Source organism: Sminthopsis crassicaudata, chromosome 5, assembly GCF_048593235.1.
Source record: "Sminthopsis crassicaudata isolate SCR6 chromosome 5, ASM4859323v1, whole genome shotgun sequence".
Taxonomy (NCBI): domain Eukaryota; kingdom Metazoa; phylum Chordata; class Mammalia; order Dasyuromorphia; family Dasyuridae; genus Sminthopsis; species Sminthopsis crassicaudata.
The window spans coordinates 76,441,587-76,585,765 of NC_133621.1; positions in this window are offsets into that span (position 1 = coordinate 76,441,587).

Sequence of the window (144,179 nt, forward strand, 5' to 3'; positions counted from 1 at the left end):
CAAACTCCCAAGAAACTATCTTAACGACCTAGAAAAAATAACAAGAAAATTCATATGGAAGAATATCATATTTCAATTGAAGTAAAGAAAAGTAGGGACACTAATCCTGTTCTCAGACAATATTAAAGCAAAAATAAACCTTATTTAAAAAGCTAAGGAAGATAAACCATTTTTGTTATGTGGTATCATAAACTGTGAAGCAATATCAATGCCAAATTTTTATCAATCAAGTGGTATAGTGTCCAGACTCTTTAAAATGAAACAGTATATATCTAAAATCATCAGTAACCAATATCTATAATGGGAATAAGCAGGGAGTCTTCTAAATAAGACCTAGAATGAAACAAGGATCCCATTACCCCTATTATTATTCAGTGCAGTACTAAAAATGTTAGGTATAGCAATAAGAAAAGAAAAATTAAATTAAAGGAATTATAACAGGCAATGAGAAAATATATTTCTCTTTATAAATGACATGATGGTATACTTAACTCTAGAGCAAAAAAAATGTTACTTGAAATAATTTTTAAAATTAGCAAAATTGTGAGATATGTGATAAACCCACATAAACCATCATTTCTTTATATGACAACAAAGCCAAGCACCAAAGATAGAATGAAAAAATCATATTTAAAATAATTGTAAATAATATAAAATGTTTCGGAATCTACTAAGATAAATACAAGAACCACATGAACACAATTAAAAATAGTTATTATACAAAGTCACCTTTAAATAATTGGAAACATATATTTTAATCCTGGGTAGATTGGGCCAACAAAATAAAAATGATAATTCTGACTTAACCAATTTACTTATTCTATTCTATAGCAATTAATCTACCAAAATATTTTATAGAGCTAAAAATATAGTAACCAAATTCATCTGGAAAAACAGAATGTCCAGAATATAAAATGAATTAATGAAACAAAAATATAAAGATAGGAGGCCTAATAATAGCTGGTATCAACTATACAAAGGAGTAATCTTCAAAATTTATGTGGTACTGGCTAGTAATAGAGTGATAGGTTGTTGAAATGGGTTAGGTACATAAAACACAATATTCAATGACCATAGCAATCTCGTTTTAAAAATAAATCCAAAGACTACTCCTTCCCCACCTTCAGCCTTTTGGAAGGAACTCACTATTTGGGGGAAAAAAACTGGTGGAAGAATTTTAAAACAATAGAATAGAAAATAAGTATAGACTAATACTTCATAAGATATAACAAGATAAAATGAAACTGGGTGTTATTATTTAGACAAAAAAGGGTAACACCACAAGCAAATTAGAAGAGCACTGAATAGTCTCCCTTTCTTGTCTATGGAAAAAGGAAAGATAACAAGAATTATGAAATAGATTATTTTTATTCTATTAAAAAAAACTTGTGCAAATAAAATCAATACAATCAAAATTATAAAGAAAGAGAAGGCTGGGAAACTATTAACAATAAGCATGTCTGATAAAGTACTTATTTCTCAAGTGTATAGAGTACTGAGTCAAATTTAGGAGAATGTAAGCCATTTTCCAATTGATAAAGCATGAAAGAATATTGTGGGAATTAAAAATATCCCACCTACATAAAAGAGTCTGCAGCAGAGATTTAAGCCAATGTCATTTTATTAAAAAATCCGTAATTCCTTCTAATGTAGTAGACCTTAGATTTTCCTCACAGATGCCCTATCCTGCCAGGGATATGTGTTTACACGGCTAGATATCTAGACATTAAAAATCAATGATACTAAATATAGAATGATTTCATTCAAAAAATATGATTCATAAATCCAAATAAGTAAAATGATATGTCAGCAGAGTCATGAATTATGTTAAACAAGGACTATCTCCACTGACTATGTGGTCATAAGATAAGTGGGTTTCTCTTTAGTTTAGGCAGGAGGAGGTGGTATAAGCTGTCATATAAGTGAGTTAAATGATGATAAAATAGACACAAATTAGTTACCTACTCATGTTGGACAATAGAGAATAATGTGCAGATATAAAAATAACTTGGGGAATTTTCCATATAATTGAGTCATCTCTGCCATGCTGAGCTTGGTTACCATTACAAGAAAAAAGGATAGAGAGCCTTTAGTCATTGTCTTTTAAATAAGCAAGTAAATGTAGAATCTGAAGCTCATAACTCTGTGTGCATACATACATAACTTTGATATGATTATCAAATTGAATAATATTGATGAGAATAGAATAGGGATATTATTTCTCATAATTTGAACAGGAAATTTTTCAGATAAAGAAATCAAAGCTACATTCCCAAAAGAGGTCACAGATTGAAGACAACTAAAAAACAACAAGTACCACTTTGTTACCTATCGGGGATAAAAGAAAACTCGCATAGTCCCTGCCCTCAAAGACTTATGTCTAAAAGAGAAATTCAGAAAATGGTCAAATATCAGTAACAAAAGAAAACAAAACAAAGTGAACAAAACAAAAAATCAGTAGCAGAACAAAATAAAACAAAACAAACAAAAAATAAACCTTATATTTATATACAATTCTTCCTACAACCACATAAAGCATTCAGTTTATATATTATTATTCCCATTTTACAGATGATAAAACTGAGACTCTGAGGTCCCACAACTTATATGTAAAAGGATAAAGGAGCAGGACAAAGAAGCAAACTTCAGGAATACTCACAATTAGGGGAAATAAAAATAAGATGATGTACAAGTCATAGAATGAAGACAGTCAGGTAGACAAAGACCTAGGAGAGAATAATGTAATAGAACTCAAGGCAGAACATATTCAAAATAGCAATCTTCATGAATGCTGCAAAAATGAAGTAGTTTATACTGGGCTTATACCCCAAGGAACTACTAAAGAAGGGAAAGGGACCTGTATGTGCCAAAATGTTTGTGGCAGCCCTTTTCATAGTGGCTAGAAGCTGGAAGATGAATGGATGTCCATCAATTGGAGAATGGTTGGGTAAACTATGGTATATGAATGTTATGGAATATTATTGTTCTATAAGAAATGACCAACAGGAGAAATACAGAGAGGCTTGGAGAGACTTACATCAACTGATGCTGAGTGAAACGAGCAGAACCAGAAGATCATTATACACTTCAACAATGATACTGTACGAGGATGTATGCTGATGGAAGTGGATTTCTTCAACATGGAGAAGAGCTAATCCAATTCCAATTGATTAATGATGGACAGAACCAGCTACATCCAGAAAAGGAACACTGGGAAATGAATGTAAACTGTTATTTTTACCTTCTGAATCCAATTCTTCCTGTGCAACAAAAAATTCGGTTCTACACACATATATTGTATCTAGAATATACTGTAATATATTTAACATGTATAAGACTGCTTGCCATCTGGGGGAGGGGGTTGGGGGAGGAAGGGAAAAAATCTGAATAGAAGTAAGTGCAAGGGATAATGTTGTAAAAAAATTACCCATGCATATGTACTGTCAAAAAATGTTATAATTATAAAATAAAATTAAAATTAAAAAAAAAACACATTAAAAAAAAAAGAAAATGCCCTTTAAAAAAAAAGCATGGAAAAACAATGAAGTAGTTTATAATGAGGAATAATGTGAAATAAGGTTAGAAAATATTTATAAACTGGGCAAAGGGCTTTGTATTTTATCCTAGAAGGAATGGAATAGTTTAGGCTGCTATTTCTAGGGGTTGAACAATGGAGGTAAAATGAAATAGTCAGATAAGGAGTAAGAAAAGACAAATAGATTTACTAATTGATCCCATTGGCTACCTCAGCTGACATAATTACAAGAGATTGAGTGAATAACCAATGAAGAAATAGGAAAAGAGCCCAGACTGCTCCCACTCTCCCTACAGGAAATCAGAAGTGAAGAGAGGAAGAAATATGGAATCAATAAACAAGGATTAATTAAACAACTTCTATAAGTAGCAAGCACTTAGGTGGTTCTGAGAAAACAATAAAAAATACAGCATGCAATAGTCTATGTCTTGAAGGATATGACATTCTACCTAATAGATATCCCTTACATAATATACCTACTGGGAAAATTGCAAAACAACTATATGTTGATTTTGGAAAAGAGGGCACAAACAACTTATGGCAAATTTAAAAAAAAAGCATTCAAGTAGCAGGTAGAGTTTTAATTCATGCTGAACAAAGTAAGGTATTCTATATGGTGAGGGAGTAATGGTAAATAGTGATAGTAAATTCCAGACAAGGAGAATGACCACTATACAGGTATAGGCATTGGGAATAGAATGCTGCTTGAAGAACAAAGATGGCTAGGTTGGTTGGATTGTAAAATCTGAGGAGAGGAGTGACAGATAATGAATTTGATTGAGATCAGTTTGGAAAAAAATATCAAAGTTTGAAATTTTATTTGCTTCCAGAGATATATGGAACCAGTAGAGATTATTGAATAGGTTAGACTTGTACTTACGAAAAACATTTAGGTTGTTATGTGATTCAAAGGCTAATTAGGAAAGAAATAGTCTATATTCTGAAGTGCTATATGAAGAGAGATGATAGTGGTGTTGGTGGTGGTGGTGGTGATGATGATGGTGATGATTACTCCAGATATGTGATTATATAAGTAGTTAACTTCAATGAAGAAACTTTCCTTAATCCTGCAACCAACTTCCCTCATCTTATAACCAAAGCTGTTGGAGTCAATTGCCTCTAATTTCTTTTCCAGCTCTAAATATATAATACTATAGATAACTCATTAGAAATTTACTTTTATTGTCATAGACACTGAAAATTTAAGCAACTTGCTCGTGTTCAGACAAGTTACAAAGTTTATCGGATAATAAATCGAAAGCTGAAAGGGACAAAGGAAGCCTTCAAATTCAACTTCTTTATTATATAGAAGAAGAAATTAAAGCACGTAAGTTTTAAGTGACTTTCTTAGGATCATACAACTAATAAATATCTGTGGTGATATTTGAACAAAGATCTCCTGTAGTTTCTTTTTTATTATAGCTTTTTATTTACAAAACATATGCATGGGTAATTTTTCAACATTGACTCTTGACTTTCTGTTCCAACTTTTCCCCCAATTGGCAGGTAATCCAAAACATGTTAAATATGTTAAAGTACATGTTAAAACCAACATATGTATCCTTATTTGTAACATTATCATGCTGCACAAGAAAAATCTGAACTAGAATGAAAGAAAAAAAATCCAAGAAGGAAAACAAAAATGTAAGCAAACAATAACAAAAAGGCTGGAAATACTATGTTGTGCTCCACACTCATTTCCCATAGTTCTGTCTCTGGGTGTAGCTGGCTGTCTTCATTACTAAACAATTAGAACAAGTTTGAATCATCTCATTGTTGAAGAGAGCCACATCCATCAGAAATGATCATCATATAATTTGATCATATAAAATGATCTTCTGATTCTGCTTATTTCACTTAGCATCAATTCATATAAGTTTCTCCAGGCCTCTCTGAAATCATCCTGTTGGTCATTTCTTATAGAACAATAATATTCCACAACAGTCATATACCACAATTTATTCAGCCATTCTCCTATTAACGGGCATTCACTCAGTTTCCAGTTTCTAGCCACTACAAAAAGGACTGCCACAAATATTTTTGCACATGCTCCTTTCCATTCTTTAAGATCTCTTTGAGATATAAGCTCATTAGAAACACTGGGTCAAAGGGTGTGAACAGGTTGAAAACTTTTTGAGCATAGTTCCAAATTGCACTCCATAATGGTTGGATCTGTTCACAGTTCTAGTAACAATGTATCAGTGTCCCAGTTTTCCCACATCCCCTCCAACATTCCTTTTCTTTTCTTTTCCTATCATCTTAGCCGATCTCATAGTTGTGTAGTGGTATCTCAGAGTTGTCTTTACATTTCTCTGATCAATAGTGATTTGGAACACATTTTTATATGACTAGGAATAGTTTTAATTTCTTCATCTGAAAATCATCTGTTCATATCTTTTGATCATTTATCAATTGGAACATTGCTTGATTTCTTATAAATTTGAGTCAATTATCTATATAATTTGGAAATGAGGCCTTTATCACAACCTTTGAATGTGAAAGTGTTTTCCCAGTTTATTGCTTCCCTTCTAATCTTGTTTGCATTATACTTGTTTGTACAAAACCTTTTTTAACTTAATATAATCAAAATTATGTATTTTGTAATCTAAATTATGTATTTTGTAATCAATAATGATCTCATTCTTTGGTCACAAATTCCTTCCTCCTCCACAGGACTGAGAGATAAATTATCATATATTCTTCTAATGTATTTATAATCTTATTCTTTATGTTTAGATCATAAATTCATTTTGACCTTATCTTGGCATACAGTGTCAAGTGTGTGTCGATGCCTAGTTTCTGTCATATTAGTTTCTAATTTTCCCAGCAGTTTTTGTCAAATAGTGAATTTTTAGCCAAAAAACTGGGGTCTTTGGGTTTGTCAAACACTAGATTGCAATAGTTATAGACTATTTTGTCCTATGAATCTAACCTATTTCCAATGATCAACTACTCTATTTCCTGTCCAATAGCAAATGGTTTTGATGACTGCTGCTTTATAATAGTTTTAGATCTGGTACAGCCAGGCCACCTTCATTTTTTTTTTCATTAGTTTCCTTGAAATTCTTGACCTTTTGTTCTTCAAGATTAATTTTGTTGTTATTTTTTCTAGGTCAGTAAAATAGTTTCTTGGGAATCTGATTGGTATAGCACTAAATAAATGGGTTAGTTTAGGTAGTATTGTCATCTTTCTTACATTCGCTTGATCTATCCAAGAACACTTAGTATTTTTACAATTGTTTGAATCTGACTTTATTTGTGTGGAAAGCATTTTGTAGCTTTGCTTATATAATTCCTAACTTTCCCTGGGCAAATAGATCCCCAAATATTTTAATACTATCGAGAGTTATTTTAAATGGAATTCTCTTTGTATCTCTTGCTGTTGGATTTTGTTGGTGATGTGTAAAAATGCTGATGATTTATGTGGATTTATTTTGTATCCTGCAACTTTACTGAAGTTGTGGATTATTTCTAATAGCTTCTTAGCATAATCTCTGGGATTCTCTAATTATACTATCATACCATCTGCAAAGAGTTATTGTTATGGGCCAGAACTTGAAACAATGTGCTAAGTGATTATGCACTTTTAAGAGAGCTTAGATAAGGAGGAGCTTTCACAAGCCCACAGGAACCCAGAAGCCCACTCTCAGAGGTGGAGAAGATTCATTCCAACTTCCACCTTTGTGCTAGATGGAGACATTTGGAGAGAGCTTTTGGAACCAAGGAGAAAGATAGGCCTCTACTAAAGCTAACCGGGCCCCAGGAAAAGATTCAAGACTTTGAAGGACATAATAAAGGATCTGGACTGAAATTCCTTGCTGCATTTGCAGTGATTATTGAACTGAACTGAAACAAAGGCTGCCTCCAGAAGCTCCCCTAGAAATGTGCTCCCAGAGAACGATTATATTTTAGAGAAGAAAACATTACAAGTGATAATTTGGTCTAGCACAATTTCATAGCCTGAATTTCACAATTAATGTGAGGGTAATAGGAAAGCTCACAAAGTAGCATGTGTCCTCTCTGCCACCTTGGCTCCACCACTTCCTGTAGTTTCTTATAGAAGTTTCTCCATTATACCATACTCTTTCTCATAAGGAGGAATTGAAGTTATGTCTTCTGACACCAAGGCTAATCCTATGTTAAGTAAGTCACATTGTCTCTCTATTTTTATTGTATGATAATTTATATTCTGCATCATGGAGTTTAACACTCAATTTTATGCTGTCTTGTATTCACAAATTTTCCTCTATGTTTGTCTTGCTGTGCAAATTAAGTAGTAAATGTACAAGGGGAAGGACCTCTGAGGAAAGAATGCTTTTTTATTGTTGTTATTTTTTTTGTCTCCTAATTTATACTTAGGATAGCACTGAACACAGTAAAGACCACCAAAATTCTTGGTGTTTGATTAATTGATATTAGACATTCTAACAGGATGCATCTAGTGTAATACATGCTGGCACATTCAGTGTTCTCTGAGATAAGACAAAGCATTAGATATCCTATAAGATACTTCCCAAAGATAATTCAGGGCCTCCAGTGCCAGAAATATCTTTGTTCCTACATTCCCCTTTCTCTTTTAATTGCAGACACTGATCAACAACCCATCCTGTCAGTATTGAATTACAAATGTGCAGGGAATTGAACATTTAATATAAACCATTTCTTTCCCACATCAAAATATGCGAATCTAATACAAATAACACCTAATAAATACATCAAGTCCATGATAGGAAAGCCTCTAGCACTGTAGGTACTAAAAAACTGTGTACTCTATTGGGGTCATGATAACCTTTATAAAGCTTTCAAAGACTTATGTGTTATAAACATACACAACAATTTCTCCCTCGCTCTCTCCCCCTTTTTTCCCCTCTTCTCTCTCTCCCCACTATCCTTCTCTCTGTCTACCCCTCTTCCTCTTCCCTTCTCCTCCCCTTTTTCTTCCCTTCTACCCTTCTCTCCCTTTCTTCCTCTGTCCTTCTCCTCCTCTCTTCCTTTCTTTTTCCCTCTCTCACTCTCTTTGTTTTCCTCTCTTCCCCTCACTCTTTATTTCCCTCTCTATCTTTACCCATCTCTCCCTCTCCCCTTATGCATTTCTCCCTCCCTACCTGTATTTCTCCCTCCCTACTTATCTTTTTCCTTCCATCCCTTCCTCTCCTTCCTTCTGCCTCCTTCCCTCCTTTCTTCTTTCCCTTCCTCTCTCCCTCCCCTCTTTCTTTCTGCTTCTCTCACTTTCTCTGTCTCTTTCCCTCTCTCCCTTTTTCCTCCTCTCTGTCTTCTTCTTTCCTCTCTTCTTCTCTCTCCTTCTCCCCCTCTGTCCCTCAATTTCCCTCTCTCTCTTCTTCTCTCCCTCTATTCCTCTTCTCTCTTACTCTTTCCTTTCCTTATTCTCTTTCTCTTCCTTTCTCCTTTTCTCTATTATTCTCTCCATCTCTGCATTTTTTCCTCTCCCTCTTGTTTCCCTCATAGTTCTTTCTTTCCCTCTTGGCTCTGTTAATCTCTGTCTCCCTTCTTCCTCATTTTCTTTATCTCTACTTCACCTTCATATCCTCCTCATCTTACAACCCAAGGAATTTAAAGAATATTACTTTATTCCAATATGTTTATAAGGAACTAAGGAATCCTTTCTGATACACAGATTCCCTGCATTTCTACCAATTGCTGGTTTTTACTTTGCATGTGCTACAAATACGAATTTCATATTTATATAGGTTTACACACAGAGAACAAAACAATAAAATATCATGTTTCCATAACTTTCTGCATATACCCCAAAATTATTTCCTTAGGTGTCCTGTTGTTCTCCTGACACAAATATTATAACAGTCTCTTATATTGTCTTGGTCCAAATGAATTTTGATATATTTAATACATTTTATTTTAATATTTCAGTAATTTTTGGATAAGCATCCTGCATTCACTTTTAGAATGGAAGCCTCCCTTGAAATACTGAAAAAGAGTTAATTTAAAACAATCACTACTGGGACTCATATGAAACATATTCCAGTTTGTTTTTGTACTCTTCCAACAGACTGTTAAAAAAAAGGGATGATTATGTAGTGGTACTCTAGGATCATATTTAGTTTAGTTTAGTTAAGTTTAGTTTAGTTTTATTTTTACTCTCCATCAGTTCATATCACTCTTCTATATTTTTTTCAGGTTCTACATATTCATTTCTGACTCTTACAGTATTTTAATACATTAATATACAAATGTATGTTCAATTATTCTTCCAAACAATGAGTATCCAGTTGGTTTTAGTATCAAATAAGTGTTTCTATGAATATTTTGCTGCATTTTGATTAGTTTTTCCTGTTTTTTTTTTTAATTTCCTTGGAATGAATGTACTCTAAACAGAATTCTAGGTTGAAAGTTTAATAATTTTTCTCATATACTTTCAAACTTCTTTTCAAAATAGTTAGCATAATTCAAAACATCCCAAAGACTTGTTAAGTGTCTATATTCTTAGAGTTCCTTAATTTTTTACTTTTTGTCTTTTTTTTTTCAATTTGTGTATATGCTAATTTGTATGATATGGGGTAAAATTTAATGGTCTTTTTAATTTTCATGTTCTTTTAATATTAGTTATTTGTTGATTTTTCTAGGTCAATAAAATAGTTTTTGGGGAGTCTGGTATAATGCTAAATAAATAGATTAGTTTAGGTAGTATTGTCATCTTTATTATATTTGTTCTCCCTATCCAAGAACACTTTACATTTTTCCAATTGGTTAGATCAGACTTAATTTGTGTGGAAAGTGTTTTGTAATTTTGCTCATATAGTTTCTGATTTTCTCTTGGCATTATACTATCAGTAGTTACTTTAAATGGAATTTCTCTTTGTAACTCTAACTGTTGGATTTTGTTAGTGACATATAAGAATGCTCATGATTTATGTGGATTTGTTATGTATCCTGCAACTTTGCTAAAGATGTGGATTATTTCTAATAGCTTTTTATTAGACACTTTGGGGTTCTCTAAGTATACCATCATATCATCAGCAAAGAGTGATAGTTTGATTTCCACATTATCTCCTCTAATTCCTTTAATCTCTTTCTCTACTCTTATTGCCAAAGCTAGCATTTCTAATACAATATTGAATAGTAATGGTAATAGTGAGTGACCTTATTTCACTCATGATCTTATTGGGAATGTTTCCAGTTTATCTGCATTACATATGATGCTTACTGATGGTTTTAAATAGATGCTACTGATTATTTTTAGGAAAAGTCCATTTATTGCTATAGTCTCAAATGTTTTTTAATAGAAATGGATGTTGGATTTTATCAAATGCTTTTTTCTGCATCTATTGAGATGATCATATAGTTTTTGTTAATTTGGCTATTAATATGGCCAATTATACTGATATTTTTCCTAATATTGAACCAGCCCTGCATTCCTGGTATAAATCCTACTTGATCATAGTGTATTATCCTGGAGATTATTTTCTGTAGTCTTTTTGCTAATATTTTATTTAAGATTTTAGCATCAATATTCATTAGGAAGATTGGTCTATAGTTTTCTTTCTCTGTTTTCAACCTACCTGGTTTGGGTATCAGTACCATGTCTGTATCTTAAAATGAATTTGGTAAAACTCTTTCATTCCTTATTTTTTCAAATAGTTTATATAGCATTGGGGCTAATTGCTCTTTGAATGTTTGGTAGAATTCACATGTAAATCCATCTGGTCCTGGGGATTTTTTCTAAGGGAGTTGATTAATAGCTTGTTCTATTTCTTTTTCTGAAAAGGGACTATTTAAGCAACTTATCTCCTCCTCTGTTAATCTGGGAGGTAATTTTTGGAGGTAGTCATTCATTTTACTTAGGTTATCAAATTTATTGGCATAAAGTTGGGCAAAGTAACTCATTATTTCTCTAATTTCCTCTTCATTAGTGGAAAGATCCCTCTTTTCATTTTTAAGACTAAAAATTTGATTTTCCTCTCTCCTTTTTCTAATCAGATTTACCAAACGTTTATCTATTTTATTGTTTTTTTTTCGGACTTCCGGCCAAGATGGCGGCGTGGAGGCAGACAGCTGCTTGAGCTCCTCGTTTTCTCTCAGAACTTACTTCATGACAAGCCTCTGACTTAATGCTTGACCCAGAAAGAAATCCACAAATTATCACCAAGAGAAGACATCCTTGAGAGTCGCCAGAAAAGGTCTGTGTTTGTTCGGGGGAGGGTCAATCAGACTGGGCGCAGACTGAGGGCAGGCAGCCAGAGCAAGACAGGCAGCTCACACAGCTCAGACCGGAGGGGGAGGGGTGTGATCTCTGCCGTTTCTGTGAAAGGGCTTTTGCCCCAGTGTGGATGCTCCGTCTTGGCAGCAAGCCAGGAGCGGTGGAGAGGGTGTAAACACTGGAGGTGAAGATTAAAACCCCAGAAAGCCAGCGTCTCTCAGAGCCCGGCCACCCCCAACCCCCACCTGGACTGACTCGGTGCGTTCTCGGAGCCTCAGAGCGCAGACTCAGTACAGTCATTGCTGTTCTGTTAGTGGCTCTCTGCTGCCCTACCCCCAGTCTGTAGAGGAAGCCCATTAATACCATCCAGCCCTATCCCCCGCAAAACAGACCAATTGTTTCTCTTGTCAGTTTGTTTTCTTTGATTCCTACTCTGACAAAATGAACAAAAAATTCAAAAGGGCTCTAACCATTGACAGCTTCTGTGTGGAGAGGGAGCAGACTTCAAATGCTGAAGAGACTAGGAACAGAATGTCCCCAGATGTATCCCCTGGGAGGGATATAAGCTGCTCCTCAATACAAAAGAACCTCATAGAGGAAATCAAAAAGGCTCTCACAAGAGAGCTGGAAGAGAAATGGGAAAAGGAAAGGGAAGCTTGGCAAGAGAGCCTGGAGAAGTCATCCCATGCATTCAAAGACAGAATGGATAAAGAAATCAAATCATTGAGAAACAAGATTAGTGAGCTGGAAAAGGTAAACAACTCCAAGGAAAACAGGATTAGAGAGCTGGAAAAAGAAATCACCTCTCTAAAAAATACAATGGAAAAAAATTCCATAGAAGATAAAAACTCAATTGGACAATTACAAAGAGATATAAAAAAAGTGAGTGAAGAAAATACATCATTGAAAATTAGACTGGAACAAGTAGAAATGAATGACTCAAGGAGAAACCAAGAGGGAGTCAAGCAAAACCAGAGAAATGAGACAATTGAAAAGACTGTCAAGTACCTTACCAGAAAGACAACAGACCTGGAAAACAGATCCAGAAGAGACAATTTGAGAATAATCGGACTCCCTGAAAAATGGGAGGAAAAAAAGAGCTTGGACACCATTTTCGAGGAAATTATCAAAGAGAACTGCCCAGACGTTTTGGAAACAGAGGGTAAAATAGACATTGAGAAAATTCATCGATCACCTACTGAAAGGGACCCTAAAATCAAAACGCCAAGAAATATAGTGGCCAAGTTCAAGAACCATCAGACAAAGGAAAAGATATTGGAAGCTGCTAGAAAAAAACAATTCAGATATGGAGGATCCACAATAAGGATAACACAGGATCTAGCAGCGTCCACATTAAAAGAACGCAGGGCCTGGAACATGATATTCCGAAAGGCTAAGGAACTTGGTATGCAGCCAAGAGTGACTTACCCAGCAAGAATGAGCATCATTTTCCAGGGAAGAAGATGGACATTTAACGAAATAAATGAATTCCATCTATTTTTGATGAAAAAGCCAGACCTACATAAAAGGTTTGATCTTCAAATACAGAACTCAAGAGACTTCTAAAAAAGGTAAAAAGAAATCTTGAGAACTATACTTCTGTCAAAAAAATATGTAAAGAACATATGTACAATTTGTCTTAGAAACTAGAGGTGGAAAGGAGATTATATCATAAAAAAGTATAAAGTGGTGGTACTACATCTCATGAAGAGGCAAAGGTAACCTATTATATCTGAGAGAAAGAAAGGAGGGAGATGAACATAGCGTGTATCAATAGACATATTCGATTTATGGTGAAACTTCTTCCACTTCATTGAAAAGTGAAAGGGAAGGAGTAAGCTAAGGGGAAGGGAATACAGTAATTTCGAGGAAAAGGGATAAAATAAGGGGAGGATCTTTAAGGTGGGGGAGGGATCCTAAAAAGGGAGGGCTGTGAAAAGCAAGTGGTGTTTACCAGTTTAATACTGGATAGGAGGGTAAAAGGGAAGGAAAGGGGAAAAGCATAAGCAGGGGTTAATAGGATGGCAAGCAATATAGAATTAGTCCTTCTAACCATAAATGTGAATGGGGCAAACTGCCTCATAAAGAGGAAGCAGTTAGCAGACTGGATTAAAAGTCAGAATCCTACTATATGTTGTTTACAGGAAACACACCTGAAACAGGATGAGACATTCAAACTAAAAGTAAAAGGGTGGAGCAGAATCTATTATGCTTCAGGCAAAACCAAAAAAGCAGGAGTAGCCATCCTCATCTCAGATCAAGCAAAAACAAAAATTGATCTAATTAAAAGAGATAAGGAAGGGCATTATATCCTGCTAAAGGGAAGCATCAATAGTGAAGCCGTATCAATATTAAACATGTATGCACCAAGTGGTGCAGCATCTAAATTCTTAAAAGAGAAATTAAGAGAGCTGCAAGAGGAAATAGATAGCAAAACTATAATAGCGGGAGATCTCAACCTTGCACTATCAGAATTAGATAAATCAAACCACAAAATAAATAAGAAAGAAGTCAAAGAGGTAAATAGAATACTAGAAAAGTTTGATATGATAGATCTTTGGCGAAAGCTAAATGGAGACAGAAAGGAATATACTTTCTTCTCAGCAGTTCATGGAACCTATACAAAAATTGATCATATACTAGGGCATAAAAACCTCAAAATCAAATGCAGTAAGGCAGAAATAGTAAATGCATCCTTTTCAGACCATAATGCAATCAAAATAACATTTAATAAAAAGCCAGGGGAAAATAGACCAAAAAATAATTGGAAACTAAATAATCTTATACTAAAGAATGATTGGGTAAAACAGCAAATCATAGACATAATTAATAACTTCACCCAAGAAAATGACAATAATGAGACATCATACCAAAATATGTGGGATACAGCCAAAGCAGTAATTAGGGGAAGTTTTATATCTCTACAGGCCTACTTGCATAAAATAGAGAAAGAGAGGGCCAACGAATTGGGTTTACAACTAAAATTGCTAGAAAAGGAACAAATTAAAAACCCCCAGACAAACACAAAACTTGAAATTCAAAAAATAAAAGGTGAGATTAATAAAATTGAAAGTAAAAAAACTATTGAATTAATTAATAAAACTAAGAGTTGGTTTTATGAAAAAACCAACAAAATAGACAAACCCTTAGTAAACCTGATTAAAAAAAGGAAAGAGAAAAAGCAAATTGATAGTCTTGAAAATGAAAAGGGTGAACTCACCACTAATGAAGAGGAAATTAGAACAATAGTTAGGAGCTACTTTGCTCAACTTTATGCCGATAAATTTGATAACTTAAATGAAATGGAAGAATACCTTCAAAAATATAGCTTGCCCAGATTAACAGAGGAAGAAGTAAGTAGTCTAAATAGTCCCATCTCAGAAAAAGAAATAGACCAAGCTATTAACCAACTTCCTAAGAAAAAGTCCCCAGGACCAGATGGATTTACAGGTGAATTCTACCAAACATTTAAAGAACAACTAACTCCAATGCTATGTAAACTATTTGAAAAAATAGGGATTGAAGGAGTCCTACCAAATTCCTTCTATGACACAGACATGGTACTGATACTTAAACCAGGTAGATCGAAAACTGAGAAAGAAAACTATAGACCAATTTCCTTAATGAATATTGATGCTAAAATCTTAAATAAGATATTAGCAAATAGACTTCAGAAAATCATCCCCAGAATAATACACTATGACCAAGTGGGATTTATACCAGGAATGCAGGGCTGGTTTAATATTAGGAAAACTATTAGTATAATTGACCATATTAATAATCAAATTAATAAAAACCATATGATCATCTCAATAGATGCAGAAAAGGCATTTGATAAAATCCAACATCCATTCCTACTAAAAACGCTTGAGAGTATAGGAATAAATGGACTATTCCTTAAAATAATAAGGAGCATATATTTAAAACCTTCAGTAAACATCATATGTAATGGTGATAAACTAGAACCTTTCCCTGTTAGATCAGGAGTGAAACAAGGTTGCCCACTATCACCATTACTATTCAATATAGTACTAGAAACTCTAGCCTTGGCAATAAGAGCCGAGAAAGAGATCCAAGGAATTAGAGTAGGAAATGAAGAAATCAAATTGTCACTTTTCGCAGATGACATGATGGTATACTTAGAGAACCCCAAAGACTCTGCTAAAAAGCTATTAGAAATAATTCAGAATTTTAGCAAAGTCGCAGGATACAAAATAAATCCACATAAATCCTCAGGATTTTTATACATTACCAACACAATCCAACAGCAAGAGATACAAAGAGAAATTCCATTCAAAATAACAGTCGATAGTATCAAATATTTGGGAATATATCTACCAAAGGAGAGTCAGGAATTATATGAGCAAAATTACAAAACACTTGCCACAAAAATAAAGTCAGATTTAAATAATTGGAAAGACATTCAATGTTCTTGGATAGGCCGAGCGAATATAATAAAGATGACAATACTCCCCAAACTAATCTATTTATTTAGTGCTATACCAATCAGACTCCCAAGAAACTATTTTAATGACCTAGAAAAAATAACAACAAAATTCATATGGAAGAATAAAAGGTCGAGAATTGCAAGGGAACTAATGAAAAAAAAAGTCAGAGGAAGGTGGTCTAAGTGTACCTGATTTAAAGCTATATTATAAAGCAACAGTCACCAAAACCATTTGGTATTGGCTAAGAAATAGACTAGTTGATCAGTGGCATAGGTTAGGTTCACAGGACAAGATAGTGAATAAAAATAGCAATCTAATCTTTGACAAACCCAAAGATCCCAAATTTTGGGATAAAAATTCATTATTTGACAAAAACTGCTGGGAAAACTGGAAATTAGTATGGCAGAAACTAGGCATGGACCCACATTTAACACCACATACTAAGATTAGATCAAAATGGGTCCAAGATTTAGGCATAAAGAACGAAATCATAAATAAATTGGAGGAACATGGGATGGTTCACCTCTCAGACTTGTGGAGGAGGAAGGAGTTTGTGTCCAAGGGAGAACTAGAGACCATTATTGATCACAAAATAGAACATTTTGATTACACCAAATTAAAAAGTTTCTGCACAAACAAAACTAATACAAACAAGATTAGAAGGGAAGTAACAAATTGGGAAAAAATTTTTACAGTTAAAGGTTCTGATAAAGGCCTCATCTCCAAAATATACAGAGAATTGACTTTAATCTATAAGAAATCAAGCCATTCTCCAATTGATAAATGGTCAAAGGATATGAACAGACAATTTTCAGATGATGAAATTAAAACTATTTCCACTCATATGAAAGAGTGTTCCAAATCACTATTGATCAGAGAAATGCAAATTAAGACAACTCTGAGGTATCATTACACACCTGTCAGATTGGCTAAGATGACAGGAACAAATAATGATGAATGTTGGAGGGGCTGTGGGAAAACTGGGACACTGATGCATTGTTGGTGGAGTTGTGAAAGAATCCAACCATTCTGGAGAGCAATCTGGAATTATGCCCAAAAAGTTATCAAAATGTGCATACCCTTTGACCCAGCCATACTACTACTGGGCTTATACCCCAAGGAACTACTAGAGAAGGGAAAGGGTCCTGTATGTGCCAAAATGTTTGTGGCAGCCCTTTTCATAGTGGCTAGAAGCTGGAAGATGAATGGATGTCCATCAATTGGAGAATGGTTGGGTAAACTATGGTATATGAATGTTATGGAATATTATTGTTCTATAAGAAATGACCAACAGGAGAAATATAGAGAGGCTTGGAGAGACTTACATCAACTGATGCTGAGTGAAACGAGCAGAACCAGAAGATCATTATACACTTCAACAATGATACTGTACGAGGATGTATGCTGATGGAAGTGGATTTCTTCAACATAGAGAAGAGCTAATCCAATTCCAATTGATTAATGATGGAAAGAACCAGCTACATCCAGAAAAGGAACAATGGGAAATGAATGTAAACTGTTATTTTTACCTTCTGAATCCAATTCTTCCTGTGCAACAAAAAATTCGGTTCTACACACATATATTGTATCTAAATTATACTGTAATATATTTAACATATATAAGACTGCTTGCCATCTGGGGGAGGGGTTTGGGGGAGGAAGGGAAAAAATCTGAATAGAAGTAAGTGCAAGGGATAATGTTATAAAAAATTACCCATGCATATGTATTGTCAAAAAATGTTATAATTATATTGTTTTTTTTTCATAAACTAAATCTTAGTTTTATTTATTAGTTCAATCGTTTTTTTACTTTCAATATTATTAATTTCTCTTTTTAATTTTAGAATTTCAAGTTTAGTATTTGGTAGCTTTCAATTTGGTCTTTTTCTAGATTTTTTAGTTGCAAGCCCAATTAATTGATCTTCTCTTTCTTTATTTTATTCAATTAAGCCTCTAAAGGCATAAAATTTCCCTTATTTCTGCTTTAGCTGCGTCCCACAAATTTTGGTATGATGTCATATTCTTGTTCATTATCTTGAGTGAAATTATTACTTGTGTCTATAATTTGCTGTTTTGTCCAAACATTCTTTAAGATGAGGTTATTTAGTTTCCAATTACTTTTTGATCTATTTACCCCTAACTTCTTGTTGAATGTTGTTTTTATTGCATTGTGATCTGAAAAGAAAGCATTTACTATTTTCACCTTCCTGCATTTAATTTTGAGATCTTTATATTCTAATATATGGTCAATTTTTGTAGAGTTTCCTTGAACTGCTGAGAAAAAAATATACTTCTTTCCCTCACCATTCAGTTTTCTCCAAAGATCTATCATACCTAATTTTCCTAATATTTTATTTACTTCTTTAATTTCTTTCTTTTTTGTTTTGTGCTTTGATTTATCTAATTCTGAGAGTGCAAGGTTGAGATCTCCCCCTCTTATAGTTTTGTTGTCTATTCTTCTTGCAATTCTCTCAACTTCTCTTTTAGGAATTTAGATTCTATACCATTTGGTGCATATATTTATATATATATATATATATAATATATAATATATAATATATAATATATATAATATAATATGCATATATATGCTTGATATGAGATCAGGATGGCTACACCTGCTGTTTTGATTTCACTTGAAACATAATAGATTCTGCTTCAGCCTTTTACCTTTACTCTGTATGTATCCCCTTGCTTTAAATGTGTTTCTTGTAAACAACATATTGTAGGGTTCTGACTTTTGATCCAATCGGGTATCTGCCTACACTTAATAGGAAAGTTCATCCCAGTCACATTTACAGTTAAAATTACTAATTCTGTATTTCCTGCCATCATATTGTCTCCAGATTATGCTTTTTTCCCCTTTCCCCCTGAATCCCTTCCCTAGTATTAAACTTATGGGTCCCACTTGTGTCACGCAGCTTTCCCTCCTTAGTATCCCTCCCTCATACCTTTAAATCCCTTTCCCTTTCTTGTACCCTTCCCTTATTATTCTTTTCCTTTTCCCTTTTCCTCTTCCCCTTTTAAATGAGGTGAGAGAGAATTCTCTGCAAAACAAAAATGTCAATGATTTTCTCTTTGAGCTAATTCTGATGAGAGTAAGATTCACACAATGTTCATCCCCTCTCTAAATTCCCTGAGATATGACAAATTTTCTTTGCCTCTTAATGGGATATGGTTTCCTTCTTTTTATCTCCCCTTTTTCCTTTTTCTGACACTATCCCCTTTCCATTTTCCCCTTTTTATGTTATATCAGTAAAATCAAATTATACGTGTGGACCTAATATATATCCACAACAGAAATACAGTTCTCAAGAATTCCTTTTACCTTTTTTATACTCCTTGTGAGTCCTATAGTTTGAGATCAAATTTTTTGTTTAGATATGGTTTTTTCCTTAGAAACAAATGGAATTCATCTATTTCATTAAATGTGTATCTTCTTTCATGAAAGAAAATGCTAAACTTAGCTATGTAATTTATTCTTGGCTACATTCCATGTTCTTTTGCCTTTAGGAATATCAGATTCCAGGCCCTTCGATCCTTTAATGTAGAGGTGACCAGAGCTTGAGTGACCCTTATTGTGGTACCTCGGTATTTGAATTGTTTTTTTTTTTTTTTTTTTTTTTTTTTTTTTTTTTTTTTTTTTTTTTTTTTTTTTTCCTGGCTGATTGTAATATTTTTTTCCTTAGTCTGATATTTCTGAAATTTGGCCAGAATATTTCGTGGAGTTTTTTTTTTAGGGTCTTTTTCAGGTGTTCAAAGAATTCTTTCAATGCCTATTTTACCTTCTGGTTCTATTATCTCTGGGCAGTTCTCTGATGATTTCCTATAAAATAGTATCTAGGCTTTTTTTTTTAATCATAATTTTTGGGAAGTCCAATAATCCTAAGATTATCTCTCCTAGATCTATTTTCCAGGTCTGTCATTTTTCCAATTAGGTATTTGACATTTTTATCCAGTTTTTTTTTTTTTTTTTTTTTTTTTTTTTGGTTTTGCTTGACTGATTCTTTGTGTCACCATGAATCATTCATTTCTATTTGTTCAGTTCTGATTTTTAAGGAGTTATTTTCTTCCATTAGCTTTTTTACTTCTTTTTGTATATGTCCATTTGAGTTTTTAAATGAGTGGTTTTGTTCAATGCAATTTTTTTTTTCATTTCACTAAATTTGTTTTTTAGTGAGTTATTTTCTTTTTCCAATTCACAAATCCTACTTTCTTGAGAATTCTTTATCTTTTCCAATTCACAAATCCTACTTTCCTGTGATGTCTTTACCTTTTTCAATTCACTAATTCTGTTTCCCTGCATTTCCTGTGAATTCTTTACCTTTTACAATTCACATTTCAGGAGGTTGTTACTCTCTTGCATAGCTTCTCTTTCCTTTCCCTATTTTTCTTCTAACTCTCTTTTGAGATTTTTAATAGTCTCTTCCAGGAGAGGGTTATTTGGAGTATTATCTGGAGGCTGTTTGCTATTAGTCTCCTTGGGGTTGGAAACCCGCTCTCTTTCTGTATAGAAGTTATCAATCATTCTCTTGATTTTTTTACTCTTTTTTTTAAAGCCTTTAGGGTCTGCCTTCAGGGCAAGGAGGTTTCCAGTTTCCTCTGAAGAACAAAGATGGGTATATGGACAGTAGCTATCCTCTCAATGGGCTGCAAGGAGTGGCCAAGCTGCGGAGTGCTCTGGTAGTGCTCTGGGAAGAGCTCTACAAGGAAGTGACTAGGCCTGGTTATCAAGAGCTGGGCTGTGTAAGTGCCCCTGCAATGAGCCCCACTTTGAATATTAATGACTGCTTTGGGGCTAGAGGTTAAGCAGCAAAAGTATCACTGCCACCATACAAATGCCCACTTTCACTATTAGCAGTCACCCTATTCCTCAGGGTACCTGGAAGTGTCTCTGCATGGGGAGCACAGTCAAGCTGGGGAAATTCCACTACCCCAGGCCCAGCCATCCACTCTGCAGATGAGAGGCTGCCCCAGGCTGTGTTCCTGCCGTGGAGGTTTGTGACTGCCCCACAACAAGAGTCCCTAGCTGCAAAATGCTACTGAAGAGCTGTGCTATGGTCTGTGCTGAGTCACTTCCGGTCCAGGGTAGACACAGCCAGATTCTGTTATGCTCTGGTGTCTCTCAGAGTACCCTCTACCTAGGCTCCAATTTCTCTGCTGATCCACTACTCTGCTACCAAAGCAAAGCAGTCAGGCTATGGCAGAGAGCTCTATGTAAACCTTCCAACCACAGAGGCCGCCCCTAGTTCTGATTCCACCCCTGCATGCACTGGTCTTTTCCCGCCACTCAGGACCAACCTTTTCTGGTGCTATTCCTTATTATCTTTGGCTGGTGAGTTGTTGTACTTCCAATCTTCGGGAATTTTACCAGTCTAGTGCAATTTTTGAAGCTGATTTTAAAAAAAATTGTAATTAGGGTATGAGAGGAGCTCAGAATGTCTTGTGTGCCTTCTCTGCCATCTTGGCTCCACCCCTGAGTCTATGTTTTGTTCAACACTTCAGCATCATTAGGCTAGCATTACTTTTTTTATTAATATTTATTTGGTGAACAAGGCACTCAGTGGTATATGATTAATATGAGGGCATTATCCTTTTCCTGGTGTCTTGAGCTGTTATTATCCAAACATTCCAACTTAGATGATCAGGCATAGATTGTTAAATCCACAAAGTTATATGTCCAACAAAATACAGACTTATTCTTTATACATTGTGTCATGCAGAGTGTTCACTGTTTCTAATGAAAATGCTGGCTGTTTTCATCAGCTGGAATAGCTTTAGGGCTTGTTTGTATTTTCAATTTTATTATTATCCAAAAATGCATATTTGTTCTTTAGGATTGCCCGGGGTAGGAATTCTTACTAATTACTTTTAGGAAACAAATATATCTCTGCTGCTTCCACCTAAAAAAATAAGTTTCAGGGTTGTAGACAGAAAAAGCTTTCTGCTTCTGGATTATAAGATCTCTGATTTTTTAGAAGAGATTTTTGAAAATGGAGCATTCATTTCCCAAATAGTCTTCCTTCTTGGTGTTCTTAGGGAATATCACATGGATGGAAAATAATGAAGTAGTCATTGGCAGAAGGAAATGGCTTGAGGAATAAATTAAGGACAATTATTTTTAGATTGTTTGATTGTTTGATAAATCAATTTTAATAGTTTTGAAACTCTTCACTTTTTTCCTAAGGTTTTTCACTAGATTGTTAAAGTATTTGAAAGTCCACATTACATGTGCAGCATATCTAAATCATATTTCCCTGCTATTATTGACTATATGGAAGTGCCTATATCAGGAATATAAAGAATGAATGTACATATGGTTTCTCATCAATTCATCTTCATTCACAAAAGGAATTTTTTCTACTCTTAAAGGCTTAGAATATTTAATATTAAAAAATTGTATATGGTGGATACAGGGAAGAACTGGAATATCTAAATAAACTGATACAGAATTAAATAAATAGGACAAGAAAATAATACATACAATGATTAGAACAGCAAAAAGGAAAATAAAAAAGACAACTAATTCAAAGTTTCAAAATTACAAATAGCATGCCTGGTTTGAAGAAAGAGATATGAGAAGATATGTATACCTTATTTCATGATATAAGAGATCTTCAAGTATTGTACTTTGCATGAATCTTCAGACTTTTTCAATGTATTATGGATTATGATGATCTTTATCATTAATTTTCCATTTTTGCCTTTAAAATAATAATTATATAGGAAATGAAGAATTCCTACTAGTGAATGAAGGACTCCTACCAAATTCATTTTATGACACAGATATGATACTGATACTTAAACAAGGTAGGATGAAAACCTAAAAAGAAAATTATAGAGCAATAACCCTTAATGAATATTGATGCAAAATTTTTAAATAAAATATTAGCAAAGAGATTACAGAAAATTATCCCCAGCAATATACACCACAACCAAGGAATATTTATACCAGGAATGCAGGGCTGGGTCAATATTAGGAAAACTATTAGCATACTTGACTATATCAATAACCAAATTAACAAAAATCATATGATTATCTCAATAGCCACAGAAAAAAAAACATTTGATAAAATCCAACACTCATTCCTAATAAAAACACTAAAGAGTATAGGATAAATGGACTTTTCCTTACAACAGTTAATCACATCTACTTAAACCCATCAGCAAACATCATGTAATTGGGATAAACTGGAACCATTCCCAATATGATCAGGGATAAAACTAGATTGCCCACTATCACCATTACTATTAAATATTGTATTAGAAATACTAGTTTTGGCAATAAGAGAAGAAAAAGAGATTAAAAGAATTAGAGTAGGTAATGAGAAAAATAAATTATTACTCTTGGCAGATAATGTAATCACATGCTTAGAGAACCCTAAAGAATCAAGCAAAATAATATTAAAAGAAATCAACAACGTCAGCAAAGTTGCAGGATACAAAATAAATCCACAAAAATCACTAACATTCTTTTGTATCACTAACAAAATCCAACAGCAAGAGATACAAAGAGAAATTCCATTTAAAATAGATGTTGATAGTATAAAATATTTGGGAATCTGTCTGCCAAAGTAATGTCAGGAACTATATGAGTAAACACTGCAAAATATTTTCTATATAAATAAAGTCAGATCTAAGCAATTGGAAAAATGTCAAGTGTTCTAGGATAGATGGAACAAATATAATAAAGATGTCAGTATTCCCTAAACTAATCTATTTATTCAATACTATACCAATCAATCTCCTAGAAAAATAAACCTAGAAAAAATAACAACAAAATTCATCTGGGAGAACAAATGCTCAAGAATTTCAAAGGAATTAATGAACAGAAAAACAAATGAAGGTGTCCTAGATGTATCAGATGTAAAACTATATTATAAAGGAGTGCTCATCAAAACTATTTGGTATTGGCTAAGAAATAGACTAGTTGGCCAGTGGAATAGATTAGGTTCACAGAATAAAATAGTCAATGACTATAGCAGTCTAGTGTTTGACAAATCCAAAGACCCCAGCTTTTGGGATAAGAATTCACTATTTGATAAAAACTGCTGGGAAAATTGGAAACTAGTATGGCAGACAGTAGGCATAGACCCACACTTAACCATATATCAAGATAAGGTCAAAATGGGTTCATGATCTAGACATAAAGAATGATATTATAAACAAATTAGAAAAATAACATGGGATAGTTTACCTCTCAGATTTGTGGAGGAGGAAGGAATTTGTGATGAAAAAAGAGCTAGAGATTATTGTTGATCACAAACTAGATAATTCTTATTATATTAAGTTAAAAAGTTTCTCTACAAACAAAACTAATGCAGATAAGATTAGAAGGGAAGTGATAAACTGGGAAAACATTTTTATATCAAAAGAATCTGATAAAGGCCTCATTTACAAAATATTATGGAGATTTGACTCAAAGTTATACTAGTTCAAACCATTTCCCAATTGATAAATGGTCAAAGGATATGAACAGACAATTCTCAGATGAAGAAATTGAAAATATTTGTAGCCACATGAAAAGGTGTTCCAAATCACTATTGATCAGCTAAATGCAAATTAAGACAACTCTGATATACCACTACATATCTGTCAGATTCGCTTAGATGACAGGAAAATATAATGATGAATATTGGAGAGGATGTGGGAAAATTGGGCTAATGATACATTGTTGGTAGAACTATGAACTGATCCAATCATTCTGTAGAGCAATTTGGAACTATGCTCAAAAAGTTATCAAACTATGGATACCCTTTGGTCCAGCAGTATTTCTATTTGGATTACATCCTGAAGAGTTCTTAAAGGAGAGAAAGGGACCCACATGTGCAAAAATATTTGTGGTAGCCCTCTTTGTAATGGCAAGAATGACTGAATAAATTATGATATATGAATGCTATGGAATACTATTATTCTTTAAGAAATGACCAGCAGGATGATGTCTGAGAGGCTTGGGGAGATCTAAATGAACTGTTGTTGAGCGAAACTAGCAGAATGAGGAGATCATTGTACATGGCAACAGCAAGACTATACAATGATCAATTCTGATGGACGTGGCTTTCTTCAACAATGAGATGATTGAAACCAGTTCCCCTTGTGTATATTGCATTTAGCATGTATTTCAACATATTTAACATATATTCGACTACCTGCCAGCTGGGGAAGGGGGCAAGGGGAAGGAGGGGAAAATTTGGAACAAAAGGTTTTGCAAGTGTCAATTTTGGAAAAAAAATTACCTATTTATTTGCTTTATAAATAAAAAAAAAAGCTTTAATAACAATATTTTTTAAAAAATTCAAACAGGAATGAAAGCAATCAAAATACCTATAATTTTTTAGTTTATCATATCACTCAAAATATTCTAGTAATTACTCATCATTTATTTTTTGTTTGTTTGTTTGTTTGTTTTGCTATCATACTGACATTAATCTACCATGAGAAGGAATTGAATGAAGTTGGGTCAATGCCAGATTACAACTGAAAAAAATCATAATTACATAAAATTAAATAAAATAATGTAAAGATATATAATTATATAGAATATCCCTTCCTCTTTTGAAAGGGGAGGGATAGCAGAGAAAATTGTTGAGTTAAAAATATCAATTAAAACTTTTTTTAACAAAAGAAGTATTCCCAAAGGCAATCATTCTATGTAAATTTTTTTTTTATTTTATTTCTCCTTTCCTCCAGGGAGATACTTCAAATATCCTGTTTTTCTTATTCTTCTTTAAACTCCTTTTTATTTCTCATTCATTTTTTTCTGCATACCAATCTAGATTTTTTCAATGTACATTCTTAATTTTATATTTATCCTTTTTCCTTATTTATCTCAAAATGCTTTTTTTTATTTTCATTACTATCTGCTTACAAGCTTAGTTTTTGCCATCTTATTTTTTCTATTGCACAATACATATAACTAATATTGTCTTTATTACAATCCTGTTAATTTCTTGAAAATTGTCTATCCCTCACATTTCCTTTTTTAATTGTAGCTTTATATTTTCAAAACATTTGTATGGATAACTTTTCATCATTAATCCTTTTGTTCCAGATTGATTTTCCTTCCTTCCCTTTCACCTCTCCCCTAGATAGCTAGTAATCCAATATATGTTAAATATGTTAATATATGTATATATATATATATATTAATTCCAATATATATGCCTATTTATATAATTATCATTCTGCACAAGAACAATCAAATACAAAAGGTAAAAATTGAAAAAGAAAAATGCAAGCAAATAAAAAAAGAGTGAAAATGCTATGTTGTGAACATCTCTCTGGGTGCATATGGCTTTCTTCATCAAGGATCATTGAAACTGGCTTCAATCACCTCAGTGTTGAAAAGACCTATGTCAATCAGAATTAACTTTTATATAATCTTGTTGTTGCCATGTGTAATGATCTCTTGTTCTTCTCATTTCACTTAGCATTAGTTCATGTCATTCTCTCCAGGCCTTTCTTAAATCATCCTGCTTATCATTTCTTATAGAACAATAATATTACACAACCTTCATATACCCAAACTTATTCAGTCATTCTCTAATTGATGGAATGACTTACATTTTCACCAATCATTTAAGTTCTCCTCAGTCTTTAGAAATTGGGTTTCCCCCCTCCTCTTTCTATTAAAATATCTATAAAATCTTTGTTCAGCCCCTTAACATCTTCTGTCTATATGATCATAATGGCTTGATAATGTATGTCTCTGTCTCAAGTCTTTCCATCTTTCTAATTAGATTTCCCTAAGGAAAATCTGGCAATGCCAGTCTTCTCCGAATCAACTTCAGTGGCTCTAAGATAAAGAATTAACTTTTCTGTTAATCTTTTATACTTTTTCATAATGTTATCCTGATCTTTCTTCCCATCTTCATTATATTTTAAACATTTTATACTCTCTGATGGTGCCAGCTCATTTGTCTATTTGTTTCTCACAAGCAAAAGAGTTTCCCTTATCTGTAACTTTATTACAGTGGTCATATGCCATGTAATCAGTGCATTCCCTTCTACTCCTGTCTTGTAAAATGATGAACCTCCTCTAAGATATACCTCAATCACCATTATAAAGCCTTTGCTGATCTAGTTTTTTTCTTTCTCCTTATACCTTAATACCAGTATTTATGTTGTTTATGTTTATTCTCTGGACACTATGTACCAAGTATTTAATATGTTAAAATGCAATTTGTTCTTGTAGTGCTTAGCATGTAATAAAATATTAATAAATGACTGTTGATTGATAGGTATTTTAATGACTAATAAAACAGTCCAACTAGCTTTTTAAAACTTTCTCATGGATTTTTTCTTCAGGTTTTCATAATGTTAACCAACTCCCCCTACTAGATATTTTCTTCTCTTTCTACTTCAGAGTTAGAATGTACTCCTGGTTTTTCCTGAGCTTTCTTAATCTACCTTCTCATTGCCTTTCACTATTTCCTTATCCTCTTCCTAAACAACAAATAAGAATGTACATAACTTAAAAAGAATTAGGGAATAAACTGGAAACCAAAAGGACCAAAGAAATCATAAATACAACTAAAAGCCAGTTCTTTGAAAAGACTAACAAAATCAATAAGCCTTTAGTCTATCTAATTACAAAGAAGATGACAAATAATGAATCAAAAATGTCAAATAAACAAGATGAAATCAAACAAAATCCCCCATTTTTTTTAATCAACAGAACCTATTACCCACAATTATTTGCTAGCCAATTGGAGAAGAAAAACATGATTGATACCTTCAAAAATATAATATACAATGACTGAAAACAAAATAACATCTTAAGTCATGTGATCTTATGACAGGAAATAAGACCTATTTTAAATTTATGACCCTTCCGCAATACAATCCTTTTTAATCTTTATGGATTCACAAAAAAATTATTCAAACACATAAACTAGGAATATAGAGGGAGGGGAAAGATCAACTCTTCTTTTCATTAAACTATAAAGTAATAATTATGAAAGATATTTAATATTTATTAAAGCATAGAAATAGTTCTCCATTGAACAGTCTAGGAGATGGAAAATCAGAAACAGTGCAAACTATAACTTGGTATTTTAAAAAATCAGAAAACAAATTGTTTTGTAAGGAATTCCCTTTAGGATAAATAAAATTGCTGGCAAAATCAGAAAGCAGACTTGCATAAGTTAAACTTAGACCAACACTTTTCACTATATTTCACAATAAATTCAAAATCAGTCCCTTAATATTAAATATCAGACCATAAAATATTAGAAAAAATTTTTATTTTCATGGCTAAGAGATATATTTATTTTCACATTATCAAAAGGCCTTCACAATTGCCTTCCCTTTAACCTTTTAGATACATTACATATTACTTCTCTTTGGGTATTCTATGTTTTAATCAAATTGATTTCCTTGAAGTTCCTGAAACTCCTCATTTTATCTAATGCTGCTCCATGACTTTGTTCAGGCTAGAACTCATGTATTCTCTCTTCACTTCTATATTTCACAAACTTTAGCTTTCTTCAAAACTCATCTTCTGTGTCACCTTCAACAAAGAAATTTTCCTCATGCATTAAGTCATTAGTGATCTTTCCTTTCTGAAATCACATAAATTATTATCTGTATACATATTTTACCCCAAGTAGAATGTGAGTGCTTTCAGTACAGGACTTTTCTGCATTTTGTCCTAATATTTCTAGTACCCACAAGAATGTTTCTCATATAATAGATAATCAATATATGTTATGCACTGGGCGTCCTAGACAAATATAAAACTTCCTACTCTCAGGAATGTCACATTCTTTTGGAGAATACAATTAACAAATAAGTATAAAAAGGTTATTTACAGAGAGGGAAAAGCATAGTTATTTGGGGAAATAAGTTATTCAGGAAATAGTTATTCTTGAATTCATATTTGAAATAGGAGACAGAGATGAGAAGGTTCAGTTTTTCAGTCATGGCATAAACCAGGGGTGAAAAATGGATAGTTTTAATCTGGAGACCAGTTATTAATCTAATTTAACTAGGAACTACAGTCCATATCAGAGAATAATGAGAAAAATACTAAAAAAAAAAAAAAAAAGAAGAATCTGAAATCAGAGTAGAGAATGTTCCAAATTCTCAAATGAGAAGTTACTATTTTATACTAGAGTTAATTGAAAGTCATTGAAAATTTCTGATTGAGGAGTAACATAGTCATATTTTATCATTAAAGTCATTACTTTGTATTTATGTTAAAAAGAATTGGAGAGGAGAGAGACTTGAAATAAAGACCAAGTAGGAAACCTTTAAATGAGTTCAATGTATTTTCTTTTATTTTAAATTTGTATCTGATACAAGGATTTATTTATAGGTGAGAAAGAAGGGAAAGAAACAAACAAAAAAATAATGATAGAGGGAAAAGCTTTTGTGTTTGCTGTGTGCTAGATACCATTCTAAATACTTTATCAATAGCAACTCACTTTTGTCATCACAACAATTTTGGAAGATGGATGCTGTTATTAGTCACATTTATACTGGATAACACTGATTCAATGAGAGGTTAAATGAAATACCCAGAGTCACATACCTTATAAATACTTGATATTAAATTTGAACTCAGATCTTGGTGATCCCAGGTTCAAAGGTCTCTTCTTTTGTAACATCTAATTACCTCTATTGCAATAAGATAATGGCAAATTTTTTTGCTTTTGTTCTTGTGAAAGGACAGAGTACTAGATGGATGAAAAAATAAAATTAAGACACCCAGTGGACTACAATAGGAGATGTGGAAGAATTTAAAATCAAACATTAATCAACTCATATGCTATACTTTAAGTATTTTGAGTTATTTAAGTATTTTGAGTGTTAGAGACTGAGTAAACATATGTGAAAGCAAAACTGCGCATATCCTCAAGGAACTTGGAGGGGAGTGGGACACTATATCCACAGTCAAATATAGCCCTATAGGTTCTGAAGTTCTTATTACAATTTCTACTTGAACTGATGGTCCTGAGTTGTAGAGTAAGCCTAACTACATCTTCCTTCCCATAGATAATTGGATATCTTTCTATTGCTCTTGGCTTAAAACTCCACACTAGTGTTTTCCCCTGGTGGTCAACAATTATATTTCATATCTTCCTAATGTAATTTACAGATCTGCTGACTGGTTTCCAACTAGGATTTAATCAATTAATAGCAATTAGGTTTTATAAATTAATATTGACTGACAAGATAAAATAAGAACCATGGTTTATGTGTACAAGCACAAACACACATATATTGAATTGTAGACATGTTCTATCCTCCATTTCCATCCATTATCAGGACCCATGCATTGGTTTCTGAGAATATTGGGCTCACACTTAAAATGGTTGCTATAAATTCCTCCTCCATTTTATGTCTAAATGTGACATAGCAGGTGGATGAGTTACTCCCTCACATAGAATTAAACATATTCAATTCATCCATGTCTTTCAGCTACTAGGTAAGACTGATATGCATTACCATAAATGAAATTCATTTTCTAGAAAGTTTGTGCTACTATGACTTTTTGTAATTCAAGCAACCAAACTCTAGTCTATTCTAATTCCAAAATCCTTTTATCAAAGGCAGGAAATAATAGACCAACAAGATATAGAAACACCACCAGAGGTCTACTCTCTAGGCCTCATATCAACCTTGACAGAGGGGAAAAGGCAATGGTGCTTCCTTTTTATACGTATTCAAAAGCTTATCTTTCTTCTTCTTACTCAGTGGGAGTGGTAGAAAAAAAGATGGTCAGGGGTTTGTTTTTCACACATCTATCTCTGCCTAATCAAGCAATCAAAAGGTTACATAAAAAAGGGCACAAGAAGCAGTCAAAGATTATTTTTGAAGTATAGAATAGGGTCCCTTGTTACCCATGCCTTGAAATAGCATCACCAAGCATCCATTAAGAGAATTACATTGTAACCAGGGAAAGCTGCAAATTTTCTGAAGGATTGTGTTACAGCAAATACAACATAATACACATCACTGTTATTATTAAATAATTATCACTTAGCTATAATAGAATGAAGAGTAGAATCAGCTATTTCTTATATGAATTACCATATATTTCTTTAGAGGTGCAAAAATCATATTTATCCAATAACATGCTAATTTTATGCAAATATGACCAGAAATTAAAACTCATTTTGCCTGCTAAGTTGATATATTTCTTTTGATATTGCTAAGATTTTATATTTTTGGTCCAAAAGCTTATGAAGCAAAGACTGAAAATAAAAATGTCTTTTTATACTTTTCATAGGGCATTACAAAATGGCTTTACATATTGTAAATAGCTATTTCTGTCATCAAGAATGTTAAGGAAAGTTAAGGGGAAAAATGCCCTGATGGCTTTTAAGGATTTATTGGAGGAAAAATACTAGCATTTTAAAATCAAATTCTATAAAAATGCTGACTTAGTTCCAAAATCATTTTCTATACTTATCTACCAAGTCTCTCCTTGCTGGGCCAGAAATTGTATGGTGAGCTGTGAAAATGAATCTAGAGAATTTTTAAGGTAACAAATCTTTGCCACAAAAACACTTACTAGGAGAAAAATAAAGAATAAGAAAATCATATTGACAGTTTCTTTTTTTGCACAGCCAACTGAAAATGTATAATTCTAGTAGTATATGGTATAATCTTAATTTATCAGTCTGATTTTTGAAACTACACTGTATGTTTCCCCCTCCCTAGTGACAATGACTAACCTAAGAAAGATGTTCTGATCAAAATGTATCTTCTTGGAAAAAATATAACTATTATTTTACCTAGTCCAAAAAAGATAACCAGAAGGCAAGGTAGCATAGGGAAAGAGTAGACTGATAGGGTGGAAGTACATGGTATCACAAATGAAAGATGCAATTGTGCTGGGAGTGGGTGCTGTCTGTCCCCTAGGAAGCTTGGTCTTCACCAAAGTTCTAGTAGGTAAAGATGAGTGAGCCCTGGGAGAGGGACATGAAGAGTAATCCTGAGAGTGATCTTTTTATGATTGGCTGCATCCTACAAGAGCATAGCCAAAAGAACACCTAAAAAGGAACCTTTGAATGTAGTTTCTACAAGGAGAAAACATTTTCTCATGTGTCGGTACCTTAAAGCAAAACACTATAAGTTCCTTGGTGGCTGGTTATAGCTTTGCTTGACTGTAGATAACATAATATAGTATGATCATCACAAAGTTCATTACCATATAGACCAAGCTTTCTGACTTTTTGGGATTTAGAATCTAAGAAAAAAGGACTAGAGAAGAATACCTCTAAAGTCCATTCTAATTCTAGCATTCTATAATGGTTTGTTGTACATTATGTGTCTTGATTTTTCTATGTTGTAAAGGTTCAGGAGAATGAGCCCAAATGCATATTCTTTAGATTTGAAAATGAGAAAATCTTTTCTCTTGGTTGCAGATATCTTGAATTCTGGAGGAAAAAACAGTGCTGCTGGTGGAATTGAAATAGGAGATGCCCTTCTGGAATTGTTTTACCTTTCCCAATTTGCTATTCCTGGCTATACTTTATAATTCCCTTTCAGTTCCAATATTCCCATGAAAACTATACAGATCTTTCTTTTCTTTAAGTAGTTATAACCTCATAGCCATTAATCTATCACTTAACATGCTGACTCTTCCTTGTTTGTTTGTTTGTTTGTTTTTGTTATTTTGTGGGCATAAATAAGTAGTACTCTCTCACAAGTAATGATTATATGGATTTTCTGCTGTTTTCATTTCTCACTACTGCCAAGTTCAGTGTTGGACACACATCTTAACTGTGAATTTTATCTCAAGACAATATCTGGGGTCAACAAAAAATTGCTAGTGGGTGTACTTTTTATCAACATAAATGTTCAGTTACCTTTAGATTAACCCTTATATTGAAAGGATATTGGTAATAGAACTCTTAACTTGATTTGAGATTGCACATTTCAACAGTATTTATTATTATTAGCTAAAACTAGTTCCATGGTAACTAAATTTGAAGACTATTTGGGCTTGTCACTAATTTATACCAACAATGTAGTTGCCATTGTTAGCCACTTTGTTCGGTTTTGGGGAATTGAATCTGTGTAACCAGCACTTTTCCCTCATTCTGTGGAATCTTTCCTGATGATCTGTTAGGGGTTATTATGGATTTACAGAGATCATTCAAATTAGTCATCCCATGGCCATTTAATTGTCAACAGCTACTACATCACTCCTTGTATTGACATATCTTATCTGATATGCTTATCGTAGAAAATAGACTTGATTAAAATCATCCTGGTAAAGATTGATAGTAGAGTCTGTGTTGTCAGGAAAAATCACTTATATTAATATCTGGAATACCTAATAGGGATCTCTAAAGCCATTGTGACTTCTGAATAGCATATATGAATTCAAAGGGAAAGAAATAATCCATCTTTGATAAAACATCACATAATTCAGAGCAAAACTACCAAGTTCTGGTCCTTCATTGTAAAATCTTAGTTGTCAACCCAAGATAGGGACTGAATTTGCTTTCTATTACTTACTCCTCCTTTACAGGAGTAAATGAGAATTGAAGAAACAAAACTGATCCTTTGCCCCAAACCTTTCTCTCTTTCTCCCTAGAGTTCCTCTGAAAAATATACAATTATTGTGAATGCTTCAAAAGTATTGCTTGCTAGTATGAAAACATGTATACCACCCTTCTTTTCAATGCTGAAATTTATTTGTTACTAGTACAATGAAGAACTAGGGTAAAATATACAATACAGCTCTGTCAACTTTTTTATATGTCTATAAAACAAGATTATAAAAGATAGACTTAAAGGAGACAAACAATCATAAAGGGACAGAAAAATGAGATTTGATTTTCTATGAGCATTTTTTATATTTTTATTTGTTTATTTAACATGTTGGAATCATTAATATTAATTATTTTACAATCAGTTTTTGGGTTTTTTTTGCATCTTTGTTTTCATTGATACCTTTTATTTGTCACATAACCATACTTTTCATCATTATTCTCTTTCCCATATAATAAATAGTATTTTTAAGACAAAAAGAAAAAGAAGAGGGAAAAACAGCATAACTGATCAGTTTGACTGATAGAATAGAAAAGGGATTTGATTAATCTGTTTAAAAGCATTGGTAAGCATCCTATGTAATGGGGATAAAGTGGAACCATGTTATGGGCCAGAACTCTGAACTTGAAACAAAGGATACTTGCAAGGTATTAAGTCAGTGGAATTGATAGAGACAATAGTTATCTAATTTAGCATGGTTCAGTATGAGTGATTTAATCCTACAAAGAAATGTTATAGGCCAGAACTTGAAACAAGGTACTCAGTGGAAATGAGAAGACAATGGTTAAATCTAGTTTAGTTTTGATTTAATCCTACAACAAATAATGGTTTCCTAGTGATATAATAATTGGTTTGTACTCAGTGTGGAACATAAACTAGAAGCCTCAGCCAGGGAGATTCAGAGACATTTGGAGAGAACACAAAGGACTGGTGGCAGGAGCTTAAACTCTCTGAACCAAGGAAGGAGCTAGGCATCTAAGAAAGCTAACCTGACCCTAAGAAAGGAGATAAGACTTTGAAAGAGATAATAATGGATTTAAACTTTAACACCTGGCTGTACTTGTGGTGATTACTGAAGTGAAATGAAAGCTCCTCCCAGAGACCACAAGAAAATGCAACCCGAGACATTACATTTTGGGGAGAACTTTACAGAACCATTCCCAATAAGAGCAAGGGTGAAACAAGGTTGCCCATTATAACCATTTCTATTCAATATTGTGTTAGAAATTCTAGCTTTGACAATAAGTGATGAAAAATAGATTTAAAGTAATTAAAGTGGGTAATGAGGAAACCAAATTATCACTCTTTGCAGATGATAAAATGGTATACTTAGATAACCCCTGAGAATCAACTGAAAAGTTATTAGAAATAATCCACAACTTTTGAAGGATACAAAATAAATCCACAAAAAGCATCAGCATTTTTATGTCAGTAACAAAATCCAACAGCAAGGACACAAAGAGAAATTCCATTTAAAATAACTGTAGATAGTATAAAATATTTGGGAATACATCTGCCAAGAGAAAGTCAGGAACTATATGAGCAAAACTAAAAAAATTTCCATACAATTAAAGTCAGATCCAAACAATTGGAAAATTATTAAGTGCTCTTGGATAGGTTGAGTGATTATATTAAAGATCACAATACTACCTAAACTAATCTATTTTAGTGACCTAAAAAAAATAACAGCAAGATTCAACTGAAAAACAACAGGTTCAAAAATTTCTAATATATTAATGAAGGAAAAAGAAATGAAGGTGGCCTAGCTATACCAGATCTAAAACTATATTATAAAGCAGCAATCACCAAAACCATTTGGTATTGACTAAGAAATAGACTAATTGATCATTGGAATAAGTTAGGTTCACAGTCAGTAACTATAGCAATCTAGGGTTTGACAAACCCCAAAACACCAGCTTTTCTGATAAGAATACACAATTTGACAAAAGTTCCTGGGAAAATTGGAAAGTAGTATGACAGAAACTAGGCATTAACCCACACTTAACACTGTATACCAAGATAAGGTCAAAAAGGGTTCATGATCTAGGCATAAAGAATGATATTATAAATAAATTAGAAGAACACAGGATGCTTTACCTGTCATATCTGTGGAGGAAGAAGGAATTTGTGACCGAAGAAGAACTAGAAACCATTATTGATCACAAAATAGAAAATTTTGATTATATTAAGTTAAATTTTTTTATACAAGCAAAACTAATGTAGACAAGCTTAGAAGGAAAATAATAAACTGGGGAAACATTTTTATATTCAAAGGTTCTGATAAAGACCTCAAAATATATAGAGACTTGACTGAAATTTATAAACAATCAAGCCATTCTCTAATTAGTAAATTGTCAAAGGATATAAACAGACATTTTCAGATGAAGAAATTGTAACTATTTCTAGTCATATGAAAAGGTGCTCCAAATCACTATTAATCATAGAAATGCAAATTAAGACAACTTTGAGATACCACTACATACCTGTTAGATTGGCTAAGATGACAAGAAAAGATAATAATGAATGTTGAAGTGGATTTGGGACAACTGGGATACAGATATATTGTTTGTTGGTAGAACTGTGAATGAATCCAACCATTCTGGAGAGCAATTGGAAAAAGTTTTTCAAGACCCCCCCTTTTTTTGTGCAAATCCAATATTTCTCAAAAATATCAAGAATAGCAGAGAGATGGAGCCAAGATAGTGGAGAAAAGCCAGGAAGTTGCTTAAGCTTTCTACAATTTTCCTCAGAATAGTCATTAAGTCAAACTTCTAAACAGACTCTGGAGAGACAGAACCTGCAAAAAAGATGGAATTGGGGGGCGGAGCCAAGATGGCGGAGAAGAAACACACGACTCAGTGAACTTCCTCACTCCCTCACAACCAATTAGATAAATTAAGTCTCAAAATTAGCTCAGGACTGATAGATACCACAAGGAATGGAAGCACGACTTATCAGCTGAAGAGAATCTGGAGTTTCAACAGGAAAGGTCAGTTCTCAGGGGAGGAATAAGAAAGACCAGCACAGACGGTGGGGTAGGGGCACACTGCGCCCATTGCGCTGGGAAGGGCTCTGGGATCAGAGAAGCCACTGAGGTAAAGGAATCTGGCACAGGCTGTTAGCTCTTCTCTGCTAATTATTTAGCAGTTCAGAAGAGAAAGCCAAAATATTTTAAAACTCAGATTAGATTCCCCCTCCCCCACCCCGGGGGTGACTCAGCAGAACTCTTGGCACCAGGGGGTGTGGCCTCAGCTACCTCCTGAGAATAGTTAAGAGACTGACAAGTGGGTGGATACGGCCCAAGGCAACACACACTGCCTAGCTTAGCTGGAGGGAGTGGAACTCAGCTCCAGGAAGTCCCAGAGAAGCGGAACCTTTGAACTAGGGACCGTGGTTTCTGGCAGACACTTCCAGTTTGAGCGCAGGGGCTTCTCACGTCACCTGCTGCAGACATCCACTCCCCAACCGGACACATAGGCTGGGCTTCGTGCTGTCTTCACTATTCTACGCCCTCAAAGCACAGTAGTGCTAATCACCTCTGAGGCACTTCCAGGGAGGGGGTGGGGAACTCTCTCCCAGAGCTCTCTCTTAACTCAGGCTCAGGAGCCGCTGCATCCATCCGGTCTGGGAGGAAGCTGGTAAAGAAGTAAATAATTTCCTACCCCAGGGACAGACCCCAAAAGATTTTTTTTAAGTATGAGCAAAAAAGCTAGAAAAACCATAGATTCCTTCTATACAGAGAAAGAGCGGGTGTCCAACCCCGAGGAAGTTGACAGCAGAGAATCAGCAGACAACAACCTAAAGGGGAACGATTCCTGCCCCCCATCACATAACTCTCTCCTAGAAGAAGCTCTTAAAAAATTGAGGGAGATCGAAGAAAAATGGGGAAAGGAAAGGGAAGGTATGATAGAAAATAACAACGTCCTGAAATTAGAGTTGGAAAAAATAAAGAATTCACAGGAGATGCAGGGAAACAAAATTAGTGAATTAGAAAAGGTTAAAAAAACACAGGAAAGTAGGATTTCTGAATTGGAAAAGATAAAAAAGTCTCAAGAAAATAGAATTTCTGAATTGGAAAAAGAAAATAATTCTCAAAAAAAAATTAGGGAAATGGAAAAAAATTCAATAGAGCAAAATAATTCATTTAAAAACGAAATTGGGCATTTACAAAAAGAACTAAAAACTGTGAAAGAAGAAAATAACTCCTTAAAAGTCAGGATGGAACAAATAGAAATGAATGATTCACAGAGAACCCAAGAATCAGTCAAACAAAACAAAAAAAAATGAGAAGCTGGAGAACAACGTCAAATACTTACTGGGAAAATCTATAGACCTGGAAAATAGATCTAGGAGAGATAATCTGCGGATTATTGGACTTCCAGAAAACTATGACCAAAAAAAGAGCCTAGATTCTATTTTACAGGAAATTATCAAAGAGAACTGTCCAGAGATAATAGAAACAGAAGGGAAAGTAGATGTGGAAAGAATTCATCGAACTCCTTCTGAAATAGACCCTAAAAAAAGAACACGGAATATTGTCGCTAAGCTGCAGAATTACCACACAAAGGAGAAAATCCTGCAAGCAGCTAGAAAAAAACAATTTAAATACCAAGGTGCCACAATAAGGGTCACCCAAGATCTGGCTGCCTCCACATTAAAAGATAGAAGGGCCTGGAACCTGATATTCCGAAAGGCAAAAGATCAAGGACTGCAACCAAGAATGAACTACCCAGCTAAGTTTATCATCTTTTTCCATGGAAGAAGATGGTCATTCAATGAAACAGAGGAATTCTATATGTTTCTAAGAAAAAAACCAGACTTAAACAAAAAATTTGATCTACATCCACAAGACTGAAGAGAAACAGAAAAAGGTACACAGAACCCTTGAGAACTGTAACTCTATTGTGGGTATATAAAAAATACTCAAGGATAATTTGATTTTACTGATATAAAAGAAAAAAAAGGGGGTGTAGTAAAGGGAAGGAGGTCGGTTCAGAAAAAGGGGAAGGAGTGATAAAAAGAGGGAAACTACATCCCAGGAAGAGACATAGAAAATACACCATATCTGAGGGAACTTAGTGAGGGGGAGAATCATTGTGTGAATCTTACTCTCATCAGAAGAGGCTCAAAGAGTAAATAATTAACATATTTGTTTTTCAGAGAATTTTCTCTCACCTCATTAAAAGGGGGGAGAGGAAAAGGGGAAAGGAAAAGGAGAATAAGTGAAGGGACTTGGAGGGAGGGGGGAGGGATCCTAAAAAAAAAAAAAAAAAAAAAAAGAGGGAGGGTTGTGCGTCACAAGGGGGGTCTGTAAATTAAATATCGGGGAGGGGGATCAGGGGGGTCAAGGGAAAAAAGTATAATCTGGGGATAATACGATGGCAAGAAATACAGAATTAGTAATTTTAACTGTAAATATAAATGGGATGAACGATCCCATCAAACGGAGATGGATAGCAGATTGGATCAAAAAGCAGAACCCTACAATATGTTGTCTACAGGAAACACACTTAAAGCAGGGAGATACATACAGAGTAAAGGTAAAAGGTTGGAACAGAGCCTATTATGCTTCAGGTAAAGCCAAAAAAGCAGGGGTAGCTATCCTTATCTCAGATCAAGCAAAAGCAGAAGTTGATCTAGCTAAAAAAGATAAGGAAGGAAACTATATCCTGCTGAAAGGTAGCATAAATAATGAAGCCATATCAATACTAAACATATATGCACCAAGTGGTATAGCATCTAACTTTCTAAAGGAAAAGTTAAGAGAACTGCAAGAAGAAATAGACAGTAAAACTATAATAGTGGGAGATCTCAACCTTGCACTCTCAGATTTAGAAAAATCAAACCACAAAACAAACAAGAAAGAAATTAAAAAAGTAAATAGAACATTAGAAAAACTAGGTATGATAGACCTTTGGAGAAAACTGAATGGCAATAGGAAGGAATATACTTTCTTCTCAGCAGTTCATGGATCCTATACAAAAATTGACCATATATTAGGACATAAAGATCTCAAAATTAAATGTAGGAAGGCAGAAATAATAAATGCCTTCTTCTCAGATCACAATGCAATAAAAGCTACATTCAGTAAAAAGTTAGGGGTAAATAGACCAAAAAGTAATTGGAAACTGAATAATCTCATCTTAAAGAATGACTGGGTGAAAGAGCAAATTATAGAAACAATTAACAATTTCACCCAAGATAATGACAATGATGAGACATCATATCAAAATCTTTGGGATGTAGCTAAAGCAGTAATAAGGGGAAATTTTATATCTTTAGAGGCTTATTTGAAGAAAATTGAGAAAGAGAAGATTAACGAATTGGGCTTACAACTTAAAAGGCTAGAAAAAGACCAAATTATAAACCCCCAACCAAAAATTAAACTCGAAATACAAAAATTAAAAGGAGAAATCAATAAAATTGAAAGTAAAAAAACTATTGAATTAATAAATAAAACCAAGAGTTGGTTTTATGAAAAAGCCAATAAAATAGATAAACCTTTGGTAAATTTGATCAAAAAAAAGAAAGAGGAAAATCAAATTGATAGTCTTACAAATGAAAAGGGGGATCTTTCCACCAATGAAGAGGAAATTAGAGAAATAATAATGAGTTACTTTGCCCAACTTTATGCCAATACATTTGAGAACTTAAGTGAAATGGATGACTTTCTCCAAAAATATAGGCTCCCTAGATTAACAGAGGAGGAGATAAATTGCTTAAATAGTCCCATTTCAGAAAAAGAAATAGAAAAAGCTATTAATCAATTCCCCAGGAAAAAATCCACAGGGCCAGATGGATTCACATGTGAATTCTACCAAACATTTAAAGAACAATTAGCCCCAATGTTATATAAATTATTTGAAAAAATAGGGGATGAAGGAGTCCTACCAAACTCCTTTTAGGACACAGACATGGTACTGATACCTAAACCTGGTAGATCGAAAACTGAGAAAGAAAATTATAGACCAATCTCCTTAATGAATATTGATGCTAAAATCTTAAATAAGATATTAGCAAAAAGACTTCAGAAAATCATCTCCAAGATAATACACTATGATCAAGTAGGATTTATTCCAGGAATGCAGGGCTGGTTTAATATTAGGAAAACTATTAATATAATTGACCATATTAATAATCAAATTAATAAGAACCATATGATCATCTCAATAGATGCAGAAAAAGCATTTGACAAAATCCAACATCCATTCCTACTAAAAACTCTTGAGAGTATAGGAATAAATGGATTATTCCTTAGAATAATCAGGAGTATATATTTAAGACCGTCAGTAAGCATAATATGCAATAGAAATAAACTGCAACCTTTCCTAGTAAGATCAGGAGTGAAACAAGGTTGCCCACTATCACCATTACTATTCAATATAGTACTAGAAACGCTAGCCTCGGCAATAAGAGCCGAGAAAGAGATTCAAGGAATTAGAGTAGGAAATGAGGAAATTAAACTATCACTTTTTGTAGATGACATGATGGTATACTTAGAGAACCCCAAAGACTCTGCTAAAAAGCTACTAGAAATAATTCAAAATTTCAGCAAAGTGGCAGGATACAAAATAAATCCACATAAATCCTCGGAATTTTTATATATCACTAACAAAATGCAACAGCAAGAGATACAAAGAGAAATTCCATTCCAAACAAATGTTGAGAGTATAAAATATTTGGGAATCCATCTACCAAAGAAAAGTCAGGAATTATATGAGAAAAATTACAAAACACTTGCCACAAAAATAAAGTCAGATTTCAATAATTGGAAAGACATTCAGTGCTCTTGGATAGGCCGAGCGAATATAATAAAGATGACAATACTCCCCAAACTAATCTATTTATTTAGTGCTATACCAATCAGACTCCCAAGAAACTATTTTAATGACCTAGAAAAAATAACAACAAAATTCATATGGAAGAATAAAAGGTCAAGAATTGCAAGGGAACTAATGAAAAAAAACTCAGAGGAAGGTGGTCTAAGTGTACCTGATCTAAAGCTATATTATATAGCAGCAGTCACCAAAACCATTTGGTATTGGCTACGAAATAGACCGGTAGATCAGTGGAACAGATTAGATACAAAGGACAAAAAAGGGTACATCTATAGCAATCTAATCTTTGACAAACCCAAAGATTCCAACATTAGGGATAAAAATTCATTATTCGGAAAAAACTGTTGGGAAAACTGGAAATTAGTATGGCAGAAATTAGATATGGATCCACACTTAACACCATATACCAAGATAAGATCAAAATGGGTCCATGATTTAGGCATAAAGAGGGAGATAATAAATAGATTAGAGGAACAGAGGATAATCTACCTCTCAGACTTGTGGAGGAGGAAGGAATTTATGACCAGAGGAGAACTAGAGATCATTATTGATCACAAAATAGAAGATTTTGATTACATCAAACTAAAAAGTTTCTGTACAAATAATACTAATGCAAACAAGATTCGAAGGGAAGTAACAAATTGGGAAAATATTTTTAAAAACAAAGGTTCTGACAAAGGTCTCATTTCCAAAATATATAGAGAACTGACCCTAATTTATAAGAAACCGAACCATTCTCCAATTGATAAATGGTCAAAGGATATGAACAGACAATTCTCAGAGGAAGAAATTGAAACTATATCCACTCACATGAAAGAGTGTTCCAAATCACTACTGATCAGAGAAATGCAAATTAAGACCACTCTGAGATACCACTACACACCTGTCAGATTGGCTAAGATGACAGGAACAAATAATGACAAATGTTGGAGGGGATGTGGGGAAATTGGGACACTAATACATTGCTGGTGGAGTTGTGAAAGAATCCAGCCATTCTGGAGAGCAATCTGGAATTATGCCCAAAAAGTTATCAAACTGTGCATACCCTTTGACCCAGCAGCGCTACTACTGGGATTATATCCCAAAGAAATACTAAAGAGCGGAAAGAGACATATATGTGCCAAAATGTTTGTGGCAGCCCTTTTTGTTGTAGCTAGAAACTGGAGGATGAATGGATGTCCATCAGTTGGAGAATGGTTGGGTAAATTGTGGTATATGAAGGTTATGGAATATTATTGCTCGGTAAGAAATGACCAGCAGGAGGAATATAGAGAGGCCTGGAGAGACTTAAATCAACTGATGCTGAGTGAAATGAGCAGAACCAGAAGATCACTGTACACTTCAACAACAATACTGTATGAGGATGCATTCTGATGGAAGTGGAAATCTTCAACATAAAGAAGATCCAACTCACTTCCAGTTGATCAATGATGGACAGAGGTAGCTACACCCAGAGAAGAAACACTGGGAGGGGAATGAAAATTGTTAGCACTAATATCTGTCTGCCCAGGTTGCATGTACCTTCGGATTCTAATGTTTATTGTGTAACAAGAAAATGATATTCACACACATGTATTGTATCTAGACTATATTGTAACACATGTAAAATGTATGGTATTGCCTGTCGTCGGGGGGAGGGAATAGAGGAAGGGGGGGTAATTTGGAAAAATGAATACAAGGGATAATATTATAAAATATATATATATATATATATATAAAAAAGATGGAATTGATTTTCCAGGTTAACATAATTTGGAAGGACTTAAGGAAAAGTCTGTCCCATTTGGGTAAAAGGTGATTTTAGCCCATGGTAGGTGCAGTGAAGGAAAGACAGGAGGATGCTCTTAGCTACAAAACAATTCATTATCCCAGGCCTATATTTCCCAGTTCAAAAGGATAATAGCATATTCAGCTAGTGCTATGATCCTGCCACAGAAAGCAAATTGCCTGCCCCTAGAACATGACAACAATTGACTGAAGGAAATAATTACTTAAAAGTATAATTTGCCAAATGGGAGAAAATCCACTGAAGAAAGGAGTCATTAAACAGTAGAATTAGTAAAATAGAAAAGGAGGTACAACAGCTAACTGAAGAAAATACTTTCTTAAACATTAGAATCAGACAAATTTAAACCAATGCCTTAGAGACATCAAAAATTAACCAAGCAAAATCAAAGAATTATAAAAAACAGAAGAAAAGGAAAAATAACTCATTGGACAAACAAAAACAACTTGCCTTTAAAATAGATCCAGGAGAGATAACTTAAGAATTATAAGTCTGATCTAGGGAAGGATGTGGGGGGAGGAGGGAGACTGGAACACAGGGTTTTGCAAGAGCTAATCTTGAAGAATTTTCCATGCATATGCTTTGAAAAATAAAAAAAAAAAGCTTTAATTAAAAAAATAATTATGGAGTGCCTAAAAACCAATATCAAACAAAGAACCTGGATAGCAGCTTTCAAGAAATTATGTAGGAAAATTCCCCTGGTATCTTAGAACTAGAGCATCAAAATGGCATTGAAAGAATCCACCAATCACTTCCTCAAAATAAAAATTCCAAAGAATATTATATCCAAAATCCAGAATTAATAGATCAGGGGAATATACTGCAAGTATCCAGAAAGAAACAATTCAAATATCAAGGAGCCACAATCAGTATTACACATAATTTAGCAGCTTTTACATTAAAGGATCAGAAGACCATCAATATAATAATCTGGAAGGCAAAAGAGATTGGATTACAACCAAGAATCAACCAAAAACTGAGCATAATCTTTCATGAGAAAATAGGAGATTTTCTGTTAGGACTACAAAGTGAGAACTCAGGTTATCTGGACAGTGACAAGGTGAGAATTCAGGATAGTTCTCTGGCTCAGACCTTTGGTTCAGGCCTTTAAAGGGAGTTTACACCTTTGGAATTCTTAGAGGAGCAAGTTCATTGGTAGAAGTATTTCCCCACGCCCCATGAGTTCTCACAGGCCTATTCTCTGGAAGGATAAAAGAAGGGCAGCATTGGGTCTAAGATAATTGACTCTGGGATAGAGTTGTGACACTAGGCAGGGTGAAAGGACACCAGTCTAATTTGAGGAAGGACAAGAGCTGGAGGAGATTCAGAGCTCCCAAGAAACCTGCACACAGAGGAAAAGGTTTCACATATCTCCTCCCAGAGAAGGATTATAATTGAGCAGACGACCAGACCCTCATAATTCAAAAACTTTACAATTTTCAATCATTTCTGATGAAAATATCAGGATTGAATAGCAAATTTAATCTTCAAACATGACTTAAGAGAACCACAAAAATGTAAACAGGAAAGAAACAAAGAAACACGCATTATTTGAAGATTAAACTGTTTGTACCTTTGTATAGGAGGATGTAACTTATTAGTCATGGGAAATGAAAGTTTATTATGGCAATTAAATGGTATATATATATATATATATATATATATATATATATATATATAGACAGAGGTTGTAGGTATAAGTTGACTTTGATGTGATAATATAAAGCAGAAATTAAAACACAAAAAGGAGGAGTTATGGAAACACTGAGATGCTAATGAACTGTTGGTAGAGTTGGGAACTGATCCAACTGTTCTGGAGAAAAACTGGGAATTATGCCCAAAAGGCAACCAAATAGTGTATATGCTTTATAAGCAGTTCTTTTTCTGGTGGCAAAAATTAGAAATTGAGGATATGCTCATTAACTTATTAGCTGTCCCTTTAAATGTAATAGGAAAAAATTTTATTAAAAATAAAAATAAGAAATATCAAGGACATAACTTGTTTCAAGAAGAAAATCTAAAAATACTAAAATAATGTATTTTGTTTTATGATTAAATAATAATAATGCTATTGTTACTAATGTTTCACATTTTGCTAGTGCTTTTAAATTTATAAAGCACTTTCCTTATGTTATCTCTTTTGATTCTCATAAAAGCCCTCTAATAACATAAATGCTTTCATATGTACGTATGTTTGCATAAAATGATGTTGTATAAATTAGGTAACCAAATCTGAGAGATTGATTTACTTTTTTATTATATATTTTTTTATTGACAGAACATATACATGGGTAATTTTTTACAACATTATCCCTTGCATTCACTTCTGTTCTGGCTTTTCCCTTCCCTCCCTCCACCTTCTCCCCTAGATGGCAGGCAGTCTTATACATGTTAAATATGTTATAGTATATCCTAGATACAATATATATGTGCAGAACCATACAGTGCTCTTGTTGCACAAGAATTGGATTCAGAAGGTTAAAATCACCTGGAAAGAAAAAGAAAAATGCAACTAATCCACATTCATTTCCCAGTGTTCCTTCTCTGATTCTGTCCATCATTGATCAATTAGAACTGAATTAGATCTTCTCTTGGTCTAAGATATCCACTTCCATCAGAGTACTACAGAGTACAATACTCCTACAGTATTGTTGAAGTGTACAATGATCTCCTGGTTCTGCCCATTTCACTCAGAATCAGTTCATGTAAGTAACTCTAGGCCTTTCTGAAATCATCCTGCTGGTCATTTCTTACAGAACAATAATATTCCATAACATTCATATACCACAATTTACCCAATCATTTTTCAATTGATGGGCATCCATTCATTTTCCAGTTTCTAGCCACTAAAAAAAAAGGCTGCCACAAACATTTTGGCACAGGTCCCTTTCCCTTCTTTAGAATATATTTAGGATATAAGCCCAGTAGGAATACTGCTGGATCAAAGGGTACGCACAGTTTGATAACTTTTGGGTCATAATTCCAAATTGCTCTCCAGAATGGTTGGGTTCCTTCACAACTACAGTTGTGACAGTGGGACAGTTGTCCCAGTTTTTCCGCATCTCCTCCAACATTCATCATGATTTTTTTCCTGTCATCTTAGCCAATCTGACAGGTGTGTAGTATCTCAGTTGTCTTAATTTTCATTTCTCTGATCAATAGTGATTTGGAACACCCTCTTATATGAGTAGAAATAGTTTCAAATAAATCATCTGAAAATTGTCTGTTCATATTCTTTGACCATTTTTCAGTTGGAGAAAGGCTTGATTTCTTATAAATTAGAGACAATTTTCCATATATTTTGGAAATTAGGCCTTTATCTGGACCTTTGACTGTAAAAATGTTTTCCCAATTTATTGTTTCCCTTCTAATCTTATCTGCATCAGTTTTGTTTGTACAAAATCTTCCTTTTCCTATTTTTCTTCTAGCTCTCTTGTGAGAAACTTTTTAATTTATTCAATGAGAGTGTTGTATGTTGAGGACCAGATCATATCCCCTTTTGGGGATTCATCTGGAGACATTCTGTTTTTAACCCCCTCAGGGTTTAAAGTCTGCTCTGTATCCATATAGAAGCTATCAATAGTTGGAGTGTGCTTTAATTTTTTGCTCATTTTGTCAAAAAAGAATCAAAGAAAACTAACAAAAAAAGCAAATGCACTCTTTTCTTTTTTTTTTTTTGTGGGGGGTTGCTGGATGGTATTATCAAGGTTCCTCTACAGACTGCAGGGGGCAGCAGTGAGGCACCAGCATGACAGCAATGGCTGCACTGCATCTGCACTCTGAGACTCTTAAGAGTTGCTGAGTCACTCCAGCAGTCTGAGAGACCCTAACTTTTCCAGGTTATATAATTCCTGTGTTTATATATTCCCTGCTGATCTACTGGCTTGCTGCCAGGGCAAAGTAGCTCTTTACCACTTTTACTGTAGTAAAGTCCTCCCCGCAGAAACAGCTGAGATCACACCCCACCCCTCTCAAGTCGGGTCAGTGTGAGCTGCTTTCCTTACTCATTGACTGCTGTGCTCTACCTTTAGTCTGTGACTGATGGAACTGTCCCTGTCTGCCAGCAAAATCAGATCTTTTCTGGTGAATTTTGAGGATATCTTCTGTTGGTAATTATTTATTGGTTTTTTTTCAGTCAAGCACTAATTCCGAAGTCTTGTCATGCAAAAAATATTCTGAGAGCAAGATGGAGCTTAGATAGATGTATGTGTCTCTTTGCCATCTTGGCCAGAAGTCCAATTTACTTTTATTAAGATCATATAGCAACTAAGAAATGTAACTAAATGCTGAACCCTGATATTCTGCAAAGAAATAATATGAAAATAGTAAAACCTTCTGAACGGGGTTAATAGACTCATAAAGGCATCAGTCATAAACAATCCATTCTAATTTCATCTTTATATCTAAAAGCTTAAATTTGTTTAATACAAGCTTATGTTGAAGTTGTAGATGCTATCATAGAATACTTATTGTTAACAATCTTAGAATTATCTTAATAATATTTTCCCAGTATAAACTGGGAATATAGGATACATGGGGGAAAAATGGGAAATAAATTTTAAAAGCTAGATTTGGACAACTTATGAAGAGCTTCAAATGCAAAATAAATATATTTATTCTGGTTTTTTTTTTTTTTTCGGATGTAATAAGCAGCCACAGCAGCTTACTGAGTTAAGGAGTACAATGATTTAACTCATTTGGATATTTTCAAGAAAATGACTCTTGTCTCTATGGAGGATGATATAGATGAAAAAAGATATCACTGAGGAGACTATAGGATGGTAGCCATGTGAACATCTATTTTTAAAGCCTTTTAAACCCTTTATTAGAACATAAGCTCATTGAAAGTAGGATTGCTCCATTTTTTGTGACTGTAACCCCAACCTTTGACAGACTATATAAATTATAATAGGCAACAAGCTGATGTAGTTTACAGGGTACAGGGCCTGGAGTTTGAAAGATCTGAATTCAAATCATACCTCAGGTATTTCTTAGACCCTGTGACCCACAGCATATTACTCAATCTATTTTTCTTCAGTTTCATTATCTGACAATAAGATTATCAAGAACATCTGCCTCATAGGGATTTTGTGCAGATCAAGTGAAATAATATTATGGAAAGACTTTAGTGAAATATCTGGCACATTTAATAGCTTTAAAGGTTAGCTATTATTTTTAATAATAATTGTCATAACTTAAGGAAGATGGATCTTACTGAATCCAACCCCAGTGTTCTATTCACTGTCAAAATACATTTCCTACAAAGAAGAAAATTCCTTCTTTGTTTTTTGAATCTCCATTTGCAAATACAGAGCAATGGAACAAGATATTCTTCCTTTTCTCCAAATCTCTATTACATGATATTAATCTACTTTCAGGTAAGCCAATGGATCTGACCATCCTATGAGTATTTATCTAGAAATGAAGCTTCCAAATTATTTCCTTTGTCCTTTAAAATGTCAATGGAGTTATTTTTGACATTTGTCACTTTGGAGTCATCTTCCTAAAGAAACAAATTAAAACAAAACAACAACAACAACAACAACAACAACAACAACAACAACTCATGACAAGAGTTTAAAGAGAACATCTACTCATGTCAGCATATGTATATATAGTGATGGCTGAACCCAATCTATGCATAGGGTATTGACTTCCTCTTATCATATCAACCAGTGTCCTAGTTTCCTTCTCTTGACACATTTGAATAGTGAATCAAATGTATGAGTGTTTATGTGTATGCACTTTGTCAAATTATTGATAGATTCATCTTGGGCAGGGATAATTTTCTTATGGTACTCAGAGATAAAGTCAAAAAATAATAAAGTCAAATAGGGAATATTCCTAATTCAGTATTTTTTCCAGTTACAATGATTTAAGGAAATCATTATTCTGAATAAAAGTGCTTATTAAATGGTGTATTTATATTCCAGATGGTTTCATATCTACACCTTTAAGTAACATCATTTCACCATAGCTGGTGCTGTCAGCATTTCTGTGTAAAACACTTTGTATGACTAATTAAAATGTGATTCTAAAGTCTATTTGTTATGACTTCTATTATCTTTCTTATAGTGCATTGAAATAACATGTTTATGGGTTCTGCAAGCTCATCTAATTTAATATTTCTCTAGTAACCCAAATGTCCTCATTGAACAACAGCTGCCCTTGGAATGCTGATTTTTTTTTTCATAAGCAAGTTAAATTTTAACTAATTGTAACCATGTTATTTTATTCTGACTGGGTACATGAGTCTTTCCAATGGTGAAATTGGAATCGTTATATACAAGTAGTTATTAATTTGTTCTGAGTACAAAGGATACAATTACTCATCTAAAAATAAAATGCTCAGAGTTTTGCAGAAAGCAATGAATTGAACAAGTCTTTATAATTTAATAATCTTGATTTCAGTTTTCCTTGAAAATACTCTGAATGACATTTGGAGGCCAAATCTAAACATATTTGGCCATATGGCCAAGTGATTAAAATGACTTAAGAAAAAATTATGAAACAAAGCAGAATAATTGCCAGTTTTGATAGTAATTACCTGTAACATTTTCTATTTTGTGGAGGGATACTCTCCTTCACCAATGTACAGGAAATGCTATGTATTGATTAGGAAGTTCCTTGCTTCAAAGGATTTTAATTTAGTTTGGACAACAAATATGATGTGGTGGAAGAAATATAAGGAACAACAAGCATTTTCCACATGGACATGGAGAGATAACTTTAATAAATTAAACTTCTGATTATTCCCATGAATGAATGCATGGGAACAGATCCTGAAAATGGATAATCCATATCTATTTATATATCTGCCTTTTCAAAATAGTGAGACAAGTGCTCAACAATACACATGCAGAGATAGGCATATTCTAAAGCTTTTCCCTCTTAAGTCTGTTCTGAATAAATCTTGTATGTAGCTGTTTATTTGGACAAATTGGTTATACATCAGACAAACAAGTAGAACCAGGAATACATTGTACAGAACAACAGCAAGAATGTATGATGCTCAATTATGAAAGACTTGGTTCTTCTCAGTGGTTCAGTGATCCAATGCAATCCCAATAGTCTTTGGATAGAAAATTCCATCTGCATCCATACTGAACATAAATTAACACATGATATGCTCACCTTTTTCTGTTTTTTTTTCCTCCCATGGTTTTTCCTTGTTGTTCTAATTTTTCTCTCTCAACATGATTCATAAGACAGTGTTTATTAAAAATAAATAAATTAAAAAGATGGCTAATTCTATTTTCTGCCATTCTATTTTAATCCTATGTACATTTTTCCTTCCTGTTCACCTTTTTTTTTCCTCATAGTATTTTATTGAGACCCTCACCTTTCTCAGTTGGCTCTCTTTTATAAGTCCCCTCTTTTTTTATCCCTTTCCCTTTCTATTTATATCTTCTCTTCTTTTAGCCTACCCCTTTCCATTTCCCTTTCCTCTCCTATTTTCCTATAGAATGAAAAGAATTTTTTTTAATTTTTTATTATATATATATGTATATATTTTTTATAATATTATCCCTTGTATTCATTTTTCCAAATTATCCCCCCCTCCCTCTATTCCCTCCCCCCGATGACAGGCAATCCCATACATTTTACATGTGTTACAATATAGTCTAGGTACAATACATGTGTGTGAATATCATTTTCTTGTTGCACAATAAACATTAGAATCCGAAGGTACATGCAACCTGGGCAGACAGATATTAGTGCTAACAATTTACATTCACTTCCCAGTGTTTCTTCTCTGGGTGTAGCTACCTCTGTCCATCATTGATCAACTGGAAGTGAGTTGGATCTTCTTTATGTTGAAGATTTCCACTTCCATCAGAATACATCCTCATACAGTATTGTTGTTGAAGTGTACAGTGATCTTCTGGTTCTGCTCATTTCACTCAGCTTCAGTTGATTTAAGTCTCTCCAGGCCTCTCTGTATTCCTCCTGCTGGTAATTTCTTCCAGAGCAATAATATTCCATAACCTTCATATACCACAATTTACCCAACCATTCTCCAACGGATGGACATCCATTCATCTTCCAGTTTCTAGCTACAACAAAAAGAGCTGCCACAAACATTTTGGCACATACAGGTCCCTTTCCCCTACTCAGTATTTCTTTGGGATATAAGCCCAGTAGTAGCACTGCTGGGTCAAAGGGTATGCACAGTTTGATAACTTTTTGGGCATAATTCCAGATTGCTCTCCAGAATGGCTGGATTCTTTCGCAACTCCACCAGCAATGTATTAGTGTCCCAGTTTCCCCACATCCCCTCCAACATTCATCATTATTTGTTCCTGTCATCTTAGCCAATCTGACAGGTGTGTAGTGGTATCTCAGAGTGGTCTTAATTTGCATTTCTCTGATCAATAGTGATTTGGAACACTCTTTCATGTGAGTGGATATAGTTTCAATTTCTTCCTCTGAGAATTGTCTGTTCATATCCTTTGACCATTTATCAATTGGAGAATGGTTCGGTTTCTTACAAATTAGGGTCCTATACTCTCAAGAGTTTTTAGTAGGAATGGATGTTGGATTTTGTCAAATGCTTTTTCTGCATCTATTGAGATGATCATATGGTTCTTACTAATTTGATTATTAATATAGTCAATTATATTAATAGTTTTCCTAATATTAAACCAGCCCTGCATTCCTGGAATAAATCCTACTTGATCATAGTGTATTATCCTGGAGATGATTTTCTGAAGTCTTTTTGCTAGTATCTTATTTAAGATTTTAGCATCAATATTCATTAAAGAGATTGGTCGATAATTTTCTTTCTCAGTTATCGATCGACCTGGTTTAGGTATCAGTACCATGTCTGTGTCCTAAAAGGAGTTTGGTAGGACTCCTTCATCCCCTATTTTTTCAAATAATTTATATAACATTGGAGCTAATTGTTCTTTAAATGTTTGGTAGAATTCACATGTGAATCCATCTGGCCCTGTGGATTTTTTCCTGGGGAGTTGATTAATAGCTTGTTCTATTTCTTTTTCTGAAATGGGACTATTTAAGCAATTTATCTCCTCCTCTGTTAATCTACGGAGCCTATATTTTTGGAGGAAGTCATCCATTTCACTTAAGTTATCAAATTTATTGGCATAAACTTGGGCAAAGTAACTCCTTATTATTTCTCTAATTTCCTCTTCATTGGTGGAAAGACCCCCCTTTTCATTTGTAAGACTATCAATTTGATTTTCCTCTTTCTTTTTTTTGATCAAATTTACCAAAGGTTTATCTATTTTATTGGCTTTTTCATAAAACCAACTCTTGGTTTTATTTATTAATTCAATAGTTTTTTAACTTTCAATATTATTGATTTCTCCTTTTAATTTTTGTATTTCAAGTTTAATTTTTGGTTGGGGGTTTATAATTTGGTCTTTTTCTAGCCTTTTAAGTTGTAAGGCCAATTCGTTAATCTTCTCTTTCTCTATTTCCCCTTATTACTGCTTTAGCTGCATCCCTCCCTCTTTTTTTTTAGGATCCCTCCCCCCTCCTTCCAAGTCCCTTCACTTATTCTCCTTTTCCTTTTCCCTTTTCCTCTCCCCCCTTTTAATGAGGTGAGAGAAAATTCTCTGAAAAACAAATATGTTAATTATTTACTCTTTGAGCCTCTGAAAAACAAATATGTTAATTATTTACTCTTTGAACCTCTCCTGATGAGAGTAAGATTCACACAATGATTCTCCCCCTCACTAAGTTCCCTCATATTATTAATATGGTCAATTATATTAATAGTTTTCCTAATATTAAACCAGCCCTGCATTCCTGGAATAAATCTTATTTGATCATAGTGTATTATCCTGGAGATGATTTTCTGAAGTCTTTTTGCTAATACCTTATTTAAGATTTTAGCATCAATATTCATAATTTTCTTTCTCAGTTTTCAATCTACCTGGTTTAGGTATCAATACCATGTATGTGTCATAAAAGGAATTTGGTAGGACTCCTTCAATGCCTATTTTTTCAAAGAGTTTATATAGCATTGGAGTTAGTTGTTCTTTAAATGTTTGGTAGAATTCACATGTAAATCCATCTGGTCCTGGGGATTTTTTCTTAGGGAGTTGGTTAATAGCTTGTTCTATTTCTTTTTCTGAGATGCGACTATTTAGACTCCTTACTTCTTTCTCTGTTAATATGGGCAAGCTATATTTTTGAAGGTATTCTTCCATTTCATTTAAGTTATCAAATTTATTGGCATAAAGTTGAACAAAGTAGCTCCTAACTATTGTTCTAATTTCCTCTTGATTAGTGATGAGTTCTCCTTTTTCATTTTCACGACTAATATTTTGCTTCTTCTCTTTCTTTTTTTTAATCAGGTTTACTAACGGTTTGTCTATTTTGTTGGTTTTTTCATAGAACCAACTCATTTAATTAATTAATTCAATAGTTTTTTACTTTCAATTTTATTAATCTCACCTTTCATTTTTACCATTTCAAATTTTGTATTTGTCTGGGGATTTTTAATTTGTTCTTTTTTTTTTTTTTTTTTTTTTTTTAGTTGTAAGCCCAATTCATTGGCCCTCTCTTTCTCTATTTTATGCAATTAGGCCTGTAGAGATATAAAATTTCCCTTATTACTGCTTTGACTATATCCCACACATTTTGGTATGATGTCTCATTATTGTCATTTTCTTGGGTGAAGTTATTAATTATGTCTATGATTTGCTGTTTTACCCAATCATTCTTTAGTATAAGATTATTTAGTTTCCATTTACTTTATGGTCTATTTTCCCCTGGCTTATTATTAAATGTAATTTTGATCACATTGTGGTCTGAAAAGGGTGCATTTACTATTTCTGCCTTGCTGCATTTGATTTTGAGGTTTTTATGTCCTAGTATATGATCAGTTTTTGTAGAGGTTCCATGAACTGCTGAGAAGAAAGTATACTCCTTTCTGTCTCCATTTAGCTTTCACCAGAGATCAATCATATCAAATTTTTCTAATATGCTATTTACCTCTTTGACTTCTTATTAATTTATTTTGTGGTTTGAGTTATCTAATTCTGAGAGTGCAAGGTTGAGATCTTCCACTATTATAGTTTTGCTATCTATTTCTTCTTGCACCTCTCTAAATTTCTCTTTTAAGAATTTAGATGCTGCACCACTTGGTGCATATATGTTTAATATGGATACTGCTTCATTATTGATGCTACCCTTTAGCAGCATATGATGCCCTTCCTTATCTCTTTTAATTAGATCAATTTTTGTTTTTGCTTGATCTGAGATGAGGATGGCTACCCCTGCTTTTTTGGCTTTGCCTGAAGCATAGTAGATTCTGCCCCACCCTTTTACTTTTAGTTTGATTGTATCAGCCTGTTTCAGGTGTGTTTCCTGTAAACAAATTATACTAGGATTCTGACTTTTAATCCAATCCTCTAACTGCTTCCTCTTTATGAGGGAGTTTACCCCATTCACATTTATGTCATTAGAATGACTAATTCTATATTGCTTGCCATCCTATTAACCACTGCTTATGCTGTTCCCCTTTCCTTCCCTCTTGCCCCCCTACCCAGTATTCAACTTGTGAACACCACTTGCTTTTCATAGCCCTCCCTTTTTACTATCCCTCCCCCACCTTAAAGTTCGCCCCTTATTTTACCCCTTTTCTTCACAATTTCTGTATTCCCTTCCCCTTAGCTTACTCCTTCCCTCTCACTTTTCAATAAAGTGGAAGAAGTTTCACCACAAATCGAATATGTCTATTGATGCACACTACGTTCATCTCCCTCCTTTCTTTCTCTTAGATATAATAGGTTACCTTTGTCTCTTCATGAGATGTAGTACCACCACTTTACAGTTTTTTATGATGTTTTCCTTTCCACCTCTAGTTTCCAGGACAAATTATACATACGTTCTTTACATATTTTTATGGCTGAAGTATAGTTCTCAAGATTTCTTTTTACCTTTATAAAAATCTCTTGAGTTCTATATTTGAAAATCAAATATTTTATGTAGGTCTGGTTTTTTCATCAAAAATAGATGGAATTCACTTATTTTGTTAAATGTCCATCTTCTTCCCTGGAAAATGATGCTCATTTTTGCTGGATAAGTTATTCTTGCCCATACCAATTTCCTTAGCCTTTTGGAATATCATGTACCAGCCCCTGCATTCTTTAAATGTGGATTCTGCTAGATCTTGGGTTATCCTTATTGTGGCTCCTCCATATCTGATTTGCTTTTTTGTAGCAGCTTCCAATATTTTTTCCTCTGTCTGATGGTTCTTTAACTTGGCCACTATATTTCTTGGCGTTTTGATTTTAGGGTCCCTTTCAGTAAATGATCGATTGAATTTTTTCAATGTCTAATTTTACCCTCTGTTTCCAAAACATTTGGGCAGTTCTCTTTGATAATTTCCTCAAAAATAGTGTCCAAGCTCTTTTTTTCCTTAAATTTTTCAGGGAGTCCGATTATTCTCAAATTGTCTCTCCTGGATTTGTTTTTCAGGTCTGTTGTCTTTCTAATAAGGTACTTGACATTCTTTTCAATTGTTTCATTTTTCTGGTTTTGCTTGACTACCTTTTGGTTTCTCCTTGAGTCATTCATTTCTACTTGTTTGAGTCTAATTTTCAACGATGTGTTTTCTTCACTCGCTTCTTTTTATATATCTTTTTGTAATTGTCCCATTGTGTTTTTATCTTCTATGGAATTTTTTTCCATTTTATCCATTTCATTTTTTTAGAGAGCTGATTTCTTTATCCAGCTCACTAATCCTGTTTTCCTTGGTGTTGTTTACCTTTTCCAGCTCACTATTCCTGTTTTCCTTGGAGTTGTTTGCCTTTTCTAATTCACTAATTTTATTTCTCAATGATTTGATCTCTTTATCCACTCTGGATGAATTCTCCAGGCTCTCTTTCCAAGTTTCCCTTTCATTTACCCATTTCTCTTCTAGCTCTCTTGTGAGAGCCTTTTTGATTTCCTTTATGAGATTCTTTTGTATTGAGGAGGAGATCATATCCCCCTTAGGGGATTCCTCTGTGGACAGTCTGTTTTTATTCTTCTCAGTATTTGAAGTCTGCTCTCTCTCCATACAGAAGCTGTCAATGGTTAGAACACTTTTGAATTTTTTGCTCATTTTGTCAAGAGCAGTTTGCCCCATTCAGATTTATGGTTAGAAAGACTAATTCTATATTGCTTGCCATCCTATTAACCCCTGCTTATGCTTTTCCCCTTTCCTTCCCTTTTACCCTCCTACCCAGTATTAAACTGGTGAGCACCATTTGCTTTTCACAGCCCTCCCTTTTTAGGATCCCTCCCCCACCTTAAAGATCCTCCCCTTATTTTACCCCTTTTCCTCGAAATTTCTGTATTCCCTTCCCCTTAGCTTACTCCTTCCCTTTCACTTTTCAATGAAGTGGAAGAAGTTTCACCATAAATCGAATGTGTCTATTGTTACACGCTATGTTCATCTCCCCCCTTTCTTTCTCTCAGATATAATGTGTTACCTTTGCCTCTTCATGAGATGTAGTACCGCCACTTTACACTTTTTTATGATATAATCTCCTTTCCACCTCTAGTTTCTAAGACAAATTGTACATATGTTCTTTACATATTTTTTTGACAGAAGTATAGTTCTCAAGATTTATTTTTACCTTTTTAGAAATCTCTTGAGTTCTGTATTTGAAGATCAAACCTTTTATGTAGGTCTGGCTTTTTCATCAAAAATAGATGGAATTCATTTATTTCGTTAAATGTCCATCTTCTTCCCTGGAAAACGAAGCTCATTCTTGCTGGGTAAGTTATTCTTGGCTGCATACCAAGTTCCTTAGCCTTTCGGAATATTGGGCAGAGAGCCACTAACAGAACAGTGATGGTTGCACTGAGTCTGAGCTCTGAGGCTCTGAGAACTGGGTGTCACTCCAGGTGGGGGTTGGGGGTAGCCTGGTTCAGAGAGACGCTAGCTTTCCAGGGTTTTAATCTTCACCTCTGGTGTTTACACCCTCTCTGCTGCTCCTGGATTGCTGCCAAGACAGAATATCCACACTGGGGTAAAAGTCTTTTTGCAGAAAAGGCAGAGATCGTACCACTCCCCCCTCAGATCTGAGCTGTGTAAGCTGCCTGTCTCGCTCTGGCTTGCTTGCCCTCAGTCTGCACCCAGTCTGTTCGACCCTCCTTCAAGCAAACACAAGCCTTCTCTGGCGAATTTCAAGGATGTTGTCTCTTGGTGATTATTTGTGGGGTTCTTTTCTGGTCAAGCATTAACTCTGAGGCTTGTCATGAAGTAAGTTCTGAGAGAAAACATGAAGCTCAAGTAGCTGTCTGCCTCCACGCTGCCATCTTGGCCTGAAGTCTCTCAAGAGTTTTTAGTAGGAATGGATGTTGGATTTTATCCAATGCTTTTTCTGCATCTATTGAGATGATCATATGGTTTTTATTAATTAGTAGCTACCTTTTAAAGTAAATAAATAAATACATACATAATTGCTCATATGAACTATCAAAAACTGTACATACCCTTTGATCCAACAGTGTTACCACTGGACTTATATCCCAAAGATATACTAAAGATGGGAAAGAGACCTATTTGTGCAAAAATGTTTTTTGCAACTCTTTTCCTAGTGGCTAGAAAATGGAAATTGAAGGGATGCCCACCAATTGGAGAATGGCTGAATAAATTGTGGTATATGAATATTATGGAATATTATTGTTCTTTAAGAAATGGCCAGTAGCATGAATGCAGAGAGGCTAGGAGAGACTTACATGAACTGATACTAATTGAAATGAGCAGAACCAGGAGACCATTATACACTTCAACAACAATACTACATGATGGAAGATGGCGGAGAAGATACACAGGAGTCTGTGAATGTCCTTATTCCCTCACAACCAATTAGATAAATCAGCCTCAAAAATAACGCTGGACTGATAGATACCACAAGGACTGGAAGCACGACTTACCAGCTGAAGAGAATCTGTAGTTTCAACAGAAAAGGTCAGTTCCCAGGGGAGGAAGAACAGAGGCCAGCACAGACGGTTGGGTGCTAGCACACTATGCTGATCTCGCTGGGGAGGGCTCTGGGATCAGAGAAGTCACTGAAATAGAGGAATCTGGCACAGACTGTTAGCCCTTCTCTGCTTATAATACAGCAGTTCAGAAGAGAAATCTAAGCCACTTTAAAAATTCAAAGATAGATTAGATCTTCCTGGTTCCTGGGGGTGACTCAGCAGATCTCGGCACTGTGGGTGTGGCCCCTAGCTTTCACCTGTGAGTAGTTAAGAGATTGAGAAGTGGGCGGGTACGGCCCAAGGTAACACATAGTGCCTGGCTCAACTGGAGGCTGTGGAACTCAGCCCCGGAAGTCCCAGAGAAGCGGAATCTTTGAGGTAGGGACCGTGGTTTCTGGCAGACACTTCCAGTTTGAGCGCAGGGGAAGTGAATGTAAATTGTTAGCACTAATATCTGTCTGCCCAGGTTACATGTACCTTCGGAATCTAATGCTTATTGTGCAACAAGCAAATGGTATTTACACACATGTATTGTATCTAGGTTATATTTTAACACATGTAAAATGTATGGGATTGCCTGTCATTAGGGGTAGGGAGTAGAGGGAGGGGGGGATAATTTGGAAAAATGAATACAAAGGATAATATTATAAATATATATATATATATATATATATATATATATATATATAAAATAAAAATTAAAAAAATACTACATGATCAATTCTGATGAATGTGACTCTCTTCAACAATGAGAGGATCAAAATAATTTCCAATTTTCTGTAATGAACAGAACCAGCTATACTCAGAGAAAGAACATTGAGAAATGTGTATGGACCACAAAATAATATTTCCACTCTTTCTTTTACTGTTTCCTTGCGTTTTTGTTTTTTATTCTCACATACTTTTTACCTTATTTCTAAATCTGATCTTTCCTTGCAACAAGATAACTGTAAATGTATACATATATTATATTTAACATATACTTTAGCACATAAACATATATGGGACTACTTTTGGACCAGAAGTTTCTGCAAGTGTCAGTGTTGAAAAATTACCCATGCATAGGTTTTTTATTTTAAAAAAAAACTATATAAAAAAACTTGAGAGCATAGGGATTTCTTTAAAATAATAGGCAGTATCTATCTAAAACCACCAAGCATTATTTATAATGGAGATTTGCTGGATGCATCCCCAGTAAGATCAGAGCTAAAACAATGATACCCATAATCACCATTATTTTTCAAAGTGGGACTAGAGATATTGGCTTTAGCAACATGGAAGGAAAAGAAAAAGAAATTAAAGGAAGTAGAGTAAAAATGAGGAAATAAAACTATAATTCCTTGAAGATGATATACTTAGAGAATCCTAGAAAACCATCCAAAAAAACCTTACTGAATACAATTAATACTTTTAGCAAATTTGAAGTATATAAAATGAATCATAAAAGTCATCAGTGTTTCTATATATTCCTTATAAAGCTCAGATAGACAAAATAAATTTAAAAATAAACCTCCCTGTCAAAACAAACCTAAATTCTATATGAACATAATTACAAAACACTTCTTACACAAATAAAGTCAGATCTAAAGAACTGGAAAAATATCAATTGCTTATGGTTAGGATGAGCTAATAATATAATAAAAATGACAATTCTGTCTAATCTATTTTTTCAATTCCATGTCAATGAAATTGCCAAATAATTGATATACAAAACCAGAACATAATAGCAACAAAATTCATCTCAAAGAACAAAAAGTCAACAATATCAAAGGAATTCATGAAAAAATAAATTAATTAATGATGGTGGCTCAGCAATACCAAATATAAAACTATATTAGCCATCAAAATAATTTGGTACTGGCTAAGAAAACAGCAATGAATTAGTGTTATAGATTATATACATATGCCACAATAGTTAAAGTCCATAGAATCAAGTATTTGATAAATCCCAAATAGAACTCAATATTATACAAATACTGCTTGGAAAACTCTAAAATAATAGCTTATAAATTCTGAATAGACCTACATCTCACATCTCATACCAAAATAAAGACAAAATGGATATATGACTTGAGCATAAAGGATGATATCATAAACAAACTAGGTGAACAAGGAACAATTTGCCTATCAGATCTTTGGAGAAGGGAGAAATTTATGACCAAATGTAAAGTCTGGACTAGCTCCCTGGAGGCTTCAGGAACAGCTGGAGTCAGGATTAGTAAAATTTCTTGGTCTTTAGGGGGAGAAGGGAAGGAGATAGAAAAATTGCCAAAAGCTGGCCACCAACCTCCCCTCTCCTGGTTCTGTCCCAAAATGAGTCTGACTTGTCTCATACCACCCTCTAATCCTTCCTGCAATTATCTGTATACACCAAACATCAAGCCATCACAGAAAAGTGAGAAGGGCCATTTTTCCAAACATATGCTAATAAAAACCATTGTCCAATAGATAATTAGCCTTAAGTTCTTGGTTGTCTGATTCAAGTACACCTTTAAAGAGTTTCAGCCTTTTACAACCAAATAAGACCAAAATTGTTTTGGACAAAGTTGATCTGAATTGAAGTTTTATTATTTCTACAAGGCAATTTTTTTTTGCCTATGTATTTGATAATTAAAATAAGTGTATGAGAAAAATACTATCATTATTATTATGTTCATTTTACGTGTAAGGAATTTGTACTTCAGAGAGCTTGTAATTTCCCAAAGGTAACAGTCTTAAAAATGTTCAGAAATGGGATTTCAGTGTTGAGTTTTTTTGCTTTTCCATGATTCCTCATTTTCATTTTGAGAAATATTTGAGATCCTACATGTAGGATTAGGACTAGCCATTATAATATCATTTTGCATGTTAGGAGTTCTCCTATTTTAATTTTTAGAGGCAACTAGATAACCAAAGGATAGGATGCCTTTGTGCCTGTAGATACAAAGACTTAACTACCTGAGTTCAAATTTTATCTCAAACTTACTAGTTTTGTGACCCTGAGCAAGTGACACTTTCCTCCTCTGTAAAATGAATTAATAATAGTACTCACCTCTCAGGGTTATTTTGAAGATTAAATAACATAATATTTTAAAAATAATTTGCAAATGTTAAAATTTTTGTATGTTAATTGTTGAGACCCTTGATATCTTAGAATTAGCCAGAGTCAGGATAAGCAAAAGTCTTTATTCTTTGTCTTTTGGGGTCACTCTCAGGGAATTAGTTTTGGAATCTCTACAATGCTTCCTCTCTCTCCACTGCCAAAAAAATGAATCTCCCCCTCTTACTCCACCCACCCATCTCAATTCCCCTTCTTTGTCCACAGCTACCGATTGAGCCAGCACAGAATAGTTAAGTAGGGTCATCCTCCAAACATGCTAAAAGAGAATTGTCCAATTGGTAATTAGCCTCAAGTACTTGGTTACCTTGCATATGCTCAATTGTAGCCCTTTACATCTCCAGCTTTCTTTTGTTTTAGAACATAGGTGGTCACCCCATACCTGACTTCTCAGGGAGGTAAAAACCCCAAAAAGGAGATGATCATGCCCTCCCTGACATCTCAGGAAAGGAGATAAAAAGTACCAAAGGGAAATGGGGGTTGCTAGTGGGTTTCTGGGCTGAATGATCTTATTAGAGATAGGTATGCACAAACCCATCAGCATGCACATAGCAATAACTCACAGGCTATTAGTGATGACTCTCCCCACAGTCAGTGCAGGCTCGATGTGGTGTAACAAACATGAATTGTACATGAAAGTAGTGATATAACAAACAATATAAATCAACACAGTCTTGTAAAAGATTTCCAGGAGTCCTAGAAGTAGGGTATGTAAACAACAGTCACACATATGACTTCTTCAGCAACCAAGAACAATCCAATGATTCCTGAGGGTTTTGAAGTCCTACAAAAGTCTTACGATGTCTCAGAGAATCCAATGATTCTTGTGGGCTTAGATGTCCTACAATAGTCTTTCTTATCACATCTCAGAGAGTCCAATGATTCTTGAGGGTTGGACTTGAAAATTTTTGATGTCCATGAGTCAAACGCTGTAACTGCCAGGCTTTTTCAGTGTTGGGCCTAGTCAGCAACTGAAAAACCCAATGTTTCTTGGGTCTTCTCCTTTGTTTCAAGGGTCTGCTCTGTCTCTCTCTGATGGACAAGGCTAATATGGCTCATTGGCACCCATCTGATTCCTTCTCCATCTGTAGAGATACAAGCAAACCCTCCCCCCCAAGCAGTTAACCTATCTGGTCCATTCCATTCACCACTTTGTGGGTCTCTTCACATGACCTGGCAATTATCTAAAGACAATGGAGCTGCTCACACTGGATACTGTCATTCTAGTGGGTTATAAAACCTGTCTGCTGGAGCCAGTGCATATTTGTCAAATTTTTAAAAATTAATGATATAGAGAACTAAATTTAGAAGTTCTCTAGGGTTACCTGTGGCTCCCCCTTTCTTTTGTTTTTGGAGGAGTGTCTTAATATCTCCATTCTTCTCTCTACTATTGCCGGCCCTTGAGGATTAAAAGGTATGCCAGTGGTATGTAAAATCTTATACTATGCCCCAAAGTGTGCAAAATGTTTAGAAGTATATGCAGGGTCATTGTCTGTTTTTATTGCTTGTGACACAACCATAATTGCAAATGCTTGTATAAGGAATTCAGTGACCACTCTGGCTGTCTCTTTTGCTGCTGGTATTGCAAAAGTGAATCCTGAAAAGGTGTCTACCACAATGTGGATATGATCAAAATATTTATAATGGGTCACATCCATTTGCCAAATTTCATTAGGTCTCAAACCACAAAGGCTCTTCCCTGGAGGGAGTGTGAGAGCATGGAAAGGCAAGCAAGCTGTACAGGCTTTTACTATACTCCTAGCTTCTTCTCTTGTTATTCAAATTGTAAACGTAAAGCTTGGGCAGCCATATAATATTTAGAATGAGATTCTTGGGCTTCTTGAAATAAAGGCATATTGGCCAACATAGTTAAAAGGCTATCTGCCTTTGAATTACCATCAAGAATAGGACCTAGAAGTCCACTATGAGAGTGGACATGCAAGCTATAAATCTTACCTGGAAGCTTTCTCACTTGCTCTTGAAATTCCTTAAAGAGCTGATATATATTGGAGGCTACAAATTTTATTTGGGCTGTGGCAATTCTTTATGCCACATCTACTGAGTAGGCCAAATCAGATATTATATTTATGTCTCCTGGATAATAAGTAAGAGCTAGAATAATTGCATACAATTCATTCTGCTGAGTGGACTGAAAGAGTTCTGACTACTCTCTTTATAGTTAAATTACGAGTATACACCACAAATATTATGTTTGGATGCATCTGTAAAGACAGTTGGTCCTTTAAGAGGAACTTTAGAAACCTTTTCTTCTAGAATCCATCGCCAATTATGTAACAGTCTGGTTATCTTTAATGGAGACCCGTTTGTAAAATTTGGAGCCATGGCTAACAAAATTTGCCACTCTGGGATGGTTTCACAGCCCTAATTAACTTGTGCATTAGTAAAAGAGGTGTATATCTGTAGTGTGCTGTTGTATCCAGAAGCTGCCGATTGCTCTCTGGGAGAAGATCTGCTGTGTCAACTCAAATCTCTCGGACAGATTCTTCTTCCTGAAAGAGTCAACTTCCCTTCCTGCAGAGAGCTGCCTCAAGTCTGTCTAGAGCAGAGACTCCTCTATCGCTGGAGTGCTGCCCTCTTTATCCTCCCAGAGAATGGGCATGGGATAATGCAAGGGCTTCTGGGAAGAACCACTTAAACCAATGAACTTATTCCTCCCAAGCACACAAGCTCTTCCCCAGGAATTCACAAGTCAAACTACCAGGAAAGGCCAGAACTAGAGAATTGTCAAGTACCGACTTAGCACTTAGTAACAACCTAATATCTCATTATCTCATTAGTACTTAGTAAGAACCTAACATCTCCTCCTTTCTTTTGATTTAGAACATAGGGTGGTCGTGATCTTGAAACATAAATCCATCAATAGGGGAGGCATTACACATAATTATATAGATTACATAAACACATAGTAACATAGTAACATAACACATGCTAGAAGTATGTAACAAATAACATGGTCAAATAATCATAAATTGAGAATTTATAAATGTCCATAAGTCCATTGTCCATTAGTCTCATCTTGTGTTAGGAAATCCAATGATTCCTGCTGGTTTTTTAAATTCCTTAACAGTCTTCTTATTAGCCATGCTCTTTCAGTGTCAGATTTTTCTTAGATTTTCTCCTTTGTTTTGAGGTCTTTCCCTTTTTCTGTCTCTCTCCCAGGCAGTTAACCTATCTAATTTCCTTCTATTTACCACTTTCTAAATCTCTTCTCATCATCTGGCAATTACATTGGAGTTGTTTGCACTGGACACAGCCCTGTTGGTTTAAAAGGCCTGTATTGTCCCCAAGTGTAATCCATTTTTGCAATCTGATTGCCTTTTGGCTGACTTATCAGGTAATCCCTTTCTGCCATGTGATTACTTTTCTGCTGGTTGATCCAATCAGAGTCCTGACCTTCTAAAGGCTCTTTGGGTGTAACATCAGCTGCCATCATGCCCCAAGTCTTTTTTGCCTGGGGCCCTGGACCTGGGCCCCTCATCCCATTTCCCTGAATTATTCTACACTTTGATGCCCAATGGAGTCCTCTGTTGCATTTTGGACATGGGGTTTTAGGTCTTCTCTCACGCTGTCTTCTCACTTTATCTCCATATTTCCACTGAGCTCTTAGATGTCCAATTTTTTCCACATTGAAAACATCACCAAGTTTCTCTAGAAGTCCCTTGCCAGGAGGGACCCTGTCTTTCCACATTCATCATAGTCTGGGTATAAAAAGCATTTGTTCCCACTGTACCACAGCGTCTTATGATCTCCTCTAAAGGAGCATCTTTGTCTAATCCCCATATAATTCTTTTGTAAATCTCATTGGCATTTTCCTTAGCCAGATGTTTGATCATTATTTCTGTAGCTGCATTTTCTCCAATTTTTTTGACAGCAGTTTGCAAACGTCCCACAAAATCTGCAAAAGGTTCATTGGGACCTTGATCTATTTTAGTGAAAACCTCTCCCTGATCTTTCTGTCCAGGGAGGACACCCCAAGCTTTATTGCAGCCTTAGCAATTTGCTCATATATTGTCATGGTATAATTAATCTGTTCTGAATTCTCTCCATAATGTCCTTCACCAGCTAAGTGTTCAAAAGTGAATTTTGTGTTAACTCCTGTTTCCAAATTGCATCTGATTTGGATTTTACATAATTCATGAAACTCAGCAAGCAATAACAAATTTTCTCCAGGTTGCAGGCATGTCCTTGCTATGGATTTCCAATCATTCGGGGTTAGGACTTCATAAGACAAACCATCTAGTAACATTTTAACATAAACTGATGTAGCCTTATAAAGGGTACAACCTTTTTTTCAAATCTTTAATTTTATTCAAATCTAAAGGTACATATTTTCTCCTTTTATGACCTACAGAGTCAATATCTTCAATCACAGGATAGCTTTAACCAATGCTTTTTCTAATCTTGTCATAGGCTTAGGCTGCTTCACAGGCAATTCTGTTTATGTTTCTGCCTCTTCCCCTCCTCCTTCTTTCTCCACCCCTGAAGGGTTAATTGAGGGAGGAAATGGAAGATGCTCCTGTTGCTCAGAATTGTACTTAACTTCATTGTTATCTAATTCATCCTTTTCACCTAGTTTAGTTGACACTTCCCCATTTTGCTCCTTCTTCTCTTCCTTTAGAATAGCATTTTTAAAGCCATTTAGATTAAATTGTAGGTATGAATTGTATCTTTGGAAATTGAGTTTAGTCTGGAACCAAAGGGCAAAATGTCATAAGGGCAATTTTAGTGTTCACCTAATTGCTTTCCTACTAATTCCCATTCATCTGGATCCAATTCTTTTTCCAGAGAAAAACAAGGACATATGACCTTCACAGTTTTTAAAAGTTCAGTAATCTCCTCCAAAATTATAATCAATCCTTGGCTTTTCATAACCTTGATAATGCTCTCCAAACATTTTCCTTGAACAGAAGGCGTTTGCCCCATTTCACTATAAGAGATTGCTGGTTTAGCCCTTAACAAGTTAAGTTCCTTATTTATCTATTAGCACATTCACTTAATCTTTAACAAAGTTTCCTTGTTACTCATGGTTCTGGGTCAGAGAGACTGAGATCTGCATTGGGGGCTTTTCCACTGGAATCAGGATTGTGCCTGTCCCTGTTCGGGAGCCAAATTGTGAAGGTCTGGGCTAGCTCCTCTGAAGGGCTCAGAATAAGTCCTTGTCAGGATAAGGAAAAGTCCTTGCCCCACGTGTGGATGCCTATATGTAGCGTGCTGTTGTCTTCAGAAGCTGCTGATCGCTCTCTGGGAGGAGATTTGCTGTGTCAACTCAAATCTCTCAGACAGATTCTTCTTATATCTTGTCAGGTCTTATCCCAGATAATTGTATTGCTCACTTAATGGTCTTTAATAAAATTCTGGTTGTTCTGGGAACTTCACCAACTCTATCACACTGTCTCCTTGATGAAGGACTGCTGTGGGTACCTCTTGTGTAGCAAAAACTGATATTTCCAAGGGTTTTTGAGTGACTTTTTCAACCACATTAGATAAAGCCAGTTCAACTTGTCTCAAAGCCTCTTGAGCTTCTTTTATAAGCTGGTGTGGTGAGTTTAAAACACTGTCACCTCTTAAAATGTCATTCAATAGTTGTAATTGATAGGTAGTCAAACATAACACTGAGCACATCCATAGCATATCTCTATCAATTTCTGAAAGTCATTTAAGTTGTTTAGCTTCTCTGTTCTTAAGGAAAGTTTTTGTACTGTAAGCACCTTAGGATATATTTCATACCCTAAATATTGAAAAGGAGCATGTATTTGAATTTTTCTGCAGCTATGTGCAATTTGTAGTTCCTTAGTGTTTCCATGGTCTTTTGTAGACATGCTTCTAACGTTTGTACCTTAAGTGAACATCCCAATATATTATCCATGTAATGTAATAACATTACTTTTGGCTATGCTTCTCTTACTAGAGTAAGAGCAGCAGCAACATATATTTGACACATAGTAGGGCTGTTTTTCATTCCCTGTGGCAAAACTCTCCATTCATATCTTTTATAAGGCTCAGCTAAGTTAACACTGGACACTGAAAAAGGCAAATATTTTCATACCCTCCTTATCTAGAGGGATAGAATAGAAACAATCCTTAATGTCTGTAACTCAGATTGAGTAGGAGATGGAAGTCCAGGTTGAAGACTTCTCATAGTTTCCATCTGTTCATTTACCTTTCTTAAATCAGTTAACATCCTCCATTTTCCAGATTTTTTTTTTACAACAAATACTGGGTAATTCTAAGGACTTAGAGCAGGTTATAAATGTTCTTGGTCAAGTTGCTCCTGTACTTTGTCTAATAAGGCCTGGATTTTATCATTACCTAAGGGCCACTATTCTATCCACACTGATGTATCAGTTTTCCATTGGATAGGAACAGGTGAAAATGTTGGCAGGCCTTCAACAGCAGCCCTGCCTAAAAAAAACTGAAGTATTCATTTTTAACCCTAATTGTTGTAAAATGTCTCTTTCCCACAGATTGATGGGGATTTTTTCAACCATAAAAGGAGTAAAAACTCATGTTTCACCTTCAAATATCCATTTTAAAGGGGTAGCACTAACTTCAGCTGCTATTGATCCTCCTACTCCAGACATATAAGTGTCTGCCTTAATCTTTGGCCAGTGACTGGACCAGTTGGCACTTCTAATGACTGTGCGATCTGCACCTGTGTCTACCAGTCCTTCTAATGGTATGCCATTTATATAGATGGTGAGCATAGATCGGTCAGCTGTCACAGCTGCTGTCCAGTATATTCCTGAGTTTTGCTGCTTGGAGTCAGAACGTGGGTGACTATCCCCAGATTGCTTATTAGGAGTCTCTATCAAAAAACCTGTTGCCACTACTTCCTCTGGTTGATAAGTTACACATTTTCTACCTGTGTTAGTGACTGGGATATTATCTACACATTCCCCAGTTTCCCACATCAGTGTATGGATGGACACTGTTTTGTAAGTGCTCTCAGGAGGTTAAATGGTCAAGCATATTGTGCCTTGAAGCAAGGGATCCATAGGCTGGAGAGGAACAGATTTCACCTCTCCAGGGGATATCTCAGTTGTCCCAGCTGCATACAACTCTATCCTCCCTAATTGTAGTTCCTTTCTCCCATCAAGTTGCTTCCTGGCTGATTGATTGTGTAATCCCTTTCTCCCATCAGATGAGTTCCTGGCTGATTGGTTATTGGACTTAAAAGCATTCTCTTGGTGTGGCATCGACTGCCATCATGCCCCAAGTGTTTTTTTCCTGGGGCCCTGGAGCTCCTCCGGTTTCCCTGAATCAGTCTACACTCTGATGCCCAATGGAGTACTCTGTTGCATTTTGTACATGGAGTATTGGGTCTTGTTCTCCCACCCTGTTTTCTCGCTCTGTCTCTATGCCAACATTGAGCTTTCAGATGCCCTACTTTACCACACTGAAAGCATTGACGAGTCTTTCTGGAAGTCCCTTGCCAAAGGGACCCTGTCTTCCCATGTTTGGATCTTGGGAAGTCTGCATCATAGCATGGCTACAAAAGGCATTTTTGCCTATTGTGGCACAGTATCTTATGATCTCCTCTAAAGGAGCATCCTTGTGTGGTCCTAGTATAATCCTTCTGCAAACCTCATTAGCATTTTCTTTATCAAGTTGCCTTACCAAAATATTTGTTACTGTATTTTCACCATTAGTCCGTATGACAGTTGTCTGCAAATATCCCCACAAATCAGCAAAGGTTTCATTTGATCCTTGTACAATTTTTGTGAAGGTCTTCCCCTTGTCATTTTTATTTGGGAGAGAAGCCCATGCTTTGATAGCAGCAGCAGCAGCAGCAGCAATTTGCTTATATGCTGCTATGGAATAATTAATCTGTACTGAAACTTCTGCATAAGAAACTACACCTATTAGTTGGTCACAGGTGATTGAAGCATTAATTCTAATTTGACTATTTTTTTGAGCTTGTATCCTTATAGAGCTTACTATATTCAGAAAACCACAAGGTTTATCCAGGTTCTAAGCATAGTCTTGCTATAGATTTCCAGTCACTAGAGGTCAAGACTTCATAAGCCAAATTCTGTAATAACATCTTAATATAAGCTGATATAACCCCATAAAGAATGCAAGTCTTTTTCAGGTCTTTGAGGATGTCTATATCAAAAGGAATGTATCTTCTACTTTCTTGACCTGAAGAGTTAAACTGTTGAATCACGGAAAAATTTGAACTCTCATATCCCCTGTATCCCTCCCTTCTTCTGTGGCTTTTATTAGTGCCTTTTGCAATCTAGTTATAGGAGACAGTGATTGCTGGGGCGTAGGCACAGGTGATATCAAGCCTCTCCCACTACTACTCCTTCCTCCATCCCTGAAGGTGGAGTTGATGGGGCTATGTCAATAATCTGCTCCTTAGGTGGGGTTGAAGCTTCTTCAAGACAGCCAGAATCACTATGCCCTTGAACCTCATTTAAGTCCCGTTGCCCATGGGCAAGGTCTTGAGACTGTTTATTGTCTTTCTTTTCTCCCTCACACTTCCTCATCTGGCAGTTTCTAAAAGTTTTCCTTTTTCTACAACTTGCAAGATTGTTTAAGGCCAATTGAATCATGTTTCATGTATAAAATGCCTTTATGGAAATTGAATGAGGGCCTGCATTATTGTAGATTAAGTTATTCTCCAACAAGTTTCTAATTATCTATACTTATTTCTTCTTCCTCTAAGAACCAAGGGGATGTGCATTTTAATGTACTCAAGAGTCTAGCAATCTATACCCAGGTTATAAACCTTGCCCCTCAATTAACTTACGCATCCTTTCTATAGTGCCACTTTGGGGTGAGGGTGAGGGTGGGGACAGGGGAGAATCTTTTCCTAACATCTGCCCCATTTCAGCTATAAAAGGTTACTAGTTTAACCCTTAACAAAATAAGTTCCTTGTTTGTCTATTAAAATACTGACCTAATTTCCTGGTCACCAGAGGACTACAGTGGAAGTAGGGTGCTTGGCCCACACATTGGACGCCAAATATTGAGACCCTTGATATCTTAGAATCAGCCAGAGTCAGGATAAGCAAAATTCTTTATTCTTAGTCTTTTGGGGTGACTCTCAAGGGATTAAATATAGGAATCTCTACACCTCCTTCCTCTCTCTCCACTGCCAAAAGAATGAATCTTCCCCTCCTACTCCACCCACCCATCTCACTTTCCCTTCTTTGTCCACAGCCACCAATTGAGCTAGCACTGAATAGTTAAGTAGGGTCATCCTCCACACATGTTAATAGAGAATTGTCCAATTGGTAATTAGCCTCAAGTGCTAGGTTACCTTGCATCTGCTCAGTTGTAGCCCTTTACAATTCATTATTTTATCTGTATATCTTCTCATATGTTATGCTTTTCTCAACCTTCTGCTAAAATGAAAGCTCCTTTAGGACAAGAACTACTTTGTATTTTTCCTCATGTTTCTATTACAATCCTTATTGAATTGAGTTGAGGATTAGCTGTGTGGTTCTAAGAATGTTTATGTATAATCACAAGTAATACCTGCTCTTTGAAATGGGGAAGCAATCATTTATATAATTTCTATTGTGCTAAGAATTTTGCAAATATCAACTCCTTTGATTCTTACAGCAACCTTCTGAAATGGGTACTATTATTATCTGCACTTTATAGTTGGGAAACTGAGGCAGAAACATTAAGTAAGTTGTCTAGAGATACATAGCTAGTGACATGATTAAATATCTCTGATTTCCAGATCCCAAGACAGAAAGACATCCTTCTTTATCCTCTATCCACAAAAATCCTGAAGATCATTTTTGAAAGCTATAAAAATTATAACTGTGCTTCTCTTCTGCTGTCCTAACCCAATGTTAATCAGAGGAAGCCATGATAATGACTAGGAAAAATGTGCGGTAGGGAATAGATAAGAAATAAAAGGTATTATCCTGTTGGTACAAAAATTTAGACATGGTGCTCTTGTCTTAGGAATTGGTAATGTGGCTATGGCACACTGTCACCATCTGGTGGAACCATAACTTAATTGCCGGATCAGATTTTTAAGAAATTGAAACCCCCTTTGAAGTAAACAAAAAGTGAAAATTTGAAGTAATAGAACTTGTGGAATTAAGATACCTCCCTATTCCACTCCCATATAATCTTACTTGAGGGAAATGTGTATTATCCTGTCCAAAAACAAGATAGTCTGTTTTCAGTTATTCTGTCCATTTGCCATCTTGAAGACATTTATAAAAAAGAAATTTAAATGTGTCTGTACAAAAACAAAAACAAAACAAAACAAAAAAAAAAAAACCACACCATTTTCTTTCTCCAATATCTGTTTTCAGTCATTGCATTATTAGAGAAGAGTCAGCTTTCCTGTAGTCCTTCAGTTATGATTCATTTTGGGTAACAATATTTCTCATCCCACCTCTAAGAGCATCTTCAAATCCTATTTTGTCACATTCATTTTCAATGTTTTCTCATACATGAATAATGAGAGGAAGCTGCTTAGCAATTTCTCTCCTCAATTTCCCTTACTGGTTCAGATAAGCAGTTTTATCAGACTAGAAACATTATCATAATTGTGTGAATGAGTAAATAGAGAGGTACACAAAGATAATCCATGAATGTATTTTACAGAGATGAGTAAAAGCTGGGAATATTAAAGTGGCTTTTAGAAAATAGAGCAGGACTGAAAACCAGCAGTGCGATGATAGTAACTCAGATTGAGATACAATATTTGCAAGGGTATGTCTTGAAAGTGTTTGCCAGTCTCATTATGGTATGTCATTGGCTTTTAAATAATAGTGAAAATCAATAGATTGTTCTATTCATCACAAAGGGTTAAGAAAACATTTTTGAACAAAACAAGTTATCTTTAGATATATTTAATATGCCTTTGTGGAGAATCTGGCATCATAAAATATTAAATTTGTAACATGATTTTAATTTTCAAACTTATGAAGTGGAATATTTAAACACCACCTTGAAAGCAGAGGGAGAAATATAGCTAACAATAGTGGAGATTAATTGCTTTCACATTTAGTGAAAATTATAACAATTATCAAGAAAGTAAACTTTTCATTTGTACATAAATGCACTTTTCATCATCATTTAGCTGATTTTAATTGTCTCTGTATGGATTTTATGCTCATACATGTATATCTAAACATCCATTCACAAATACACACATATACATTTAAATAGATATGTAGAGAGATATAGAAATATAAAATTGCTGACTGTCTTTATAAGCATGACTAGACTGGGACAACCCAAACATGTCTTCTTCACCCCTCTTAGACTATATCCAAATTAAATCTGACATTTATTATCTGTGACCTTAATCAAATTATTTCATCTTTCTTTTCCTTGGCCATATTCATGCACCTCATAAATGTGGAGAACTGAAGTCAGTGCCTGGTGACTAACTCTTCTTCACTTCTCATCATTCCCCAATCATCTGGACTATATGCTGAGTTCTAAGAATATGAAATATGTATATTTATGTATATTTCAATATGTAGATATGATTTTTGCCTTTAAAGTCAACATACTTGGGAAGAAATAACTGCTGGTTTAGATGAGTGACTAATAGGGTACAATAGTTGGACCACTAGACCTGGAGTTGAGGACATGAATTCAAATACAGTTTTAGTCACTTACTAGCTGTATAACTTTGAGTAAGAGCTTCAATCTGGTCTACCTCAGTTTCCTCACATATAAAAAGAACCAGAAAAATAAATGACTAACTATTCTACTAATTTTGGTAAGAAAACCCCAAATAGGGTCATGAAAAGTTGGATATGACTGAAATAACTGAATAACAATTAAAAATGAAATTATAAAATGACATATGTGAAGCTAAAAGAGACTTCAGAAGCTATTTAATCCAACCCTCTCATGTTATCAATAAAAAGACTGATATTTATGGAGACTAAGGGACTTGTACTCTTGTTGACTATATATATATATATATATATATATATATATATATATATATATATATATATATATGTGTGTGTGTGTGTGTGTGTGTGTGTGTGTGTGTGTGTGTATGTGTATTTAGAGAGAGAGAGAGAGAGGAATAAGTGAATGATTCAGGCTGAGCAACAACCTAAAAAAAGTTTCTGATTTAGGAATGCTCTTCATATATTCAGGATTCAAAGAGTCTATCCATCTATCAGAAAGGATTCAAGTAAGGGAATAATAAAATATCCAAGTTTGAGATTAAATCAATCAATATGAATATTATTGAATTCTTGAACTAGGAGTTATAAATTGAACTGATTGGAATTAGAAGATTTTTATGTAAGAGGTAGCAAATTGAAAAGAGCAATTTAGAAACCTTACAGTAATAAGTAAGATGTAAAAGGAACAGACTGGGAACTGGGAATTAAGCAATTGCAAGTAAAACTAATCATTTTTAGATATAAAGTTAGGTAAGGTATGGTTCCCAAATAAGTTATAATTTATTGGGGGGAAGCAGGTAGGGATAGCAGGGCAGAACATGATAAAAAAGACATGAAACATTTTAACCTACACAAATATTACACACACACACACACACACACACACACACAATCTTTTAACATTATGGAGAAATGAGACAGATTCTAAGGTGAAAGGCCAATCCTGAAAGAGGGGACAACGTGTGTTTAGTGTAGAAATGGTATTTGATTTTGTCAAATAGTAGAAAAGAATAAAGCATATGGAGGACTTTTCAAGCACAGGAAAAAGCATAAACAAAATAGTTTCAGATATAACAATTATGCTAATGCTAGTTCTAGATTCAGATGAGGCCTAAAGTATTATTGGGATATGAATGAATAGAACTTTATTGCTAACAAAATACAGAGGGATAAAGGGCAAGGATAACTTAAAATTTTGAAACTTAGAGTAACTGATAGAGTAATGTTTTAGTCAGAAAAAATCAGGAAGAGAAATGATTTTCTATTGAAGAAAATGTATTCAGTTTTAGATAAATTGATTTTGCCTGAAGCACAAAGTATTGAAGTATATCCCTTGCAAGTATAGGTCAGGATTCAATTCAGCAAAGATTTATTAAGCATTTTTAGCTAGAACTACATTTTATTGTCACCAATATCCCACAGTAAAAAAATCTTAGAAATGACACCCCAAAATGTGTAAAGTATTGGAGATAGAAGGACAAAAAAGAGAAAGATTTAATGGCTTAAAAAGTTTTCATTCCTTTTGACTTCATGGCATGTACACAGAAAAGTAAATGAATATAACTTGAGTAAGAAGAGAGCAATAATAACTAAGGAGATAAAAGAAATCTACTAAAAAAGGGCAGATGCTATTTTGAAAATACCATCTCAATTTACATGAACTTTGATTTTTGCTGTTGTCAAAAGGACAACAGTATTTTGATATAGAATGAGACAATTTGGGTTTTCAGTTGGTGTCCAGTAGATATAAGTGAAACTTTTTAACTCTATAAGCATTACAAATGAAAAATAAAAGTTCCAAACTGAACAATGGTTTAAAAAGGAGATAAGGATTTTTAAAAATGTTTTTGGTGACAAAATATTTAATGCTTCTCCTTCTGTGTTCCATCCCTGTGCAGACAATTTAAGGAGCCAAATACAGAGGTTCACTTCCCAGACTGGTTAAGGGAATCGTGCCTAGATAAATGGTTCAAGTCCTCTACCCTAGAAATGAAGCTAATTACTAAGATGCAAAATATCTTCAGGAAAAAATATTATATGCAGATATTACCAATTAACCCCAAAAATCTAAATATCAAGAATCTGCAATTAATAGAACACTACAGTCATTGTAATTAAAAGCACTGCACGAGAGTCCTGTGTCACAAGGAAGTAAAATCCTCTAATTAGCTAGATTTTTGAAAACAGAAAATGGAAATGTTCAGAGCTAGATAGAAGTAGACAGTACTACATTTCTAGAATAAAAGAAATAACCCATATGATGACACTGATTTCTTAACCTTTATCATGAACCTTCCCCAAACATCCAATATTTTTGTTTGTGTAAAATCTTATATGGAGGAGCAATAACCCCATTTTGAAACTGTTTTTTTTTTCTTATCTAGCATATTAGAATACTAGGATGGAAACAAAGTATATACTTTAAATCAGTTAGTTGGTTTCTCAAGCCTAAAAAACAGCAGGAATGCTTTGAATGAGGTCTGCATGGCCCAGATACAATGTATGAATTTGATACAATAAGGGACAGTAAAAGACTGCCATATTAGAATTTTTGCATATTGTGGAAAGGCTTATAATTTTAGCTTCATGAGGTCATGTGGGTCATAGATATTTTAAATTAGTTTTCTGTTTACTTTCTGTTGTATAGCCAATGTAATTCAATAAAATGGAACTTATAAAACCTTCAAAATTTAAGAAGCCTTGAGTTGCAATCACTTGAAGAATTAGTATACTAGAGGAGACATAGCACTATACATTACCTAGGTGGTATCTAACTAGAAAATAAAATGGTTATAACAATGTCTTCTCTTCCCACATCTCATCAAAGATATAATTTATGCCAAGTAAGTAGCCAAAGCCAGTAGGATATAGAATCAAACAAGCACTGAATTGAAAATCAAAGGACTTGATATAAAATCTCAAACCTATTTCTTAAATAGGTTTGTTTGTTTGTTTGTTTGTTTGTTTGTTTTGCTGAGGCAATTGGGGTTGTGACTTTTCTAAGGTCACATATAAGAAATTCTAAGTGTCTGAGATCAGATTTCAACTCAGGTCCTCCTGACTTCAGAGCTGGTACTCTTATTCACTGTGCAACCTAGCTGCCCCCGGGTGTATATTTTCTATGTAGGTTACATGAATTTCCATATAGGCATGAAGAGGTATCTCTGTAATTTTCCTCACTGCTCTCCAAGTGAAACTTTGATTCTTTACTAGAGGGAAAATGGGGATTGGGCCCACTAGCCTGGGAACTTAGTAGTCCTCAAAGAAGTATTGGACTAGAGTTATGTATATCTGTCTGCCACCTTAAATATCATTAATTCAGGGGAAATGATTTTTATGGTCAGTTTCATGGATAATTCTATCCAAAAGAATAGCTGAAGCGTTGATTACTAATTAGTTATACAAAAGATCACCACAAATATAGTGAACAATATTAAAAAAATAGAAATTGGAAATGCCATATAGAATATAGTAGATAATAGAGAGAATGAGCTCTCCTACAATGAAATGAGATAAAGTTTAATTGTGTCAGTTGTGTCTGATTCTTTTTTACTCCAGCTAGGGTGTTCTTAACAAATACTGGAATGGTTTGTCATTTCCTTCTCCAGTTCATTTACATATGAGAAAACTGAAGCAAACAAATTTAAATGACTTTTCTATAGTCACACAGCTGGTGAGAGTCTGAGGCCATATTTGAAGTCATAAAGATGAATCTTCCTGTCCCCACACTCAGCATTCTATCCACTGTGCCACATACCTGCCCAGGAGTAAGATATCTTAGCTAATCTGAAGATGATTTGCTAAATTCACGTAAGGGAAATTTCCTGAAATATTTTTTAGGGAGACAAGGTATAAAATCAGGAACAAATTAAAATTGGTTTTGGTGTTTTCCTCTCATGTCTATATTCCAAAGTCTAGTCTATTTCTCTCTGGATTTCTCCCCAAAGAACTTTAGACTATGTCACTCCTTTTAAAGTAATAAACCAGAAGGTCTCTCTTCTCCAAATTCATGCTAGTTCATAGTTTTGAGTATGCATCATCCTTACAAATATGGAGAATTTTATGCTAATGACACATAAGCCGTGAATTATACTCATTACTTTTTGACATTTTACAAATCATTTCTCTTCTCTCTACCAATGTTTTTTTTAATTAATTTTATAATTATAAATTTTTGACAGTATATATGGATCAGTAATTTTTTTATAACATTATCCCTTGTATTCATTTTTCCAAATTTTCCCCTCCGTCCCTCTACTCCCTCCCTTAGATGATAGGCAATCCCATACATTTTACATGTGTTACAGTATAACCTAGATATGATATATGTGTGTAAATCCAATTTTCTTGTTGCACATTAAGAATTAGTTTCTGAAGGTATAAGTAACATGGGTAGATAGACACTAGTGCTAATATTTTACATTCAATTCCCAGTGTTCCTTCTCTGGGTGTAGTTGTTTCTGTCCATCATTGATCAACTGGAAGTGAGTTGGATCTTCTTTATGTTGAAGATATCCACTTCCATCAGAACATATCTTCATACAGTATTGTTGACCATGGTTCTGCTCATTTCATTCAGCATCAGTTCATGCAAGTCTCTCCAAGCCTTTCTGAATTCATCCTGCTGGTAATTTCTTACAGAGCAATAATATTCCATAATCTTCATATACCATAATTTACCCAACCATTCTCCAACTGATAAACATCCAGTCATCTTCCAGTTTCTAGTCACTACGAAAAGAGCTGCTACAAACATTTTGGCACACACAGGTCCCTATCCCCTCTTTAGTATTTCTTTGGGATATAAGCCCAGTAGTAGTTTTCTTTCTCTGTTTTCGATCTACCTGGTTTAGGCATCAGTACCATGTCTGTGTCATAAAAGGAGTTTGGCAGGACCCCTTCATCCCCTATTTTTTCAAATAGTTTATATAACATTGGGGCTAGTTGTTCTTGAAATGTTTGGTAGAATTCACATGTGAATCCATATGGTCCTGGGGATTTTTTCTTAGCAAGTTGTTTAATAGCTTGTTCTATTTCTTTTTCTGAAATGGGACTATTTAAGCAATTTATCTTCTCCTCTGTTAATCTAGGGAGCCTATATTTTTGGAGGTAGTCATCCATTTCACTTAAGTTATCAAATTTATTGACATAAAGTTGGGCAAAGTAACTCATTATTTCTCTAATTTCCTCTTCATTGGTAGAAAGATCCCCCTTTTCATTTGTAAGACTAACAATTTGATTTTCCTCTTTCCTTTTTCTGATCAGATTTACCAGAGGTTTATCTATTTTATTGGCTTTTTCCTATAACCAACTCTTGGTTTTATTTATTAATTCAATAGTTTATTTATGTATTTATTTATTTATTTTTTACTTTCAGGATTATTGATTTCTCCTTTTAATTTTAGTATTTCAAGTTTAGTTTTTGGTTGGGGGGTTTTAATTTGGCCTTTTTCTAGCTTTTTAAGTTGCAGGACCAATTTATTAATCTTCTCTTTCTCTATTTTGTTCAAATAAACCTCTAAAGATACAAAATTTCCCCGTATCACTGCTTTAGCTGCATCCCACAAATTTTGGTATGATGTCTCATCATTGTCATTATCTTGGGTGAAATTATTAATTGTTTCTATAATTTGCTGTTTCACTCAGTCATTCTTTAAGATGATATTGTTCAGTTTCCAATTACTTTTTGCTCTATTTACCCCTAACTTCTTATTGAATGTAGTTTTTATTGCATTGTGATCTGAGAAGAAGGCATGTACTATTTCTGCCTTCCTGCATTTAATTTTGAGATCTTTATGTCCTACTATATGGTCAATTTTTGTATAGGTTCTATGAACTGTTGAGAAGAAAGTATACTCCTTTTTATCACCATTCAGTTTTCTTTAAATGTCTATCATACCTAGTTTTTCTAATGTTCTATTTCCCTTTTTAATTTCTTTCTTATTTGTTTTGTGGTTTGATTTGTCTAAATCTGAGAGTGCAAGGTTGAGATCTCCCACTATTATAGTTTTGCTGTCTATTTCTTCTCACAACTCTCTTAACTTTTCCTTTAGTAAGTTAGATGCTATACCACTTGGTGCATATATGTTTAGTATTGACATGGCTTCATTGTCTATGCTACCTTTTAGCAGGATATAGTTTCCTTCCTTATCTCTTTTAATTAGATTAATTTCTGCTTTTGCTTGATCTGAAATAAAGATGGGAACCCTTTCTTTTTTGGCTTTACCTGAAGCATAATAGATTCTGCTCCAACCTTTTATGTTTCCTCTGTATGTATCTCTCTCTGCTTTAAGTTTGTTTCCTGTAAACAGCATGTTGTAGGGTTCTGACTTTTGATCCAGTTTGCTTTCCACATCCATTTAATGGGAGAGTTCATCCCATTCACATTTACAGTTAAAATTACTAATTCTGTATTTCCTGCCATCATATCATCCCCAGATTATGCTTTTTTTCCCCTTTGACCCGCCCCCCTTAACCTCTTCTCCAATATTTCATTTATAGACCCCACTTGTGACGCACAGCCCTCCCTTTTTAGTATTCCTCCCCTCTCCTTTTAAGTCCCTTACTCTTTCTTGTACCCTTTGCTTATTCCCCCTTTCCTTTTCCCTTTTCCTCTCCCCCCTTTTAATGAAGTCAGAAAGAATTCTAAGAAAAAAATGTCAATTATTTACTCTTGGAGCATACTCTGATGAGAGTAAGATTCACACAATGCTTCTCCCCCCCTCAGATGTGGTAGATTTAATATGCCTCTTCCTGGGATGTAGTTTCCCTCTTTTTACCTCTCCTTCCCCTTTTTCTGATACTATCCCCTTCCCTTTACTATTTCCCTTTTTTTAATATTATATCACTAAAATCAAATTATCCATGCAGACTTTCTGTATATCCACAATAGAGATACAGTTTTCAAGAGTTCTTTTTACCTTTTTCTGCTTCTCTTCAGTCTTGTGCATGTAGATTAAATTTTTTAAGTCTTTTTTTTTTTCTTAGAAACAAATGTAATCCCTCTGTTTCATTAAATGACCATCTTCTTCCATAGAAGAAAATGCTAAACTTATCTGGGTAGTTTATTCTTGGTTGCAATCCTTGTTCTTTTGCCCTTAAATCCTTTTTTTTTAAGGTTCTAGGCCCTTAAATCCTTTAATGTGGAGGCAGCCAGATCTTTAGTGACTCTTATTGTGGCCCCTTGATATTTGAATTGTTTTTTCCTTGCTGCTTGCAATGTTTTTTCCTTAGTATGGTAGTTCTGCAGCTTAGCCACAATGTTCCATGGAGTTCTTTTTTTTAAGGTCTTTTGCAGAAGGTGTTCAATGAATTCTGTTTCTATTACCTCTGGACAGTTCTCTTTGATGATTTCCTGTAAAATAGAATCTAGGACTCTTTTTTTGATTATAGTTTTTGGGAAGTCCAATGATCCTCAGATTTTCTCTCCTAGACCTATTTTCCAGGCCTATAAATTTTCCCAGTAAATATTTATTGTTTTTCTCCAGCTTTTCTTTTTTTTTTTTTTTTTTTTTCTGGGAATTCTGAGGCTGCTAGAATTCCATTGCCTTAGGCTGATCCTGGCACTATGAGGATTAGAGGGTGCCTAGGGATGTGTCCCTGCTGTTCAGGCTCTCAACTACCCCAAGGAGTAGCCCCAAGCAGCAGAAGGCATCTGCACATTGTGTACAGCCGTGAGGAGATCTATTAGGTCACCTCTGGATTGGGGTGGATTTAGGATCTGGCTTTATATTTTAAAGTAGCTTGATTTCTCTTCTGAACTGCTGTTTTATAAGCAGAGAAGAGCTTACAGCCTGTGTCAGATTCCTCTACCTCAATGGCTTCTCTGATCCCAGGGTTCTCCCCAGCCCAATTGGCACAGTGTGTTAGCACCCAGTCCAACCTTGTCTGTGCTGGCCAGTTTTTTTTTTTTTCCCTCCCCTTGGAACCGACCTTTTCTGTTGAAATTCCAGATTCTCTTCAGCTTCTAATCCTTGTTGTTTTTACCATCCCAGTGTTATTTTTGAGGCTGATTTAACTAATTAGTAATGAGGGAAGAAGTAAGCTTACAAATTCCCATGTATCTCCTCCACCACCTTGGCTCTGCCCTCTCTACCAATGTTTCAACAGCTGAAAATTAAAACTCTTGAACTACAATCTCCTGGCTCTAAAGCCTATGTCATTTGGATTTCCTTCTGCTAAATTACATTGAATGCTGTGCATAGCCTAAGACAATTATGTTCTGCTTCTTAAAGTTCCTGTCAGCTCTAAGCTCCAGAGAATTTTATTCTGGTTGATCTTTTTGATGGATCTAAGCATCACAAAACCAAGATCTATGATGGGTTTCATTTAAGGGCATTTGGGATTTTAGAACAGGTCTACCTTTGTTTCTCCAGTGGCTCAAAATATTTACAATTTCAATTATATTTTCTTATTTCTTCTATAATGGACATTCATGTTAAGCAATCTTTTAAAATATGTTTACATATTTAAGAATTTTGTTTGAATAACAATTTCCCCTTTACTTCCACCATTAAAATTATTGCCATGGTTGCTGATGAACATGAAAATCAGAATAGTGAAGGCTAATAGAAGAGTATTCAAATATCTCATCTTATAATTGAAAAAACTGAAGTCCAAAAGGGTGAAATGATTTGGCCAAAGTCACAGCACAGCAGGAATTTGAATTCAGATGAAATTTAAGTGCCTATGCATTTGTAGGCATTGATGTAGTAATCAAGTCATCTGCATATGAATTTGCATTTCATCCAGACACCCTGACCTGTCTAAGAAGACATAATATTTCAACACAAATTGGAATTTGTGTTTCTTGAAAAAGGTACAAAGTGGTACTTAGGGTTTTCTCAAAGAGAAACTAAATCTCTCTGTGTAATATAAAGCCTAAAAATGACCCAACAATATAAATGTTAATTATTGCTACAAAGCGATCAAGTGAAAATTGTCTCCCACTTGTCTCCTCTTTAATCAATTCTGTGCTTTTCTTGATCCATCTGATAGGGCTGTTAACATCGACCTGTCTGAGTAATTACCTATTGTCTACATTGTGCTGTGTCAGCATCACCTTAGAAACAGAAATCCAAATTTGCCAATATATAAGCATTTTTTCAGAGAAAAAAGAAAGTATAAAGAGATCTCCATTGGTGGTCATATTTATCTTTCTATTTTTGAAAGTCTAGGGCTTCAGTTGCTTCATTTAACTAAGTTACATGTCATAGAGTGAAGATCTATTCCATTCTGTTCTTAAATACCAGCAGGCGAAATCATAGGATTATATTTTAAGATTCCCATTGTAACATCCAGTAGCTTTCATTTCTCTCAAAATGGAGATTTCCCCCATAATGAGCTTGACGTTTGTGGCTTCTGGTTTTTAAACTGAGATAGATGAAAAAGGACTTCAGGTTTTCATTATATAACATTCATTCCAGTGCCATGAGCCAAGTTGTTTTGTCTATATAAAACTGCAGTCCTTATTTTCCCTAGCTTAATCTTCTTTCCTCCAACCTCCCTATCCCACAAAAACAAAACTAATAAACAAAAACCTCCTGATCAGCTCTATTCCTGTATATTTTCACTTGTCTATTTTAGAAAAAAAAAATGTAAGCAAACTGGATTTATTTTATTGACACATCTACAGTAGAACAAGTAATAGTCATTTCTAAGAATGAAGAATATAAGCTATAGGAATTTAAAAAACAACAGGGATTTAACTCTACTTTCTTCTTTTTACTCATTTTTATTCTTATTTAACCAAAGTCATTGAAAAAAAATTGCATTAAAATGATGTGTGTATGTGTAAACAGATTGAAATTATTGAAAGCACTATTTAATTTCCCTGAAACAATCTAATCTTGTTATTCAATTTTAGATTCAATACACTATACTTATACTTATGGCCTATCTCTTACCCTTGTTCTACCTCTGTTTCTGTGTCTATATAGATATAGATATAGATATAGATATAGATATATAGATATAGATATATAGATATAGATATATAGATATATCTATATCTATATCTATATATCTATATCTATATCTATCTATCTATCTATATATATATATATATATATTTCTATTATTTCCTGCCCTCAAGTATCTTATATTTTAGTGGGGAAATATAATACTGAAAAGAAGCAGAAAATTGGGATACGTGGCAGAGGAAGAAAAGGAACTCATGTGAAAGTATCTTAAAAGAGAGTTAGAAGAAAAATGGGGAAAGGAAATGAGAACTGCAAGAGGGTTTGGAAAAGGAAACAAAGAAATTATCTGAAGAAAACTCCTTACAAAATAGAATTAGTGAAATGGAAAAAGCACATAACTCCTTACAAAATAAATTTGACAAAATGACAAAAGAAAACAACTTCTTGAAAAACATAATTTGTGAAATAGAAAAAAATAACAAGTCCTTGACAAACAGAATTTGTGAAATGGGAAAAAATCCATAGAGCAAAACAACTCATTTAAAAATTATTGGCCAAATACAAAAGGAACAAAAAAAAACTGAAGAAAATAATTCACTAAAAATTAGAATTGAACAAATGGAAATGAACAACAACAAGACATCAAGAATCAGTCAAACAAAATCAAAAAATGAAAAAAATAGAAGATGTAAAATATTTTATTGGAAAAACACTGACATGGAAAATAAATGTAGGACAGATAATTTAAGGGTTGTTGAAGTTCCTGAAAATCCTGATGAACAAAAGGGCCTAGACATCATCTTTCAGGAAATTATCAAGGAAAATTGCCCTTGAGCCAGAAAACAAAACAGCCATTGAAAGAATTCACTGATCACCTCCTGAAAGAGACCTCCTAAATTAAAACTCCAAGGAATATTGTAGCTAAGTTTCAGAATGATTGGACCAAGGAAAAAATATTCCAAGCAACCAGAAAGAAACAATTAAAATATGGAGAGCCACAATTAGGATTACCCAGAGCCGAGCAGCTTTGACCTTGAAGGATCAAAGGGGCTGGATTCTGATATTCTGAAAATCAAAGGAACTTTGCACCCAAAAATAAACTATCCAGCTAAATTTAGCATTGCTAAATGGAGCATCGTCTTTCAGGAAAGAAGATGGACATTCAATGATACAGGTGAATTACATTTATTTCTGATGAAAAGGCCAGAGCTGGACAAAAATTTTGATCTCTAAATAGAGAACTTAAGAGATGCATAAAAAGGTAAAAAAAAAAAAAAAATCTTGGGAACTTTTCAGAAAGATGCAAACATTAAACTATATATTGTTAGCCAATTTCCTCTGGATTGAAAGGTCTTAATTGAAACAGGTATACATAAATCCATCAGTATGGGAAGTATTACACAAGCACATAGTAATATAACACAAGCTAGTAGTGATGTAACAAATAACATAAATCAAAATGAGGAATTATGCATTTACATAAGTCTTAGAGATAGTCCCAAATCAATCCATTACTTCATGTGTCAGGGAATCCGACGATTCCTGCAGATTTTGAAGTCCTGCAACAGTCTCAGCATGTGTCAGGGAATGCAACAATTCCTGAGGTTTTTCCTGCAAAAATCTTATCATGTCTCAGGAAATCTGATGATAACTGTGGGTTTTGAAGTCCTGCATCAGTCTTATTAACATTTTTTTTATGTTAAAGAGGCAATTGCCATAACTGTCCTGCTTTTTCAGTGGTGGGCACAATCAGCAATGGAACTACCCAATGTTTCTTGGGTCTTCTGCTTCGTTTCCAGGTTCTGCTCCATCTCTCTGCAATGGACAAGGTGAATACGGCTTGTTGGCACCCATCTTATTCCTTCTTCATCTGTAGAGATACAAGCAAACCCTCTACCCCAAGCATTTAACCTATATGGTCCATTCCATACACCACTTTCTGGATCTCTCCATATCACCTTGCGATTATCTAAAGATAATGGAGCTGCTCATACTGGACACTGCCCTTCTGGTGGCTTATAAAACCTGTTTGCTGGAGCCAGTGCATCTTTGTCAAAAATCAAAAAGTTAATAGTTTAAAGAGCTAAATTTAGAAGTTCTCTAGAGTTACCTGTGGCTCCCCCTTTCTTTTGTTTTTGGAGGAAGGTCTTGATGTCTCTGTTTCTCCTCTCCGTTATTGCTTGTATTGAGGATTAAAAGGTATGCCAGTGATGTGTAAAATCTGATACTGTGCACAAAAGTGTACAAAATGTTTAGAAGTATATGCAGGTCCATTGTCTATTTTAATTTCTTGTGGCACAGCCATAATTGCAAATGCTTGTATAAGGAATTCAGTGACCACTCACGCTGTCTCTTTAGCTGCTGGTATTACAAAAGTGAATCCTGAAAAAGTGTCTACTACAACATGGATGAAAGCCAGACAACAACAAAATTTATAATGGGTCACATCCATTTGCCAAATTTCATTGGGTCTCAAAGCACACGTCTTCCTTGGAGGTATCTTAGGAACATGGAAAGGAAGGCAATCTGTACAGGCTTTTTTTCTATGTTATTAGCTTCCTCATTTGTTATCCCAAATTGCAAACATAAAGCTCGAGCAACCTGATGATATTTAGAATGAGATTCTTGTGCTGTCTGAAATAAAGGAGTATTGGCTAAATTGGTTAGAAGGTTATCTGCCTTTAAATTTCCATCAAGAATAGGACCTGGAAGTCCACTGTGAGAGTGGATATGCAAGATGTAAATCTTACCTGGATATTTTCTCACTTGCTCTTGAAGTTCCTTAAAGAGCTGATATATATTAGAAGCTACACATTTTATTTGGGCTGTGACACTTCTTTGTACCACACCTACTAAATAGACTGAGTCAGATATTATATTTACATCTCCTGGATAATAAGTAAGAGGTAGCTTGATTGCATATAATCCATTCTGCTGAATGGACTGAAAAGTTAAGTCACAAGAGTAAAAAGCACAATTATTATGTTTGGATGAATCTGTAAAGATAATTGGTCCTTTAAGAGGAAATTTAAAAACATTTTCTTCAAAAATCCATTGCCAATTATGTAATAGCCGGGATAACTTTAATGGAGACCCATGTGTAAAATTTGGAGATGTAGCCAATAAAATTTGCCCCTCTGAGATGTTTTCACAGCATACATTAATTTGTGCATTGGTATAAAAGGTATGTATCTTATGAGGTCTTATAACAGATAATCATACTACCCTCTTAATGGCCTTTAATAAAATTTTAGCCACAAGCACTGGGTAAGGTGTAAGACTTTGTTTTAGTTGTACTGGGAGGTTCACCCACTCTTATCACACTGTGTCCTTGATGAAGGACTGTTGTGGATGCCTCTTTTGTAGAAAAAATGGATATTTCCAAGGATTTTTGAATAACTTAACCACATTGGATAAAGCCAGTTCAACCTCTCACAAAGCCCTTTAAGCTTCGTTTGTCAGCTGGTGTGGTGAGTTTAAAGCACTGTCTGCCCTTAAAATGTCATATAATGGTTGTTGTTGATAGATAGTTAAGCCTAACATTGGATGCATCCACTGGATATCTCCTATCAATTTCTGAAAGTCATTTAAGGTTTTTAAGGTATGGTAAGCACCTTGAGGTTACTTCATATACTAAATATTGAAAAGGAGAATGTCTCTGAAAGTTTTCTGGAGTTATATGCAATTTGTAGTTCCTTAGTGGTTCTATGGTCTTTTGTAGACATGCTTCTAACACTTGTTCCTCAGGTCCACACTCCAAGATATCATCCATGTAATGTAACATCATAACTTTTGGAAATGCTTTTGTTACTGGAGTAAGCAGAAGCCACATACATTTGGCACATAGTAGGGCTATTTTTCATTCCCTGTGGCAAAACTACTGTCCATTTATATTTTTATAAGGCTCAGCTAAATTAATGTTGGGTACTAAAGAGGCAAATCTTTTCATATTTTCCTTATTCAGAGGGATAGAACAGAAACAATCCCTAATGTCTTTAACACAAAGAGGCCATTCTCTAAGCAATTGAAGAGGAGATAGAAGTCCAGGCTAAAGAGTTTCCATAGTTGCCATTTGTGCATTTACTTTTCTCAAATCAGTCAATATCCTCCATTTTCCAGATTTCTTTTTTACAACAAATACAGGGGAATTTCAAGGACTTAGAGAAGGTTGTAAGTGTCCTTGATCAAGTTCCTCCTGTACTATATCTAATAAGGCCTTAATATTTTTCACTTGTTAAGGGCTACTGTTCAACCCATACTGGTGTATCAGTTTTTCATTGAATGGGAACAGGTGAGATGCAAACAGGCCTTCAACAACAATCCTACCTAAAAAGGCAAAGTATCAATTGTCATCCTAACTGTTGTAAGATGTCTCTTCCCCAAAGATTTATGAGAATTTTTTCAATTATAAAAAGAATAAAAGCTTCTGATTCACTTTTAAATATCCATCTTAAAGGGGTAGCACTAACTTCAGCTATTATTGATCCTCCTATGCCAGACATATAGGTGTCTGCTTTAATCTTTGGCCAATGACTGGGCTGTGCTGGCACAGCTAATAACTGTAAGATCTGCAGCTTTCAATGGTATGCTATTTAGTAGCATATGATGGTGAGTTTTAACAGCTGCTTTCCAGAATATTCTTGGATTCTGTTGTTGGGAATCAAAATCTGGGCAAATACCACCAAATTGCTTATTAGGAGTAGGTATCAGTAAACCTGATGCTACTATTTCTCCTAGTTGATAAGGCACACATTGTCTACTGTATTAGTAACTGGGATGTTAGCTACCTATTTCCCACTTTCCCAAAGCAGTGTATGGATGGACACTGTTTTGTAAGCACTCTCAGGAAGTGAAATGGTCAAGCCTACTGCACCTGGAGGCAAAGGCTCCCTAGCTGGAAAGGCTCCCTAGCTGGACAGGGACAGATTTCACCTCTCCAGGGGATATCTCAGTAGTCCCAGCTGCATACAATATCATTCCACCCAACTATAATCCCTTTCTCCCATTGAATTGCTTCTCAGATGATTCATCATGTCATTGCTTTTTTTCCCATCAAGTTGCCTCTTGGCTGATTGATCATGTCAGAGTACTAAACTTCTAAAGACTCTCTAGGTATAACATTGGCTGCCATTATGCTCTAAGTGTTTTTTTTTTTTTTTTTTGCCTGGGGCTCTGAAGCTGGTCCCTACTTCACATTTTCCTTAATCATTCTTCACTCTGATGTCCAATGGAAGCCTCTGTTGCATTTTGGACATAGGGTTTTGGGGCTTGTTCTCCCACTGTTTTTTATGCCAACATTGAGCTTTCAGATGCTCTACTTTACCACATTGAAAGCATTGGCAAGTCTTTCTGGAAGTCTCTTGCCAAAAGGGAACCTGTCTTCCCATGTTCAGATCTTGAAAATTCTGGACTTCCAGATAAGATGGCGGAGAGGACACACACTTCTGCTTGAGCTCCGCATTTTCTCTCAGAATAATTTATCTCATCACAAGCCTCAGAATTAGTGCTTGACTGAAAAACACACACACACACACACACACACACACACACACACACACACACACACAAATAATTACCAAGAGAAGATATCCTCAAAGGTCTCCAGAAAAGGTCTGTTTTTTTTCTAGTGGGTGGTGTTGTTTTAGATCAGGCACAAACTGTGGGCAAGTAGCTGCAGCACAGTAGACTAAGGCAGGCAGCTCATAGCTGAATAAACCTGAGGAGAGTGGGGTGTGATCTCAGCCGTTTCTGTGGAGAGAAACATTAAGGTGGGGGAGGGATACTAAAAAGGGAGGGCTGTGAAAAGCAAGGGGTGTTCATAAGTTGAATACTGGGTAGGGAGGTAAGATGGAAGGAAAGGAGAAAAGCTTAAGCAGAGGTTAACAAGATGGCAAGCAATATAGAATTAGTCATTCTAACCATAAATGTGAATGGGGTAAACTCCCTCATAAAGAGGAAGCAGTTAGCAGACTGGATAAAAGCCAGATTCCAACTATATGTTGTTTATAGGAAACACACCTGAAACAGAGTGATACATTCAAAATCAAAGTAAAAGGGTGGAGCAGAATCTACTATGCTTCAGGCAAAGCCAAAAAAGCAGGGGTAGCCATCCTCATCTCAGATCAAGCAAAAACAAAAATTGATCTAATAAAAAGAGATAAGGAAGGGCATTATATCTTGCTAAAGGGTAGTATCAATAATGAAGCAGTATCAATATTAAACATATACACACCAAGTGGTGCAGCATCTAAATTCATAAAAAAGAAATTAAGAGAGCTGCAAGAAGAAATAGACAGCAAAACTATAATAGTGGAAGATCTCAACCTGGCACTCTCAGAATTAGATAACTCAAACCACAAAATAATTAAGAAAGAAGTCAAAGAGGTAAATAGAACACTAGAAAAGTTTGATATGATAGATCTTTGGTGAAAGCTAAATGGAGACAGAAAGGAGTACACTTTATTCTCAACAGTTCATGGAGCCTATATAAAAATCGATCATATACTAGGACATAAAAACCTCAAAATCAAATGCAGTAAGGCAGAAATAGTAAATGCATCCTTTTCAGACCACAATGTAATGAAAATTACATTTAATAAAAAGGCAGGGGAAAATAGACCAAAAAATAATTGGAAACTAAATAATCTTATACTAAAAAATGATTGGGTAAAATAGCAAATCATATACATAATTAATGACTTCACCCAAGAAAATGACAATAATGAGACATCATACCAAAATGTGTGGGATACAGCCAAAGCTGTAATAAAGGGAAGTTTTATATCTCTACAGGCCTACTTGCATAAAATAGAGAAAGAGAGGGCCAATGAATTGGGCTTAAACTAAAATTGCTAGAAAAGGAACAAAGTAAAAACCCCCAGACAAACACGGAACTTGAAATGCTAAAAATAAAAGGTGAGATTAATAAAATTGAAAGAATAAAAACTATTGAATTAATTAATAAAACTAAGAGTTCATTCTATGAAAAAAACAACAAAATAGATAAACCCTTAGTAAATCTAATTACAAAAAGGAAAGAGAAAAAGCAAATTGTTAGTCTTGAAAATGAAAAGGGAGAACTTACAACTAACGAAGAGGAAATTGGAACAATAGTTAGGAGACACTTTGCTCAACTTTATGCCAAATAATTCGATACCTTAAGTGAAATGGAAGAATACCTTCAAAAATATAGATTACCCAAATTAACAGAGGAAAAAGTAAGTAGTCTAAATAGTCCCATCTCAGAAAAAGAAACAGAATAAGCTATTAACCAACTGCCTAAGAAAAAATCCCCAGGACCAGATGGATTTACATGTGAATTCTACCAAATATTTCAAGAACAACTAACTCCAATGCTATATAAACTATTTGAAAAAATAGGGATTGAAGGAATCCTACCAAATTCCTTTCATGACACATACATGGTACTGATACCTAAACCAGGTAGATTGAAAACTGAGAAAGAAAACTATAGACCAATCTCCTTAATAAATATTGATGCTAAAATATTAAATAAGGTATTAGCAAAAAGACTTCAGAAAATCATCCCCAGGATAGTACAATATAGTCAAGTAGGATTTATACCACAAATGCAGGGCTGGTTTAATATTAGGAAAACTATTAGCATAATCGACCATATCAATAACAAAATTAACAAAAACCAGATGATCATCTCAATAGATGCAGAAAAAGCATTTCATAAAATCCAACATCCATTCCTACTAAAAATGCTTGAGAGTATAGGAATAAATGGACTATTCCTTAAAATAATAACGAGCATATATTTAAAACTGTCAGTAAGCCTAATATGTAATGGCAATAAACTGGAACCTTTCCCTGTAAGATCAGGAGTGAAACAAGGTTGCCCACTATCACCATTACTATTCAATATAGTACTAGACATGCTAGCCTCGGCAATCAGAGACTAGAAAGAGATTCAAGGAATTAGAGTAGGAAATGAGGAAATCAAACTATCACTCCTTGCAGATGACATGATGGTATACTTAGAGAACCCCAAAGACTCTGCTAAAAAGCTATTAGAAATAATTCACAACTTTAGCAAAGTTGCAGGATACAAAATAAATCCATATAAATCCTCAGCATTTTTATACGTTACCAACAAAATGCAACAGCAATAGATACAAAGAGAAGTTCCATTCAAAATAACTGTCCATAGTATAAAATATTTGGGAATATATCTACTAAAGGAAAGTCAGGAATTATATGAGCAAAATTACAAAACACTTGCCACAAAAATAAAGTCAGATTTAAATAATTTGGAAAGACATTGAGTGCTCTTGGATAGGCCCAGCAAATATAATTAAGATGATAATACTCCCTAAACTAATCTATTTATTCAGTGCTATACCAATCAGACTCCCAAGAAACTATTTTAATGACCTAGAAAAAATAACAGCAAAATTCATATGGAACAACAAAAGATGAAGAATTTCAAGGGAAGTAATGACAAAAAAAAAATAAATGAAGGTGGTCTAGCTGTACCTGATCTAGAACTATATTATAAAGCAACAGTCACCAAAACCATTTGGTATTGGCTAAGGAAAAGACTAGTTGATCAGTGGAATAGGTTAGGTTCACAGGGCAAGATAGTGAATAAAAATAGCAATCTAGGGTTTGACAAACCCAAAGATCCCAAATTTTGAGATAAGAATTGGTTATTTGACAAAAACTTCTGGGAAAACTAGAAATTAGTATGGCGGAAACTAGGCATGGATCCACATTTAACATTACATACTAAGATAAGATCAAAATGAGTCCAAGATTTAGGCATAAAAAACGAGATCGTAAATTAATTAGAGGAACATAGCATAGTTTACCTCTCAGACGTGTGGAAGAGGAAGGAATTTATGACCAAAGGAGAACTAGAGATCATTATTGATCACAAGATTTTGATTACACCAAATTAAAAAGTCTTTGCACAAACAAAACTAATGTAAAGAAGATTAGAAGGGAAGTTACAAATTGGGAAAACCTTTTTACAGTTAAAGGTTCTGATAAAGGCCTTATTTCCAAAATATACAGAGAATTGACTTTAATTTATAAGAAATCAAGCCATTCTCCAATTGATAAATGGTCAAAGGATATGAACAGACAATTTTCAGATGATCAAATTAAAACTGTTTCCACTCATATGAAAGAGTGTTCCAAATCACTATTGATCAGAAAATGCAAATTAAGACAATTCTGAGATATCATTACACACCTGTCAGATTGGCTAAGATGAGAGGAACAAATAACCATGAATGTTGGAGGGCATGTGGGAAAACTGGGACATTGATGCATTGTTGGTGGAGTTGTGAAAGAATCCAACCATTCTGGAGAGCAATCTGGAATTAGGCCCCAAAAGTTATCAAACTGTGCATACCCTTTGACCCAGCAGTGCTACTCCTGGGCTTATATCCCAAGAAAATACTAAAGAAGGGAAAGGGATCTGTATGTGCCAAAATGTTTGTGGCAGCCCTTTGTGTCGTGGCTAAAAACTGGAAAATGAATGGATGTCCATCAATTGGAGAATGGTTGGGTACATTATGGTATATGAAGGTTATGGAATATTATTGTTCTGTAAGAAATGACCAACAGGAGGAATACAGAGCAGCTTGGAGAGACTTACATCAACTGATGCTGAGTGAAACAAGCAGAAGTAGGAGATCATTATACACTTCAACAATGACACTGTATGAGGATATATTATGATGTAAGTGGATATCTTCAACATAGAGAAGAGATAATCCAATTCCAACTGATCAATGATGGACATAATCAGCTACACTTAGAAAAAGGAACACTGGGAAATGAGTGTAAACTGTGAGCAATTTTTTTTGTTTGTTTGTTTTTCTTCCCAGATTATTTTTACCTTCTGAATACAATTCTTTCTTTGCAACAACAACAAAATTTGGTTCTGCACATATATATTATACCAAGCATATACTATAAGATATTTAATATGTATGGAAATGCCTGCCATCTAGGGGAGGGAGGTGGAGGGAAGGAGGGGAAAATTTGGAACAGAAAGGAGTACAAGAGATAATGTTGTAAAAAAAATACCTATGCATATGTACTGTCAAAAAATGTAATAATTATAAAATTACTAAAAAAAAAAAAGAAAGAAATCATGAATACATCCAGCCATTCTGGAGAACGATTTGGAACTATGCTCAAAAAATTATCAAATTGTGCATACTCTTTGATACTAGGTTTATATTCAAAAGCAATTTTAAAGAGGGTAAAGGAACCTGTATGAGCAAAAATTTTGTGGCAGCCCTCTTTGTAGTATCTAGAAACTGGAAACTGAGTGGATGCCCATCAATTGGAGAATGGCTGAATGGCTGAATAAATTGTGGTATATTAATATTATAGAATATTATTGTTCTGCTAGAAATGACCAGCAGGATAATTTCATAAAGGCCTGGAGAGACTTACATGACCTGATGCTGAGTGAAATGAACAGGACGAGCAGATCATTATATACTTCTACAACAATACTGTATTATGATCATTTCTGATGGATGTGGTCATCTTCAACTATGAGATGAACCAAATCAGTTCCATTAGAACACTAATGAATTGAACCAGCTACACCCAGTGAAAGAACTCTGGGAGATGAGTATGAATCACTACATAAAATTCTTACTCTCTATTTTTGTCCGCCTGCATTTTTTATTTCTTTCAGAGGCTAATTGCAGACTATTTCAAAGTGCGATTCTTTTTGTACAGCAAAATAACTGTATGGACATGTATACATATATTGCATTTAACTTATATTTAACATACTTAAGATGTATTGGTCAACCTTCCATCTGAGGGAGAGGGTGGAGAGAAGGAGGGGAAAGGTTGAAACAAAAGCTTTCGCAACCGTCAATGCTGAAAAATTATCTACGCTTATATATTGTAAATAAAAAGGTATAATAATAATAATAATAATAATAATAATAATAATAAACTCTTTAAATTTTCTTAAATTTCCTTAAATGTTGAATTTTTCTCAGTTTTTCTGGGTGAGTTTCTTGGTTGTGATCCTAGTTCTTTTGCCCTCTAGAATATCATATCAAATCTTTAATGTTAAAGGTGTTAAATCTTATGCTGTCCTGATTGTGCCCCTATGGTATTTAAATTGCTTCTGCTTGCTTAAAATATTTTCTAATTGATTTAAGATCTCTGTAATTTGAATTTAATATTCCTGGGAATTTTGATTTGGGATTCTCTTTTAATAGATGGTCAATGGATTCTTTAACTACTGTTTTATCATCTGGATTTAAGTTATCAGGGGCATTTTTTCCCTTGAAAACAAATTTTTAATGATTTTTAAAGTATGATTTCCAAGTCATTGGTTTTACCAATGAGGTGTTTTATTTTTCTTCCTTTAATATTGTTTTGTTGTTTTTGGTGGCTTATGGAACAATTAGTTTCAATTTCCCCAATTCTACTTTTTAAGGAATTATTTTCTTCAGTGAATTTTGTACCTCTTTTACCATTTTTCTATCCTGCTTTTTATTTTCTTCAATATTTTTGTGCCTCCTTTACCTAGATGTTAACATTTTTTCCAAATTTAATTGCATTACTATAATTTATTTTTCAACTTTTTCTTCTATCTCTCTGATTTAAAAAAAATCATTTTTGGGATGTTCCACCAATTCTTTTTGACTCCTCAGACCAATTCACTTTTTTTTTTTTTTGATGTAACTAATTTGACATTATTGTTATCTTCTAAGTTTGGGTTTTGATCCTCTCTGTAACTTTTTTTTTATGATCAGGTTCTTTTTTCTGTTGTATCCTTATTTTTCAATCTATTTCTTGACTTTTAACTTCATGTTAAGTTAGTCTCTGCTCTGGGAGCTAAGGGAGCCTCAAGGCTTTTGTGCTACTGTTTTCAGAATTAGTTCTAGAAATTACTAGTTTTAAGTTCTTCTAAGGTCATCTGATCTAAGGAGTGTTGTCATGTTTCTCCTGGTCTGTGATGTAGTATATGAACAATCACTAGTTCTCCTTTCTGCCCTTAATATGTGATTGGGCCCTTACTTCTGCTAATTTTCCTCCTAGTGGTACTGTGACTGGTAAATGTATGTACCTAATTCTACACAGTGACAAAACAGAGTCTCTTATCATATCCTTCCTACTTGTCCAAAGTTCTGGAAACCACCATTCCAATTTAATTACCCCCTAGGATTTCTTCTGGATTGCCAGAGTTAAGCCTGCTGTGGACTTTTGTCACTCTTACTTTAGTGAGGCAGACCTTTCTTTTTTTTTTTTTTTTTTTTTTTTAATTTTTAACATTCATTTTTTATTAAAGCTTTTTAATTTTAAAAAGAAATGCATAGATAATTTTTCAACATAACAGGTTTTTTTTTTTTAACTCTTCAACTTGCTATCCACCAGGACCATTGTGATATCTTCCTTTCACAATTTCCCACCTGTTCCCTCTCTCTTCTCCCATGCATATCAGTCTTGCTCATGAACAGAATCTGATCATGAACTTTCAAATACTTAGACATATTCAGTGGCTCCTTATTGCTAAATGAGTAAAGTGTAGGGTTCTTTGATTGGCTAGATGGAGCTAACACTGTCTTTCCAGTCTTATTTCATGTTACTTCTTGCCACACAAGACATGTTCCAGCCAAATGGATTCTCCTTTCTTCCCTAAAACATTTTGGACCTTCCTCTCTGTATATGCCTTGGCTTTCACCTTACATCTGTTTTTCATTTGTGGAACTCCTTTTTGTTCTTTAAAACAAAACCAAAATATCACATCTTCAGAGAAACTTTTCTTGATCTCTTTCTTCTTCTTCCCCAAGTCCCTAATAACTCTATTCCCTCCCAACTCTCATCCCATAACATTTGATTTTGTTCCTCTCTAAAGTACTTAATCTGAATCATTGAAAATCACGATTATCAATGAAGAAATCTGAATCCATCAGCAAACTAAGCTTCCAGAGTGTAGGAAGTTTATGTCTGGAGGAAGAAATTGGTTTTATCTACACTTTGTCTCTTCCTCAGTATCTAGCACAATCTTCTGCAGAAGGCAGACATTTAATAAATGGGAATTGAATGGAGTTCCCAAAGCCAATTTAGAATAATTGGCAAGTGCATTTGAGGAATTGAAGGGAAAAAAGAAGAACTAAATTTTGATAAAGCTGATGGGTTTCCACATTCAGAGTTGGAATAAGGAGAAAAGTTCATTCAGTGATATGTCCAAAGTCACATAATTAAGATAAGTTTCAAGATCCAGGCCTTTTGGTCCCCAGAATGAGGCTCATGAAACTACTTTGTGTATAGCTTTGAAGACTAGGCTGGTCTCTGATTAAAGATCCATTTACTTGCATTCATCTAGTTCATGTCAGGAGGAAGAGGTTGAGTCATTCATTCTCTTTTCACAGAGTAAAGATATTCTTTTTTTTTTTTTTTTTTTTTTTTTCTTTTAATTTTTTTTTATTATATATATATATATATATATATTTTATAATATTATCCCTTGTATTCATTTTTCCAATTTACCCCCCCTCCCTCTATTCCCTCCCCCCGACGACAGGCAATACCATACATTTTACATGTGTTACAATATAGTCTAGGTACAATACATGTGTGCGAATATCACTTTCTTGTTGCACAATAAACATTAGAATCCGAAGGTACATGCAACCTGGGCAGACAGATATTAGTGCTAACAATTTTCGTTCCCCTCCCAGTGTTTCTTCTCTGGGTGCAGCTACCTCTGTCCATCATTGATCAACTGGAAGTGAGTTGGATCTTCTTTATGTTGAAGATTTCCACTTCCATCAGAATACATCCTCATACAGCATTGTTGTTGAAGTGTACAGTGATCTTCTGGTTCTGCTCATTTCACTCAGCATCAGTTGATTTAAGTCTCTCCAGGCCTCTCTATATTCCTCCTGCTGGTCATTTCTTACCGAGCAATAATATTCCATAACCTTCATATACCACAATTTACCCAACCATTCTCCAACTGATGGACATCCATTCATCCTCCAGTTTCTAGCTACAACAAAAAGGGCTGCCACAAACATTTTGGCACATATATGTCTCTTTCCGCTCTTTAGTATTTCTTTGGGATATAATCCCAGTAGTAGCGCTGCTGGGTCAAAGGGTATGCACAGTTTGATAACTTTTTGGGCATAATTCCAGATTGCTCTCCAGAATGGCTGGATTCTTTCACAACTCCACCAGCAATGTATTAGTGTCCCAGTTTTCCCACATCCCCTCCAACATTTGTCATTATTTGTTCCTGTCATCTTAGCCAATCTGACAGGTGTGTAGTGGTATCTCAGAGTGGTCTTAATTTGCATTTCTCTGATCAGTAGTGATTTGGAACACTCTTTCATGTGAGTGGATATAGTTTCAATTTCTTCCTCTGAGAATTGTCTGTTCATATCCTTTGACCATTTATCAATTGGAGAATGGTTCGGTTTCTTATAAATTATGGTCAGTTCTCTATATATTTTGGAAATGAGACCTTTGTCAGAACCTTTGTTTTTAAAAATATTTTCCCAATTTGTTACTTCCCTTCGAATCTTGTTTGCATTAGTATTATTTGTACAGAAACTTTTTAGTTTGATGTAATCAAAATCTTCTATTTTGTGATCAATAATGATCTCTAGTTCTCCTCTGGTCATAAATTCCTTCCTCCTCCACAAGTCTGAGAGGTAGATTATCCTCTCTTCCTCTAATCTATTTATTATCTCCCTCTTTATCCCTAAATCATGGACCCATTTTGATCTTATCTTGGTATATGGTGTTAAGTGTGGATCCATATCTAATTTCTGCCATACTAATTTCCAGTTTTCCCAACAGTTTTTTCCAAATAATTAATTTTTATCCCTAATGTTGGAATCTTTGGGTTTGTCAAAGATTAGATTGCTATAGATGTATCCTTTTTTGTCCTTTGTATCTAATCTGTTCCACTGATCTACCGGTCTATTTCGTAGCCAATACCAAATGGTTTTGGTGACTGCTGCTATATAATATAGCTTTAGATCAGGTACACTTAGACCACCTTCCTCTGAGTTTTTTTTCATTAGTTCCCTTGCAATTCTTGACCTTTTATTCTTCCATATGAATTATTGTTGTTATTTTTTCTAGGTCATTAAAATAGTTTCTTGGGAGTCTGATTGGTATAGCACTAAATAAATAGATTAGTTTGGGGAGTATTGTCATCTTTATTATATTCGCTCGGCCTATCCAAGAGCACTGAATGTCTTTCCAATTATTTAAATCTGACTTTATTTTTGTGGCAAGTGTTTTGTAATTTTTCTCATATAATTCCTGACTTTTCTTTGGTAGATGGATTCCCAAATATTTTATACTCTCAACATTTGTTTGGAATGGAATTTCTCTTTGTATCTCTTGCTGTTGCATTTTGTTAGTGATATATAAAAATGCCGAGGATTTATGTGGATTTATTTTGTATCCGAGGCAGACCTTTCTTGACAACTAAGTTATTATATGTAGAGGGCCAAGTGTACTTGAAACAAGTAATCTTACAACAAGGTATTAACTAGTGGAACTGAGATAATGATTCTCTAGTTTACATGTACTTAGTACTTAGTATAGTTCTACAAGTTGACACCTATTCTACAAGATTGACACCTATGATGATATACTTATAATAGAGTATATAAGAGCTAAGAGGTCTGGGAGGGAGGAGAGACTGGAAGATAGACAAAGAAGAAAGAGGACTGGAGGCTGGAGGACAGAGTCAAAGATAAAGACCCTCCTGGTGGCTGTGCTGTCTCCTTCACTTCTCCACTAAGACCAAGGCCCATTTGAAGGTCCCCCAGAAAGCTCGCCAACCCCAGGGGAAGGAGACAGACTGTGAAGGAGATAATAAAGACTTTGAACTTTTTTCTGACTATTCTCTTAGTTATTATTTTGCTGAGAACAAGGCTGGTCCCAAGGTCTTCCAGAAAACTAGCCAGAACATTACAACTGTGGGCTGCAATATTTTTTTCACCTTACCTTTTGTTGATTCAGCCACTTTATAATTCATTTTAAGACATTATTTTAATTTTCCAAAAGCATTTTGGAAGGTTACAAGAGAGTTCATTCCTTTTCTCTGCCATCTTGGTTCTGCATATGAATATTAGCACTTTAGAGGCAGAAATTGCTTGGTTTGGATCTTTAAAAAAAATCCCTAATACATTATAACGTGATTGGTACAAATAATTGCTTGATACATTCTTACTTATTTATTGATTTGTTAAAAAGTGGTGTTTTTCAAACTTTTTGTTCCATTTAATTTGGGGAGAGGGATGAATGTTTGTGTTAATGCTAAAAGATGCTGCTAGCATCTTTTAGATGAGAATAATGAATTCAACATCCTTCTATGCTGTTTTACACTAATGATTTTATAAGAATTATTTGTATATATATATATATATACATGTATGTATGTATGTATATATATATATATATATATATACATGTATGTATGTATGTATATATATATATATATATATATATATATATATATATATATATATGTATGTATATGTATATTTAGAGCTGAAAGACTTGCTGGGCTCCCTCATATGTAATATGAGGAAACAGGCTGAGATAGATGTATTGACTTACCCAATGTTTCATAGATGGTAAATAGCTGAGGAAGAGTTAATAAACCAATAATTTGACTCAGAAAATAGTATTATCTTTACACTACCAGCAATCTTCAGAGTTAATGACAATCTTCCAGATCACAATTTGAGATGGTGCATTTACCCCTATTTTTTGGTTTACTCTTTAAAAGTCACATGTGGTAATGAGGTGATTCAGGCCTATTCCAATAGCCTGGTGAGAGACATCTGCATCCAGAGAGAGGATGATGGGGAATGAATGTAGATCATAACATAGTATTTTCAGTTTTGATTTTTTTTTAGTTATTTACTTGTTTTTTTCTCTCATTTTTTTATCTGATTTTTCTTATGCAGCATGATAAAATATAGAAATATGTTTAGAATAATTTTAGAAGAATGCACATGCTTAACCTATATTGGATGACTTATTGTTTAGGAGAGGAGGGAGGAAGAATGTGGGGAGGGAGAGAGAAAAATATAGAAAAAAAGATTTTGCAAGGGTCAATGTTGAAAACTTTTGGCATGTATTTTGAAAGAAGATATAAAAAGCTTAAAAGCTTGCTATATTTTAAAGATTTTTTTTCTTCACCAAAAAAAGTCACAATTTGTATTTTGATATTACTTCTATTTGGTCAGATAGTGCAGTAAATTGAGTGCAGGGCCGAGAGTCAGGAAGACCTGAGTTCAAATCCAACCCCAGATACTTAATAGCTGTGTGGCGCTAGGAAAGTCACATAACCCTATTTGCCTCAGTTTCCACATCTATAAAATATGCTAGAAAAAGAAATAGACACCATTCCAGTCTTTGCCAAGAAAACCCAAAAGAGTAAGACATTATTCACATGACTAATCAACAATGAAATTACCTATAATTTCTTTATTTTTGTTTACTTCCCTCTAATAGAGAGAATTCAGAAATTCTAGTCAGGTTCAGCATTTGGATTGTTTTTTTAGGTCTTTTTAATGCAAAAAGTGAAAATCAGAGATATCTCAGAAAAGCTAGATGCCCCAGTGTGAAATCATTTCTCTTTTACAAATGATATACTGGTTTTAAACATTTCCATCAAACATGCTTTTTAGGACTAGACAAGAAAAAAAAAAGATGAACAAGAGCTATAAATGTATTCTGTATATCATACTTGATTTGTGCATAACAAAAAGAAAGAAATAAGGACATCTTTTATATCTTCTGGTGCCTGCCCCAGGCTACTCAAATGAAATGCTCACTTTTAAATATAAAGCAATCTCTTAATTCATGAGTTTCTGTTTCCAGAATCATTATGAGGTAGTAGGGAATGCTTTCCAAATCTGCCTCAAGTCATTATCCTTTCCTTCACACATCAAGGCTAGTTGTGTAATAAAGTTAGATTGAATAATGTGTGCTATCTAGCAATTAATGCCACAAAATGCTAGCCATCCAACCTGCTCCAAAGACTTGGGTTGCATTTTCTGCTATTCTCTATCATAAAAATAGGAAGAGAATTTTTATTCTAAAAATTACACCCTTGCAATTTTCTCTTTTTTCTCCATTATGTGTTACTTGTGATGAGCTTAGGAAGACATAAGATCAAAAAAGAGAAAAATAGCCACTTGGGCATATGTTGAGGGAAAAGCATAGGGTCACAAGTAAAGGGGATATAGTATGAGATTGTCTGTACAGTGGCAAAATTTTATTAAGCAATGAGTAGACATTCACCAAGGCACATTACAACCTGTTTCATTACCTAGCTAAGGATTCTAGATTATGTATGGAATGGAGGAGCCAGCTCTAAATATTTTCTTGATTCACCACCAGAGGGGAAAATCATAGGGTTCAAGGTGATCCAGGTGTCAAATGGTAAACTAGACAGATTCATAGTTGGAAATTTGCCCTGGAATGATTGATATTTAAAAAGAACATTAACAGTTCATTGTTTAGACATAAAATAGAGCAAAAATAGATGGTCACTTACTTGGATAGGAGATTTCTTTTGTGTAATTTTCAAAAAATTCCTGACCAAGTTAAATATGAATATGAAAGTCATTATGAATCTTTGAAACAGTGGGTAGGTGAACACTGATAAGGAAATTGAACCATCTTTTTTTTTTTTTTTTTTTTTTTTTTTGCTTAGACTATCATACTCTGTCTTAGTGATGGCCTTTGTACTAATGACTGAATAGAATATGTGTATATATGAGATAAAGAATTGCAAAAGGATCATAAGTGTACAGGTATTGACACAGAGATCCCATGTAATAAGTTATGTATCAACTTAGTAAGTTGTCTAGTAAACAATGGAATATTACAATGGTAGAATATTCTGTAAAAATGGTATATTTTTAAGTTACCTATTTTTAATACATATTAATTTATGAATCATGTTGGGAGAGATGAATCAGAGAAAAAGTGAAAATCTTGGGAAAGAAAAAATAGAAAAAAAAAGAAGTGAAATAGAAGAAAGAAGCATATGTTTATTCGCATTCAAACTTCAGAGTTCTTTTTCTGGATGCAAGTAGTATTTTCTGCCCAAAGTCTATTGAGATTGCTTTGAATCATTGAATTACTGAGAAAGGCCAGGTATTTCATAGTTTATCACTGCACATTCTTGCTATTACTGTGCACAATGCATTCTTGGTTCTTCTTGTTTTGCTCAGCATTAGTTTGTATCAATCTTTCTAAGCATTTCTAAAATCAGTTTGTTTATCATTTTTACAGAACAATAATATTCCATTATTGTCATGATGGAATAATCATAATATGATAAAAGAAAAATCATAATAATCAATACAATATGTTCATCCATTACCAAACTGATTGATATCTACTCATTTTTCAATGCTATATCACTAAAATTTCCAAAAGAAAATATATTACCAGAATTAATAAGAAAATTAATCTGGGGGCAGCTAGGTGGCACAGTGGATAGAACACCAGCCTTGAAGTCAGGAGGACCTGAATTCAAATCTGGTCTTAGACACTTAACATTTCCTCTCTATGTGACCCCAGGCAAATCATTTAACCCCAATTGACTCAGCAAAAAAAAAAAAATAAAATAAAATAATAATCTGGAAGGACAACAGGTTAAGAATGCCAAAGGAATTAATGGGAAGAAAATGGTGGCTTATTAGTAGCAGCCCTAAAAGTATATTATTAAGCAGGAATGATCAAAACCATTTGGTACTGGATAAGAATTAGTGATGAATCAATGGAATAGGTTAGATACATGACACAATAATTAAGGACTACAGTAATCAAGTATTTGATAACCCCCCAAACTCGAACTTCTGGGATAAGAAATCAATATTTCACAAAAATTGCTGGAGAAATGGGAAAAATAATACGCCAAAATCTCAACACAGCCCTACATCTCACACCCCATACCAACATAAGAGCAAAATAGGGACTCCATCTAAGCTGGGCTGAATATCCCTTTTACCCCAGTGAAATTGAGCTTTCTTGTAGTCCTTCCAATCTATCTTGAGCTGGAGAGTGGATTCATTTTATCTGACTCTGTTAAGAGGCTTGGTTTCATGTGTGTGTGTTTGAGGGAAAATAGAACACAAGTAGCTTCCTGGCTTCTCCACCTTGGCTCTGTCCCCAGAAAAAACATGTGTATTGTGTTAGCAAACATTCACCTTAATTTATTAACTGCCTTTGGAAGGAATCAACAAACATTTTATTAAATACCTACCATGTGCCAAGCTCTGTGTTACATACTAGGGATGAAATATTTTTTTCAAAGATTCTGTGCCCTCAAATTGCTTACATTTTAATTGAGAAGTGACCATAGAAAAGAAAGTTGAGAAGGAAGCAGTGGAGATTCAGGGGGCATGATGGAAAAGACAAATCAATCTAAATTGAATGATGTCATACAAGTCAATTAAGTAAAACAATAAGTTCAGCCAACAGGAAATCAGATGTTTGAGGAAATCTTGGTCCTCTTCCTTATCTTCAATGAAATAATTGTGTAATAGAGATAATTTGAGTAGAGAGCAAGTCTTGGAGTGCAGAATATTTGATTGAAGTCTTGTCTTCTGGAGCATATTGGATTTGAGTTCCTAAGTGAGATAAGGAAAAAAAAGAGAACAAGAGAAGAATGAAAAGATGAAATGACTACCCTGTCATCATAACCTTTGGAAGGAAGCACTGAGATAATTGAAATTATATCCATGTAAAGTTAAAATAACTAATACTGAACCATGAAAAGTTAGTTTCTCCCCACTTGAAAAGTTCTAAGGAACTTGACACTGCCACCAAACATATGGCCATTTTCTTTTTTTTTTTTTTTTTTTTTTTTTTTATATTTTTTTTTTATTTTTTTTTATTTATTATATATATATATATATATATATATATATATATATATATATATATATATTATAATATTATCCCTTGTATTCATTTTTCCAAATTACCCCCCCTCCCTCTATTCCCTCCCCCCGACGACAGGCAATACCATACATTTTACATGTGTTACAATATAGTCTAAGTACAATACATGTGTGTGAATATCATTTTCTTGTTGCACAATAAACATTAGAATCCGAAGGTACATGCAACCTGGGCAGACAGATATTAGTGCTAACAATTTACATTCCCCTCCCAGTGTTTCTTCTCTGGGTGTATCTACCTCTGTCCATCATTGATCAACTGGAAGTGAGTTGGATCTTCTTTATGTTGAAGATTTCCACTTCCATCAGAATACATCCTCATACAGTATTGTTGTTGAAGTATACAGCGATCTTCTTTTTCTGCTCATTTCACTCAGCATCAGTTGATTTAAGTCTCTCCAACCCTCTCTGTATTCCTCCTGCTGGTCATTTCTTACCGAGCAATAATATTCCATAACTTTCATATACCACAATTTACCCAACCATTCTCCAACTGATGGACATCCATTCATCTTCCAGTTTCTAGCTAAAACAAAAAGAGCTGCCACAAACATTTTGGCACATATATGTCTCTTTCCGCTCTTTAGTATTTCTTTGGGATATAATCCCAGTAGTAGCGCTGCTGGGTCAAAGGGTATGCACAGTTTGATAACTTTTTGGGCATAATTCCAGATTGCTCTCCAGAATGGCTGGATTCTTTCACAACTCCACCAGCAATGTATTAGTGTCCCAATTTCCCCACATCCCCTCCAACATTTGTCATTATTTGTTCCTGTCATCTTAGCCAATCTGACAGGTGTGTAGTGGTATCTCAGAGTGGTCTTAATTTGCATTTCTCTGATCAGTAGTGATTTGGAACACTCTTTCATGTGAGTGGATATAGTTTCAATTTCTTCCTCTGAGAATTGTCTGTTCATATCCTTTGACCATTTATCAATTGGAGAATGGTTCGGTTTCTTATAAATTATGGTCAGTTCTCTATATATTTTGGAAATGAGACCTTTGTCAGAACCTTTGTTTTTAAAAATATTTTCCCAATTTGTTACTTCCCTTCGAATCTTGTTTGCATTAGTATTATTTGTACAGAAACTTTTTAGTTTGATGTAATCAAAATCTTCTATTTTGTGATCAATAATGATCTCTAGTTCTCCTCTGGTCATAAATTCCTTCCTCCTCCACAAGTCTGAGAGGTAGATTATCCTCTCTTCCTCTAATCTATTTATTATCTCCCTCTTTATGCCTAAATCATGGACCCATTTTGATCTTATCTTGGTATATGGTGTTAAGTGTGGATCCATATCTAATTTCTGCCATACTAATTTCCAGTTTTCCCAACAGTTTTTTCCAAATAATTAATTTTTATCCCTAATGTTGGAATCTTTGGGTTTGTCAAAGATTAGATTGCTATAGATGTACCCTTTTTTGTCCTTTGTATCTAATCTGTTCCACTGATCTACCGGTCTATTTCTTAGCCAATACCAAATGGTTTTGGTGACTGCTGCTATATAATATAGCTTTAGATCAGGTACACTTAGACCACCTTCCTCTGAGTTTTTTTTCATTAGTTCCCTTGCAATTCTTGACCTTTTATTCTTCCATATGAATTTTGTTGTTATTTTTTCTAGGTCATTAAAATAGTTTCTTGGGAGTCTGGTTGGTATAGAACTAAATAAATAGATTAGTTTGGGGAGTATTGTCATCTTTATTATATTCGCTCGGCCTATCCAAGAGCACTGAATGTCTTTCCAATTATTTAAATCTGATTTTATTTTTGTGGCAAGTGTTTTGTAATTTTTCTCATATAATTCCTGACTTTTCTTTGGTAGATGGATTCCCAAATATTTTATACTCTCAACATTTGTTTGGAATGGAATTTCTCTTTGTATCTCTTGCTGTTGCATTTTGTTAGTGATATATAAAAATGCCGAGGATTTATGTGGATTTATTTTGTATCCTGCATATGGCCATTTTCAAAGTTTTATGTTTAATATTCAAACTGGCCATGTGCATGTCCTTTCAATGCAGACACTAGAGTATCCAAAACCAATTTATTTTTGAAAAAGGACTGAATCTTTTGCAAAAACTACAAAATCAACTGAATGGAAGAAACAAAAGTTCCTGTAAGCCTTTTCTTATCCTGGGAAAACAAGTAATGAATACATTTTTGGTAAAAGCAAGAGAAAATCTTGAGATTTCAGGTGAATGAAAACATAAGCAATGTAAAAAAAATCACAATAACTCACAGTATACTATTTAATTTAGAGTCAGAAAATGTGGCTTTAAACCTAACTTTGGCATTTGTTAATTTAGATACATCATTTTGCTGAGTCTCAGTTTCCTATCTTGTAAAATGAGTGTTTTATCAGGTGGAATCTAATGTTTCTTTTAACTTCTAAATTTAACTCCAAAGAATTCATTAATTATCCATGACTTTTATCAATATGAGGAACACCTCGTTTGGGTTTTCCCTAAATGTAAAATCCAGCTTTGATTTAGCAAATAAGTTCTTCATGCTTGAAGTACATAGAGGTTATATGTCTTGACCAGAATCATAAAACTGGTTGTTGTTATTTCATTCTTGAAAAGAATGTAGCATCAGAGAGAAGTGGATTTTATGTAAATAAGTTGGATTTAAGTGAAGATGAGTGGTACAAAGTCATCAAACTTACTTTCTCCTCCAGAGATCATGGCAAGATATAGATCAGGACAACATAACTGGTATTAGGTCCAAGACTTGAACCACACATATTCTTATCTCTATCATTACTAAGCCATACTGCCTTCATACTGCCTTTATGGGAACTTATTAATTTTCTGAATTTGAGTTAACTGATCCTTAGATTTCAAAATATCAGTTAAATGATGCTCATGTAGCATGAAATCACAGAAGAACAGATTTCAGAAAATGCTTCTTCTGTTAAAATATCAGGCCCATAGAGGGTAAATTAGTTGAGTAAAGATAACATAGTATACAATTCCTAAAAAACTCTGAATGCCCTACCAAATTATAGTTTCTTTAAATATATATATATATATGTGTGTGTGTGTGTGTGTGTGTGTGTGTAGTGTGTGTGTAGTGTGTGTGTGTGTGTGTGTGTGTAGTGTGTGTGTAGTGTGTGTGTGTGTGTGTGTGTGTGCATGTGTATACCTACAGCCAAATTTATGAATAAGGATAAATTTTGTATATGAAAATAATTTCTTCCTTCAGAGAAAATATATATCTGAATCCTACTTTTAGATTACTAGTTAATTTGGCAAAAATCCCCATGTATTATAAAATCATTTCCAGATTCTGCATTTTTTATTTCATTTATTGGAATTCTTTTACAGGTATGATTTGTTTTAGTACATTTTGATATATTGGAAATTCTAAAGGGATGGGAATAGGATTTTATATGAATAATATAGTCAGTTTTATAAGTGGTTACTAATATTATATTACAGGAATATTTATTTATGGATAAAAAAGCAAGTATAAATGAATATATTAATGAAAATATTCATTCAGCATCTAACATATAAAAAATATTGTGCTAAGTCTTGATGATATACTACTATGTATTAGCCTCTTTGGTGAATATCTGGATATGCATTCCATGAATTATTCAATTATTAATATAATATAATAACTATTCGATGATTAATGTTCATTATTGATTTGGATATTTGTATAAAGGAATGAGAATACAATAAATATAAGTAATCTCTGGGAAGTGGAATTTGCTATGATGGAACAAAGACTGGTATGACCCCTTTGCCTAGGAATGTGTATGGATATTATTGTTTTTGCTTAGTATGTTGAAATAAAGGCAATTGAATTATATTTTCTTCACTGTTTCCAGACCTTCTTTCTTCACATTAAGAAAAATAATATCTTGAATTTTATCACTTGGCAGGCAATGTTTTTTTGTTGTTTTTTTTTTCCCATTTTATTTTATTTTATTTATTTATTTTTAAATTTTATTTATAATTTTTTAACCGTATATATGCATGAGTAATTTTTTTAATAACATTATCCCTTGTATTCATTTTTCCACATTATCCCCTCCCTCCCTCTACTAACTCCCCTTGATGACAGGCAATCCCAATCATTTTACAAGTGTTACAATATAACCTAGATACAATATATGTGTGTAAATACCATTTTTTTGTTGCACATTAAGTATTAGATTCCGAAGGTATAAGTAACCTGGGTAGATAGACAGTAATGCTAACAATTTACATTCACTTCCCAGTGTTCCTTCTCTGAGTATAGTTGTTTCTGTCCATCATTGATCAACTGGAAGTGAGTTGGATCTTCTTTATGTTGAAAATATCCACTTCCATCAGAATATATCTTCATACAGTATTGTTGTTGAAGTGTACAGCAATCTTCTGGTTCTGCTCATTTTACTCAGCATCAGTTCATGCAAGTCTCTCCAAGTCTCTCTGTATTCCTCCTGCTGGTCATTTCTTACAGAGGAATAATATTCCATAACTTTCATATACCATAATTTACCCAACCATTCTCCAATTGATGGATATCCATTCATCTTCCAGTTTCTAGGCACTACAAAAAGAGCTGCCACAAACATTTTGGCATATACAAGTCCCTTTCCCCTCCTCAGTATTTCTTTGGGATATAAACCCAATAGCAGCAATGCTGGATCAAAGGGTATGCACAGTTTGATAACTTTTTGGGCATAGTTCCATATTGCTCTCCAGAATATTTGGATTTTTTTCACAACTCCACCAACAATGTATTAGTGTCCCAGTTTTCCCACATCCCCTCGAACATTCATCATTATTTGTTCCTGTCATCTTAGCCAATCTGACACATGTGTAGTGGTATCTCAGAGTTGTTTCAATGTGCATTTCTCTGATCAATAGTGATTTGGAACACTCTTTCATATGTGTGGATATAGTTTCAATTTACTCATCTGAGAATTGTCTGTTCATATTCTTTGACCATTTATTAATTGGAGAATGGTTTGATTTCTTATAAATTATGGTCAGTTCTCTATATATTTTGGAAATGAGACTTTAATCAGAACCTTTAACAGTAAAAATATTTTCCCAATGTGTTACTTCCCTTCTAATTTTGTTTGCATTAGTATTGTTTGTACAGAAACTTTTTAGTTTGATGTAATCAAATTATGTCTATAATTTGCTGTTTCCCCCAGTCATTCTTTAAGATGAGATTATTTAGTTTCCAATTACTTTTTGGTCTATTTACCCCTAACTTTTTACTGAATATAGCTGTTATTGCATTGTAATCTGAGAAGAAGGCATTTATTATTTCTGCCTTCCTACATTTAATTTTGAGATCTTTATGTCCTAATATATGGTCTATTTTTGTATAGGATCCATAAATAGCTGAGAATAAAGTATATTCCTTTCTATTACCATTCAGTTTTCTCCAAAGGTCTATCATACCTAGTTTTTCTAATGTTCTATTTACTTTTTTAATTTCTTTCTATTTGTTTCGTGGTTTGATTTGTCTAAATCTGAGAGTGCAAGGTTGAGATCTCCCACTATTATAGTTTTACTCTCTATTTCTTCTTGCAACTCTCTTAACTTTTCCTTTAGAAAGTTAGATGTTATACCACTTGGTGCATATACGTTTAGTATTTATATGGCTTGATTGTTTATGCTACCTTTTAGCAGGATATGGTTTCCTTCCTTATCTCTTTTAATTAGATCAATTTCTGGCTTTGCTTGATCTGAGATAAAGATGGCTACTCCTGCTTTTTTGGCTTTACCTGAAGCATAATAGATTCTGCTCCAACCTTTTACATTTACTCTGTATGTATCTCCTGCTTTAAGTGTGTTTCCTGTAAACAACATATTGTAGGGTTCTGACTTTTGTTCCAGTCTGCTATCTGTCTCCGTTTGATGGGAGAGTTCATCCCATTCACATTTACAGTTAAAATTACTAATTCTGTATTTCCTGCCATCATATTATCCCCATATTATGCTTTTTCCCTTGACCCCCCTGAACCCCTTCCCCAATATTTAATTTATAGACCCCCCACTTGTGACACGTAGCTTTCCCTTTTTAGTTTCCTCCCCCTCCTTCCAAGTCCCTTCCCTTTTCTTGTGCCCTTCCCTTATTCCCCTTTTCCTTTTCCCTTTTCCTCTCCCTCCTTTTAATGAGGTGAGAGAGAATTCTCTGAAAAACAAATATGTCAAATATTTACTCTTTGAGCCTCTTCTGATGACAGTAAGATTCACACAATGTTTCTCCCTCTCTCTAAATTCCTTCAGCTGTGGTATATTTTCTATGCCTCTTTCTGGGATGTAGTTTCCCTCTTTTTATCACTCCTTCCCCTTTTTCTGATATTACCCCCTTCCCTTTACTACTCCCCCTTTTTATATCAGTAAAATCAAATTATCCTTGCGTACTTTCTGTATATCCACAATAGAGATACAGTTCTCAAGAATTCTTTTGACCTTTTTCTGTTTCTCTTCAGTTGTGTGGATGTATATCGAATTTTTTGTTTAAGTATGGTTTTTTTCTTAGAAACAAATGGGATTCCTCTGTTTCATTGAATGACCATCTTCTTCCATGGAAGAAAATGCTAAACTTAGCTGGGTAGTTTATTCTTGGTTGCAATCCTTGATCTTTTGCCTTTTGGAATATCAGGTTCCATGCACTTCAGTCTTTTAATGTGGAGGCAGCCAGATCTTGAGTGACCCTTATTGTGTCACCTTCGTATTTAAATTGTTTATTTCTAGCTGCTTGCAATATTTTTTCCTTTGGTCATTCTGCAGCTTAGCCACAATGTTCTGTGGAGTTCTTTTTAAGGTCTTTTTCAAAAGGTGTTTGATGAATTCTTTCAATGCCTATTTTCCCTTCTGTTTCTATTATCTCTGGACAGTTCTCTTTGATGATTTCCTCTAAAATAGAATCTAGGCTCTTTTTTTTATCATAGTTTTCAGGAAGTCCAATGATCCTCAGATTATCTTTCCTACATCTATATCACAGATCTTCAGATTTTCCAAATAAGTATTTGATTTTATTTTCCAGCTTTTCATTTTTTGTTTTGTTTTGTTTGACTGATTCTTGTGTTCTCAATGAATCGTTTATTTCTATTTTTTCCGTCCTGATTTTTAATGAGTTATTTTCTTCATTCACATTTTTTAGTTCTTTTTGTATATGCCCAATTGAGTTTTTAAATGAATTATGGTTCTCTATTGAATTTTTTTCCATTTCCCTAATTTTTTTAGAGAGTTAATTTCTTTTTCTAATCCAGAAATCCTATATTCTTGAGACCTTTTTAATCTTTTCCAACTCAGAAATCCTACTTTCCTGTGATTTTTTAACTTTTTCTAATTTACAAATTTTGTTTCCCTGCATTTCCTATGAATTCTTTATTTTTTCCAACTCAAATTTCAGGACATTGTTATTCTCTATCAAAGCTTCTCTTTCCTTTTCCCATTTTTCTTCAAACTCTCTTAACTTTTTAATAGTCTCTTCTGGGAGAGAGTTATGTGATGGGAGGCAGGTATTGTTCCCCTTTAGAGTGTTATCTGCTGACTCTGCTGTTAACTTCCTTGGGGTTAGATACCTGCTCTTTCTCTGTGTAGAAGGAATCAATCATTCTCTTCATCTCATTGTTAAAAATCTTTTGGGGTCTGCCCTTGGGGCAAGAAGTTTATTTATCCATTTATTTATTTATTTATTTGTTTGTTTGTTTGTTTGTTTGTTTACCAGCTTCCTCCCAGACCCGGATGGATGCAGTGGCTCCTGTGCCTGAACTAAGAGAAAGGTCCCCTCCCCCTCTCTAGAAATGCCTCAGAGGTCATATGGCTGCTCTGTGAGGGTTGCCCAGTGAAAGACCCTAATGTATGGCCTAGGGACTGCTCTGAGGTTTAAGACTGAACAGTAAAAGCAACACAAATCCCAGCCAATGCATCCCATGGGGCATGGATATCAGCAGCTGATGTGAAAAGTCCCTGCGCTCAAACTGGAAGTGTCTGCCTGGAAACCCCGGTCCCTACTTCAAAGGTTCTGCTTCTCTGGGAGTTCCAGTTCTCTGGGAATTCATAGCCTCAGGCTAAGCCTGGTCCTCTGTGGATTAAATATTGCCTTGGGCTGTGTCCCCACTGTTCAAGCTCTTAACTACCCCAAGGTGAAACCCTGGACAGCAGAAGGCAGCTTCACAGCCATGCCAAGATCTGTTATTTCACTTCTGAATTGGGGTGGTTCTAGCATCTAGCTTTATATTTTAAAGTGGCTTGATTTCTCTTCTGAACTGCTGTTTTATAAGCAGAGAAGGGCTAACATCCTGTGTCAGATTCCTCTATCTCAGTGGCTTCTCTGATCCCAGAGTTCTCCCCAGCCTGATCGGCACTGTGTGCTAGCACCTAACCGTCTGTGCTGGCCTTTTTTCTTCCTCCCTTTGGAACTGACCTTTTCTGTAGAGACTCCAAATTCTCTTCAGCTGGTAAGTTGTGCTTTTAATCCTTGTGGTTTCCATCAGTCCAGCATTATTTTTGAGGCTGATTTAACTAATTGGTAATGAGGGAAGAAGGGAGCTTACAAATTTGAGTGTATCTTCTCTGCCATCTTGGCTCTGCCCCCCTGACTTTATTCTCAAGTTTATCAATAATAATATCCAAGGATTAGAGATTCCTAGCACCAGAACCACTATTTATATGCCAGGCCCCACATATATGACCAAGGAACTTGTTATGTAGGTGCTATACCTTCTCAACAGCCATAGTATGAGGACTTGAAAAAAAAAAAAAAAAAAAAAAAAAAAAAAAAAAAAAAAAAAAAAAACTTTCTCCAAAGTCTTTGGCATTGGGAAATCATTTAAATGCACATGTTTTGTCACTTTTTAAAACAATTTCATTTAATATTGAATTTTTTAGGAAAACCTGAACCCCTTTAGAGTGTGTCTCTCTTGCTTTTAGTGATGTGTTTATGTGTATGTGTGTGTGTGCATGTGTGTGTGTGTGTGTGTGTGTGTGAGAGAGAGAGAGAGAGAGAGAGAGAGAGAGAGAGAGAGAGAGAGAGAGAGAGAGATCTCCAGCATTTAATAATATTTCTATTCATTCATTTCTTTGACTTCTTCCTTTCTTGTTTGAATCCAGGTGCAAAAAAGTACAGCAATTAATATTAACTTGAATTTGATTATTTGTCTCTTCAGTCTTTCATTGGATTATGTTGACTTTTTAATTTGATTGCTACACAGATGTGAGCCAAGCTGATTGCATTAAAATATATGAAGGAAATGAGGAAATATTAGTAAGCAACATGCAGAAAGATATTTGGTGCCCTACTGCTGAAAACTTCCTCTGGGAAATTGGAAGTAATTTTTAAATGACAGACATAGTGGGATGCAGAGGCCATTTGGAAACTTCATACACTTGAATTTTCTTTTAAGGTCAGTTTGCAGGACACAACTTCATCCTAGGTTGCAAATTGTCTCACTTTGAAGGTAATTTTTCAAAAGAATTTCCATCCTATTCTATAAGATGTGTTGAAGACTCTTTTGTCAGGCAAGTTTGATAATCAATAAAATAAATTTAAGATACTTTTATTCTTAGCTCACTTGTTTAATTAATGCTTGTTTGATTGAGAGTGGCTAAAAATGGTACTGAAATTAGTATTGGCTAAGAAATAGAATAGTGAATGATTATAATAGATTAGATACACAGAACACAATAATCAAGTAGTAATCTGGTTTTTGATAAACATTTAAACTGCAGCTTCTGGAATAAGAACTATTTCACAAAATTTCCTGGGAAAACTAAAAAAAAAATCCATAAGAAAATTAGGAGAACAAGGGATAAATTACCTATCAGATCTTTGGAGAAGTGAGGAATTTATGCCAAAAGAAGAACTCGAGTATAATATGAAAGGTAAAATGAAAAACTTTAATTACATTAAATTAAAAAGGTTTTGTATAAACAAAACCAACAGAAACACAATTAAAAGAGAAGTAAAAAACTGGGGAAAAAATGTTTTTTTCCAGTTTATTGCTTCCCTTCTAAGTTTGTCTGCATTAGTTTTGTTTGTTAAAAAAACTTTTAAATTTGATATTATCAAAATTTCTATTTTGTGATCAATAATGATCTCTAGTTCTTCTTTGGTCACAAATTCCTTCCTCCACCACAGGTCTAAGAGGGAAACTATACTATGTTCTTCTAATTTATTTATAATCTCATTCTTTATGTCTAGATCATGAATCCGTTTTGACCTTATCTTGGTGTATAGTGTTAAGTGTGGATCAATGCCTAGTTTCTGTCATACTAATGTCCAATTTCCCTAGCAGTTTTTGTCAAACAGTGAATTCTTATCCCAAAAGCTTGGATGTTTATGCTCATCAAACTTTAGATTGCTATAGTTATTGACTCTTTTGTCCTGAAAACCTAACCTATTTTACTGATCAACTAGTGTAGTGTTCTCTTCTCTAAAATATAATCATTCTCTGGGAGCAGATTCCTTGGGGAGCTTCTGGAGGCAACCTTAGTTTCAGTTCAGTTCAATAATCCCAAATGCACCCAGGAATTACAGTCAAGATCATTTATTGTGTCCTTCAGTCCTGAATGTTTTCCTGGGTCTTTTTAGCTTTCTTAGAGGCCTATCTCTCTACTTGGTTCCAAGAGCTCCCTCCAAATCTCTCCAGTCAGCTTCAGCTTCTCATCCTCCCAATGTCTCCAGCCAGCACAAATGTAGAAGTTGGAATGGCTCTTGACTCCTCCTCTCAGAGAGTGGGCTTGTGGGTTTCTGTGGGCTTGTGAATCTCCTGGAAGTCAATCCTAGTTGTGAATCTCCTGTAAGTCCCCAGTCTGTAAATGCTCTCCAAAGGTGTGAACTCCAATTTGTGAACCAATGTGTGAACTCCTTTAAAGAGGTGAACTAAGTACATAAGTACATAAGTACCTTATTTCAAGTTCTGGCCCATAACAAACTAGTCTATTTCTTAACCTATACCAAATGAGTTTGGTGACTGCTGCTTTATAATATAGTTTTACAGCTGGTACAGCTGAGCCACCTTCATTTGATTTTTTTTTCATTAGTTCCCTTGAAATTCTTGTCCTTTTTTCAGATAAATTTTGTTGTTATTTTTTTCTAGGTTATTAAAATAATTTCTTGGGAGTCTGATTGGCATAGCACTAAATAAATGGGTTAATTTAGGTAGTATTGTCATCTTATTATATTTGCTTGATCTATCCAAGAGCACTTAATATAGTTCCAATTGCTTAAATCTGACTTTATTTGTTTGGAAAGGTTTTGTAGTTTTGCTCATGTGGTTCCTGAAATTTTCTTGGCAGATTGATTCCCAAATATATATATTTACTATTGACAGTTATTTTAAATGGAGTTTCACTTTGTATCTCTTGCTGTTGGATTTTGTTAGTGATGTATATAAAAATGCTGATGATTTAAGTGGATTTATTTTGTGTCCTGCAACTTTGCTAAAGTTGTGGATTAATTCTAATAGCCTTTTTGTAGAATCTCTGGGTTTTTCTAAGTATACCATCATATCATCTGCAAAGAGTGATAATTTTGTTTCCTCATTGCCTACTTTAATTCCTTTAATCTTTTTCATCTCTTATTGCCGAAGCTAGCATTTCTAATACAATATTGAATCTTAATGGTGATAGTCAGCAAACTTGTTTCACTCCTGATATTATTGGAAATAGTTCCAGTTTATTCCCATTACATAATGTTTACTGGTGGTTTTAAATACATGCTACTGACTATTTTAAGTAAAATTACATCTATTCCTATATTATCCAGTGTTTGTAATAGGAATGGATGTTGGATTTTATCAAATATTTTTTCTGCATCTGTTAAGATGATCATATTTTTTTTGTTAATTTGGTTATTGATATAGTCAATTATGCTAATAGTTTTCCTAATATTGAACCAGCCTTGCATTCCTGGTATAAATCTTACTTAGTCATTGTGTATTATCCTGGGGATGATTTTCTATGATCTTTTTGCTAATATTTTATTTAAGATTTTAGCATCAATATTCATTAGGGAGATTGGTCTATAATTTTCTTTCTCTGTTTTCAACCTGCCTGGTTTAGGTATCAGTACCATTTCTGTGTCATAAAATAAATTTGACTGAACTTTTCACTCATTTTTTTCAAATTGTTTATATTGCATTGGGGTTAATCATTCTTTAAATGCTTGGTAGGATTCACATGTAAATCCATGTGATCCTGGAGATTTTTTCTAAGATAGTTGGTTAATAGCTTGTTCTATTTCTTTTTTCTAAAATGGGACAATTTAAGCAATTTACTTCTTCCTCAGTTAATCTGGGCAACCTAATTTTTGAAGGTATTCATCCAATTTCTTGGCATAAAGTTGGACAAAGTAACTCCTAATTAATGCTCTAATCATCTGAGTTTGTGATTTGGTCTGTCTTGCCACCATAGTAGCTTTCTATGGTCAAGGTTCTTTTTTATACCTTGCTTCTTTCTTTCTTTTCTTTTCTTTTCTTTTCTTTTCTTTTCTTTTCTTTTCTTTTCTTTTCTTTTCTTTTCTTTTCTTTTCTTTTCATAGTCCTCTTTTTTCTTTTTTTTTCTTTCTTTTTTTTTTTTACTTTTCTACTTTTCTGGTTCAGCTCTGCTCATGAGGTAATAGGGCTCTTTCCAAGCTTCTTATTCAGCTCTGAGCCTTGATTTTCAGTACAGGAGCTCCTGTATTTGCAGGGAGATACCTTTTTTCAGAAAGTAACCTGGTTTCCCAGATTTTGCCTTCTGACCTGAGACTGGAAACTGCCACAATGATTTGTTCCTTTCTTGAGCCAGGACTGAGAGTGTTATTTGCTGTTTTATTGTAATAAAGGCCTCTTTTCAGCTTTCCCAAAATGGGTGGAAAACTCTTTTCACTCCAGTGAGAATAAACTTTATTGAAGTTTTTTCCAGTCTACATTGGGCTGGAGAGTGGTTTCATTCTGTTAGACTTTGTTCAGAATCTTAATTTCATGCGATTTTCAAGGGAAACTTGGAGAGCTCAAGCAGCTTTCTGACTTTACTCTACTATCTTGGCTCCATCCGCAGAAGTCCATAACTTCCCTCACTTCCTTCCTTTAGGTAGGAATATAAATAGTAGACCCATTTGGTCAAATTATATAGATATTTTAGTCTCTTTTAAAATCATACTTCAAAGTTGTCTTCTAGAATGGTTGTAACAATTTTCAGTTATGCCAATAATGAATTAAGGTATTAATGTACTTAATTTTTTTCCTAGTAGCTCTTACTGCTTCCATATTTTGATATTTTTTGTCAATATGTTGAGTGTGCATTGAAATTTCAGAGGTGTTAGCATCACTTTTATAATTGGTTGTTTAAAACACTTTCAGTCAAGAATCATAAGAGGTAAAGAATGGAAAGAAATGAAATCAGTATAAGATTATATGACTAGGAAATGGAAGTGAAAACATAGAGGGAAAAGAAAAGGACATAGATATTGTCACTAGAACAATTCTTGTGTCAGAGATTGGAGCTTTCAAAATGGAATGCAGACATACATGAAACATTAAAACTTAAAATTATAAGAAAAACCCAAGCCATTTCATAAGATTATTGTTATCAGATAAATGGATATAAAGATTCTAATTACTGCTGTGGGTTTCTGAGGTGTTTAACAGTGTATTACCATGTAATACCATGATGCTAAGATTTTAGTTACTTATGCAAAAATAACATCTGCAATTGATAGAAATATTTATCAGTGTGTTTACCAAAATGAAAAGGCATTGAAGCAAGTAATAACTTTTAAAATAAAAAGGAAGCCCAAATGAAAATGAAACATCTGAATAATTACACACTATGTAGTCTAGAATAAATGGTTTCAAAATTCCACTTCTGTTTGAAATCAATAACATTGAAATGCAACAGAATCTGGATGATACTGTATAACAAAAAAATCTTGTGAAATATCTATGTCAAACATTTGCAGACAATGGAATCTTAGCAACTATGCTTTAATTGAATCTGAGCAACTATTTCTTAATGAAGAATAATTAAATCTTGGAAATGATTGGCTTTTTTGTGGGCAAGAAATCAAAGATAGTACAGAAAAATTTCCCTATTAAGTGTTTGATTTTTGAAAGGATATAAAAATGTTTAGAGAGTCTGTTTAAATTCTTCAGTTATACATACATTCTTTCAGAAATATTAATAGTTTTAGCTAACTAGAAATGGCATAAAAAACTATATACTTCTCATGAAAACTTTTTGTAGATCTGCTTAATTTTGTTGCTTTCACTTATCAAATAACATGGGTATACCTTTAATGTTCTTCTTTCTTGTCACTATCAAAAAAGCTGTGATTTTTTTCATACTTTTTGGGGGGGCAGGCTGAGGCAATTGGGGTTAAGTAACTTGCCCAGGGTCACACAGCTAGGAAGAGTTAAGTGTCTGGGGCCAGAATGGAAGTAAGGTCCTCCTGATTTCAGGGCTAATGCACATAAGTCTGTTTCAAATTTTTCTTTATCTTTTTTTTTTTCTCTGTGTGTCAATGTTCATTAGTCTGTGAGCCAACAAGCATTTGTTAATGTATTGCCATGTGACCCGTCCTGCATTCTGAGAGTACAAAGTAGAATAGAAATCAAGAGCTCAGTTATCACAGCAGATTAAGTGCAAAGCCTGGAGTCAGGAAGTTTCATCTTCCTGGATTCAAATTTGGCCTCAGACACTTACTAGCTGAGTGACCCTGAGTAAGTCAATAACCATACTTGGTTCAGTTTCTTCATTTGAAAAATGAGATTGAGAAGGAAACATATATTTGCTAGAAAATTCCTAAATGAGGAAAGATCAAATGCTACCTTTTTAGGAGTCTTTTGTGATTCTTTCCCCTTCCTCCTTATTTCTAATTCCTTTCATTCAGATTATCTTCATCCAGTCTGTAAATATCTTATACCTTATTTTATATCCTTTATCTCTCATTAGACTGTACGATATTTGCCAGCAAATACTGGTTTCTCTTTTTTCAGTCATAAGACACAAACACAAAAAGGTAGTATTTAATCTGATTCTTTAAGGAGATCTGAGGAACAAAAGTGAGACTGGGGAACATATATTCTAATCATGAAGAAAAATGCATGGAGATGGGGAAAGATGTTTGAGAATCTACATGTAGGACATCATGGTTAGATTGTAAAATGCATGTAGAGGAGTCATCTGTGGGTGAAGGTTGGTGGGGCGAAGGCTGAAAATGTAGGAAAGTATCAAGATCTTAAGTGACAAATGATGGACTTGAGGTAATGGTGGGTTATAGGAAGTCAGTGAACAAGGCTATGATACAAAGGGTAATTACTTTAGATAAATCATCACAGCAGTGAAATGGTAGATGGAGTGGGTGGGTATTTGTTTGATCTTATTTGTTTTCCTTTTTTGTATGTTCAATTTGTATGTAGTAATTTTAATGAGTCTTTTTGTGTAGTTTTGGACTTAATGGTGTTGCTTTTATTTGTAAGGAATGTTCTCTTTTGCTTTCTAGTAATGCTTTACCAATGCACTTCTCTGAAAAGTAGTTTTCTTAAAAATCAAAATTAATCAAAAGCATATTCTAAATGACTAAAGTATGCAAGACACTGTTAAAATGCTGATGCTGCAAAAACAAAATATGAAACAATTTCTGCCATTAAAAGAAATAGTCTATTAGGGGGAAACCATGATGTCATTGGTCTTCAAACTTTTTAAATAGGGGGCCAGTTTACTGTCCCTCAGACTATTGGAGAGCCAGACTATAGTAAAAACAAAAACTCACACTCTCCACCCCTCAGCCCATTTGCCATAACCTGGCAAGGCACATAAATGACCTCAGTGGGCTGCATCTGGCCCATGGGATGTATTTTGAGAATCCCTGGTATGGATGGTTAATGACCTGATAAATCTAAAACTGAAGATCTTAACCTTTTGAATGTCATTGTCAGTCTGTTCAAAGCAATGGATCCCTTTTCATTATATTTAAATGCATAAAAACAAATAATATTACAAAGGAGATCAAATACATTAAATTAAATATGTTTTTTTCTCTTCTAAGTTCACAGTTTCCTAAAATTAGAATCTATAGAATCCCAATTATGAACTCTTGTTTAGGGGTAGCTGAGTGGCGCAGTGGACAGAGCACCAGCCCTGAATTCAGGAGGACCTGAGTTCAAATCTAGCTTCAGACACTTAACATTTCCTAGCAGTGTGACCTTGAGCAAGTCACTTAACCCCAATTGCCTCAGCAGAAAAACAAAAAGACAAACAAACACAAAACCCTCTTAATTATATGTGATCCATGTAATATCAGCTTATGCATGTAATTAGAATAGAAAGAATCGGCCTAATGTTCAATATAATTGTATAGTTCAATACAATTATATATAGACAATTGGAGTACGCTCATTCATGCATGTACATATACATGCATATATATATATATATATATATATATATGTATAATATAATATATATATATATATATACACACTTGTATATACTCACAGATAATGTCTAACATCTATGAAATCTGGCCCTCATTCTTCAGCTGTAATGACTTCTCATTTTCCCAGAATGCCTGGTACTTTAGTTCAGTATAGCCAGCCTGACATCAATGGATGCCAGTATGCTTTGTCTGTCTCCCAACTGGCAACAGCCATTTATTGATATTTGATTCCAATATACTTTCTTCCAAGAAGTGCTTAAAGGCAGAGAAAGTAGAGGAGAAGTAATGTTAGAAAGAGTTCTGTGAGAAACTAAGAGAACTGATCATAAAGTGAAAAGTATCACTGCCAGGAGGGTGTGAGATGACAGGAATTTTAAGATTTATGAAACGTTATTAATAAGCATGACAGAGAAGTTGAATATACTACTAGTTGAAATTCTATGGTCACTTGTGTGTGTTAGAATCTAGGGCAGGATATGGAAGATGTAAATATTTGTCATCATGGAAACATCCTACCACCTGACTTTTTGAAGAATAAAAAGAAATGCATCCTCTATATAGGCCTAAGAAATATTAATAATAAATCCAGAACCCAGAAGAACTCCAAGTGTGATGAATTCAAATGAAAAAGTGGCATAAAACCACTACAACTCTGTTTTTTGTTTTTGTTTTTGTTTTTCTTACTGTATCTCAATTTTCACATTTGTAAAATAAGGCAGTTGGATGAGATAATATCTGAGATATCTTATCATATACAAATCTTTGATCCTTTGATGTATTGGGTATGAAAGCTTCTTCCTTATTATTCTTTCCCCCTCTGTAGCATTAGCTGCAGATTAATTTAGCTCAAGAAAATTGTGTGGCCATTAGCAAAACCTGCAACATTGTGCAAAGGAATGAGTATTACATTTATAGTCAGGAGTACTTCCAACAACATTAATTGGTAAGGATCCATTTACTCATCTATACAGTGATGGGGTGAGAAATAGATCCCTCTCTAGCTCTCTTACTCTCTCTCTCTCTCTGATAACCCCATAAAAGAGGTTTTGAATCCCAGATCCACTACTTCTTATGTATCCCTTTGGAGAGGCCACTTGTTTTCTCTATATCATCATTTTCTCATTCCAAAAATGAAGTGTTTGGAGTCACTAACCTCTAGGATTTTTTCCAACCCTGAGCATACCTAATCATCAGTCCAAAGAATTGCAAACCAAGACATATTGGTACTTCCATTTTGATATAAACTGTCAAAGTACTGAAGGAATTGCATGAGAGAAAAAAAAAAAAAAAAAGATAAGGTCTTAAGCACTGAGCAGGTGTGATTTGAACTTTGCTTTTTATCTTGGAGGAAATTTATGGAGTTGGTGGAAGAGAGCAGGGCCTTCCAATCAAGAGGAATAGCATAAATACATGGCTATTCAATACTGGAAATTATTGACGCCCTTGAATGTTTACTTTTGACCTTTGACTAACTATCACCTGGATACAACCACTTTATTTGGCTCCCATTGTCATTTGGTTGGCTTGAAACAGTGTCATCTAATTGTAGGGTCCTCATTAGCAGAGGCTATTCTTTAGGATTACAGAACATCCTCTTATCATAAGGACTATTCTTTAGGTCCATAATGGTCCTTGTGCTATAGCTCAACATTGCTCTCCATTTTGAAATCAGGTGTTCTCTTTCAGAATTAGGACTTACTACAAGCCAAAGTTGACAGGTAAATATAATACTGGAAAAGTTAGGTATGACAGATCTTTGGCAAAAACTAAATGGAGACAGAAAAGAATACACTTTCTTCTTGGCAGTTCATGGAACCTATACAAAAATTGACCATATATTAGGACATAAAGACCTCAAAATCAAATGCATGAGGGCAGAAATAATAAATACATTATTTTTTAGATCACAATGAAATAAAAATTACATTCAATAAAAAACCAGGGGAAAATATACCAAAAAGCAATTGTCAATTAAATAATCCCATCCTAAAGAATGAATGAGTGAAACAGCAAATCATAGACACAATTAATATTTGCATTCAAGAGAATGACAATAATGACAACATACCCAAATTTGTGTGGTGGAGCCAAAGTGGTAGTAAGGGGAAATTTTATATCTCGATTCTTACTTACATAAAACAGAGAAAGAGAAGATAAATAAATTAAGCTTGCAATTAAAAAAAGCTAGAAAAAGAGCAAATTAAAACATCCAATCAAAAACTAAACTTAAAATTCTAAAATAAAATGAGAGATTAATAAAATTGAAGGTAAAGAAAACTATGGACTTTACAAAACTGAGAGTTTGTTGTATGATAAAAACCAACAAAATAGATAAACCTTTGGTAAATCTGATTAGAAAAAGGAGAGAGGAAAATCAAATTGTTAGTCTTAAAAATGAAAAGAGGGAACTTTCAGGACTTCCGGACTGGAGTGATTCAGAACATTCTTAAAGCCTCAGAGCACAAACACAGTGCAGCCATTTCTGTCCTGTTAGTGCCTCACTGCTGTCTTCCCCAGTCTGTACAGGTAGTCCAGTAACACCATGCAGCCCCATTCCCTCCCCAAAACAGACCAATTGTTTCTCTTGTCAATTTGTTTTCATCGATTCGCTTTCTGACAAAATGAACAAAAAATTTAATAGGGCTCTAACCATTGACAGTTTCTGTATGGAGAGATAGCAGAATTCAAACACTGAGGAGGCTAAAAGCAGATTGTCTCAGAGGAATCCCAAAAGGGGGATATGATCTGCTCCTCAATACACAAGACTCTCATAGAGGAAATCAAAAAGGCTCTCACAAGAGAGCTAGAAGAGAAATGGGATAAGTGAAAGGAAGTTTGGCAAAACTCATTTAAAGACAGAGTGGATAAGGAAATCAAATGATTGAAAAATGAAATTAGTGAATTAGAAAAGATAAACAACTCCAAGGAAAACAGGATTAGTGAGCTGGAAAAAGAAAACAGCTCTCTAAAAAATAAAATGGATGAAATGGAAAAAAATTCCACAGAAGAAAAAAAACTTACTTAAAAACTCAATTGGACAATTACAAAAAGATATAAAAAAAGTGAGTGAAGAAAATACAACACTGAAAATTAGACTCAAACAAGTAGAAATGAATGAATCAAGGAGAAACCAAAAAGTAGTCAAGCAAAACCAGAAAAATGAAACAATTGAAAAGAGTGTTGGAAAGGCAACAGAACTGGAAAACAGATCCAGGAGAAACAATTTGAGAATAATTGGGCTCCCTGAAAAATATGAGGAAAAAAAGAGTCTGGAAACTATTTTCCAGGAAATTATCAAAGAGAACTGCCCAAACATTTTGGAAACAGAGGGTAAAATAGACATTGAAAAAATTCATTGATCACCTACTGAAAGGGACCTTAAAATCAAAACACCAAGAACTATAATGACCAAGTTCAAGAACCATAAGATGAAGGAAAAAATATTGGAAGTTGCTAGAAAAAAGGAATTAAGATATGGAGGAGCCACAATAAGGATAACCCAGGGTCTAGCAGCTTCCACATTAAAGGAATGAAGGGCCAAGAATATGATATTCTGAAAGGCTAAGGAACTTGGTATGCAGCCAAGAATAATTTACCCAGCAAAAATGAGCATCGTTTTCCAGGGAAGAAGATGGACATTTAATGAAATAAATGAATTCCATCTATTATTAATGAAAAAAACAGATCTACACAAAATGTTTGATCTTCAAATACAGAACTCAAGAGATTTCTAAAAAGGTAAAAAGAAATCTTGAGAACTAGATTCCTGCCATTAAGATATGTAAAGAACACATGTATAATTTGTCCTAGAAACTAGAGGTGGAAAGGAAATTATAACATAAAAAAGTGTAAATTGGTGGTACTACATTTCATGAAGAGGCAAAGGTAACCTATTATATCTGAGAGAAAGAAAGGAGGGAGATGAACATAGTGTGTATCAATAGACATATTCGATTTATGGTGAAACTTCTTCCACTTCATTGAAAAGTGAGAGGGAAGGAGTAAGCTAAGGGGAAGGGAATACAGAAATTGTGAGAAAAAGGGGTAAAATAGGGAGAGAAACATTAAGATGGGGGAGGGATACTAAAAAGGGAGGGCTGTGAAAAACAAGTGATGTTCACAAGTTTAATACTGGGTAGGGGGGTAAGAGGGAAGGAAAGGAGAAAAGCCTAAGCAAGGGTTAACAGGATGGCAAGCAATATAGAATTAGTCATTCTAGCCATAAATGTGAATGGGGTAAACTCCCTCATAAAGAGGAAGCAGTTAGCAGCCTGGATTAAAAGTCAGAATCCTACTATATGTTGTTTACAGGAAACACACCTGAAACAGAGTGATACATTCAAAATCAAAGTAAAAGGTTGGAGCAGAATCTACTATGCTTCAGGCAAAGCCAAAAAAGCAGGGGTAGCCATCCTCATCTCAGATCAAGCAAAAACAAAAACTGATCTAATTAAAAGAGATAAGAAAAGGCATTATATCCTGCTAAAGGGTAGTATCAATAATGAAGCAGTATCAATATTAAACATATATGCACAAAGTGGTGCAGCATCTAATTTCTTTTTTTTTTAATTTTTTATTATATATATATTTTTTATAATATTATCCCTTGTATTCATTTTTCCAAATTATCCCCCCCTCCTTCTATTCCCTCCCCCCGATGACAGGCAATCCCATACATTTTACATGTGTTACAATATAGTCTAGGTACAATACATGTGTGTGAATATCATTTTCTTGTTGAACAATAAATATTAGAATCCGAAGGTACATGCAACCTGGGCAGATAGATATTAGTGCTAACAATTTACATTCACTTCCCAGTGTTTCTTCTCTGGGTGTAGCTACCTCTGTCCATCACTGATCAACTGGAAGTGAGTTGGATCTTCTTTATGTTGAAGATTTCCACTTCCATCAGAATGCATCCTCATACAGTATTGTTGTTGAAGTGTACAGTGATCTTCTGGTTCTGCTCATTTCACTCAGCATCAGTTGATTTAAGTCTCTCCAGGCCTCTCTGTATTCCTCCTGCTGGTCATTTCTTACAGAGCAATAATATTCCATAACCTTCATATACCACAATTTACCCAACCATTCTCCAACGGATGGACATCCATTCATCTTCCAGTTTCTAGCTACAACAAAAAGAGCTGCCACAAACATTTTGGCACATATATGTCTCTTTCCGCTCTTTAGTATTTCTTTGGGATATAATCCCAGTAGTAGCGCTGCTAGGTCAAAGGGTATGCACAGTTTGATAACTTTTTGGGCATAATTCCAGATTGCTCTCCAGAATGGCTGGATTCTTTCGCAACTCCACCAGGAATGTATTAGTGTCCCAGTTTCCCAACATCCCCTCCAACATTCATCATTATTTGTTCCTGTCATCTTAGCCAATCTGACAGGTGTATAGTGGTATCTCAGAGTGGTCTTAATTTGCATTTCTCTGATCAGTAGTGATTTGGAACACTCTTTCATGTGGGTGGATATAGTTTCCATTTCTTCCTCTGAGAATTGTCTGTTCATATCCTTTGACCATTTATCAATAGGAGAATGGTTCGGTTTCTTACAAATTAGGGTCAGTTCTCTATATATTTTGGAAATGAGACCTTTGTCAGAACCTTTGTTTTTAAAAATATTTTCCCAATTTGTTACTTCCCTTCGAATCTTGTTTGCATTAGTATTATTTGTACATAAACTTTTTAGTTTGATGTAATCAAAATCTTCTATTTTGTGATCAATAATGATCTCTAGTTCTCCTCTGGTCATAAATTCCTTCCTCCTCCACAAGTCTAAGAGGTAGATTATCCTCTGTTCCTCTAATCTATTTATTATCTCCCTCTTTATGCCTAAATCATGGACCCATTTTGATCTTATCTTGGTATATGGTGTTAAGTGTGGATCCATATCTAATTTCTGCCATACTAATTTCCAGTTTTCCCAACAGTTTTTTCCAAATAATTAATTTTTATCCCTAATGTTGGTATCTTTGGGTTTGTCAAAGATTAGGTTGCTATATATGTACCCTTTTTTGTCCTTTGTGTCTAATCTGTTCCACTGATCTACCGGTCTATTTCTTAGCCAATACCAAATGGTTTTGGTGACTGCTGCTATATAATATAGCTTTAGATCAGGTACACTTAGACCACCTTCCTCTGAGTTTTTTTTTCATTAGTTCCCTTGCAATTCTCGACCTTTTATTCTTCCATATGAATTTTGTTGTTATTTTTTCTAGGTTATTGAAATAGTTTCTTGGGAGTCTGATTGGTATAGCACTAAATAAATAGATTAGTTTGGGGAGTATTGTCATCTTTATTATATTCGCTCGGCCTATCCAAGAGCACTGAATGTCTTTCCAATTATTTAAATCTGATTTTATTTTTGTGGCAAGTGTTTTGTAATTTTTCTCATATAATTCCTGACTTTTCTTTGGTAGATGGATTCCCAAATACTTTATACTCTCAACATTTGTTTGGAATGGAATTTCTCTTTGTATCTCCTGCTGTTGCATTTTGTTAGTGATATATAAAAATGCCGAGGATTTATGTGGATTTATTTTGTATCCTGCCACTTTGCTGAAATTTTGAATTATTTCTAGTAGCTTTTTAGCAGAGTCTTTGGGGTTCTCTAAGTATACCATCATGTCATCTGCAAAAAGTGATAGTTTAATTTCCTCAGTTCCTACTCTAATTCCTTGAATCTCTTTCTCGGCTCTTATTGCCAAGGCTAGCATTTCTAGTACTATATTGAATAGTAATGGTGATAGTGGGCAACCTTGTTTCACTCCTGATCTTACTGGGAAAGGTTGCAGTTTATTTCTATTGCATATTATGCTTACTGAAGGTCTTAAATATATGCTCCTGATTATTCTAAGGAATAGTCCATTTATTCCTATACTCTCAAGAGTTTTTAGTAGGAATGGATGTTGGATTTTGTCAAATGCTTTTTCTGCATCTATTGAGATGATCATATGGTTCTTATTAATTTGATTATTAATATGGTGAATTATATTAATAGTTTTCCTAATATTAAACCAGCTCTGCATTCCTGGAATAAATCCTACTTGGTCATAGTGTATTATCCTGGAGATGATTTTCTGAAGTCTTTTTGCTAATATCTTATTTAAGATTTTAGCATCAATATTCATTAAGGAGATTGGTCTATAATTTTCTTTCTCAGTTTTCGATCTACCTGGTTTAGGTATCAGTACCATGTCTGTGTCATAAAAGGAGTTTGGTAGGACTCCTTCATCCCCTATTTTTTCAAATAATTTATATAACATTGGGGCTAATTGTTCTTGAAATGTTTGGTAGAATTCACATGTGAATCCATCTGGTCCTGGGGATTTTTTTCCTGGGGAGTTGATTAATAGCTTGTTTTATTTCTTTTTCTAAAATGGGACTATTTAAGCAATTTATCTCCTCCTCTGTTAATCTAGGGAGCCTATATTTTTGGAGGAAGTCATCCATTTCACTTAAGTTATCAAATTTATTGGCATAAAGTTGGGCAAAGTAACTCCTTATTATTTCTCTAATTTCCTCTTCATTGGTGGAAAGATCCCCCTTTTCATTTGTAAGACTATCAATTTGATTTTCATCTTTCTTTTTTTTGATCAAATTTACCAAAGGTTTATCTATTTTATTGGCTTTTTCATAAAACCAACTCTTGGTTTTATTTATTAATTCAATAGTTTTTTTACTTTCAATATTATTGATCTCTCCTTTTAATTTTTGTATTTCAAGTTTAATTTTTGATTGGGGGTTTATAATTTGGTCTTTTTCTAGCCTTTTAAGTTGTAAGCCCAATTCGTTAATCTTCTCTTTCTCTATTTTCTTCAAATAAGCCTCTAAAGATATAAAATTTCCCCTTTTTACCGCTTTAGCTGCATCCCAAAGATTTTGATATGATGGCTCATCATTGTCATTATCTTGGATGAAATTATTAATCGTTTCTATAATTTGCTCTTTCTCCCAGTCATTCTTTAAGATGAGATTATTCAGTTTCCAATTACTTTTTGGTTTATTTACCCCTAACTTTTTACTGAATGTAGCTTTTATTGCATTGTGATCTGAGAAGAAGGAATTTATTATTTCTGCCTTCCTACATTTAATTTTGAGATCTTTATGTCCTAATATATGGTCTATTTTTGTATAGGATCCATGAACTGCTGAGAAGAAAGTATATTCCTTTCTATTGCCATTCAGTTTTCTCCAAAGGTCTATCATAACTAGTTTTTCTAATGTTCTATTTACTTTTTAAATTTCTTTCTTGTTTGTTTTGTGGTTTGATTTGTCTAAATCTGAGAGTGCAAGGTTGAGATCTCCCACTATTATAGTTTTACTGTCTATTTCTTCTTGCAGTTCTCTTAACTTTTCCTTTAGAAAGTTAGATGCTATACCACTTGGTGCATATATGTTTAGTATTGATATGGCTTCATTATTTATGCTACCTTTCAGCAGGATATAGTTTCCTTCCTTATCTTTTTTAACGAGATCTACTTCTGCTTTTGCTTGATCTGAGATAAGGATAGCTACCCCTGCTTTTTTGGCTTTACCTGAAGCATAATAGGCTCTGTTCCAACCTTTTACCTTTACTCTGTATGTATCTCCCTGCTTTAAGTGTGTTTCCTGTAGACAACAAATTGTAGGGTTCTGCTTTTTGATCCAATCTGCTATCCGTCTCCGTTTGATGGGATCGTTCATTCCATTTACATTTACAGTTAAAATTACTAATTCTGTATTTCCTGCCATCGTGTTATCCCCAGATTATGCTTTTTTCCCTTGAGCCCCCTGATCCACCTCCCCAATATTTAATTTACAGACCCCCCCTTGTGACGCGCAACCCTCCCTCTTTTTTTTTTTTTTTTTTTTTTTTAGGATCCCTCCCCCCTCTCTCCAAGTCCCTTCACTTATTCTCTTTTTCCTTTTCCCTATTCCTCTCCCCCCTTATAATGAGGTGAGAGAAAATTCTCTGAAAAACCAACATGTTAATTATTTACTCTTTGAGCCTCTCCTGATGAGAGTAAGATTCACACAATGATTCTCCCCCTCACTAAGTTCCCTCAGATATGGTGTATTTTCTATGGCTCTTCCTGGGATGTAGTTTCCCTCTTTTTATCATTCCTTTCCCTTTTTCTGAACCGACCTCCTTCCCTTTACTACACCCCCCTTTTTTTCTTTTATATCAGTAAAATCAAATTATCCTTGAGTACTTTTTATATACCCACAACAGAGTTACAGTTCTCAAGGGTTCTTTGTACCTTTTTCTGTTTCTCTTCAGTCTTGTGGATGTAGATCAAATTTTCTGTTTAAGTCTGGTTTTTTTCTTAGAAACATAAAATTCCTCTGTTTCATTGAATGACCATCTTCTTCCATGGAAAAAGATGCTAAACTTACCTGGGTAGTTCATTCTTGGTTGCAGTCCTTGATCTTTTGCCTTACAGAATATCAGGTTCCAGGCCCTTCTATCTTTTAATGTGGAGGCAGCCAGATCTTGGGTGACCCTTATTTTGGCACCTTGTTATTTAAATTGTTTTTTTCTAGCTGCTTGCAGGATTTTCTCCTTTGCGTGGTAATTCTGCAGCTTAGCCACTGTATTCTGTGGTCTTCTTTTTTTAGGGTCTATTTCAGAAGGAGTTCGATGAATTCTTTCCACATCTACTTTCCCTTCTGTTTCTATTATCTCTGGACAGTTCTCTTTGATAATTTCCTGTAAAATAGAATCTAGGCTCTTTTTTTGGTCATAGTTTTCTGGAAGTCCAATAATCCGCAGATTATCTCTCCTAGATCTATTTTCCAGGTCTATAGATTTTCCCAGTAAGTATTTGACGTTGTTCTCCAGCTTCTCATTTTTTTTTGTTTTGTTTGACTGATTCTTGGGTTCTCTGTGAATCATTCATTTCTATTTGTTCCATCCTGACTTTTAAGGAGTTATTTTCTTCTTTCACAGTTTTTAGTTCTTTTTGTAAATGCCCAATTTCGTTTTTAAATGAATTATTTTGCTCTATTGAATTTTTTTCCATTTCCCTAATTTTTTTTTGAGAATTATTTTCTTTTTCCAATTCAGAAATTCTATTTTCTTGAGACTTTTTTATCTTTTCTAATTCAGAAATCCTACTTTCCTGTGTTTTTTTTAACCTTTTCTAATTCATAAATTTTGTTTCCCTGCATCTCCTGTGAATTCTTTATTTTTTCCAACTCCAATTTCAGGACGTTGTTATTCTCTACCATAGCTTCCCTTTCCTTTCCCCATTTTTCTTCAAACTCCCTTAATTTTTTAAGAGTTTCTTCTAGGAGAGAGTTATGTGATGGGGGGCAGGAATCGTTCCCCTTTAGGTTGTTATCTTCTGTCTCTCTGCTGTTAACTTCCTCGGGGTTGGATACCCGCTCTTTCTCTGTATAGAAGGAATCTATAGTTTTTCTGGCTTTTTTGCTCATATTTAAAAAATCTTTTGGGGTCTGTCCCTGGGGTAGGAAATTATTTATTTACTTCTTTACCAGCTTCCTCCCCGACCAGATGGATGCAGCGGCTCCTGGGCCTGAGCTAAGAGAGAGCTCTGGGAGAGAGTTCCCCACCCCCTCCCTGGAAGTGCCTCAGAGGTGATTAGCACTGCTGTGCTTGAGGGCCTTGAATAGTAAAGACAGCACAAAGCCCAGCCTATGTGTCCGGGTGGGGCATGGATGTCTGCAGCAGGTGACGTGAAAAGCCCCTGTGCTCAAACTGGAAGTGTCTGCCAGAAACCGCGGTCCCTAGTTCAAAGGTTCCGCTTCTCTGGGACTTCCTGGAACTGAGTTCCACTCCCTCCAGCTAAGCTAGGCAGTGTGTGTTGCCTTGGGCCATATCCACCCACTTGTCAATCTCTTAACTATTCTCAGGTGGTAGCTGAGGCCACACCCCCTGGTGCCAAGATCTGCTGAGTCACCTCCAGGGTCCGGGGAAAATCTAATCTGAGTTTTAAAATATTTTGGCTTTCTCTTCTGAACTGCTAAATAATTAGCAGAGAAGAGCTAACAGCCTGTGCCAGATTCCTTTACCTCAGTGGCTTCTCTGATCCCAGAGCCCTTCCCAGCGCAATGGGCAGACTATGCTAGCACCCAGCCGTCTGTGCTGGCCTCTCTTCTTCCTCCCCTGGGGACAGACCTTTTCTGTTGAAACTCCAGATTCTCTTCAGCTGGTAAGTCGTGCTTCCAGTCCTTGTGGTATCTATCAGTCCTGGGCTTATTTTGAGACTTAATTTATCTAACTGGTTGTGAGGGAGTGAGGACGTTCACAGAGTCGTGTGTTTCTTCTCTGCCATCTTGGCTCCGCCCCCATCTAAATTCTTAAAAGAGAAATTAAGAGAGCTGCAAGAAGAAATAGACAGCAAAACTATAATAGTGGAAGATCCCCACCTTGCAATCTCAGAATCAGATAAATCAAACCACAAAATACATAAGAAAAAAGTCAAAGAGGTAAACAGAATACTATAAAAGTTTGATATGATAGATCTTTGGCAAAAGCTAAGTGGAGACAGAAAACAGTACACTTTCTTCTCAGCAGTTCATGGAACCTATAAAAAATTGATCATATACTAGGACATAAAAACCTCTAAATCAAATGCAGTAAGGCAGAAATAGTAAATGCATCCTTTTCAGACCACAATACAATGAAAATTACATTTAATAAATAGCCAGGGGAAAATAGAGCAAAATATAATTGGAAACTAAATAATCTTGAACTGAAGAACGATTGGGTAAAACAGCAAATCATAGACATAATTAATAACTGAAACTAAGAAAATGACAATAATGAGACATTGTACCAAAATGTGTGGGATACAGCAAAATCAGTAATAAGGAAAAATTTTAAATTTCTAGAGGCTTGCATAAAATAGAGAAAGAGAAGGTCAACGAATTGGGCTTACAACTAAACTTACTAGAAAAGGAACAAATTAAAAACCCCCAGACAAATGCGAAAGTTGAAATTCTAAAAATAAAAGGTGAGATTAATAAAATTGAAAGAAAGAAAAAAAAACTATTGAATTAATTAATAGAACTAAGAGTTGGTTCTATGAATAAACAAACAAAATAGACAAACCCTTAGTAATTCTGATTAAAAAAAGGAAAGAGGAAAAGCAAATTGTTAGTCTTAAAAATGAAAAGGAAGAACTTATCACTAATGAAGAGGAAATTAGAACAATAGTTAGGAGCTACTTTGCTCAACTCTATGACAATAAATTTGAAAACTTAAATGAAATGGAAGAATACCTCCAAAAATATAGGTTGCTCAGATTAACAGAGGAAGAAGTAAATAGTCTAAATAGTCCTATTTTAGAAAAAAAATAGAACAAGCTATTAACCAACTTCCTAAGAAAAAATCCCCAGGACCAAATGGATTTACATGTGAATTATACCAAACATTTAAAGAACACTTAACTCCAATACTTTATAAACTATTTGAAAAAAATAGGGATTGAAGGAGTCCTACTACATTCCTTTTATGACACAGACATGGTACTGATACCTAAACCAGGTAGATCGAAAACTGAGAAAGAAAATTATAGACCAATCTCCCTAATGAATATTGATGCTAAAATATTAAATAAAATATTAGCAAAAAGACTACAGAAAATCATCCCCAGGATAATACACTATGATCAAGTGGGATTTATACCAGGAATGCAGGGCTGGTTCAATATTAGGAAAACTATTATCATAATTGACTATATCAATAACCAAATTAACAAAAAACATATGATCAACTCAATAGATGCAGAAAAAGCATTTGATAAAATCCAACATCCATTCCTACTAAAAATGCTTGAGAGTATAGGAATAAATGGACTATTCCTTAAAATAAAAAGTTACCTATATCTAAAACTGTCAGTAAGCCTAATATGTAATGGCGATAAACTGGAACCTTTCCCTGTAAGATCAGGAGTGAAACAAGGTTGCACACTATCACCATTACTTTTCAATATTGTACTAGAAATGCTGCCCTTGGCAATAAGAGCCAAGAAAGAGATTCAAGGAATGAGAGTAGGTAATGAGGAAATCAAACTATCACTCTTTGCAGATGACATGATGGTATACTTAGAGAACCCCAAAGACTCTGCTAAAAAGCTATTAGAAATAATTCAGAACTTTAGCAAAGATACAAAATAAATCCACATAAATCCTCAGCATTTTTATACGTTACCAACACAATCCAACAGCAAGAGATACAAAGAGAAATTCCATTCAAAATAACGGTCGATAGCACAAAATATTTGTGAATATATCTACCAAAGGAAAGTCAGGAATTATATGAGCAAAATTACAAAACACTTGCTACAAAAATAAAGTCAGATTTAAATAACTGGAAAGCCATCAAGTGTTCTTGGATAGGCCGAGATAATATAATCAAGATGACAATACTCCCTAAACTAATCTATTTATTTAGTGCTTTACCAATAAGATTCCCAAGAAACTATTTGAATGACCTTGAAAAAAATAACAACAAAATTCATACGAAAGAATAAAAGGTCGAGAATTTCAAGGGAAGTAATGAAAAAAAAAAAACAAACTCAAATGACAGTTGCCTAGCTGTACCTGATCTCGAAATATATTATAAAGCAGCAGTCACCAAAACCATTTGTTATTGGCTTAGAAATAGACTAGTTGATCAGTGAACAGGTTAGGTTCACAAGGCAAGATAGTGAATAAAAATAGTAATCTAGTGTTTGACAAACCCAAAGATCCCAACTTTTGGGATAAGAATTCATTATTTGACAAAAACTGCTAGGAAAACTAGAAATTACTATGGCAGAACCTAGGCATGGACCAACATTTAACATCACATACTAAGGTAAGATCAAAATGGGTCCATGATTAATCATAAAGAACGAGATCATAAATAAATTAGAGGAATATAGGATAGTTTACCTCTCAGACTTGTGGAGGAAGAAGGAATTTGTGACCAAAGGAGAAGTTGAGATCATTATTGATCACAAAATAGAAAATTTTGATTACATCAAATTAAAAAGCTTCTGTACAAACAAAAGTAATGCAAATAAGATTAGAAGGGAAGTAACAAATTGGAAAAATATTTTTATAGTTAAAGGTTCTGCTAAAGGCCTCATCTCCAAAATATACAGAGAATTGACTTTAATTGATAAGAAATCAAGCCATTCTCCAATTGATAAATGGTCAAAGGGTATGGACAATTTTCAGATGATGAAATTTAAACTATTTCCACTTATATGAAAGAGTGTTCCAAATCACTATTGATCAGAGAAATGTAAATTAAGACAACTCTTAAGTACCACTACACACCTGTCAAATTGGCTAAGATGACAGGAACAAATAATGATAAATGTTGGAGGGGATGTGGAAAAACTGGGACACTGATGCATTGTTGGCAGAGTTGTGAAAGAATCCAACCCATTCTGGAAAGCAATCTGGAATTATGCGCAAAAAGTTATCAAACTGTGCATACTCTTTGATCCAGCAGTGCTACTACTGGGCTTATATCCCAAGGAAATACTAAAGAAGGGAAAGGGACCTGTATTTGCCAAAATGTTTGTGACAGCCCTTTTTGTAGTGGCTAGAAATTAGAAAATGAATGGATGCCCATCAATTGAAGAATGGTTGGGTAAATTATGTTGTTCAAATGTTTTGGAATATTATTGTTGTGTAAGAAATGACCAACAGGATGAATACAGAGAGGCTTGGAGAGACTTACATTAACTGATGCTAAGTGAAATGAGCAGAACTAGGAGATCCTTATACACTTCAACAATGATAGTATATTCTGAAGGAAGTGGATATCTTCAACATAGAGAAGAGCTAATCCAATTCCAATTGATCAATGATGGACAGAATTAGCTACACCTAGAAAAGGAACACTGGTAAATGAGTGTAAACTGTTAGCATTTTTTTCTCCCCAGATTATTTTTACCTTCTGAATCCAATTCTTCCTTTGCAATAACAACAACAAAATTCAGTTCTCCACATATATTGTACCTAGGATATACTATAACACATTCAATATGTATGTGAATGCCTGCCATCTAGGGGAGGGGTGGATGGAAGGAGGGGAAAAATTAGGAACAGAAGGGAGTACAAGGGATAATGTTGTAAAAAATTACCTATACATATGCACTGTCAAAAATGTTATAAATATAAAATTAATAAAAAAAGAGAAACAAAATAAAAAAAAAAATAAAAAGTACTTTTCTCTAAAACAAAAACAAAACAAAAAGAAAAGGGGGAACTTTCTACCAATGAAAAGGAAATGAGGTAAATAATAAGGAGTTACCTTGACTAACTATATGTCAATAAATTTGATAACCTAAGTGAAATGGATGATTACCTCCAAAAATATAAGCTTCCTAGATTAACAGAGGAGGAAGTAAATTCCTTAAATAGTCCCATTTCAGAAAAAGAAATAGAACAAGCTATTAATCCCTAAGAAAAAATCCCCAGGACCAGATGGATTTACATGTGAATTTTACCAAACATTTAAAGAACAATTAACCTTAGTACTCTATAAATTATTTTAAAAAATAAGGACTGAAGGGAGTCCTACCAAATTCCTTTTATGACACAGACATGGTCCTCATACCTAAACGAGGTAGGATGAAAACAGAGAACGGAATTTATAGACAAATCATGCAAAAATCTTAAATAAAATATTAGTGAAGAGATTATAGAAAATTATCCCCAGTATAATAATACACCATGACCATTTATACCAGGAATACAAGGATGGTTCAATATTAGAATAATTGTCTATATCAATAACCACATTAACAGAAACCATATGATCATCTCAATAGATGCAGAAAAGGCATTTTTAAAAATGCAGTACTCATTCCTAGGGAAAAACAAACAAACAAACAAAAACAAAACAAAACCTTATAAAGTATAGGAAAAAATAGTCTTTTCCTCAAAACAGTCAGTTGCATCTATTTAAAACCATCAGCAAGTAGCATATGGAATGGGATAAACTTTATCCATTCCCAGTAAGATCAGGAATGAAACAAGTTTGCCCATTATCACCATCATTATTCAATTGTATTAGAAATGCTAGCTTTGGTAATAAGAAATGAAAAAGAGATAAAAGTCATTAGAATAGGTAATGAGGAAACCAAATTATCACTCTTTGCAGATGATATAATGGTATACTGAGAGAACTCCAACTAAAAAGCTATTATAAATAATCCACAATTTTAGCAAAGATGCAAGATATAAAATAAATCCACTTAAATCATCATCATTCTTATACATCATTAACAAAAGCCAACAGCAAGAGATACAAAGAGAAATTCCTTTTAAAATAACTATTAACAATATAAAATATTTGGGAATCTATCTTCCAAGGGAAAGTCAAGAATTTTATGAATAAAATTGCAAAACACTTTGCACACAATTAAAGTCAGATCTAAACAATTGGAAAAATATTACGTGCTCCTGTATAGTCAAGCGAATATAAGAAAAGATGAGAAAATTACCTAACAATCTATTTGATCTAGAAAAAAATAATAACAAATTTCATCTGGAAGAACAAAAGGTCAAGAATTTTAAGGGAACTAATGACAAAAACATTAAATGAAGGTGGCCTAGCTGTACCAGGTCTAAAACTATATTTTAAAGCAGCAGTCATCAAAAGCATTTGGAACTGGCCAAGAAATAGACTAGCCGATCATTGGAATAGGATAGGTTCACAATACAAAATAGTCAATAACTATAGCAATCTAGTGTTTGACAAACCCAAAGACTCCAGCTTTTGGGATAAGAATATGCTATTTGATAAAAAAATTGCTGGGAAAATTGGAAACTTGTATAGGAAAAACTAGGCATTGACTCACACTTAACATTGTACACCAAGATAAGGTCAAAATGGGTTCATGATATAGGTATAAAGAATGAGATTATAAATAAATAAGAAGAACATAGGGTAGTTTACCTCTCAGACCTGTGAAGGAGGAATGAATTTGTGACCAAAGAAGAACTAGAGATCATTATTGATCACAAATTAGAAAAGTTTGATTATATCAAATTGAAAAGTTTTTGTACAAACAAAACTAATGCAGACAACATTAGAAGGGAAGCAATAAACTGGGAAGCCATTTTTACTGTCAAATGTAATAATAAGGGCCTCATCTCCAAAATATAAAGAGAATTAACTCTAATTTATAATAAATCAAGCCATTCTCCAATTGATAAATGGTCTAAAGATATGAACAGACCATTTTCGAATAAAGAAATTGAAACTATTTCTAATCAAATGAAAAGGTATTCCAAATCATTCTTGATCAGAGAAATGCAAATTAAGACATCTCTGAGATACCACTACAAACCTGTCAGATTGGCTAAGATGACAGAAAAGATAATGACAAATGTAGGAGGGGATGTGGGAAAATTGGGACACTGATACATTGTTTGTGGAATTGTGAATGGATCCAATCATTCTGGAAAGCAATTTGTAACTATACTCAAAACATTATCAACCTGTGCAAACCCTTTGATCCAGCAGTGTTTCTACTGGTCTTATATCCTAAAGAGATCTTAAAGAAGGGAAAGGGACTTGTATGTGCAAAAATGTTTGTGGCAGTCCTCATTGTAGTGGCTAGAAACTGGAAACTGAGTGGATGCCCATCAATTGAAGAATGGCTGAATAAATTGTGGTATATTCAAAGTTATGGAATATTATTGTTCTTTAAGAAATGACCAGCAGGATGATTTTAGAGAGGCCTGGGGAGATTTCAATCAATTGATGCTCTATGAAATAAGCAGAACCAAGGTATCATTATACATAACAACAATAAGATTATACGATGACCAACTCTGATGGATGTGGCTCTCTTCAACAATGAATTGATTCAAATCAGTTCCAATTGTTCAGTAAAGAAGAGAATCAGCTACACTTAGAGACAACTATGGGAAATGAGTATGGGGCACGACATCACATTTCCACTCTTTCTGTTGTTTGCTTGCACTTTTTTTACCTTTTCATGTTTTGTTCTTTCTTTCTAGATCCATTTTTTCTTGTGCATCAAGATTACTGTATAAATATGTACACATATTTTCAATTTAACATATACTTTAACATATTTAACATGAATTCGACTACCTATCATCTAAAGGAGGCAGTGGGGTAAAGGAGGAAAATGTTGGAACAGAAGGTGTTGGAGGGCTCAGTGTTGAAAAATTACCCATGCTTTATGTTTTATAAATAAAAATAAATTTAAAAAATAAAAAAGATATGTTTGGGAAAAAATATTCTGTAGTGATATTGATCAGCAGGCATTCAGTACTTCATAGTCTTAATGTTTTGCCTGATACACAGAGATGACATGACCCTCCCAGACATAAACATCTACTATTTGTCAAAAGCAGGATTAGAATGCAGACCTATCTTACTTCAGGAGCAACTCTCTATCTACTATACCACATTGCTTAAATGAAGATATTCCACAGTTTTGTCACATGATGGGAATATCACACAATTCCAGTTGCAAAATTTTTACTGGTTTCAATAAAGTCCTCCCGTGTCTTAATATGATGAACTTTCAAAGCTATTCAATTATATGTTTTCTTTATCCTGGAGTCCAGATGCACCTGTCCTCCCTTAGATGCATGGATAAATTTCAGTAGGTCTGTTAATTTGAATATAACAAAAAGTTCATCTTTATGTTCACTAACTTAGATTTAGCATTTCTTCCTATTGTGATGAAAACATGGGCCAAAAAATTTGAAAGGGAATTCACATCTTTTACCAGACTACAAAAAAGTTAATGGTATTAAAAAAATTAAGAACCCATCTGCTAGCCTTTCTAGCCTGTCACCTTGTATTTGCTAAAACAACATATTTCACTGGAGAGTTAACCTATGAAGTTGAAAGGACATGGGCTAGTACAGATTCTGAACATTCAAAGATCAAGTCCCAAATTCCCCTTCTTGTAGTTTCATGTCTTTGCTTCAGTTCTACTTTCACCCTTCTGCTTTGTGGGTATAAATGCTTATAACTTATGGGAGGAGAGGATATAACTGAATTCTTAATGAAACTCTACTGGTGTGGAGAGAGAAATGTTACCTGATCAATTAAGGTAATACCTATACTCCCATGGTCAGGGTAAGGGAAATAACCCCCAGAAGCAATATCTGCACAAACCTTTTAGATCTCTTTTGGAGATTTACAGTTGAGTCTAGAGTTTGGAGTTTCAAGAGCCAAGTGTCCCTTTCCCATAGTTCATTTCCCTGAGGAAATATAACTAGCAATTTATGCAACTAGAGAAAGTGACGTAAAACTCTCCTGGTATCTTGAAATGCACCTGCAAAATTCTTGGGAAGCTAGTACATACCACACCATCTGATGGGTTCAGTTTCTCTTCTTCCCTCCTTCCCTCCTCCCCTTCTTTCTTTTTCACTCCCTTTCCCTCTCTTCCCCTTTCTCTTCTTTCCCCTCTCCTTCCCTTTTCCCTTCCCATCCAATCTCTCCTCTTTTCTTTCTCTTTTCTTCTGTCCCCTCCCCTGTTTTTTCCCCATCTCTCTCTGCTCTTTCTCATTTCTCTCCATGTATTTATATATACAATATATAAAGATACACATGTGTACATATATATGAGTAATAATGTTTCCTACATTGATAAGATATTTTGGCTTAATCTAAATGAAATTTTAACAAATTTAATCAAGTAATTAGTACACACCATCATTAGTGATAGTCCAAAATATGCTTATAGAGAAGTCCATCTCTGATCTTTCATGATACTATAGTGGTGCTCTTGGGTTTTGGAAGTTTTTGCTAAATAAGTACAAGTTCTACCTGATCATTTTCAATTATAACAGTTTGTGTTTGGATCATGAGCTATGTTTAAAGCCAAGATTGTCTTAGATAAGTTCTAAAAGTCTTCTCATCAGAATAACCAATGAGTAGAGATTTTCTGAACCATAAAAACTCTGAAATGCTTTCTTTTAATTCATGAACAAACTCTCACTCACAAATCAATGGAAAAAATAATTCCAAAATCTTGAAGTACATTCACTTAAATTTTCCCATCGGGTAAATGGGAATGATACTTGACTATATCATAAGGTTTGTAAGAGGAACATAATGTTTTGTAAAACATAAAAAGCCTTATAGATCTGCATAATTGTTACTATTATTGATTTTTTTATAATTTAAGAAACATTTTTAATTAACTTGGCAGAGAATTCTCTTCAAAAACTAAAATAATGACAACAAAGAGGCAATGTGGAGATTAATTAGACTTTTCCAGGTTGCAATAATGAATTGTGAAGGGCATTTACTTAACAAGACCCTTTGAAGCTTTTGTACATGATTGCAGATGACACGTGTGACGTCCAGCAGTCCCTTCTTTTGCATAATGGTCACAGATTATACCAGATACTGGGAACATGGTGGTAAAGTGACAGCTTCAGTCACTTAATGAGAAGTTTATTAAGAAACTAGGACTGATTATCAGCTGCAAATTAGCCATAATGTGAGTAATCAGCAGAGATGTCACATTGGTAGAAGAAAGATGATAAACAGTCGAATGCTCATCCCTGTGCTAATCAAAAAGTACCTGCAGTTTATTATAGACTCTAATTTGCAAAAATCCCAGGATATAGGTTGCAGGAAGTAGATGTGGTTAGAAAATCCATGCCTCTGTGTACTGGACACTTTCAAAGTCTGTTTCTTAGAGACATTAAGAAACAGTTTATACACACACACATACACACAAACACACACATATATGTATGTATATATATATATATATATATACATATACATATACATATAAACATATATATCCTCATATATATGCACTGTGAATGGATGTGTATAATTATATATATTTATGTGTATACATATATCTTTTAAAATGTTGATCAACAGGCATTTTGGATATAATTTTTAAATCAAATTATGCTATGAGACTCAGGGATATGTTAATAAATATGAGAGAAATGATGTTCTATTTGAGATATCTGCATGTGGTGATATGCACCACTGAAATTTTGGAAAGTAAGTCACTCATAATGCAAATTCAGTATTTGAACAAAGGAATTCCTGTTTGAATGTGGCTTCCTATCTACTATGTCAGTTTGCATTCCATTTGCTCATTCATATAATTGACAAAATGTGGTCCAAATCAAGACTTCAGTGTTACACCATTAGACTTAGATTGGATTATTATTGAAAGTTTATATTGATCTATTATTTTCCCTCGTTGAATGCAGTGTTTTCTCTCCCACCCCCATAACCATAACAACCTAAATATACTATTTCAAAGTCTAAAAGTTTGTCTTCATTTATTTTATTCAATCTACCTTAACTTCATTAGATCACTTCTTTTTGGAATATTTTCAAAATATATATTTATTCTTAAGTTTTGCTTATAATAAAGTTTGCTGACATGCAATTTATCAAATCTACCTTTTTACATGGTGTGCAAAAGTTCTTACTACATCTTAAATTTTAATATCTTAAAGCTGCACTAGGGATTTTGGAATACCCTTTACATATTGGAAATTTTGAATATGTTATGCTCTGTGGCATACTTTTCTCTATAAATCTAGAAAAATATTGTAAGCAATGCATAAGTGATTTTCCTATAAAACCTTTCCATATGTTATTATGTTATTTGTCTTGGTCTGGAGAGGATAATATATTTGACAAGAATGAGTGTCCCCTTCCTCCCTGAGTATCCTAAATGTTATTTCTGTATCTTTGGATTCTCTGGGATTATGACGATAATTTGACAAAAATGTAGTAGATACTGTCTAGTTAAAAAGACTGAATATCTGGGGACTGAATAACTATTCTAAATACTAGCATTTCTCAATATTTTAGGAAATAGTAAGATTGACTGACTTTGTGGAAAACTGTGGAAAACTTTCAGTGGAAAAATAAGAAGGATTATCCAAGAAAAATAGACATGGATGGATTATTTTCTGATTTTTTAAAGAAATGAGAAATATTTTTGAAATTAAATATTTTAAATTTATCTAGTTAAATAAAAAGATACCCCCAAATCTCAATGATTCCAAACAGAAATTTCTTTCTGAATAAATAATATAATAATGCATAATAAATAACAAAGGAAATTTACTTTCAGTTGGTCCCTAGTATAAAATCAGTATGGATCAATATTTACAATAACCTGTAAAATTGCTTCTCCATTAAAAGAGCACATTTAAATTCCCAATCCAATGAGCTCAGGTATTCCTTTGAGTTTTTAGTGAACATGTAATACCTAGCCTAGCTAAGTTTAGAAAAGTTAATTCCCAGGTCAACTCTCCTTCCACTTTTGGATAGCTATAAGTTAGAAAAATAGATGTGTTTTTCCCAGTCTTCTCATAGGCCTCCTTCTTCCTCCATAACAACCTAAAATTCTGTCTTTACAATATCCCAGTCTTGTTTCTTGTTTTGCTTTGGAAAGCTTAATGGAATAAGTCTTGTACTTTCTCCAGGGAAAATATTTTTGGATTCATGAAGACAGTTGTCAGATTCCCTGAGTTTTCTTTTCTCTAGGTTAAATATATTTGTTCCTTTATCTACCTGATCCTCATGTAATGGACTTTAATACCAATGTTAGATTTTACTTTTGCCTTGAAATATGTATAAAGCACATTGGTCTATGGTGTTTAGACTTCATTGTGTTACCTTTGTTATTTTTTGTTTGTTTGTTTGTTTGGAAAGCTGGATAGTTGTCCTTCTCTAACACTGTCATACCTCCTTTTATTCTTGATCTTTCAGATATTTCTAACAGTTTCTACACACACACACACACACACACACACACACACACACACACACACACACACTCATATATATCATTTATACCAGTTCCTTTATGGTCAACATCAAGGCCAAGCTCTCCTGAATAAAATTTAATTTTTTTCAATTACCAAAACTTGACTTTCTTTCCTTTCTACATCTCTGGATTAGAAATTGGAACTGAAATCTCTAATAGGAATTAAACACAGTCAAGTAAAACAATTTCTTATACTGAGAATGTTAAATAAAAAATTATTTCCCAATTTGCAAAGTGAATCGAACATTTCTCTCTCAGAAAGTAAGTAGCTTAATTTTTTTTTTAAAGATACATAACTATGTTAGCCAGTACTTCTTTATTTCAGGAAGCCCAAGAATCTCATTCTAAATATCATCAGGCTGCTCGAGCTTTACGTTTACAATTTGGAATAACAGGAGAGGAAGCTAGGAGCATAGTAAAAACTGTACAGCTTGCCTTCCTTTCCACGCTACTACACTCCCTCCATGGAAGAACCCTTGTGGTTTGAGACCCAGTGAAATCTGGCAAATGATGTGACCCACTATAGATCTTTTGGTCATCTGTCTTTTATCCACATTATGGTAGATACCATTTCAGGATTCACTTTTGCAATGCTAACAGCAACAGAGACAGCCTGAGTGGTCACTGAATTCCTTAACCAAGCATTTGCAATTATGGGTGTGCTACAAGAAACAAAACAGACAATGGACCTGCACATACTTCTAAACATTTTGCACACTTTTGTGCACAGTATAAAATTTTACACACCACTGGCATACCTTTTAATCCTCAAGGTCAGGCAATAGTAGAGAGGAGAAACAGAGACATTAAGACACTCCTCCAAAAACAAAAGAAAGGGGGAGCCTTTATAAATGTAGTTCTCTGTACCATTAATTTCTAAATTTTTGGCAAAGATGCATTGGCTTTGGCAGACAGATTTTATAACCCACCAGAAGGGCAGTGTCCAGTACGAGCAACTCCACTATCTTCAGGTAATTGCCAGGTGATGCTGAGAGACCCAGAAAGTGGTGAATGGAAGGGACCAGTTAGGTTAACTGCTTGGGGGAGATAGTTTGCTTGTATTTCTTCAGATGGGTACCAATGATTTGTCTTTGGTTTGTCCATCAGAGAGAGGCAG